The sequence below is a fragment of the Colias eurytheme genome, chromosome 5 (genome assembly GCF_061535395.1).
Source record: "Colias eurytheme isolate Ceu_HAF_F1 chromosome 5, ilColEury1 Martin Lab GWU primary, whole genome shotgun sequence".
Taxonomy (NCBI): Eukaryota; Metazoa; Arthropoda; class Insecta; order Lepidoptera; family Pieridae; genus Colias; species Colias eurytheme.
In genome coordinates, this window is record NC_142984.1 from 11,297,293 (window position 1) to 11,430,062 (window position 132,770).

Sequence of the window (132,770 nt, forward strand, 5' to 3'; positions counted from 1 at the left end):
AGACGTTTTATTATGTGACATTCGGATTAGATAGTATTTATTCGTATAAAAAATATAAAAAGGTACGAAGTTCGACGGGTCAGCTAGTTCGCGTGTATAAATCAGGATAACGGACGCAAAGGTTCTATTTACAACCTAAATATATTTACGTGGTAATAAAATCTGCCATAAATCATAAGATTGGTTCCTCTTCTTAGTCTTAATGTTTACGGTAGTTAAGTTAAGTGATATTTTTCTTTATATTACTTATATTTTCGCCCACGGCTTTGAGAAATTAACAAGTTGGAAAGTTTCATAGCCGTCGAGTTTTTATACTTTACTATAAATGAATTTAATATGTCTTGTTTGATGTTTTAAAGCTCCTGGAAACGCTGAGATTTTTGGAAGTTTTGTAATTCTTATAAAAATTCGTTTAATAATATTGTACGTAATTTCTTAAAACAGGCTATGCTATTGTGTTTTTATAAAAGAGCGTTAGATAAATTTTTTTTGTTAATTTATTTTTGAATATTTTGTTACAACAAAATATTCAAAAATAATTTCGTCATAATTTCATTTAATTTGCCAATTCAAAATGCTGTAAACCTTCAATCATTGTCGAAAAATGCTATCGCAAAGTATTTAGCCCCGCTAAATGAAATCAAATGCAATTAAGCTAAATTTGATTAAGTGGCAATCCTATTAAAATGCATGAAATGCTAACCTTTTCCGGGATGCATACCACTCGGCCTTCCTAATTCTTGAACCATTACATTAAAGAGATTGATATACAAAAATGGATCTTATGATGTAAATAATAAAAACCGTTTTATGTGCAGAGTTAAATGTGTGTATAGGCTCCAACATGCACATGCGTCGGAAGCGCGGGCCTACACCGTAGCGTGTCTACGAGCAGACGGCGCGCGACCGCCACACAAGATACGCGCGATCTGCTACGGAACCGTAGACCACGCTACGACTTCGGAACTTTTAGTACTTTTGTAAACTCGATATCGTTTCAAATAATAATTTCAATCTTCAATTACTATGACTATAAGTTTATTTGATGTGAATTTGTACAGTTTGAACTTTGATACGTAATGATCTAGTGGTAAAAATGGCACCTTTAAGAGTACCAACGGACTTTTCGGACTTGACGGAGTTTTATAATCTATCAACGCAGCATCCGGAGCGGCATCATTTCAGGCACCGAAATCATTCGCGGGAGCATTCACGGAACCACGTCGTGGATGCGTTATCCAATTCTATAATGGAAGTGTTGAATACGAAGTTTGTGCCTGAAAATGCGATGCTGCCTGATATGGAGCCTCTGTCGACTCACATGGACGGTCCGTTGGGCCAGGATAGAATGAATATAACGATGAATAGGTCCGATTTCGGTGTGATTGACGATGAGTTCATATATAGACATAACAGTGCGATGACAGCGGTGTACTGTGTGGCGTATTTGCTGGTTTTTATCGTGGGTCTGGTGGGGAATTTCTTCGTTATCGCGGTGGTGTATCGCTCCCCCAGGATGCGAACTGTAACTAATTTCTTCATCGTGAACTTGGCTGTGGCTGACATATTGGTGATTGTTTTCTGCCTGCCTGCGACGCTCATGTCTAACATCTTTGTTCGTGAGTACTAACATTTATTTGCTTATATTTTAACGTTCATATTTATTTAATTAAATTTATGGAATATCATTTTGAGAATTATGTTTTGTAAAGCTATATTTGTAGATACATTTTTATTCATGGTTTTGGTAACTAATAATGGCTATATGATACTTGGAAAATATTTAAAAAAATTACCTACCATAGTCATTCAAAATATTTAGCGAATTGTAAAATTAAATTTCATATAATTTTTGAAATTATGTAAAAGCTGAGCGTTTTGTTCATTGAATAAATTATATTCAAAAATAGATTTCCGGTTTTGGAGATTTGGATTTGGGTTGGAAACAATATTTTCCTTATTTTCGTCATGAACTTGCTTCTCGACTTGTATTGGCCTATAACTCATTAATTTTAAATAAATAGCTAGGTATTAATATTTGAAATAGCACGATATTAAAAACAAAAAATAAGGATTTCGTACATATTAATTTCATTTAAAAATAAGCGGGTGCTAAAAATATAATGATATTTAAAGCAATGTTTAACGTTTCCATTAAGTTGTATTAAATTGTATCCCACTTTCATTCAGGTATAACGTTTGAAACTTTTGTATTTATAATTGGAGTGGATTCCCCTTGAAAGGAAAATGTTGAGTGCAAAGTTTTCAACAGAAATGAATTTATTTTAGGTATCCATTCATTGTGGTGGTTTTATTTAATTGTATTGAGTTCTGATTAAATTATTAATTCCTTAATTTATAGTAATAAAGGGAAAGATGTTATTAAATTTAAGAAGTAGTCTATAATATAATTATACAGTGCGCTTGTCTGGAATATTTTTTCCAATTTAGTTTCCTAGTAGCGAAAGTATTTTTAAAATCACTTCTGTAGTTCTAGTACTGCCTGGAACAAACTTAATAACTTTTATCATCATATTCTAATAATATCATATATGTTCCCACTGCAGGGCCACAGGGCCATGAGGGTTTTATACTTTACTCCTATATAATACCACTATAGGCTAAAACTACATTGCCTTACGTGGTTAGTTTACATAAGATATTGTATATGTGCAAATAAGTTATGCGTAACTTAACTATTCGTACTTATTGCCATCTGGTTTCCATAACACAAGCGAAAGCTTACCATGGGATCAGATCGTGCCGTGTGTGAAAATTGTCCCGACATATTTATTTATTTATTTATCTTATTGATAATCGTTTAAACATATTTACCTTTAATTTTTAAAACTAGTATACTTCAACAACTATACACTATAGAGTTGGATGCTTGTAGCTTAATTACACCGAAACGGCTCTACATGGGCTCTACGTATTTGGGTACTATTATTTACAAATAAAAATTATGCGATAAGATTTGACTAGCACTTAGGCTAGCTTCTTAACAGGTACCTACTGCGTAGAAGAATCCACGAACCAAAGCTAGTTAATAAAAAATGCAAAAAGGTTAACAAAACAATTAGTTCAACACGACCTATTTCAGCGCACATTTCATCTAATATTTATACCGTAATACGTAGGTATACAATCTAATTTGTGTAAAAGAATGACTGAAAGAAAACAACGGAAAAGACTTCGACCTCATAAACCAACACGAATATACAATGAGTTCTATCATTTTTAAGAATCTCCCGTTGCACGTATTATCATAAATTGGAAGTTTGTTTTATTTTGAAGTGAAATACAAAAGATATAATACATAAATTATCGAGATTCGGATTTAAGAAATTTATTCTTCGGTACGGGATATTTATGCGTGTATTTTGATCACAGACAATATGTATGTCTGTGATCAGTATGTATTTTGATGATGATGACGGTCGATTTTTTGGGTATTATGGTCTATCAAATGCATGCTCGTCGATATCGCGATTATAATATGAAAACCTATATTGTAGATACTATATGAATTTTTATTCTGGTTTTGGGAATATTTGAAACAAAGAAATTATTCAATTACAGGCTCGATTAAAATTAAATTCAAAACTGATATAACATAAAAATAAAATAAATTTAAAGAACGAAAAAAAAAAATTTATCTTGCTTTTCGTGATATAAAAAATTGTACATTTACAGATTTGGTAATAATATTCCGGTAATTGCCTAAAGGCAAACCATCTTAATTATAATACGAACAAAAGTAATTGATACTCGATAGAACAATGAATTAGCTTGAAAGCTTCATCTAAAATCTATTTAATTAAGTCTAAAATAACTATCAATAACCAAAAATAACCCTTTCTATCGAAACTAAAGTTATAATTGAATTTGACGTCTCGTATGTTTGCGGAGTGTTCAAATTGTTTTATCATCGATTTTCTTCAAAATGGTGATTATTTTAAAAGCAAAAGCGATATATTTTAAACTAGCTAACTACCATGATATCCAAATTATAATGCTTTCTATCAGACATGGACTCAATAAAACGGTTGGACTAAATCAATTAGTAATTTTTATTTTTTGCAGTAAAAATTCTTTTGGGCGCGTTGAGAGTAAAATTTCAAGGTCACGTCATGGCAATACCGTCCCGTCATAGAGTAAGGCGACTATTCTGGTATCTTTGATTCTTTGAATCATGCTAAAGAAGTTTCACTTCTGAAACGTGTGCTCGGCACACACGCTCTTTTTTAATAGGTGCGTATTATCTGGTAGTGATAGTCTTTTTTAAAGCAGTACAGCTGTTTTAAAGATTAGCTTAAACACAGATAGCATTTAAGTCTATAATAGCACATTATATTATTCACATACAGGCTAATAAATTATTCACAAATTCATAATCAATATTCAAAATCATTTTACGCATCAATAGTTACATTATAAGCGTGTGTTTTCCTGGTAATGCCGGGGTGAAGGTTTAAAAATAAACCCGGACAAAATCATAAATAATAGCTGGCTTAGCATCACCTTTACGACATAATCGATATAAATATCTATCTATAATAATATTTTTAATAACCTTAAAAATAAATAGTGAAATCTCTTGATCATGTATTTAAACATTGCAAAGCAAGCTCACGCATTAACCAATACCATAGAATAGGTATATAATAGTCCAATACACCAAGGAGACAGAATAACGTCCAAGTAATAACTTTAAATGTATATGTAGCTGTTAGAAATACCACGAAGTTTATCTACAAGCAGATATTATTATATGAATAGAAGAAATGTAATTTTATCTCCATTCTTGATTATGTAAAATTGAAGGACTCAAGATGATAAATATATTTTTAATGTCTACTTGTAATGTCGCAATTACAGCTTTTTTCCTAAACAATACATCTAATATTAAGTACATATAGTTTTTTATTTCTCTGTCTGTATTGCTAGTTAAAGAAGTTAAAGACGAACCGATATTGATGAAATTTGGAAAAGATTGAGGAAACAAGACATGATTATTTTTTGTATTGTACTAGCTTTCCGCCCGCGGCTTCGCCCACTTTGTGTAAATCTAATAAATTATATACTAAAACCTTCCTCGAGAACCACTCTATCTATTTAAAAAAACCGCATCTAAGTCCGTTGCGTAGTTTTAAAGATTTAAGCATAGAACAGGGAGACAGAGAGTTAGGGACAGAGAAAGCGACTTTGATTTATACTATGTAGTGATCTTTTCTGGGATGATATAAAAGAAATAATGAGATATACAAAAATATAAAGCATGTATAAGTGTATGTATTATGAGGTTATAAATCCCGTCGAAACAAATGAACTAGCATTATTCACATAAAAACAAAAAGGTGGGAGTTTAGCTCTGCGTAATAAAAACAGTTGGGAGATGACGATATATTTATATATTATAATACACATTTGCCTCAGGCTATTTTTGCCCTTTGTAATAGATTATACCTATAGATCCTTCGTAATATCGGCCGATGACTTCTATATTTTATTTTTGTTTTAGCCAAAATAAAATACATATTGTAATTAATGTTTATGTACGTACCATACTAGACGTTTAAATTGTCAATACTCAGCTCTTTAAAAAAATGTGTGCGTGTACTAGTGTACACACGTAAGAAACTTCTTTATGACCTTATTTTTTCAAAAAATAATTTACTTTGTATATGCAACTTTACAGAAATACGTGGAATCATGCGTGGTAGGGATAAGAAAAAGATGGCGCGTAACCTCGGAGCAATTATAGCGCGTAACGGAAAAATGTCACGCGTAAAGAAAAAATGTTACACTAAATTTTTTTCCAACCCCGATAAAGAAGTTTCACTTCAAAACGAAAAAAATACATACTTACACAAGTACCTTCATATTATACCTCAGAAATCAGAATATGGATAGAGTTTAAGAAAGGTCAAAGGTTTCAATATCAAGGTTATAAAATCACTTAAAATCAAATCCATCAGCATAATAAACGAGAAACCATTTCCTTAAAACATAATTTAAGTAAGCTTCTAGGAGCTTCATTTATCAGTATAATCCGCAATCAATTCGAATCAACACGCTCAATAACAAATTTTTACAAGTGTCCAAAATAAACATTAAAATTCCCTTAAAAGCCGAAGCGTCAACCTTTTAGTGGGCATTTCCTTCACAAAGAACCTCACGGCTGAAGTTGCTAACTCAATTAAGAAGAAATAACGAAATGTATCTACAAAGGAAACACCTTTCTTCAACGCTTAAGGAATAAAGCTCAATTTTCACGCATCCATTTTTAAGGTCATTGTACTCTGCAACGTAAACGTTAGGGCGCGTTATCACCGCGCGGCTGACGATAATCTTTGTCACTGTAAGTACGGGTAATTTGGTGACGTTTTAGTATATTATTCAATAGGATAAACGTAAAAAATGAGAAGAATTTTGTTAGACGATTCCTTTATTTCAGAAGCGATCTTAGCAATATTGTGGATGTGTAAATTATGAAAACGACATACTCACTAATCAATTTTTTACATAATTCAAAGGCAGTGTTGTAAAAATTCGTGTGATTATGAAATTTAAGTTTTAATTCGACATATCAATACATTTTCAACTTATTAGTATATTTAAGGTACTATTCAATAACAACTTTTTACGAGTAAAATTATTAAATCAATTGTTGTATTAATTAAAAATGAAACTTAAAATTTTGCTCTAGCCTCTACAAACGCGGCGAAACCGCGCCGTTAACGCCTCCAGTACTTCCCCCTAAATTACGCCAGCAATTAGTATTAGTAATGGTGAAATAATTTAAGGCCCGTTCTGTCAACAACACTGTGTTATTTACGTTCGTTTTATTGTAAACTTCGCCTCGGGAGTTAATAAATACAGCGAGCATTGCTCAGATAAGCCTTTTTATTGTCTGATCCACAACACATAAAACAAACATTTTAAAGTATGTAATAATGCTCGAATGTGATTTTATGGAAGTCTTCAGTAATGTATTTGATTCATGTAATTTAGGTATATCTATGGTATTAGTCGTCGCGGCTTCAGGCGTTTTCTGTGTATAAAAAGAAAAAGGAAATAATTACATAATAATTACAACGTAGTTTCGTAGGTCATTTTTATCGAAGTTTTCTATGAGTGACAATATTTTTATAAATTGTTTAGGTAGAGTTTCAGTTTATCTTGACTCGTTAAATTTGTCAAAGGAGATTATAGTCTGTATTACTATAATTTAGGATACCTACTTTTAAACTAGTACCTACCGCGCGAGGGAAGCCGTCGCGTCGTCTCAAGTAGTTGCCTATTATAATATTATGTCAAACTAAATTTAATAAGGCAACATCTAAAAGTAAATAATAAAATAAATCTATAAGTAGGTGTTGTCTTATTTTTTTAATTGTTGACCATCTATTATGTCTCATACTTCCAAACTCCTCCAATTAATTAGCGTAATGTTGTTTTTATAAGTCGGTAGTTTTCTCTGTTATCCTATTTTTTTTAATAAGACGGTAGTTTTCCTTCCAAGAATGTATATCTAACTTCCGTTTTGAAACAATTTAGTAACGAAACTGTTTGTATTATTATGTTTACTTTCCTTGTAAACGATAAATATCGTACGGTCTTATGCAAATATATTCACTAGCAGTTAAGGTTCATTGACTTTAATCAAGAACTAATATGTTTATCTAATCAATATTAATATTATTAATGCGAAGTATATTTGTTACTCTTTAATTTCCAAACGGATTTGGATAAATTAAATGTGTCTGTATGTATGTAGATCCCACATGAGCTTATGAGCAGGAAGCTTTCCTATGTCATATTATTTTTATTCGGATAAATTTGATATCTTTGTGTATGTTTTGGTTGCCTTGATAGAGGTTTATAAATGAATGAAGGAATAAACAATCTGTTAAAATGTTATTGGAAATTTACCTCTCCGATGTAATCTCAGAAATGTTTTAAATTCTGTTAATTTTGTCAATACAATTTTCTTAAATCATGGATACGCTACCAAAGTTTGGTTCTCGTTAAAACTCATTTATCCGTTTATCCAGGCGTATTTAAAGCCCCCTGTAATACAAATAGGGACCACTGGATTAGCGGGCAGTTTCTACAAAGAAAGATGAGCTCATGGCCTTTATTTAATTAATAAAGAGTTTGTAATCTGCGATTTCATATACTTTTAAGAAGTTAAAACATGAAAAATGCGATTTTTAATGTGATAGTTGAACGCGTTGTTGCGACTCACACCGCTTTAACTGCAATATTCGGGCAACACATTTGCAAAGATGTCATTTCTACAAATCAGGTGACCCATCTGAAGCAGTTCGGTTGTTTTCTCTGAGAAAAAAAATCTTTTTTTACTACTTTTCTGAGCCAGTATAAAAATGGCAGAAGACGTTCATTTCAACCAAGACATCTCACGGTAGTTCGTATTAAACACTTTGCAGGTTGATCAGTGACACAATTCCCAAGTTTAATTACCCGCTATGGATGGAAGACCGCATGCATAATCACTTTGTAAACTATCTCAGTTGTTAGACAAATTGACTCGCAACTCGCAACACTGTCGACTAAGTTCTGACTTTGACATTTCTTGTGTGCAGTTTGGTGTATTGAAAGTGCATTATAGAATAGAATAACAAGAGATATTTATTTTTTATGTTGAAATATTATAATTATACTACATAGTTAGTTTGTATACTGAGTAAAGGTAAATATGATAACAATAATATTTCTCTAACTTTTCAAGTCATTGTTATTCCCTCAACATTTTCAATATAAGACGTGTATTACAAAAGTATTCTTTGAATATAATCAATTCGATTCAAATTCATAAAGCCGAGCTTCGTTGATTGAATTAATAAAAAGAAAATAAAGTTTTATGTCAAGGGATGATCATGCGGCTGTTAGAAGCGCAATATTTACTAAAATACAAATAAAAATGGTCTTAAAAATGCTATATAAAGCGATGCACCCCGCCTCATAAATATTAAAGGGCGAGAATAAACAGACAGACTGCCGTGGCGACAAATAATGACGTTTATATTAGCTTAATCTTGTGGAATAACTGCTCCGCGTAGGGCCCCACTTTTGGGGCCCAAGATTTTTATAAAATACTTGAACGAAGTCGAAGTCGTTTCATGAATTTAACATCTGTTGTATAATTATTATCACCTCCTTAAAATAGTGTCCGATGATAATTTAGCATGTTTGCAGATACAGATTGTTTTTTTTTCTATATAGCTGTAAAAGTTGTTATTTTGTTGTTTCTTTCTTTCCGTTCTTAAACCTCGTACAATTTTTATTATAATGTAAATAATGAAACTCTACATTGTAAACATTCTTGAAGATCCATTATAAAATTAGCTTTTATTTAATTACTTGCACAGTTTTTTAAAAGTCTTTCTGCATTAATGACAAATTCCTTGCACCTTGCGATGCATTAATGACATATCCAGGGCTCCTATTTGGGGCCTCCTCTCCCACGATCCACCCCAGACATCTGGAAAAGATACACGTCTTTGAAATCCGACCACAGTAACAGAATCCTGTACAAATCCCTGCCACTATGAAATTCGAGTGTCTCTCGCAAATTGGTTTGTTTCACAAACAAGATGTATGAACGTCACGATAAAGCTGCGCGTTATAGGCTGAAGGTACTCATTGTTTTTATGAATCTTATCGTTATTCATATACATATTACTGAGACACGCACACGTGCATTTTTTCAATTAGTTCTCTTCGTTGTTTTAAATTTAGCCTTTTAGATAATCTCTTCATAACATAGAGACGATTTTAACACTATACAGTCCTAACTCAAATTAATTTTTTTTATAGGTATTCTGGTAAGTTGTAACTACGTAAATAATACAATTTTTTATGCGCTGTTATTACATATGAAAATATTGTGTAATATTATGTCTTAAGGCACAGAATAATAACGAGCTAGCTTTAGGTAAGTAAATATATCTTTTTTAAACTTCAACAGATCTGAAATGCTCCTTCGGCCAAGAAGAATCGAGATTAAACTGGATATACCCTTTAAAACTTACTGTGACTTTTAACCTTATCAAAGGCAAAAAAGATTATTTGTACATCTGTTCACGCATATTTGCGTCGTAGACACGTAACATAAGAAGGGACTTGTTTGGTAATGTATCGCTAATGGTATTTTAGCGAACCATATCAAATGTATGGCTATTTTGAAATTGTTTTGCTGATGTTAACATATCGGTACAGAGGTGTGTTCGATGGTATTTATTACCTTTTACTTAGTGGATAAATACTTTGTGAGCAGAGTTTTGTTTTTAGTCGAATGAGGGCTTTACAGGTAAAGAAAAGCATGATTCAATTAATATTCTATTTTTCGGGTATTTTTTTCTTTCACATATCTAGTTAATTAGGTAAGTACTTTATAAATGGCTATTAATTCGTATTATTTGTCATGTATTATTACATTATTATAATTTATGTCTGTTTATGCAGTTATTTAATTAACTATTTAACCCTAGTACATTAGAAGATTTACATATAATAATTATTATCATCTCATATAAATTTGGTATCAACATACGTCTCAAAAGGATTTGCAAATACAAAAGAAAATTCATAAATCACATAAATATTCGAGGTAAATGCTTTAGATGAGTAAGCAAAAAATAATAAGCACCTTTGGATGCGTAGAACATATTGTCTGCTTACATAAATTATGATATAATTAATTCAGTACCAGGGTAATATGAAGCCGGGGAGTTATCCAAAATGGCCAATATGAGCAGACATTAAGAATGCTGTCTCGTTTACATTAGTCGAATTATAAAGAGGCAGAGTACGATTTTAGTTAGCTAAGTAAACGTATTATTTTTTGGCACTTGGAGTGTTAGGTATATTGGAGTGGTAGGTAGTACCTATATCATTTATAAGATAGGTATTATATTCAAACAAAGATTGGTTGATAAATCAGACTTAATAAATAACAAATAAAATGAATACATCTAAACACAACAGTAGGTACATAAACTAATGTATACTATATTATTCGGATGATGCATTAGGGCTGCCAAATTATTGTAAATGAAAACTTTAAAGAACCATAAAAATGTTTCATTCAAATATAAAGAAATCTAATTGCTGCGTGACATAGTTTCGGATACCGGATTAAAGTTTATTCTGTTAACCTTTTCTACGTGACTACGCGTATTTTCAAGACAATGTTATTCGAAGGAAGATCCTAAAGGATCTAGGTCGAAGACGTCGCTAATTTAGATGTAGTATTATTTAAACTCCATAATACTCGGGTACCACCAGAAGGACGGTACCCGGATCTTTGGAAGGCTTACGTGGGGACACGGATCCAACACGCAGAGGCCCTTTCGAGACTTTTAATGTGTTGTGGGACACCAGCCGCAGCCTGCCCATGACTGCACTATTGAGATACAGCCCTAGGCAGTCCGCGGCCGATGTAGGACTATTGCAGGGTATGGAAATTTAATAATTGGGCTATGGATTGGGATGCTAAATGGACTGGTACTGGGGACTACGGGAAACTATGGCACCTGCCTTTGCCTGCCTGCCTACTATAAGAAAGTAAAAATATGTTGGCAGGTGGTGACTCGCCCTCTCACTGTATGGGCCCCCGAAATAAGTCGCTGCAATAGTGCGACAAGGGGGCAACATAATATTGTGAGCAGCTAAGGGTGGAGAGGCGTCCCTGGACTTTAAACTACGATCACGCGCTCCCTGAGGGTCCAGCATCACGTGCCCACTCGCCACTTACGCTTCGCATCCACCCTTCGAGCTAAAAGCTCTCGCGACTCCACTCTGGCCGGCCGGTTAAGGCAAGCCAGAGGTGGGGGTCCTGTCCTCGTCAGGCTTCACTCCGACCGGCCGGTGAAGGCGAGCCGGAGATGAAGACAGGGGCCTCCCCCGGGAGCACTCGGTTCCCGCGGGGTCGCTACTCCCCGACACCCCGCCACAAGGTGTCCTGCGGGTTGACTGATTGCACGGGTGGAATATCTATTGTCACGTAAACAATAGATATTCCAACCGTGGGCGATGGGGTCGTCACATCCCTACGCCCTTACATCCCTACGCCCTTATTTAAACTATTATTTACTTTTCAATACACCTTACCATATTTTAGATAGACAGCTTGTTCACCTATCCCTAAAATAAAATACAATCCTAATAATATCCCTAGAAAAAAACGTGACATTAAAAGACTCTATATTATAATTATAGGTGTCACAATTTCATTACCTTTTATTAACCGTCTTAACCCAAATCGCAAATCAATTTAGTTCGCGCCCCATTACGAGAGCTTGCAAAATAATTATCAATGAACTAGATCATTGATAAGGGCTCAGTTTAACTATCAATTATTTCTGATATGGATCGTCCCTGTGTCCCAAATCTCCCTATTGGGGGCCTTTACCTTAAGTGTGGTTTGAGTTTTGACGAGCACTTACGCATTATTGGGTGCCTTTTATGATTTGCGAATTATGTCAGTGTTTGTAGTTAATATTTTATTAACGGTTCCATATTATTTAATGGGTTTGTATAGCTTTTTCTTCACTAGCTGGCTTATGGCTTCACTTGGGAGACGACATTTTGTGTTTTATGCACGATCCAGGATAGGATACGGGATTCATACGATACATAGGATATGTACAGAAGAAAAAATAAAATGTAGGTATATTACTAAAATATGGCCTTTTTTGCAAGCTTTATTGTTAAAAAATACAGGCAAAGCTTTTTAGGCTCACAAACTCACAAAATCTAAATAAAATTACACACTACAATGTATACAATTTATAGCTTAAGAGCCAATATTTATGAACTTTGATTTGTTTATTCTGTGCTGAATAACAGAAGAGATATTAAAACATCGGAAAATTCGTGGAAAAAGTTTCACAAGAACATTCATAAGGCAGTTCCTAGTATAGTTTAATGTTATCTGTGGCGGTACGAAGTTTGTCGATTTAGCTAATAATAAGTAAATATCCGGGAATTTCTCAAACGTTACTCTATTAATAAATAAAACTTTGTGTGAAGAGGATAGCTTATAAATATATATATTTTTGGCAGGAATTATTATTTAACATGATATTATGAACATGCAGACATTAGAATACATTTATTCTGTAGTAGTATTTTTGTTATGAACTGACAAATCAATACAGAAGGTAATTTTTTGAATACCTCAATTATCTAGATGAAGCTTATCATAATTCGAACACTTATCTGAATTATGTTATCCATTGTAATTTTTCTGTTAATAATTAAATTATTATCACTTATAACAGAGTATAATAAGTCGGTAACTGAAAAAATGTGCACAAAAATCTATACAAACATCACGCATATAATCCCAGGCAAAAAGTATATGTTATAGTTTTTTGTCTGGGATTCAGGAAGTAGTATATAAAATGATCAACAAAAATAGTCACTGCTAAAAATAAAGATTTTTACAGATAATATTTAAAGGATATCTCTGTAATAGTTTACATCATGTATTTCTTTTAGGATAAACTATATCCGCAATAGAAATCCACTGAAGTAGAATACGCAGAGGATCTTTTTATCAATGTCCGTTTTTGGACATATGAAGGATAACCTTTTCTTATTGTTGCGAAAATAACAGTTACAATTGTAATATTCCCTTTTAAGAAACTTATAATGAATTCAAATACCTTTTTCTCTGCGTCGGTTTGTGACCACATTAAAGTTTCCGAAGCATTGTTATAAAGTTTTTAAAAAGCGTTTTAAATCGAATTTTCTCTCAATTCCTAAAAAACTCCTTGTTTTAAAGTTGCCGATTTGAATCAATATGGATTGGTTGAATAATGAACACCATTAATTTGTAACTTAAGGGTAAATATCTTAGAAGTGATTTAAGCTTATTAAACAACTTATTTTTAAACGTAAGTACAACTTTGTAACATAATGTGTCTATCTTTTTCAACGTGGCCCTTTCAAAAATTAAATTCATGTTTCATGTACAAACAGACACGTACAAATTATCACATTTATATCAAAAGAACAAATATAAAACAACACCTCTTTGACAGCGCTTTTTGAAAGCATTCACGGAAATCCGCTAACATTATTCCGTCAACAAAAACCCGGTTATTAAATACTTCCCGCGTTTTTAGCACACAATTTCACGCCGCAAAATCTAGGGAAACCTAATTTATTTTCTATGGACAGTGATTCGCGTTTTTCGCTTTTTCGGTCACCTACTTACTGACTGACTGATCGCTGCGGCTTGTGTAAGTTGAAAGGAGTTCGTAGGTACAAAGGCTTGCGTAATTTTGTTTGAACACTTTCGGTTATCCGTGATGGATGGTATCATAGAATTTGTAGGTACATATTGTGACTAGAAACTTAATTTGCTTTGATAGTGCGAAACCTATGATATTTTTTTATAAATATATTTTGTGCTATGTCAGATCAAAATCTAGCTTTCTACCTCATTGCATTCAGTTTTATTCAGCTTTTGTACGTGGGTTTACAAACATTCGTCAACCTTCTCGCTTTTGCGTTCATATAATAATAGTTGTTAGACGAATAAGAGGATAAGATATAAAAATAATAAGACGATTAATGGACTCGCATAATTTATTTGTTTATATTGGCTTTTTCATTTATTATTATAGTAGAAATGGCTGTAATATTAGTACAGAGTGATACAATTTTGAATCCTAACAACAATTAATACAGTTTTTTTCTTTATAATTAAAGATAATTCAATCAATATTATTTCCTATAATGTTTCAAGATAAAACAAAAATAACTTGTATACAGCCACACAATAGTACCTATTGTCAGCGGCCAAGATAAACTTGTACATAATTTGTCGGAGGCCAGTCACTCGGCTTATCTTTTGAGCGCCATTAATATACTTGCTCCATTGTTAATATAAGATGTTTGTATTCGATACATTTGTATAGAAAAAAAGCTGAAATTAGAAGAAGAAATTAGATTGAATTAGAAGTGAATTTGTTAAATCTTATTTTTCATCCTAGGTACCTTGTATGTTTTTTCTCTCGGTTAACAAAATTTGATTAATCATAGTAACTAGCAGGTTATTATATTTTATATAATAAACAATTAGTTGATTTTTTTACGCTTTAATAATTCCAAAAGACCATCAATTTAGTTAAAATATTGACACGATATATCACCGGCTTAAAGATTGTAATTTGCATCATTTTTCATCCATGTAACCATAATATGCCACAGTGCAGACAAAGGCTACATTTGTATAAAAATTAATGGAATTTCATTAGAGTATTAGATACCTATAGGAAAAATAAAATGCAAATTCAATCCATTCTATCCCAAGAGTTTAAACCTGTAATAGGTATATTATTATCTTCTTTATTTTAAGCAAAGAAAATAAAATATAACGTTGTCTTCTTGTTTACATCAAACTTTACTTGATTGATAACCGTCGGATTTTTACTACAATTCCTAAACTTGCACAATATCTTGATAAACAAAATCGTAAAATTTTCTCATTATTTCAGTAGATTTGATAAACTTTCGGACAGTTTAAACAAAATCAGAATAAATTGGAAACGCTGTAAACTGTAAAGATTTAGTTTTATTCAATTTAAATACATAGTAAAACGTGAATTGATTTTCTCATTAGTATAGTTGAATAACCTATCAGCTAGACTATATTAAACTAACAGACGAACAGACAAACAGACAAAAATTTCCTATAGCTTTTCCACCTATATATCTATTGTCACTTTAAATGTGACAAAATTATTGTACCTTTAGATAACAAATTACATAATTACAAATTTAATAATAATAGCGATAAGTACGAAAATATGTATGTTAAATTAATTAATTGTATAATTTTATGCACAAAGCATAGAAAAAAGCCATTGATTTCACTCCCGTAGTAGTAATTTAAGCAGCAGTAATAGAATAAATGAAAGCTCTAGCCTGCCACTTCATGACGGTTTAGCGGTAACCTTAATGGAGACCTCGATATTTCACAGTCTGTCTGTAACCACGCCCCAATAACATTAATAAATCCTATTTTCGTTAGCCTTAATGGTTTTTTATCATTTTGGAAAAAAATATCAGTAAGTATAGGTTTTCCAAGAAAAACCTATACCTAGAGGTGATTTTTATAATTAGCCACGACTCACGGTCACGGCTGAATTCGTTGTAGTCTTTTCGGAAATTAGTTATTATGTAATTAATAATAATTATTGAGCCTATAAATAATACCCATTTGAGCTAATAACTGGCTTTTATTATGATGATGTAAAAAAATTGTTTATTTGCTTAAATTAGTATTCTGAGTAAATTAAAATGAATTCTAAAAACTTGTTTCGAAATTACGACGTCATAAAATTTAAAACTTATTCCGTCCATTGTAGTAACTTATAAAATGAACATAAAATAGGTATTTAGCCACAAAATTAATCCTTAGTGTAAATTGTAAAGTGCATACTTCAGAGTACCCAGTACAAGGCTGTATCGAGCGGCGGTCATCGACCCGCCAGATGTAGGGTTGTCACCTATGTTATGGTTTGATTAGAGATTTTTTAACAGGCTTAAAAGTAAAAAAAAATAACGCATTTTTATTGTTAAATTTGTGAATGTGAATTTAAGCTTAAATAAAAATGATAAATCTTTATAAATTGTTTTACTAATTTCTGATAAGTTTTATAGAGAATTTTATATCAATCCATTTTGGACAAATTTTATGTATATTTATTAATTGTTAAAGTTAATACTCTGTGCCTTGAATCATAATTTAAATACCACGAGTAAAGCTATTTTGAAAAACTTTAACTTAAAGTCTTTTTACATAGTATACAAGTACTATAAAAGAAATAATTTTGAATAATAATTCTGAAAGCAGTTGGCAGCCCTAAATACAGCCGAGTGAAAAAGTGCAGTATTTTTTAACGGACAACCATTGGCTGAATGCAATTTTGCGGTGTGTTGTTTTTAGACAAATGCTCTCTGCAGGAAGTGACTTCCAAATATTTCATATTTGTTTACTTAACGAAGTTTTTTAGTTTGTGAAATATGTTATTTGGTATGTTAACATTGAGTAAGTGGCTTTTTATGTATCGGTATTTTCTACTTTGAAATAACTATCGCTACGAGTGAAGATTCTTGGGTTCGATGCCTCTGATGAAGGCTAACATTGATATATTAAGTATGACTAGTAGATACTTATTAGTTACTAAAACAAGGAAGTCAAAATAACACCTCAAAATCAGCAATGGAAGACTGATTAGTATTTTCTTTTTTTTTGGAGTAGGTATATACCTATAATATAATAGATATGATTGTATTTCAATACCTGCATAAGGTTGCTAATATGTAAAAATGTATTGGTTTGCAATAAATTATTTGAATTTGATCTGATCTTGTTCTCCGAGTGTCCAAGAGTTCTAGAACAAATGCTGCAGCAATTAAGTGTCGCTAGTGCTAAAGCCGGACTGTCAATGAACACACTTAAAACCAAAATTATGACAAATTCAACACAAACATATATAATAAGAATAGACAATAATGAAATAGAGTATGTAAACGAATATGTGTATCTAGGGCAACTAATATCGCCATCAAATACCATGCAAAAAGAAATAGATAGAAGAGTAGCAAATACCTGGAGAAAGTACTGGTCCCTAAGTGAAGTCATGAAAAACAATCAAATGCCTATGGAATGTAAGAGAAGAGTATACAACACATGCATTTTACCATGTTTAACATATTATGGTTGCCAAACATGGGCACTGACTGATCGACAACTAAATAAATTAAATGTATGTCAAAACAATATAGAAAGAAGCGTTATTGGTGTTCGGAGAATAGAAAGAATAAAATTGAATATAATTAAAAGTAAAACTAAATTTAAAAATGTACAAACTATATCTAAAATACTCAAATGGAGATGGACTGGACATATGCTGAGAGATAAGGAAGAAAAATGGACAAGGACTATAACGGAATGGTACCCCCGCGATGGTATACGGAAAAGGGGAAGACAGTTCAAGCGGTGGGAAGATGATATTAAAAAGATAGCTGGCCCGGAATGGATCAGAATAGCTAAAAATAGAGCAAAATGGAAATCCTTAGAGGAGGCCTTTGTCGAAAGACAAGCTGCCATAGAAGAAACAAGTTTGCCGATTATATAGATTAACAGCTAATGAAATAATATAATAGAGAAAATAGTTTTAAAAACGTCTAAAATAATATACAATATAATATAGGAATAAATATGGAATATTGTCAACGGCATTTAGTAGTATAAGATTTTTGTAGTAGTTTGTAATGTTTTTGCAGTAATAAAGGCTTATTTTATTTTATTTTATTTTTTTATTTTATTTTTTATTTTATTTTATTATAATATAAAAAATGCATACTCAGGTAAAAAGAGCCGATAAAAATTAATTTTGTTAATACTTAGCGATCAGAAAAAGGTAGGAATTATTAATGAATCTAATTATTGTTCCTGTGAAAGCTTTTTATAACGTCGTGACAAAGTTTACTACAAAACCACGATCGGAATTTTCTAGACGGTCTTACTTCAAGAGTTCATTAAAATTTGTTACAACTTGCACATTTTTTAGGATATAACATGATGAATTTTCACTATAAACATTATTTTTGTTTTCTGCTTGAGAAAATGAAATATAGTAATACGTTGTAATACCACAGATAATATAACAGATAATACCTAATGGCAATTTACCTTAATAAAGTAATAAAAGGTTAAAGCAATTGAAAAATATTACTTCTATTTTAGTTCAAAGTGGTTTTACAAGGTGCAAACAGAAAATGGCAAAAATATATCGAAACCTTTGTAATAAAGCTACATTTCTCAGATCAGTGAGTCAGAAATTGAACAAAGGTAAAAATCCAGATGCCGACTTGACGTTACTATTAAAAGTTTTGTAAGGGCACGGATTTTACACTGTCTGTCTGTTTGTTTTTGACGCATAAATCTCTGCATCGAATTGGATGAAATTGTTACAAAAATAATTTGACACCTGCGAAATGATAAAAAATAGGTTTGGTCCTTTGGTCCCATAAATAAAATTTTTTTAAAAATAAAGTTTAAAAAAATTTTTACATAATATTGTTACATATGTTGCATTGAACCCCACACTAGGATCCCCTGTGTTGTGAGGCTCAATCTCTTTCATCATATTACATAACAGAACAACAAAAAAGAAAATTACGGGTAACTATGCGGATTTGCCATTGATTACGCGGGCGAAGCGCGGGTGGATAGCTATTAAGAGATAATAATATATTTTAAAATACCACCACAATTATGAGACCCCAAAAAAGACATTTCTTTTATGAGAATGTTGAATTTGATAGTGGTTTTTGCATCGGTCTGCTGGTTGAATGTGAACCAGATGTTAGCTGCTAAATATAAAATTAAGCTTTGAAAATTAATTTCTATTCTATAGTTTTAAGCTTAATGTCTATTTTTTTGAGAAACACAAACACAAACACAATAAAATTTCAGTTAAAACGGAATTTCAAAAACATCCTTGTCCATTGTATACAATATGTTTAAAAAAATACCCTTTTATCAGGTTAAAAAGGGTATCAAAATCTGCCTTCGACTATAATAATTAATTTTGAAATCACCTTTCTTTTATTTGATATATTTTTATGTGCAAAGTTCAAATGTGAGAAATGTTAGAAGCTAAGGTTAATGTTAAGATCATTTTTTATTGGTAATAACTATTTTATTGTGCCTTTTTACATTTTTCTAATTTTATCTGAAACCATGTTAAAAGTATTGTTTAACTTTTATTATTATGAGGTATTATGACTCAGTGGATACTATTTTTTACTTCAATAATAATGTCCAATGTTCAAGACCAAAAAAAAGACCAACAGGTTTTCAACAGGTTTTTAACAAAAAATATATTGGAAGGTTTGGAAGATATCCATAATTTTGGAAACATTTCTACAAAAAACTTAAAATATAACACAAATAAAGAGTTTAAAAGTATACATTTTGTTAAACGTTATTCTATTTAAGTCATAAATCTAACGTTTAAACATCATATGGGAGCATAATTAATATTACTCGACCCAACTACCCTCACTAATAGTCTCAACGGCCACCCGTCATTTATCAACTGCTACCTCTATTTACTAATAGAAAAGAACCTTAGCCTACTATTATATAAATACGAAACAATGGTGTATGTTCGTTACTCTTTGACGTTAGAACGTTTGGACGGATTTGGGTGAAATTTCACTGTAATATAGGCAATTTTTTTTATACATAGGTAAATATTTTGCCACTGTTTCTCTGATCGAAAGTGACAATGACTCACATTTGCTTTAAAATTAACCGTATTATACCAGAGCATAACACATGAAATTTAGAAATACATACTTGATTTTGGCTACGGGGGAAACCGCGCGGCACAGCTATAGGACGAATAATTCATAGCAGTAGATTACCGTAAATTTCCAACTATTTCGTTCCAACTATTTGTACTTAGGTAGAAAATTTTTCCGAATTAGAGCCCATAGATCAATCAATTGAATTGTTGGATAATTACCATGCTATTAGTTCGCATACTTAACAATAATTACCTCTATTCGTTTAGTCGTGTAGTTAAATCTTATAGATAGTAGATAATTAAAAGTTACCTTGCAAATACCGACACCTAGTATTATAATTCAACTATATTATATACTATATTATGTTAAATGTTCATATACCACAAAAAATTGTAATGAAATGCATCCTATACAAATGCCAAAAAGCTATAGTCCACAAGAATGTAAGCCACGACCCCAGTGGAGTGGTGTCAGATCGGCGATGGAGCACGATCTCCACACACCCTTGAGGGAAGAGCCTTTGTAGCGAATGCTTCAAATGATATTGTTTGTGAACGTTTCTCAAGGAAAAAAGTGAAAAATGATATAGGACGTTAAACTCTTAATGAGATCGCGTTATTTTGTAAATGAGGACTCGTCTTGCTTTTTAATGCTTTAAAATGTTGCATATATGTTTTTTATTAGTGTAGGTATGTTATTTTTGGTTGTGGATAAAACTCTGTTTAGGTACGTGTTTATTGAATAATTTTATATGCATAGAAGGAAAGTTAAAAAAAGAGTATGTCTTTGTTATTTATATCTCCCCTTTCTGTGTGAAACTGCATCAGCATATTAGCTGGAAAGATAGTAAGTTATTTCACAGTATTTTATTTTGTTTTATAGATAGGCATTAAACAATAAGCTGCAGATATTTTTTGCATTAGGTATAGCTAGTCAATTGAATATCTCTTATTTGTGTGGGCATTGTAAAAATGCATATCATATCTGTGATGACATAGATTTTTTAATGTAAAGCATATTGCAACAATAACAATACTACTTTGTAAATAAACAAGCTAGATATTTTCCTTATCAATGCATAATAAATATATATATCAACAGACTCATGTTATTGAATGTTCCACGTCTCTGAGCTTATTTACGGCGGTCACTTTATAGCGTCCAGACCGATTCTTATAAGCGTCAATCCCTTAGGTGCATTTATGGCTTTATACGATGTTATTAAAAAAATAAACAATATTTGTACGGGGAATGCATTGGCACCACAAATAAAAAAATACATACATTTTGTCGAGTATATTGTTTTTGTACTGTTTTCCAACTAACATTCAAATGCATTTTTGAGCGAAAAACTTTTCGATCGCACTTTCAAAATATATTTTTAGTTTTTCAATAAAATATAATGAAATTGACGGCATATTAAAAGTGACAATTATTATATGTATCCATCTTTTCATATGTTTATGTACATTGTATACAAATTTAATTTGAACTCATATTCAAAAGAAATTAAATGAGCTGTTCATAGCATCAGTTCGTAGCAGCGTAGCAACGTAGCAACATTGTGTCATACGAATTCTAAACATTGAATAAATCGTTTTCCATTTATTTTATTATATCATGGAATAAACGAAAAAAAATTATCATAATATGAGTTATTCATTTTTCTAAACTAATAAAGTCTACAAGTGCACATTCGTAGTACAAATTATCGACAAATATCGATTTAAATATTTTGTGCAATTTCAATGTATATTTCTGCATCTGAAGTTAGCAAACCGCCCTTGGGCACGTAATTAAGAGAAACCTCTGGGACTCGCAATTGTACCTTTTACTCTTATTGCTATTAAAAACTGTTTTTCTTGCATAATCTGTAGCGTTTTATGAACTGCTTTTATTTTGTAAAGCCTTTTTAGATTGAATTGAAGTTAATTAAAATTAAAGATTTGATAAAAACTAAAAAGATAATATAGATTAATATTCTTACAATCTGTCTCAAAAGCAAAGATTGGGTAGCTGTATTCAATGTAGTCTTAAATAAAAGGGAGACTAAAATAATGCATTTGTTCATTTTAAAGTTTATTTCTATTATAAATGAGAACGAAATAACGTAGGACATCATAATAAACACATAAAACCTTTCTCAAATAGACATGCTTTAAATTTTATATGATATGACAGCTCTTTTCCCTTTATACTCTTTGAGTTAAGCCAGTTCATCTACAATTCATTTCATAAGCAATTCTTAATCAAAATCGGCCAAGTCGTTACAGCCTACATACACACACCGTATTTCGTAATCACAATATAAAATATATAGTAGACACAAACACAATCTCCGAAATGAAATAAAACCCACAATCAAATTAAAAGCCGAGCAAACTCGTACATTTTCAAATTAATATAAAACGCAAACGTGTCAGAATTAAAAATGTTCTCTATAAAATAGTTTCGATTCATGCGACATAATTAAATTTCACTGTATGGGATGTTACATCACGCTGGTCGGAGGATTTTGTTCACGTGGTAAATGTTTTTGATAAATAAATTGAATCTGTGTATGTGTGAGTGTGTGTATTATGTGTGTGAATCGATAGCGATGTTTTTGTGTGTTGGTAATGCGCGCAGGCTTCAATTATATAACTGATGCGTTAAGTCACACGTTAAGTAAACAGATAATTTTACAATCGGGATGCCAAGGTGTTCGTTTTCGTTCGATTAATGAAAGACAAGTCCTGAGTCAGTCCTAGATTTCAATATAGAAGGAAGGACATTTATTTAAACACGAAATTAAGTTTTTTTGTCTGTTTTAAAAAAATTAAAAAACTGCAATCACATTTGTTTATAGTAGAACAAAAACGAAAAACAATTAGCGTCCAAAATTTTAATTATACGCTACAAGTAACACATTTGTTTTTAATTCGAAATTATTAGCTCAAAACCGACAAAATGGCGCATATTATAAAAACTAAATACGTGTGCGCGTCACGCTGTTCGCTGTACTCAAGCGGCTTTGGCCAGGTATTACCTTTTGAAACACACTCTTTTGACTCCGCGAGAGGTTTTTCAAATGGTTTATGAGAAATACATTTCAAGGCCGTCGCAAGGCCGAGGTGAAGAGACGAGAGAAATGAATAAATGTTTTTAATATTTTGAACCATCGTGTCACTTTTTTGTCGCGTGGTTTTGTTTGAGCGCGCGCGGATTGTTTCATATTGTGATTCTGGAGTGAGTTGTTATTAACCTGGGTATATTTGTATGTGGATTTTTATGTGAAAACAGTTGAACAGATTTTGATGGAATTTACATAGAGTTAGATAAGACATAAGGAAAAAGTATAGGGTGCTTTTTAAGCGTGAAAAAGAGGATTTTATTGATTTGAAAAGTATCGTGATATTGTGAAATGCACCCAAATCCAATCAGACAGAAAGCTAGACATAATTCAAACTGTCATAATGTTGTTGTGTGTAGTCAATATATTGTTGTGAGTAAGCTAATATTTCAGACCTGAGAACATTAGCGGTAAGTGGAAAGTTGCTTACCGTCAATTCTGAGAAACGGATAATACACTACTTCATTGATATGAGTTATATGTAGCAAGTCTGCCCTGTATAATATTAATGTTAAATATCTATAATATATACTTGAGGAAGTACGCAAGTATATTATTTTGTTGCTTCTTGATGAAGCTACATCTCAATAAAATGTATTAATTAAAGTGACACTTTTCAAATTCCATTCTGTCGTTGACTGCCCGTGTTGAACCGGAATAAATATATTATAACCTCTTTTTTCAGAAATTGTTTTTTTTTTTCAAAATGTAAAAGAATCTTCAATAAAAAACATACAAATCAACTTTTAATATAGACTATTATTTAAAAGTTATTTGGTACAAGAGCTGAATCTTTTCTAATCTTCTTGCAGTCGACATTTTCTATAGGACTTCACAATGTGATTTGTGCATCGTTCGAAATAGTACTCTACACTTGAATATTCAGCATTAAAATTCGTTTATTTTAGGATATTTGAATTTCAATTTAAAATTATTCCGTGATGTAATAATATATTGAATTAGAGTTTTATATTAAAATTTTTTATTTAAATTTGAGTGAGTGTAATTCTCTAGGCTCTATCGATTTCTAATTAGAAATCATTTATTTACAACTTATCAAACAGCTCAACAGCAGCTGTTTTCTAGTAATGTCTTACCACAATCCTATAAGTACAAACGTCTTCAAGATCCTGGCCCACAGTTGCCCATCTTGGCCCACTGGAACTTGAAGGCGAGGCTAGGTGAACATCCCCGTAACCCGGTCAAAGCTATCGACCCGCTGCAACTTGCAGGCCATCGATTGGATCCAACGTTCCCTGATTTGTGGTGATGGTATTGCCATAGAAACACTGTTTATTGTCATGTAATATTTACTGTTCTACTGACCTACTTATAAATGACAAATTGCTGGTGAATTTTAAATGAACGAAGACCTGTAATCTAGATCACCTCGTTTAGGAATATGAAATTATTCCCTTTATAGTTAAATTGTAACTTACTTCTTTGTAACTTTGTAACTTATTCTTCCATGCCCTTAAAACGTGAGAAGTTTTGCAATGAGTTCACTTTAATTTTTAACATCCTTATAGAACTATGTTTGCTATTAGGGTTTTGTCTTGTAGCATAGCAATTCTGATGGTGTGTGAACTCAAGCTTAAACTACACTCTACTACAAGAACACAAGCTTGAACTACAACACGAAATATAAAAAATCACTCGACTTCTTATTCATCTATGTATCTAAATACCTGTCAGCTAAACAGTTGTCTATCTCAACACTCCACTAAAGAACACAAACACATAAATAACTAGTGCCCTGCTGTTTTACCCGCAGTGCTCCGGTCCTGTTGGTCTTAGCGTGATTCTATTTATATAGCCTAGCCTTCCTCGACATAGATCGAGATACAAAATGGGCTATCTAACATCGAAATAATTTTTAAAATCGGACCAGTAGTTCCTGAGATTAGCGGGTTCAAACAAACAAACAAACTCTTCAGCTTTATTATATTATAGTATATAGTATAGAAGATAGGTCTTATAAATAATTAAGAAGCAATTCCTTCTAAGCTCTTCTAATTTTTAAATTTAGTTCATTGAACGATTGCACGGACAATGTATCTTACTCCGGCTGGACATTTTTATTTATGGTCTGTTTGTCCCTCGAGTATTTTAAGCGTTTACTAATAAATATTTTATCTTTAGAAAACTCTTGTGTAAAGAACTAAGCCATTAACTAGGGAATAATGTTTTCTTGGCAGAGAAACCTTCGGAAAGTTTTCTTTACGGCAATTTTGAAGAGTTAATTGAGTGTATTATGTTTAATGTATTGTGAAATTAGATTAAATCTAGATCTAGAAAAATAAATATAATAACTTTTTCATATACTACTAGTGGTCCGCCCCGGTTTCGCCCGTGGTACATATTTAGTATCCTATGTCCTTCTCCTGGCTCTAAACTACCTCCCTGCCAATTTTCAGCTAAATCGGTTCAGCCGTGACTTTCTTTTATATAGATGTGACGCACTGCCTATTCCAATTTAATTACCCCTGTAAATAATAATACAAAACGTCTCTCATTGTAGCAAAATTTATGAAGTAATTTTGAGTCACTTCAGTATTGGTTTGTTAATTATTGGCCAGTTATTAAAACCATTTTGTCCTTTAAAATTAGGAAGTTTTCAATAGCGTTCTAATTTTGCGATGTAACTTCCGTGGTGAATAGGTAATTAATTATTATTCTTCTCACATTTCCTTTCCTATTAGGTTGCCTGGCAAAGATTGCTGTGTAGCAATAAGGCCGCCTATTGTGCAAAATTTTTGTACCTCATTAATTTATACCACATTTCCTAGATTGTTTTGTACAATGAATTGTTATAAATAAATAATTATAAGAAACGTTGAAAAATAATTTCATATTTATCTCAACTCTACTTGAATTCAAATTTCCAGTAAATTTTTACAACTGTTTATGAATTGTTGTTTTTTATGAAATTATTAGTATTGTGATTTTCCCAATATCATGTAGGGTTGCCTATATTCTATTTTATTACCAAATCCAGTATTTATCTTGGCTCGTATGTGCGATCTAGACGTTTGACCCACTTTGGTTTCGGAGGTCGTAATGTGAAGCGCTTAAGCTTTTTATGGATACTTGCTTATAGCTTTTAGGGTTCCTTTATGTCGTTACATTTGTGAAGTGAAATACTGTTTATATTGAAGTTGTGAGTAACGCTTTTATGTATAACCTTGATTTAGTATTTCTGAAACACATACATGGAACTAAAGAACTAAAGTTATATCAGTATAAACGATTAATAAGTTATCTTTGAAGGTTTAATTTCCAAGACAGCTTTTTCGAAATGTTTAATATTGTATTGTTGACATTACATTACTGATTATTTTTATCTATCTTCACTCTCATGATTACAAAGATTTAAGTATCATATAATACATGTAGGTTATTTAAAATTATTATTAAAATTAAATATTCACGAATAAGTTAACGAAGCACTCTATATAATATTATCTATCTGTTGTACCCCTAAATATGGATTGCCCAAGATACTTAAGACAATTATCTACAGGTATCTGTGGAACATAACAAACAGAACAGTTGTCTGTATAAAAATCTTTAAAACAACCAACAATTATTCGTATATAATGTTATACATTTCTACGGAACCACTAGCGATTTTCGTAAGCATACTTAGAATTTAGCGTATCCGTCCCTTTGCAGTAAACTCTAAGGTCGATTCATAAAATAAGGTAAACTCCTTCGGTTATCGTTTCCAATACAAAATTAAATTTATAAAATTTTCTTTTGCTGACATGTTTATCGGAATCAGCTGTGCGTATTTCGATTTTATTTTTTCAATTGCAAAAATATGAGGTAAAAAGCTTAACGTGCTAATTACGTCGAAACGTTTACAGTCACAAATTATATAGAGTAATATCACTACATAGAATAAAACAAAGTCGCTTTCTTTGTCCCTATGTCACTTTGTATGCTTAAATCTTTAAAACTACGCAACGAATTTTGATGCGGTTTTTTTTAATAGATAGAGTGATTCAAGAGGAAGGTTTTAGTATATAATTTATTAGTATAGGTTTTAGACAAAGCGGGCGAAACCGCGGACGGTAAAATAGTATTTAAATAAAGCAAAGCGTGTTTGATTTTAAAATATAACTTTTCGATAATTTGCAAAAAAAATTGAAAATTAATTAAATTTGCAATTAAATTTTGATTTCAGTATTTTATGCCTTTAATTAATATGAATAATTCAAAAGATACATTACAGTTTTACTCAAACGTTTATTCATTGTAACTATTATTTATCAACTCTGTATTCGCAACAACTAGCCTGGATTATGATTTTATTTCATTTGTTATTTTATAGTCGAAAACGAGAAGATATCAATTATATTTATAACTACATATATACGTCTACAATATTTATTCATGTGCAATTTATTAGCTGTGATCGTCGAATCATAAAATTTATAATTTCTCGGCTGTTTAGTATAAGTTATTTTTCATGATGTTGTCTAGACTATTGCAGAAATTAAAGTATTTTCTATTGCTCTATAATATTTTAAAAACATAACCTAGAATCAAATAAAGATAGGATATACTCAATTCCTGTATCCAACCTAATAAGACATATCACATAATCAACAGATCAATTTTATTGATTGATTTTTTAATCGCTTTATTTTAAATAAGTTAGTGTTTTATCCAATGGTCATTGAACCCATGACGTTCACGTGTTAAGTACTCTACATAGAGACAGTCAAATAAAGACATAAATTCTTTTCGGAAAAATATCAAGTGTAACAACGCAGTTCAACATTCTATCTGCAGCGCCATCAGAATTTTTAATTCAAATTTAAAACAATAAATTTTCAGTTCTTTGTTACCTCTTTGAACTGCGACTCAAATATTTGTACCGGTACCGACACCCGCATACCTTTTACCCTCTATTTTTAGAATGCGAGTCCACCACTTTTTTTAATTCGCAAATCTTGCAAAATTTCAAGATCTTAATTGTTAGTGCCAATATCATTGCAAATAATGTGACCTGTAATCCAAAACTTTCTCACTGTTACTAGTTTCCAAAAAAGTTCAAAAATCGTATTTAAAAACCTTTCCTAGGACCTTTCAATCTATTATTATCAAACGAGTTCACCTCAAAAATAAACAACGATTTACTTCATTATTGTTTCAATCAGCAATGACAAAGAATTCTTTACAACGTTCGACTCCTACAGGATTATTTTATTAATAAACATGTTATGAACGCATTGTTTTGTTTAATTAATGAAATGCCAACATCTAGAGATGACAATGGCATGTTGGAACTGCACAATGCCTTTTGTAAAATATGAAGCAACTCAAGTGTTTTTAAGTGGATGCACAAACTGAAAATTAATCTGAATTATGAAGTTTTTAGTGTTGTATAGAATTGGTGTCAACCAGACGGATGAGTATTTTTGTCTGTAATAGCCTATTAGCAGACTATCTAAGTCAGTGGTAAATTAAATTCTAAACTATTGAATTGTTCTGTAGCGATTGAGTGGCAGTCATTGATGCAAAATTTTACATTTGGAACTTAAAACGTAGAAAAAATGTGTTTGGAATTACAATTCATAATAATTCAATAATGCCGATTAAAATATCGCCTTTTCGCATTTAAATTTAAATATCAATTACTTATGATATAATACCTACATAAATGTTTGCTTCATTGAATTTCCGATATCAATGCTCACAATACGGTGCTTTATAAAGAACATCGATTGAAATTTCTTGTTTCTTTTTTGTTCGAGTATCGAGGCTCAGATTTCTCTTAATATCTTTATATTACTTTTATCTCAAGAACTGTTTCACGATTATTTGGAAATTTATTTGATTTCGACGGATTGAGTTCAAGTGCAAGTTTTTTTGAACCTGTAGTGTAGCTGTAATTAACCTATTAAAACAGTTAATAAATTAAATATTTATGATGGAATATGATCTGACTTAACTAATATTAAAATAATTATAGTAAAAACAATGTTATTTAATTATTGTTAATTCGAACAAACCATTGTCAATAAAATATTAGTTCTTCTATATCTCAATGTGGAAATTTGCAACTTTCTTGAAATCTAAGGTTTTCTTAAGTAATTTAAAAATAGGTATTGTAGAACTTGTCTTTTGATCGAATAAAATAAATCATTAGTACATACAATTGGATTGTATTTCCCGCGCATTTCTCAACAATCGGAACTCTCGACATCAAATCATATAGGGTACTCGAGTTTCAGTATTAGATTTGAAGATAGAAATAATAAATGAAAACTTAATATAATTTACTATAGTTAATTGTTTTGTACGACCATTATTTAAGAAAAGAGTTTATATTATAAGAATTCAAATATGGAAGTTAAAATGCAAGAATAAGCTTTTAGGTTAAAATCTAACGACCCTCTCAAGTAATATTATAAGTAATTATTTATTTCTTGAAATATTGTTTATATCTGTCACACTTAATTTCCCAAAAATTTTATATTATATGTACACTATATACTATGCGTAGTTCCCGTTCCTGTGTGATTTCCGGGATAAAAAGTAGCCTATGTCTTATTCTGGTTCTTCAGCTAGCTACATACCAAATTTCATTGTAATGGCTCCAGTAGTATTTGCGTAAAAGAGTAACAAACATCCATCCATACTCACAAACTTTCGCTTTATAGTATTGGTAGGATTAACACAACTGAATAAATTCAGATTCTTATTTTAGCAAGGTACCCTCTCAACTGTTTATATAAAATCAATATCACTCATTGACAAGGAAAAAGCCGTGAACGAATGACAAAGCCCGTTACACTTTATTGCTCGTAAAACCGCTGTGTACAAGTATATGTGCCTTATTATGAGTACATTCATACGAAATACTTGCTAAAAATAGTATTAAGGCTGTCGAAACAGATATCTTAACAATCGAAGGAATATAGGTACTTCTTGAATGTTATAACAATTCTTTTTAAGGGGGCGCATAAAGCAAAATAACCAATCTTCTATTAGATGATACGGGTAATATGCAAGACCAAATCTAAAAAATAAAATATATATCAAACTAGATGATATGTTCAACGATTCTGTTTAATCAAAAACATAAAATATTAAAATTTACTCGATAAAAAAAAATCACCAAGTTAGCTCTAATTTTCACACTTTTACGTTTTCTACTTGACATGGTAATACTTATTATGATTTTTTTTTCATAAACAATTATGTTAAAACATTTGCAAGATATTTGTCAGAGCATTTTGTGTAATTACTTTTAGTTTTGGTTTTATCTGCGATAAACCACTTTTATCGTGACAAAATCAAACGTTTATCTCGAGAAAAAAAGAGCGAAGAATTCAATCAAATCAAGAGCTATTAAATTTCTTAAAATTATGTTATTTTCTAACTTTTTACAATGTTTATACCTAGCAAGTTTATTTTAAAACAAATTTTTAGCTATTATACTATTAGCAAGAATATGGCTATATGAAGAAGCCAACCACTTTCTTGTCAAGTTTACCCTTTTAATTGCCCGTGACCTAATTAATAATAATTAATTACTACTTCTTTCAAAAGAAAAACCTTGACATATCTATTTAAACTCAATAAAAACATATCTACTTACTACAACTGAATCCAAATCATATAATTTTAATTACAAATAAAGTCAAGGTAAGACTGCTTTATTTGTAATAATTTTAATTTATAGATACATAGATTTAAAGGTATGTATGGGACAATTGCCTGTAAGAAATCCTTTAATTCAATCATCTATTCTCAGCACGCATAACAGTCATTCATTACTATACAAGGAATGTTCTAACTAATATCTCTATCATCCTATATCACTTAATTTTAAGCGCGAAGCATACAAGGCATTCCGAGAGGCTCTGATTGCGTTAACCCACTCCGATTTACCCGGGAACGCCGTAAGCCATCCCGGGAACGCCGTAAGCCATTCCGGGAACGGCTGGCAAGCCGTGCATATTTGCTTTCAAGGACGACCTATCTTATTAAGATGTGTGTTGGCCTTGAGCCTTATGGTTGGTTGTAGGTTGACTGAAAATTGCTTCACATTTTGGGTAGCTTTTAAGCGTATTGCTTTTAATCTGATGGTTATGGAATAGATTATCTCTTTGTGGTAGGGCTATGTGTTAATAAATTGAGGATTTGCAATGAATTATGAACGCAATGTTTTAATAACGTTTCGAATCGATTACTGCGAAAGTAGTCATCAGGGAGTAGCTCTGCGCTTTCATAGCTTTCGATGTTGTGAGTCGGATTTGTTAAAATAATCGAGTTTTAAATCAACTCTGATGATATTTTACACGCTTCTTTGTAAATATATAAACTTTTCGAGATAGATTTTCACTTAGATAAGTTCAAAAACGTTTTTGCTTTTTTCTCAGGCTTGAAAAGTCAAACAATAAAAACAAGCGTGGGCAATGAAGATAACTGGTAAAGCATCTTGGTAATTTCAAGCTCAATTGTCTGGAAAATTTAATCCATTAGTGTCTCAGTCGATTGTCCCAACGTACCCTTTATAATCTAGATAATAAGCCTAGTTCTTAAAAAAATACTTCATTTCTTATTGATGTGTCGTTCGTCTAATATTATCTCTTATTTAAAAAAAAGTTGAATGTATTTAAAAGCCAATAATATTAAGTATACAAAAATCATCTCAAACCATCAAATATCATTGTTCAAATTGAGAAATCAGTTCAATATATATTTAATAATAGGAAATATGGATACTTTTATTATGTGTTACATTATGTTCAAATTGTTGCCTAACGGATAACCTATCTATACTAATATTATAATCTATACTAATATTATAAAGAGGAAAAGTTTGCAATTATGTATGTATGTATTGTTTTCACGCATAAACCTCTTACTTAACCGATTTTGATGAAATTTGGCACAGACAATCTTTAGACCCTGAGAAAGAACATAGGCTACCTTTTATTGCGAAATATGTATCACGGGCGAAGCCGGGGCGGACCGCTAGTTTAGTATAAACTCGACGATGTCATCGTTTAGAAAAAAGTATCACCCAACCACACTCAAAATACAAAAGTGAAAACACAAGAAAACATTGTGAATCCACATCTAAACATTATCTATGTATCTATAGTCGCGGATAAAAATAAAAATCAACTGTTGTCGCATTCTGTGGCATAGACTATAACTATTCAGTGTTGCATATAAATAAATATGAAATGCTTTTCCATATCTTTCTACCTCGAGTGAACACGAAATGTTCTAGACTGCATACTATCGTGTACAAAGTTACTTCTTACTATTTGCGTTATTGAATACAATATTGGATAGGGCTGGCAATTTTACTTTAAATAATTTTTCTTATAGTAAGAATGAATTATGCCATTAAAAATATTTCTTTGCTTTATTATTATAATACGGTAAATAAAATAGAAGCAATCAAAACATCACTATCACTACATAGTATAAAACAAAGTCGCTTTCCCTGTCCCTATGTCCCTATGTCCCTTTGTACGCTTAAATCTTTGAAACTACGCAACGGATTTTGATGCGGTTTTTTTTAATAGATAGAGTGATTCAAGAGGAAGGTTTATATGTATAATTACATCCATTAAATAGTGGAGAAGTACTGTTATTTTTGGGGTTTCTAATGTGATGTCGTAAAAAATTACATTTTTTCCGCTAACATTGCAAACGCAGGCCTACGAGTTTTATCAAAATAATGTACTAAGTATTATACACATTGAAAAGATCTACAGAAAAGTCCGCGATGGTATATGTCTATCTCTTATGGATAACCCACAATAACTTTTTTTTGTCATTTACTTACGACAAATTATGGCTAATTTTCGATGCGATTTTAACAAATACAGCATTAATCCTTAACCAATTAAATACCTTGAATACATTGTTCATTTAATATAGATCTATATTATGGCCCTGTACACCGTATGATTTAAGTGAATATTTTCGAAGATATTACAGATTTCAAAATTGCGGGACGTAGCGTTTGCGGCGGTACCGGCCGGCCCCGGCCGCCCGCCTATCTATTTTATACCCGTGCAACGTTCACAGTTTTTCTGTAGTGTATTTAGTATCAGCATTGCACCCGTGCGAAGCCGGGGCGGGTCGCTAGTTGGAACTAAAGAGATTAAACTGACTTAGGTATATGCTTATGAACAAGATTGTAAACATCCGTTAAAGCATACGTATAACATGTATCAAATTTCAAATAGTAGATAATATTCGACTAATTAGTGTTGTGAATTGTATTTCATTTCATAAATTAACGTTTATAGTATGTGTGATTTATATTATTCTACAAGAAATAATTTCAAAATCTAACACGTCAATGTTTTGCAACGGCTGCCAACCCTAATTACGACCTTCAATACGCTATAAGGTTATAAAAATCTTATCTGTTATCTTTTTGGTACCTACCAAAAAGATAACAGATAAGATTAATGTGTATAATACTTATAGCGTATTGAAGGTCGTAATTAGGGTTGGCAGCCGTTGCAAAACATTGACGTGTTAGATTTTGAAATTATATATATTAATAGAAATTACAAGCGAGGCCGGTTTAAATATTAGTTTTGAATGTAATAAGAATGTACTGCGATTCTACACAGCTACCTAATTGATTAACAAATCGCAGCAAGTCAACGACTATTATCAAAGTGAAGGTAGTTGGGTCAAACGTCGTATAAACAACGTCCGAGCCCCTAGGCACGATCCGTACGATTGCGCCACGAGTCAAAGGAAAGCGGCAATTTATAGTATTCGACAGCTAAGCATGTTCCGACAGGTGACAGTGACAGCTATATTGACAACTATTCATTCACAAAAATATTAAATCAAAAGTTACGTCTAACACGGCCATACTGACAAACGTACGTCCTCGTACGCCTTTTTTCGTATTACAATACAACGGTAGTTCATCTCGGGATTTCAAAAACACACTGTCTCGGCCACACTGATCATACTTTTCTACGCACTCGTTAGTAAAACAGCGACTAGACAATACCTCAACGCTCAAATCCGACTAGGGAGTCAACTCACTACGGACATACAGACGGCGACTTGACGGTATATCTACGCTCGTACGACTAGTGAAATACATCACTACGATACGTCAGCGACTAGACAATACCTCAACGCTCAAATCCGACTAGCGAGACAACTCACTACGGACATATCATACAGACGGCGACTTGACGGTATATCTACGCTCGTACGACTAGTGAAATACATCACTACGATACGTCAGCGACTAGACAATACCTCAACATTCATCAATATTGATAGAAACAAGATCTTATGTAAAGAACAGTTTGGATTTAGGAAAAATAGTTCCACTTCATTAGCATGCTTTGATATGGTGAAAGAAATAATTCAAGCCTTCATCGAAAAAAAACCCGTAAGCGCTATATTTCTAGATATGAGCAAGGCATTTGATTTTGTAGACCATGAATTACTCTTGCTTAAGTTAGATAAATATGGTATAAGAGGAATTGCCAAAGAATGGATTGCTAGTTATTTAAAGGATAGAGATCAGTTTGTGGAAATACAAAAAATAGTAAATCAATCAAGAAACGTATATAGATCAGTAAAAAAAACTAATAGATCAGGTGTACCACAAGGAAGTGTGCTCGGCCCGTTTTTATTTCTCTTGTATATTAATGACCTACCGAAATCAGTGAAACACAAATCAGTTTTATTCGCAGACGACACTACCCTAATTGTTAAATGTACTGAAAAGGAAACGTACGAGAGAGATATAAATGAAGCAGTTAAAAATATTGTAAAATGGTTAGAAGACAACAATCTTAAAATTAACTTATTAAAAACAAAAATAATTCAATTTTATACAAAAAATTGCTCCAAAATAAACCTAAATATAAAGTGTGATAACCAAGTAATAGAACAAGTAGATCATCATAAATTCTTGGGTGTTTTGTTGGATGAAGGTCTAAAATGGAACAAACATATTGATTACGTTTGTGACAGAATTAATCGTTTCGTTTACGTATTACGGCGTTTAAGAGATACTGTTTCTATGAATGCAGCAATAAATGCTTATCATGCCTACGTTTCCTCTGTACTTTCGTATGGAATCATTCTTTGGGGACAATCTTGTGATGTGCGGAAGGTATTTGTCTCACAAAAAAAATGTATCAGAGCTCTGTGCGGTTTGAACCAAAGAGACAGTTGTAGACCTCTGTTTAGTAAATTACGGATCCTTACTTTAACTTGCATGTACATAAGAGAAGTATGTTTATTTGTAAAATATCACCCGGAATACTTTAAGAAGAAAGGAGATGTAAATTCGCATATGTTGACAAGATACCAAAACAAATTACATTTCCCAACGTGTAGAATTAACAAAGCTAAAAACAGTGTAATATTTATGGCTATTAAAATATATAATAAAATACCGGACAATTTCAAGGAACTACCAGTAAACTTTTTCAAAAATAAACTGACGAACTGGTTGATGGTGAAACAATTTTATGACATTGAAGAATTTATGACTTTTAAGTAGTGTAAACTGAATTGTGTGTGATAAGTGTGTGATATAATCGTGTTAATCGTAGTGCGTTCGCGTAATTGTGAAAATTGAATTGTGTGTACATTTAAATAATTAGACTAATCAACTTTCTTTTTCAATATTTGCACACCCAATCAATGGGTAGAATGTATTAGCCACATAATATTGTAATTAAAAACATCTATAATTTGTAACTAGTTATATCGGGGCCACCCGCAGTACATGCGAGCGATGTCATATTTGTTAACGCAGCAAACTATGGCCACCCTGCATCGCCTTAATGCATACATATTGTATTTCTTCAAACGCTGCATTTTTGTTTAGAGATAAGTTTATTAGTTTAAGTTTTAGTTTAATTCATTCTGAATGTAGAAAGCACTAATTAAAGACGTGTAAATTAAATCTTGTGTTTTTTAAAAATCGTCCTTCGGTCCGTCGAAATTTGAGTGGCGCAGCCGGTAGGATACTCGATAATATCCTGCTGCCGAGCTATCAGTAAAGCCATAATTAAGGATCTGTGATAGTACGGTGCGGACGAGTATCCTCGAACAAAAAAATAACTCCCGCGACGCGTACGCGTAAAAACTGAATCGCTGCAGTGAAACGCGTACGGAGACCTCAAGGACGAGCATTCAGGATCATAAGTGAAGGACATGGGAGCGAGCAGACTGTGAGTAGACCTCTTCACTCCTGTTTTTCATAGTCCCTGTTTTTCACGAAATCCCCGACCCAAAATAGTCGGCCTAATCATTACGTTTATTTGATTTTGTTCATTGCAATTATCGTGATAAGTCGTAATTTTTAGTGTTTAATTTTAATTGTTAGTTATTAGTTAGTGATTTTAAGTGTTAGGTACTTTCATTAATTTCGTGTTTTAATCGATAAAACTACGCAAAATGGAAGAGATTAAACTCATTCCTAGAGAAATACTATGTATCATTCCCAAATTTGATGGGGATGAAAAACTGTTAAACCTATTTATCAATAAAAGTGAATATATTATAAGGTCATTCCAAGATGCGAGTAATAACGCACAAAACTTATATGTATACCATGCCATAACGAGCAGGCTTATCGGTAAGGCAGCTTCACTGCTTAGTGATTACCAAAATATAACTTCATGGGCTGAATTGAAGGAAATACTTACCCAACATTTCGGAGACCCGCGATCGGAAGAGTGTATAGCATTAGAGTTAGAAGGGTTAAAAATAAAACAAGGTGAAAGTTACATACAGTTTTGCCACAGAATACAAAACGTAAAAAGTTCCCTATTTTCAAAGGTGAACCGCTTCACGGATGAAGGGGTCAAAGCCGCGAAAATGATCATATACAATAATACTGCGTTAAATGTTTTTCTGTACAACCTCCCGGAGGACATGATCCGGATTGTTAGATTAAGGGGTTGTAAAAACTTAGAAAATGCACTTAGCGTAGTTACGGAAGAAGTAAATTTTATACAACAATATAATGCAAAGACTAGTAAGCCAAAACCTATAACCCAAAACACTTTTCAAAATTCATTCAAACCTAATTTTATTACGATGCCTTTAAATCAAAACTTTAAATACGGCAGTCCTCAACAGCCAATTGGTTATAGACCGAATTTCGCTCAACAACCTCGACCAAATTTTATTCAACAGTTAAGGCAAACACCACAAGCCCAAGGCTATAAATTTGGCACACAATCTAATAATAACCACCAATTGCGACCTTTTCAAAATTCCGGTTATAAATTTGGAATCCCAAATCAACAAACAGCCCAACCTCGTTTTAAATTTGGAATACAACATGCCCAGGCACCGAACCCCGGCTTAAATAGCGATGTATCAATGCGTACGGCACCTATGAGGCAAAACGTAACTCATAACATATATTACTGCGATGAACCAAATTATGAAAATTACGATAACTCACCCTTAGATTATAAAGAAGACGCAGTGAACGAGTTATACGAGTATACCGATCCGGAAGTAATTGAAAGCAATTTTAATGACAATAATGAATTTCCTGTTACCGGCCTCCGACGAGACAGTGAAATAATAAATTTAAATTATTGTGACAGCTTCTTAAAATTACCACATATTATAGTTCCCGAAATAAAAGCAAAGTTTCTCATAGATACAGGAAGTAGTCGTTCCTTTATAAGTCCGGCCAAAGCAGAAGAATATTTTAGAGATCATAAACAGTATGAACAATTTACAGTTGTTAGTACCCATGCGCAAAGCACTCATGATGAGGTTATAGAAATTCCATTATTAAAAACTTTTAGAAGCTCACTTTCCCACAAATTTTATGTATACAATGTAGACAGTAAGTTTGATGGATTAATCGGATCTGATTTACTTAAGAAACTAGATGCAAATATCGATATGAAGCACCAAGTTTTAGAAACATTTAACGCCAAAATACCGATTATATATAACCCTCCGTTAAGAATCACCTTAGAGCCTCGATCAGAAACTAGAGTATCAATTCCAACTAACCTTCAGAACGGTGACGCTATATTAGATTTTCAGACTTTTCGTGAAAGCGTTCGTATGCCAGCAGCAATAATCGACGTGTCAATGAAAGTTAATGTAAATGAAAAGGAGCGAAATCTTCAAAAACACTTAACCGATGAAATAGTAAAAGTTAGTAACGATCAGGCGGGAAAATGTGACCGACCCCTGACGCCGATTACAATTTCGTCTGATTCAGACCGAACAGTGCCTATCACTAAAAATAATCGCCCAAGGTCCCCATATTCGATTCCGTCACCTGATAGTAGTACAATAACCATGGAAAGCAGCACCTTGACTGCGACTAACAATAATAGCAAAAATACAGATACGGTTCATTCAGCTCGCGATCTTGATACGGAAGGCATGCTGATTCTAGATCAAGCTGTAGATTTTAATAAACAATTAACTCAACAATTTGTAAAAGATCACCACAAACGCACAAAAATCTTATACAAATATCTTACAGACGAAATTATTCATAAGAAACAGGTTATTAAGGATAAGCATGGCGGTGAAAATGATTTTAACATAGACATAGGAGATTCAGTTTACATTAAAGGATTTAACACGAGACGTGCTAAAGATAGGCCTACATATCAGATCACGGGACCAATCCATAGAAATATTGTGCCAGTAACGACACACAATCGTGAGACTAAAGTTCCATTTAAATACATTAAGCGTCCTCCGCAGGTTACTGCTTCTGACGATCCATGTGATCCAAAACCAGGGCCTTCAACTGCACCAGATTAAACGGAATCCCGGAATACTACCCCTCCGTGAAGGCTATGCAGTCGTCAGCAATGGCACATGGAGAGTTATTAAGGTGTTAGATTTAAAGTTAATATATGACGATTTAGAATTTAATATAAACAGTTATCTATCATTTAGAAATCAGGTTCATAGTTGTATTGATGTAAAAGCGTTAGGTTCCGATTTTACTTCAACCGAATTACAAACAGATTATCATATGAATTATACTATTGATAAATTTGAACAATTAATTCCGTCTTCTAGATCTAAACGTGGTTTATTAAATCCACTTGGTTCAGTTATAAAAATTATCACCGGTAACCTCGACAACGAAGATGCTATACAATTTGAAAACACTATTGAAAAATTAAAGACTAAACAAGACTCTATAATACATAAGATGACGATCGTTACTGAGATGGTGGGTTCGTTATTAAATGTGGCTGAAATATCTAATAACAATTTCATTGCAATCCAGAATAAGCTAAATGTAATTGATTCGCTTTTAAATGACACAAATTTACATCAAAAGACTAATGAAATTATACATACATATTCTGCATTTTTACATAATTTTATGTCTATTTACGTTAGATTAAGTGAAATTGAAACTGCTGTAGCTTTTAGTAAAATTAAACTTTTACACCAATCCGTTGTAGATACGAAGGAATTATTGCTTTTATTAAAAAATATTGAAACTAGCTCTAAGTTACCATTTACAGTAAATTTAGATAATGTTCTTAAAATCGAACAATTAATAGAAGTACAAACTTATGTAAAACAAAGTCAAATAAAATTCGTAATGACTATTCCATTAATTACTGATGATATTTACTCATATTTTAAAATAATACCTTTACCTATATTTAACGAAGAAAAAGGTCAGACTTCCCTTATCCTTCCCATATACCCATATGTCCTTGTGAAGGGGTTGAAAACGATGCCACTTTCACAACCATGCAAAGAAATTGATGAAGACCGGTTCCTATGCCCGGAAATACTGACATCAACATTATATAAAGATGATTGTTTAACCGATCTTCTGCGGCTATCCACAAATGTTTCCAGTTGTCAGCAGATTCCCATTTCCATAGATGACGTGAAAATCGACAATGTTCTACCAAATAGATGGATACTTTACGTAAACGTGGAAACAGTACTTACTAAGGTCTGTGAGAATGAGGTAACCCAAGAATTTCTTCGTGGTACTTATTTATTGGCGTTAGACGAGATTGGCTGCTACGTGAAAATCGGAGATATAACACTAAATAAATATGAAGCGAATGGAAATGATATTATATACCCAAGTTTACCAAAAATTATATTACCAAATTTGATGAACTCCCAGACCGACAGGAAGCCTGTTAACCTGAAGGGTGCAAATTTAACTGACATAAATATGCTTAGGCATTTAATTGAAAATAGTGAAAATAGTGAAAACCAGTTTAATAGTACAGTGAATAGTGCCGTCGGAGTGATTAACATTATAACTTTTGTATTAATCGTAATTATAATTGTAATCGTCATAGTTATTAAGTCTAAATTAAGAAAAATATGTATTCAAGAAAACCCTTCAGATTTTCTTGAAACTGAGGATGGAGGAGTTATATCGGGGCCACCCGCAGTACATGCGAGCGATGTCATATTTGTTAACGCAGCAAACTATGGCCACCCTGCATCGCCTTAATGCATACATATTGTATTTCTTCAAACGCTGCATTTTTGTTTAGAGATAAGTTTATTAGTTTAAGTTTTAGTTTAATTCATTCTGAATGTAGAAAGCACTAATTAAAGACGTGTAAATTAAATCTTGTGTTTTTTAAAAATCGTCCTTCGGTCCGTCGAAATTTGAGTAACTACATTCTTGCAAATAAATATAATTTGAATTTGAATTTGAATTTTGAACGCCAGGGTTCGACTAGCGATTTGAATCACTACGAGCCAATAACACTCATCGTCAAAAAAATTCGGCACATGCTTCGGGACACCACTCGCCACGCCAGGGCACCATATTATGCTGTGCCGCGGCTTTAGTTTTCTTTCCGGAGTCACCACAACGAATTTCAACTCGTATCGACCACTAGGCAGGATGTTCACTACTTCGTAGGGCCCTCGCATCCCTGAATCTAATTTACCTGTGAACTCAGAGGTTTTTATTACAAACACTGGACCGCAGCCCAGATAGCACACACAATTTCTTCGATAGACTACATTCCCGTTACAATAATCCACGTAACAAAATTTTACTTTACACAACGCACGAAAAAAAAAACACAAATGCCAGTTACAAAACTACGTAAACATAAACACATTTAAAAATAGTGGGCTTGAATTCTATCCCAATTCTGATAATAGAAATTACAAGCGAGGCCGGTTTAAATATTAGTTTTGAATGTAATAAGAATGTACTGCGATTCTACACAGCTACCTAATTGATTAACAAATCGCAGCAAGTCAACGACTATTATCAAAGTGAAGGTAGTTGGGTCAAACGTCGTATAAACAACGTCCGAGCCCCTAGGCACGATCCGTACGATTGCGCCACGAGTCAAAGGAAAGCGGCAATTTATAGTATTCGACAGCTAAGCATGTTCTGACAGGTGACAGTGACAGCTATATTGACAACTATTCATTCACAAAAATATTAAATCAAAAGTTACGTCTAACAATATTTTTTCATATATTTATTCAATTAGGTAATTGAATAAATATAACTTTGTATAAAATATAGACATTTTTCTTAAAAATACGAAATATATTCCCTCATTTTCTATAACTTGTTATATGTATTTGTATAAGGTTTGACTGATAAAACAAAATAAATATTATATGAATTATTACACTCGACTTTGGTTGCTGCTGTACTGCTGCTATCCCTAGGTAAAAGTATGAAATCTTATTTAAAATTTAAAAATAATGGAATTAATTCCTACAGTAGTGGTCGATATAAAAATTCATTTGCATTAAACCCACTTTGAACAGTCTCTGAGCATTTAACAGCCACTTCAACAATCACAGTACCAGACCAACAAATCATCCAATCCACCTAAGGCTGGTTGCAGAGCTTGACCGACCGTCAGTGCGTACCGTCCGCGTCGGTCCTGACGATACGCATCAACAATTGTATGACTATGACACTAATGCGCATGACAATACGCGTGCGTATGGTCGGTCTAGCTGGTTTTATGAATTTCCATACATATGACAAGCGCGACTGACGTACGCACTGATGGTCGGTCTAGCTCTGCAACCAGCCTAACAATTGTTTAATATATAATTACAAATATCAGTACATTAGAGCCGTGTCCCGCTGGGGGTTACGTGTAAACACGAGTAATGTACACGTTTCATATCCCTTGAGGAAATTATTACAAGATGGCCAGGACCGGACTGTAAGCAAGTGTTTTAAGGCCCTAATTTAGTAAATCTTTGAAATGAATGGCTTTATTACATCTTAAAGAGTGCATAACTAGGATGTTAATGTATTTAAATCAATAACACTCTTTACTTAATAATTATATCTATAGGTAATAGATTTTCCTGTCGTCTATTTCTTATCATTACCTATATGTTATGATTGGATGTGGATCTGAAATTAGAAAATTGAAATATGTACCTATATTCAACGTGTTATTTGATATTGATCATGACAACATGTCTTAAATGTATCATGGCATTAGAAACTCGTGACATCTATGATTTTCCTTGCCCAATGCGGCCCTGGCAAGTAGCCCCTAGAGTCCAAAAGTAAGATTTCAGCATTTATAGACAGTCAGACGTTTATATGACTGGTTATCGCGTAAGTCGTCTGCAAACTTATTTATTACATACATTTAACTTTAAAATTGCATCAAAGGAAAGCATGTTATCGAGACTTGGACAAAAACTTTGACTTTGTGCTTTATGTGGGTGTGATGTGAATGAATAAGTCAAGTATAATAATTCAATTAGATAACATTTGTTCCATGTTTTTTTCTAATACTTGTTAACTTACGAAAAAATTATCACGCAGTGGGTTTTGAAGTGTAATTTATTCCTGTAATTTATACATTGATTATGAAATAATATTACCACTGAAATGAGTCGTTTTTTCAGTAGAGATGACAATTATTAACGACGTATTATTATTTTTTTAACAACTTAGTTGATAAATAGCCAATAGTTTATACGCAGATATACAGATAATCTTTTATTTCTCGTCAGGCGTTTAAATTTTCGCTTCGTCTTTCCTAATACTAGCTTTCTTAAACACGCAATAATCTTAAATACTAGAATATTCTAGTTTATCAGCCCAAAAGTCACGCTACTGCATTATTAAATTCCTGTCGCAGAGAAATTTGTGATAATTATGCCAATATGCATCCGCTGAACCCATAAAACTGTAATTAGTTTATATCTACCCACTTTCGAAGAACTTGAATATCAAGCGTTGATAAATTGACAAATTCTATTCAATGTGTCGTTAGCAACGTCAATGTTCAGTCTATTATATTTAAAGTGAATTGTTATATTCATAGAAGTTAACGATGGATAAATACGTAAAATATTATTTCCAATTTAATAAAATTGACATAAAGTTACACGTTTTGTGGTATACGATATATATATGGTTAATATTATGAAAAAAAAAAAATTGAGCGTTGGTGATGAAGAGAAGCAGTTTTATTTTACACCTTTTTGTTAAATAAGACAGGTAAGTTACTAAGTGACATTCGTTAAAAAAACAATGAGGTATCTGCTCTTTAAATAAGGTTACAGAATACAGACAATGTTATCGACAAAAGAATAATAAAGATACCTTAGAATACAATTTCAAGTAAGTTTTTTGGTCATTATTTTTTTCATATACAAAAAAGAGTAATTACTGTTAAATGTCTGCAAAATTCATCTCATAGTTGCGGTTGCTAGAAAATAAACGTTTTTACTTATTCCAATACAAGCAAGACCTATTATAAAATGTTACTATGTGAGACTTTGCAATAAAGCGTGTTAAAATCAGGAATTCAATATATCCGCGCTGTTAAAAGACAAATGCAGTCTCCAGCATCTGTCAAGCGAAAGATTAATTCTCAGCAGCCTTCGCGATTCTTGCATTGATATATTTTGGTTCAAGCTTCTTATATAAGATGAAATTTGTGTATAAAAGTGATAAAAGTTATGTTTAAGTATTCTTGGTAAAATCTTTTAGATTAATATCAACATAATTATAGGTCTCATAATAACTAGGTCGATTTGTGTAATAATGTCCTATAATATTATTTTATTTATTTATTTGTATCTTTTTCGATAATGTGCATGACATACCTAGTTTATGAGATAAATATTCAATGGAATACAATCTTCTATTATAAACGTTGGGTTCAGATAAGTTACCTATATATCTATAGGTACTATACTTAGTACCTCGGATTTAAAATAGATATTTCAAAGGGCATCTTTAATGTCATAACAATAGTTATTATTATTTCAATTAAGTTTATTCACAATGAATATACAAAAATATTTTTGTTATTCTATTCTCATTCTGTTTTGTTGTTTCTGAAGAAATATTTTAATGAATTCTTAGTATTTGAGATGTTTATAAAAAACAATAATCTTATTTTATTCATAAGCACGAGTTGTATTCTAAGTGTCTTGACAAAATTAGCTGTAGTAGGTATTGGATTATAATAAATAAATTATATAATCTATTATGGATATTTCGTGAACTTGCTTATTCTTGGCTTGTTCACTTGCATCTTGATTATGCTTATGTGTAATAAATTTAGCAGTTTATTTTACTTAAATATTGCATTGATGAAATAATTTTTTTGTAAATGAAAACTCCGTTTTTTACAGGCGGGATTCTACTTTTTTTAAATTAGTTTACTTAAGTTAATTCCTCGGATTTGCTTGCTTGTACTTCGTAATCGCATTTACAGTAATTAAACATTTTTTCATCATCCATTTTGTTTTTTATAATATTTTTTTTAAATAATAATTATCCTAGTCAAGTGGAGACAAATCCAACTAACCAAAAACATTAAAATCGGCATTTCCTGTCATTCAAGTGGTGTAACTAAATTTTCTTTTACATATATATGGAGATAAATTATAAATAGATAGGAATATATGTGTCTAACAAATGGATATATTTTGCAAATATGTGTTCCTGAAAGCTGTCGTAAATGATGTAAGGAGATGGATGATACTCTGTAATAAATATTACCTAATACACTGACCTATTTATATGAACTAGATTAATAATATTTTGGTTTTGTATTTCAGTGTACTAAAATCGTTTATAATTTAACAATTTAAAGTGCATTTATTTTATTTACCTACATATAGGCAAGTACATAATATGATTTTTAATTAAATAATTCCAGGTTAATTAAGGTATACCTACTATTTATTTGTTCTGTTTGTGAGTAAATCAAATCCCTTTTGGAGATTAGCCAGAACTAACACATAAAGAAACACGTGTTCGTTTATCTATCTCTATACTAATATTATAAAGAGGAAAGGTTTGTATGTATGTATGTATGTATGGTTTTCACGCATAAACTACTGTTCCAATTTTGATAAAATTTGGCACAGATAATCTTTAGACCCTGAGAAAGAATATAGGCTACCTTTTATTGCGAAATATGTACCACGGGCGAAGCCGGGCGGACCGCTAGTATTTTATAATGAGCTTCCAAACTACATTCTTCAGAAATTATGGAAAAGCTAGTTGCGTACAGTCGTGCTGAAATGTTGTGTGTAATTTTAATTATTTTCAACTAGCTTTCCACCCGCAGCTTCGCCCGCGCAGTCAAAGAAAAACCCGAATAGTTCCCGTTCCCGTGGGATTCCCGGGATAAAACCTATCCTATTTCCCGGGGTAAAAAGTAGCCTATGTCCTTTCTCGGGTATCAAAATATCTCCATACCAAATTTCATGCAAATTGGTTCAGTAGTTGAGGCGTGATTGAGTAACAGACAGACAGACAGACAGAGTTACTTTCGCATTTATAATATTAGTATGGATATTGACAGCTGGATACTACTAAATATAAGAAAATTTTGTTCGGAATTCCCAAATAATATATGTGAGTAGTTAAATTACTACCTACATTTTCAAGGTATCCACAATAAGCGACGTCGAAACTTGTAATAGGAGTAAGGAACACAATTTTTTAAAAACGATTATAAATACATATTATATACTTAGGTATATACAAAATTAGATTACATTTGAAATTATGTTAGTGACTGTACTTCATATGAACGTTACATTAATAACTTTGTGCACGACTGTACCCTGTAATGGAAACAGCTTACAAACGCTTCAGGGCTTTCCTCTCAGTGTTTGTGTGTTTCTCAAACTTCTACATCTCATATCGTTATGTTGTAGACTAGCTGCTCGCCCCGGTTTCACCGGGGTTTAATCAATCGGTTCAGTAGATTCGGTAGCTATTCACGCTACCTATTCACTTCAAACAATCACACAATCAAATCGTAGATACTTCTTAATAGTTACCGGTACCCTATCTGGTAGTCTACACCTATGGTGCTGTTACTGTGGAAAGCATAGGTAGCAGGCAGATTTCACGATTTCGGATGGCCAACTACGATCTTTTTTGTCTTTTAAACTTCACTAGATACTCGTATAGTCCGTAAATAGAGATCTATAATACTGCTACCTGTGATATTGTTGATATTTGATTCCAAAGATAAGCTTTGTAAAAATCATTCAACTCGCACTATTAGGTAGGTACTACATTTAAAAAAATGTCAAAAGTTTATTTATTTATTTATCCTTTATTGCTCTTAGATAACTTAAATATGAACTTAATCTAATTATAAATAATTATAACAAATGGCGGTCTTATCGCTAAATAACGATTTCTTCCAGACAACCGGAGTACGGAAGGAAATTACCTAGTTAGAGAAGAGGAATAGGGCAGAGCATAAATATAATAATATGTAAGAATATAATATTAAGATAATTAAGATAAGTATGAGAATATGATTGTATAAAGTTATATTATTATCTTCTGCATTTTTTACTGCGGTAAATAGTAGCCTATATCTATCTCTATATCCAGTTACCAAAATATATGCTAGACTAGTTACAAAATCGTTAACTATGCAGTATAAATTACCCAAAGCTAGGTCCAAATTGCCTTATAATTTCATTGTTCCCGCTGACACAACTCTTCGGGATGACCTAGATGCATATTTTAATATTCAATATACTAAGCCCTTAAGAGCTCGATAGAGGTTTCGTTGAACTTTCTTAATCCGTTTTTATACTGTGGCGCCCTGCGGATTTGTTCGGTTATTTGAGTTCTAATAGATTTATTAATTTCACCGTTCTACCAAGTCAATATAACTAAATTTAAAAAGTAGTCAAAAATTCTTTATGGGTAAAAGAGATTACATTTTAATTTTATCCCGTTTCTGGAATCTCTGAATAAATAAATTATACCGAAATATAATTCAAAACAATATTATTTAAATTTCCCGAAATTAAACAATACTTCCGTACACAATACATTTAAAATCGACTTCCTCTTAACGTAAAGATGGAAATTGTAAAAACCAATCCGAAAAATAATAAAAGACCTTAAGACGAAAGCCGGAAAATGTATATTTAATTGCACCTTGTCATTTACTTCTGTATTGTAATGTTACAAGGCCACAGAGCGGGACGGGCTTATGGGTGCAACCGTGTGCTAGAGCGAGAGGGCCAGGGGTCATAGGTACACTGTCCTGACCCAGTTATACACATATTGATTTGTTGACCTCCTTCTACCTGTTGATGCCTTGCAGCCTAACTCAAGGTTGTATGCAGGATTTCATTTGAGCCTTTCATAATTTAGAGGGTACTTGGAAATTTCGGGATGCTCAGAAATGGTTGGCGGGTCGGTTTGTTTACTTGAATATTACCTCTTATTTTAAGGGTTGACTTTAAAGCTTATTTAAAGTGTTACACAAAATTAATTATTATCATAAGCTCTTCGAATTAATCTATCTACATATATGTATTATTATGTTTTAGTCATTTAGAAAATAGTTGATACAATAGTTTCAAACGACTATTGCTGCAATGTTTTATCTAATTTTTACTATAGTGAGGTCATAGGTGGTGTAAAATGAAGCAGTTTCTTATTTTAATTTCTGTCATATAATTAACCATTTCCTTTTCTTTACAGCGTGGGTGCTCGGCTGGCTGATGTGCAAGACAGTGCCCTACGTCCAGGGTTTGTCCGTGGCGGCTTCGGTTTACAGTCTAGTTGCAGTATCACTTGACAGGTAGATATTAAACTTAATATAAGGATATAGATAATCTTTAGTCACCTTTTTTAGCCCATAAATAAGTATAAAGTATTGATACGTAAATTTTTGATTTTAAATGAATTTTAATGGATGCTGTGTTTGCCTTATAAATCTCCCGGTTATCTTGGATCAAATTCTGCAATCATGAAGTTATATTGTTTGTTAATGATATGTTGTTAATTGTATAACTACGTTTTACGTTGCAGATTCAAATATAAGTCGAGTAAAACAACTAAAAGTTCATCAATTCATCAAACTTCTTTCATAAAGAACGAAACAGATATATCGTAAATGTTATATAGTTACAAATAACGTAAGAACATTTTTTTTGTCCAACATTATTTTTCTGTCATTTTTTTTCAGTAAAAAATATTTTTTTAAAACTACCCCATAACGTTTCACACGTTTTGCCAAAGGGGGCAGTAACTCAGCAAATAATAGACGCCATACATTCGTTTTAATTTCAGCACAATGGTCCATACAGGGCAATAAATACCAGAGGCAATTGCACGGAAAGTGTAGCGACCCCTTTCAGACAACAAACATGACCCAAATACTCGTGTGTCCCGCGACTGTTCCCATGAACTTAACACTTTAATGGGGATGTTCTGGCAGCGCCCTCTGGCGCGACAAGTTAGAGCCAGCGCGCACGAGCAACTTTGTCTCCGCAACTATTTTGTCTCTCCCATCAATTTGTATGGGGAGTTGCGTCGCTACGTGCGCGCACTTTCATACTAGCCCATGGGTGGAGAGACAAAATAGTTGCGGAGACAAAATAGTTGCGGAGACAAAGTTGCTCGTGCGCGCTAGCTCTTAGCAGAAACCATGGCATTAGCATTTTTTGTAACACTTTTATAACATCGTTACAGAATTTTATACAATATGAAAGAAATAGGATACTAGAGCTATTGCAATTACTATTTTTTTTTTTTTACTTTTGGTAGCTGATCAGACAAATATTTTCCATGATTTCTTATATTTAATTTTCTTATTTTAGTGAAAAATTGAGTGAATTCTGTAAAATTCTGCCCTATCCAACAACCAAGGGAAAAAGTGAAAATTTTTAAGCAGTGTTCCTTACACATATAATTTACATTTTATCTATTGGTATTTGGTAATAATATTATGTAGTGTGTTTTGTGTATTAAGCTATAAACTAAACTAACTTGTTTATTATTATCCTGATAGTTCTTAATACACTTATATCGTATTCTGAGTCGATCAGTGCGTATAAGGTCATATGGAAAATCCAAGGAGTTTGGAAATGTGCCCAAATTGTAGCAATACTTCTTTCCCTATTATTTTGGGCAAATGTTCTCTTTCTGTATATATGATAGGAGAATATGGCCTTCTCAGCGACTAAGTGAGTATGTGAATATAGTTTTCAGTGTAAGCATAATTTAATATATTCTAGGGAACATAAGTTACCATTTACAAACTAATGAGCAAATCATGAGAGTGTTTTGACAGAACTAATGTAAAGGTATTTGCATATAGGTATATTTTCAAAACTCGCTACAGTGCTTTAACTTTAATTGTATATCATTTTAAAGCAAATTTAATCTACACCATTGTCTTTAAAAATTAAAACAAAAACAATTTACTTATCAAAGAAATCCATCTTGTATTATTAAAATGACGGCGGCTTATCTCGACTTCCAAAAACGTTCGCGTCATTACAGCGAACTTATCAAACTTTTACAAAATTTTTGAGCCCAATTTGTACCTGTCTTCAAGTTGGTCCCATACTTCGTCCCCACCTTGACCTGGCCCGTATTATAATGAGCATTATGTCCCAAATTCCATCGATGACCTTGCGTGCCGAAAATTTATCAATGCAGTGAAATTTGCGTAAGAAGGAAGATGATTGGGAGCCGCTTATTATACAAGCCCTCATTATGTATACGAACAGATACTAACAAATTGTTTTATTGTGTATATTTTGTTTGGTTTCCCTGTTTACATAGATTTCGTTACATATTGGGTTTCGTTTGATCGTTTTGTTTACCGATAAGTAATCATTTTATGGGAGATGGACGATTCAATCGTTTTTTATGGGATTCAGATATCTGTAAAAGGTTTATTGTGTTTATAAGCGATACATTATAATATGTACTTAACATAATCTATAACATCTATAAAAAATGATCAGATTTGGGAGTCTGTTTGTGTTAAAATAAAGCATTGTATCGTATGGCAATACAATAATTACTTAAATGTGTCCTTCGTAATTCGTTGATATTCGTTCGTTTAGAAAAATTGATCACTTAATGTAAGATAGCAATTAACAATGGCTAATGCATGCTTACATAAGAATTGTTTTTGTTTGACTTAAGAGTTGTTTTTAAAAGAATTGTCATAAAAATATTTGCCATCTTCATGATAGGTACTTTATTCATTATTAAGTTCTTCAATACTTTCATTTGAATCTACACTATGCCGTTTTCAGTCATTTCAGACCCATGTACGCAGAACAGCAATTTATTTCTGGAAAATTTCAACCCAACGAAATCCCGCTACCGCTCAAATATTGGACCTTAAATAAGCACCCGAGAATTCACTATTTGCCCACGTGATGTGAATTAATCTCATCGGAAATACTATTGCATTTCGGTTCAAAACACAACACGTGAGTCAATATTGTTGCAGTATCAATGTACATACAGAATCTTTCTATAGCAAGCGCTTATAACTGATTTCCATTCAAGTGTGATTTTTCATTCATTTTGAACGAGCATCGAAATAGAAGTAGTAAATGTGGAACTGATTTTATTTTTTATATTTTTATTTGTGGGGTTTGAAACAGATTTGATCACAGTTCCTTAGTTGTGTTTGTTTTTATTATTTATACCTACTAGGTACGTGATGTTTATTCTTTCATTGAAGGAGATGATACCTACAAAAATGTTGAGTTCATTCATTAAATGCTATGAATGTAGCTAGGTTCAATTTGTTCTTTAAACTCCTTGAATTTTTCAGGAAAGACAAATGTGATTTTTGCGAGTTTCATCTCGCAGTTCCACGTATAGTATTAAAAATATGACTTTTGTTTTCGATGCTGCCATTTATTCCAGTAGTACCTACAGACAAATCTAAACGAGAAATAACTTAGTTAATGAAGTTGTACTTGTGTAATCTGTCTGGATAGTTTGTTTGAGGGATTAATTTCTATAGACGTTGACCGAAAGAAGCTCTCCTTTGTGGACAAATCCGTGTATACGGAGTTGGTTCTTGTACGTATTTTCTCGGTCTAGTAATAATTATAATTATGTCTAAATCTGAATAGTTGTTTTCTTACAAAAAGGAAATTTTTCGGTATTTGTCGTGATAGTGGTACGCTAGTGAAAGTGGTTTACAGCGCGTTATTAGATTTTTTTTGTATAATTCAGGGCATTTATTTGAACTGCATTAGTTTTTTAAATGTGTTTCGTCTTTATACTTTCATTGGTTTGTTTTCACGTTTTTCACGATTTTAGAATGTTTGCGCTAAATTAGCATGCTTGGATGTAGGTATATGTACATTACGTAATTATGTAATTATATGTATACATTCGAACATGCTTTATTTCCTGAATAAGCAAATGTAACAAATAAATATTAAATGTAACATTCAGGGAATAAAGTATAGGTAGGTACTATAAAAGAGAATTTCAACAATTTATTGAAATTAAACTATAACTTATTTTCAAAATTTATTTCACAATTATATACAAAATAACTTAATCTACATAATAATATATTAACATTAATTACTACCTATTACACTAACTTTTGTTAGGAATAAGAAGCAAATGTTTCTCACGGTTGACTATTAGTAATTTTTCAATTCTCGGAGTTAATCCATCATGCTTCTCTAAATATTATGTGTGTGTCGTTTATAATACAGTATATACATTTGTATAAAAGTTTCTTTATCCGAAAATATCTTGTTCTGTCTTCAAGCGCCATTAACAGTGTTTTCGGAAGAGCATTTTGAAGAGTTCCTAGAAATGTTTTTCACGGTTGACTATTAGTAATTTTTCAATTGCTGCAATAATCTTGCCAAATATTAAGGTAAATAATTGAGGTGATTTTCGTTTGCTTTTTATGTAATAACAAGCGTGTGAATCATGGCACAGTTTGTTAAACTTCTTTTTTAACGGCAGTTGTTTCACACGATTGACTATTAGTAATTTTCCAATTACACGCCGTCAAAATAAAAATAATACTTTCAATTATTATCGTTTTCACAGATGTCACATTGTTTCTGAAGAAAGCTTTATTTCTGGAGGAAGCTTTTGACGACGACTATTGGTAATTTTTTTTCCTTTTTCTAGAAAAAGTTTATCACGGTTGACTATTAGTAATTTTTCAATTACATGTCCAACTTGATTTTATGCTTCTAAAATACTTTTAGAGACGCCACTCTTTTCCAGTTTAACCTCTGAAACTCTGTCTTGTCTTTTTCTTCTTTTATTGCCGAAATAAGACACATCCAGAAGCTATGTTTCTGAAATATGTTTTTCACGGATGACTATTAGTAATTTTTCAATTTAACTGGGGTAATTTTCGTTCGTCATCTGTTTTGGAGTATGTTTTACACGGTTGACTATTAGGAATTTTTCAATTATATTCCACTTAATCTCAAGCTTTTCAAATACTTCGTGTAACGTTTGCCACTCTTTTCTAGTTCAATTTTTATTACCTTGTTGCTTCCAGAGATATCCATAGAGGCATTTATAAAATTTGCTGTTGTTGGGAGGTGTTCTTCACAATTGACTATTAGTATTTTTTCAATCAAGTGATAATATGCTTCTTAATACTTTTAGAGACGTTTTCCTTTTTCCTCGTTTCATGTCTATAAATTCGTTTTTAACGAAACAAGAGGCGCATCGAAGACATTTTGTACTGGAAGATGTTCTTCACGGTTGACTATTAGTACTTTTTCAATTACATGCAACTCAGAGCAATACTTCTTCGAATTCAGGCTCCAGGGATCGCTGTTAACTTGTATAGATACAGCTCATCGAAGAAATTTCAAACGATTATCTGGCTATTGATTGATAAATCGTCAATCATGATGATCTTCAATAGCTTTAAAAATAATTACGTCTGATTAACTGTTTTTGGAGTATGTTTTACACGGATGACTATTAGTAATTTTGCAATTATATACCACTTGATCTCAAGCTTTTCACTTTTATGTGACGCCACTAATTTTTTTGCCACACTTTTCTAGTTCAAGTGTTTTTGGGAGTTGTTCTTCACGGTTGACTATTAGTAATTTTTCAATTATATTGATTTGATTTGAAGGTCCTTCAATACAAGTTTTGTGACGTTTGCCACTCTCTTCGTCTTATCCAGATTTACCTCTACAACCTAATTGTGTTCGAAGAAAGGCATCGAGAAGATTTGTTAATTATGGCAGGAGTTTTTCACGATTGACTATTAGTAATTATTCAATTCGTTTTAATTCAACGTCATATTCTTCTGAAATTCTCTTGAAGACGTTTTCCACTCTCTTCTTATCTAGTTTAACTTCGTTTTATCCGAAGAAAGAGGCATCGAGAAACTTCTTTGTTTTAGCAGGAGTTTTTCACGGTTGACTATTAGTAATTTTTCAATTATGTGATTTCCTTTGAATATAATCCTCCAAGGCTGCTCTTAAAACTTGTTTCTTGTTCATGAGAATAATATTCAGACTTAGTGGTTCTTATTATTTACTTCACCACACAGTTCACTTTCCGTTTTGATTCTTCTGGAACTGACCACGTTATCGAAGTTTAGTCTTAATAAATTTCACTCTTTCTTGCATGAAGGAGTCCAGTAATAATTATTAGTTAGTACTACAAAGCACTTTTATCACTTCACTGCACACGTCTGCTCCGTTCAGCGGTTACATCGATACTAACTGCTCATGGCTTTTTTGGCCACTTTTATTTGGTTTGAAATGAGTCATCATATTACCTGCACTGCAACCATTATTTTAAATTACCCACAGTATTCTTAATCCTCTTTTCTAACTAAACAATTACATAATGAGCCTATATTATAATAAATAATCTTCCTAGAACGGCTCATTAAGTCTTATTGTTTTATGATAGGATCATAAAGGGTCAAGATTAAAAATTAAAATGTCTTATTGTTTGCATTACATGGAAAAAGGGATTGTTAAACTATTGTTGTCTTTTATGGGGTATTATGGGTATTCCAAACTTTAAGATTATTGTTATTATATTTTTTCCATTTTGGACATACATATTTATATATTTCATTTTGTTATTATTGAAAGATGATTTCTTAAGTAATGTAGTTACATGTTAGTATAATTAAAAATTTAAATTCGTCTTTAGTGCTTGCGGAGACCTTTTTGAGGGACCATGTTGCTGAGTGCATTACATTATTTAAATTGTGACACATGACTGCTGATGAAATTGTTAAAACCTTAGTTATAAACATTAAAAATTAAATAAAAAAAGAACTTGTGATCTTTGGGAAATGTCCATTAATTTTGTAAATAATATTATACTTACGTAGTATTAAGGCTGCAGTCTAGCAAAATTGCGTTTTCAACAAGTTATTTGACAATTTTTTCCCGGCTAATGAAATGATAAACTGAATTTTTTTTTCTTGTTTATCAATTAGTGTTATATACGCAATGCGCGTGAATTTTTTCACATTTATAAAGTTACTTTATGTTACCTTAATCAGGCCTTCAAGATAAGTCTCTTTCCCCCAAAGACATTTCGAGCTAAGTTTGTGCACTCACTACGTTGCAACCGATTACAATTTACACAATCTGATCAGCGCATTATTATCCTTATATAGTCGTTATTAAAAACTGCTGAATACAATTGCCGAAAAACTTATGATTTTCTTAATTAGAACGTTATAAATTCATTAAATTTCCCATTTTTTTGCCTTACAAAATCTATTGATAAATACTGCTAAAAGTTATTTTTTCCATTAATTTATTCGAGTTGGTTGAAGACCAATGAGTATTAATCCTTTAAAAAATTTTTTTTTTAATTTTGATAATTCTTTAAATATTAAAAAAATATTTAAAATAATTAGGAAAAGTCCTAGCGAATTTCTTTAGTCGCGCTCCTTGGGCCGGAGCGTTCTGACGTGTGCTCTACGCTCGATTTTCCTTCATACCGAAGTGAAAGTTGCTCTACTTCATTAAATTTAATATTTTTGTTAATTGATTATTTTTATCTTAGTTTTGTGCAAATATTCGTATTTTTAAACATTTGATTTCGATATGGAAAATAAACGAAAAAAATACGCGTGTAACTACTAGACAAAAAATTATCTTCGAACATAAAGCTAATGAAACCAAATAGATTGCAAAGGTGATTGGCAACAATTTCTTTATTTTACGGGGTGTCAGTAAAGGGATGTATATTTCTTTAAAACTAAAGTAAGCTCATAAATTTTCTTATAATATAATTTTTTTGAAGTTCCAAAAATGTTTATTTTTCGTTTGAAAAATACGAAATATAATATAAACTTGTATTGAGAACTTGAACTTCCCAAGTTCATCCGGGGAAATCCCCATACGGGGAAAATGATTTGTTTACTCCAAAATTGATCCGAGGTGTTTTAATTTTTTCTTCTAGTCATTTTCAACGTAGCGGCATGTTGTTTGATTATTAATTTTGTAACTTAAATACAGGATGTTGGTTTTATATTCTGATCTTACAGACGCGCTGACAAATTTAGTCCGCCATTTCTAGTTTATTCTACCAACTCTAAGTACCAATATTAAAACGAATGGATTATCATCACATCATCAAAACTCAGATGTAATGGAAGATCACAATAACATAGAAAATTCAGTGGGTGTTGAGAACTAAACAAACAGAAGTAACAGAGACGCGAAGAATAAAAAAAGAGGACGAAAACGATAATTCGTTGATGCTTTCCCTTTTCGACGTATTGTTAGGTTATCACCAATCTGCAAAAAACAAAACTGATGATTCCCAAAAACAAATAATCGACAACAGTGGTGAAAATTTGCTGATCACAATGAAACATCCTTCAGTGGTAGCAGATTTACTCATTTCAAATGTATCGGTGAACAGCGTAAAGGAGAGGAGGACAGGAAAACATTATGAATGTGGATGGTGGATTGTATACAGGGTGTAATCGATAAGTATGTGCAGGCGATTATGACGTTATTATTGCAGGTATCAAAAAACTTAAAACTGATATCGAAATTACTTTACCTAATGAGCAAAATGACAATAATAACTTTTTAAAAGTATAACGAGAAGTATCTAAAAAATTTACTTTATACACTCCCATATCAAAAAGGGAAAATGGGACTAGTAGAAGTTAAATGTCTAATTCCGGCAAAAGACATGAATGCGGAAGATGCGGTTAAAAAAAATGTAATATTTGAAATACAATGCAAAAAATAACACTTTTGTCATAGATAAGAATCATGGCTATTTTTTCTAAATTCAGGGACAACTAAACGTTGCAGAAGCAGAAGTCTGCTTATTTGCTATTTGGACCGGAGTGAATAATTCGTTAAAAATAGAATATATAAAAAAGTATGTAACGTTTAGGCAAAATAAAATGATGGACCATTCTCAAGATTTTACATAAATTGCCTACTGTCAGAATTGATTGATTCGAGACTTCAGCATTCGATGCCCATCAAGGACCCATCCTATATCATTCAAGCGATTGAAAAAAAAGAGATAAATCCAGTGCAACCGATAAAGCATCAGAATGCTAGCAAAAGATTTATTAGGTTTATCAATATAAATCTATATATTACACATAATATAATAAATCTGTAGAAGACGCGAAGACTGACATTCGCGCGGACGGAGTCGCGGGCGGAAGCTAGTCAGAAATAATTATCTTTTGTTTTCATTTGCGTATTTTTCTATTTTATAATTTTTTAACACAAACATAACATTTTTTTTATTATATACAAAATTTGTTTATCCGTTTTATTAGTTAAACTGAACAACTTTCACTAAGAAACTTAGGTCGAAAAAAATGTATAGAGTTATGCATTTTGTATGGAAAGCTTATTTTTTTTATATTTCGTCCAAATTTCTTTGTTAAAGTTGATCAGTTATATAAACATGAAGTTGAAGATATCAATAGAAAGTATTCGCAAATTTTGTGTACTGATAAAAAAAATCACCCGGTGTAATTTTCACGAAAATTGTTTCAAATTGTCATTTTTGGTACTTATTACGAATATTAAATTATGCATACGAATGATTTAATTTTTAAAAATTAAGTGGAGCAACTTTCCCTTAGTACATTTGTATTATTTACATATAGGATGACAGGATGCATTTGTTTGCACTACTAGACCAATTAAATTTTGTTGTTTCGTTTTTAAGGTTTATTTTTATGTTAGTATAATTGTGTGGTTTTTATCTCATGTTTTTATATTTTGTGTTTGTACTGTGCGTTTTTAATTTTTTCAATAAATGTTTTTTTATTTTAAATTTATGTTTTATTTTAATTTCCGTATCAATACATATTTTATGTTTGTATCAAACTGCAACTTTTATTTCCATCTTAAATAATACAAGATCCTATTAATATAATAAATGTGAAAGTTTGTATGGATGTATGGATGTTTGTTTCTCTTTCACGTAAAAACTACTGAACCGATTACAATGAAATTTAGCACACATATAGAGGGTAACTTGGATTAACACATAGGATAAGTTTTATCCCGGAAATCCCACGGGAACGGGAACTATGCGGGTTTTCCTTTGAAAACGCGGGCGAAGCCGCGGGCGGGAATCTAGTAATATAATATGAGGATTCATTATGATCTATGAATAATCTTTACCTAAACTATATTATTATTATCAAACTTGAATTAAATTAGAGTCAATTAATTAATTTAGTACTCTTAAAAACGCAAAAGATTATGTGGGTCTTAATCTGGTAAACAACTATAAAGGTTACACGGTCCTTCACTACATAGTATAAAACAAAGTCGCTTTCTCTGTCCCTATGTCCCTTTGCATGCTTAAATCTTTAAAACTACGCAACGGATTTTGATGCGGTTTTTTTAATAGATTCAAGCGATTCAAGAGGAAGGTTTTAGTATATATTTTATTAGGTTTTAGACAAAGCGGACGAAGCCGCGGGCGGTAAGCTAAAATCTGGTAAACAACTATAAAGGTTACACGGTTTTAAGGAATATACTGTATAACTTAAACAGCAAATATTTGAGATCATTAACCCCTTAGCTTTGAAAATATATTTTGAATTTCATAAAGAATCACAACCAGTAGATGCGATGCTATAAGCGATGTTATCTATACTAAAATTGAAAAATAGAGAGTTAATTTGGTTGAACGTTTTAATCTCAGAAACTACGGGTCCGATTCAAAAATAAATTCATAAAGCTACAATATATCATCACCCTGAGACCACAAGGCACGGTCCACGGACCAATGCAGGTTAAACCCCGGGGCACAGCTAGTTAGATCTTCATGTACCTAATACGTAGACATTTATTGTATCTTCACTTATACACAAACACAATTTTGCTATTACAATATTCGTAGGAAGTGGTAATAGAATTTCTTGGAAGTCCACAGATGACAAATAACGTTTTAAATTGCATTCGTGGAAGGATCGCTTTGCAGGTTTCAGTGAATGATATTTCTATTACATTATATTGTAGACATCATAATACAATATACAACGTCAATACATGTAAAGAACGTTGTTAAAATGTACCATATTTATAATATCAATTCTTAAATAGATTTGCGATGTTTGTGATAAATAGCCTATAGCCTTCCTCGATAAATGGACTATTTAACACCGAAATAATTTTTCAAATCAGACCATCAGTTCCTGAGATTAGCGCGTTCAAACAAACATACTCTTCAACTTTATAATATTAGTATAGATTAGTATAGATATGTTTTATGAATACTATACTAGCCTTTATAATACTGGTACCTTTATATTATTAGCTACTAGCGGTCCGCCCCGGCTTCGCCCGTGGTAGATAATATTTACGTTTTCTCTACATAAGAACCATCCTCGTACTTCAAGGAGTCTATTTCAGGCACCAGTTTCTCACAACGTTATCCTCTCTTTGTGTAGTATAATTTAGTTTTGTAACCTTTTAATGTTGTGAGAACCAAATAAAGATGATTTTATTTATTTATTTATTTAATTTAATAAAAAAAGAATTATCGAAATCGGTTCAGCCGTTCTCGAGTTATGCGCTTACCAACACATTTTGCGATTCATTTTTATATTTAGCTATAGTATCGCTTTCTATATAAACGAGCAGTTTAATTATAATTCGACGGTGTCGCCGGTTGTTTGTCGAACACTATTCGCATCACGTTCGCAATTAAACTGAAGCTTTTATGAGTGCTTTACTGTGTTGTGATTTTCATTTACAAATGTGTTTTATGTTGGAATATGTTTATTCAATGCGTTGTACATGTTGTGTAAAACATGTGATGATTTGTGTGGTATGATTAATTGTAATTATAATTAAGAATAATTGGGTACCTGCAGTAGTTGTACAAGTGCGTGCATACATAATTAATATTAAATTCTGAAAAAAAATGAAATGGCAAATAATTGAAACTTATTTTTATTTATGACAAGCGGTCCGCCCCGGCTTCGCCCGTGGTACATATTTCGCAATAAAAGGTAGCCTATGTTCTTTTTCAGGGTCTAAAGATTATCTGTGCCAAATTTCATCAAAATCGGCCCAGTAGTGTATGCGTGAAAACCATACATACATACATATTTGCATACGTAGATTTTAATGTACTGTCTTAACAAAAATGTTAATGTTTGTTGTATCAGTCTTCAATGTAAAGATCACATAGCGAAGAGACTTAACTCTATCCAAAAAGCTTACCTTTAATCGCTCTTATTAGGTACCTACTATGTTTCAGGGAAACCACTTATAATAATACCAAAAAATTATGTATATTCAAAAACAAAAATATAAAACACGTTGAATAGTCAACTAACGACATCGAATCGCGAAATAGAACTCTTATTCCACATAAAACGATAATTCCGACCTTGGTTGCGAAAAATTAAATTTTCTTGTGCCGCGTTCCGACCTTTTAGGGAAATAAAGGGACCCAGCCTTGACTCAGGATCGGGACTCGAGTCTTATAAATGCTCACCTTGGGAGCTATGGTCTGTGCCGAAATGCTACCAATTTTGGTGTAAAATTCATGCATTGATTTATTTAATAAATGATTTTAGAAGTGCTTTTTAAGCTTGAGTAACTTGGTACCGGTTTCGTATCTTCATCATCTTGATATCGGACATTTACGCGGTAGTTACTAGCTAAAAGTAGTTAAGTAGTCTAAATAATGAGTACGTTATGGAAGGATTATATTTTGGAATAAATCATAACTCAATGGATGAGAATAGTCCCTAGATAAATGTCAAATGTATTAAACATTTGTTGTTATTGGCTACTTTATACAAACAAGTAAGTATAATAATAAGTAAGAATTAACCGACGTACAATGCCATATTTTTTTTTCAAACTCTACTCGAATATATTACCTCCGGTTGCTAATACCGTAAGTAGACCTACTAAACAAATGAAGCGGTATTATTTAGATTTTTACTGTGCAGTTTTTTTATCAACAGGCCAAATTGTCAATGTTATTTTAATTTTCAAGATAATCTTTATTTTTATGCACAAAAGCTTTTAAGATCTGCTCAATGCTACAATAATAATCTCCAATCTCGATTGTCTTTACAGTCTGGATTATTTCTACATTCTCCTTTTACTAGACTCTGTAGCCTTGCAATGTTTTGTTTAATTTAGTTTAATTTTGAATTCTGTTTTGTAAACTTTAATTTGCAAAAAAAAAAATATTTCTTGACTATTTAAGTTTTTAAGGTGTATTAATTACAATAAAAGTATCTACCTACCTATACCTATACATAACCACTTAACATACAGGAAGCCGCCTCCTCCTACATTACATTAAAAACAAGTTAATAAACAATCAAACATTTAATCTCAATGGTGTACAGCGACAATCGGCGCATGCTTCACGATCGGCACAATCGGTGCGGCATGTACGATCGGCGCGTGCTTCACGACCGGCACAATCGGCGCCGCGTGGACGATGGCCGCGGGCCTGTGGACCGCGTGGACCACTGGCACCACGGGATGGGCCACTGGATGGGCCACGTGGGCCACCGGGACGAGGGGCGCGATCACCCCCGCGCTGGCTACGGCCACGATGGCTAAGAAGGCTACCTGTAAATGAAAATGATGCATTTAATCTTGGGAAAAAGATGGAAAATAAAAATGATTAGTTACATAAAACATAATATAATGAAAATGATGATATTATTACTCTGTAAAAATAGCAAATTCGGAAGTGGTTACACATTAATTTTAGTATATTTTAACGAAACGAAATTTATATTTGAGATTTTCACTCTATGACAATAAAGCGGAAATCATCACATTTAATGAGGTAGGGCTAATAATTTGTACATAGGTTCTACTTACATTTTCTTAAAATATGCATTGATTTCTTTTAAGAAATTGGAAGTATAAAAGAAGCAGAATACATACTATCATGATTTACTTTAAGTAATAATTCATTTATAAACTAACTGAAACTACAACTACAAGAAAATAAGAGTAAGATACTATTGAATCGAATAAAATTTCAATTAATTATCAGAACACAGTTGAGTTTAAGGCCAATTTCAATTAATAAATTCGTTTGAATGGCGATAAAATCGACATTGTATGCAATTTATTGTCAGTTAATGACCTTAGTATAATGTTGATAGCTCGATTTATCTTCTAACAATTCTATTTATTTTATAATGTTTTACTCTAAGTTGTTTTAATGCAATTATTTATCCATATTTAGACAATCAATTTAACTATTTTATTTCACTGAAATATTCCACAATTAAATACAAATAACGTACGGTAAATACGATATTTAATATTATTCAATTTTTGTTTACAAACATCAAACCAAATAAATTAGGTCGCTCGTTTATTTGTAAACATATTTCTTAGCTAATTTTGTAAACAACGTGTCTGACCTGAATATATTTTATTACTAAACATTGCTGAAGTAGATTAAAACCAAATATTATTTTTCCTTTCTTTTGTTTATGTTTATTTTTCTTTTCTTTTAAATAGGTATCATCTGCCACTGAATAATTTATTTCGGCAGGCCGTATTCTATTACATATTATGAAATTTTTGAAACAAAAAAGGAATAAAGTAGCAAAAATTAACAATTTTTAAAACTATGGAACTTAATCGCTAGATTTAAACTAGGTTTATCTCTTTAAACGACGGCTTAAAATTAGCAATTCTCTTACCAGTTTGAACATTGTGCTAGGATAAAATCTGTGTTTGCACTGTGACTAAGGACCTGGGCTAAGACCTTATATATCGGTTGTATCCTATGTACTTGTAATAAATCCTTCCCTTCGTTAAGCAATCCGCAAGTCGAGTGTGCCTTTTATTATATAGGGTGTTCTGTTTTTAATAAAATGCAACAATAATGTTTTGAGTGATGCTAATTTATATTGAAGATGAAACTTCTTCGTGGGAATCTAATCTTCCACGAATAATAAATGTAGGAATAACATGTGTGAGGTTTCAGGGATTGGTTTCAGTTCTTAAAGTAAGATTTTTAAACAAAATCAGTGATTAATGACTATGGATGGCCTCAAATATGTTTACATGGTAATTATCAAATAGGTAGTTCATGGATTTTCATGTGCAACTCTATTCCTAAGGATGATATGAAATAATTATAGCGATGTATTTTATTCAAAATTTGAGGAACTTCATCAAAAAAGAACCATCTTTCAGTGGCAATATGGGACGTTTATTTTATCGTATCTACAAAAAAAGAACTACAATTAAACACCCTGTACACAAAACCTAGAACAAAGATCTGATCACGACACATTTAAGATAAATTAATTGTATTCGATGCCTTCACTAAGGTCAACGTTCTAATTGGATGTCATAATACAGAAGGGTATCAGGAAATCGGAAACATTGTAAATGCCTTACAACATATTGGCTAGTTTTGCATAAATACATCCTTATTTCTTTTCTTGAATGAATGATTGTTGGAAATGAATATATTAAATTACCGCAATCGATGTTTATAACGTGTATTAAAATTGTACTATCTGTCCGCCCTGGCTTTGTCCGTGGTTCATACAGAGCTTATTACACTCAGGGATAACGTATCCAGCTATATTTATTAAGTACAGATAGTAGAGATTATAAAGAGGAAAGATAAACCGATAAAAGGCAGAAAGAAAATTTGTAGTTTACACAAATACTTTTTTTAACCGACTTCAAAAAAAGGAGGAGGTTATCAATTCAGTTGGTATATTTTTTGGTAGTTTTTATCAGTGGACGAACCCAGTACTCCGTGTCGAACTCATTCTATGCTCACACACATTTTAACCACTGAACCTAGCTAATCAAAAAGTATTTATTTCAGGAAGTAGTAATAACATTTTTATACAGATAAGGCTTCACTGCAGATTTCTTTCCTTCCGATAATATAAGGACATGCAGTCGATTGACCTTTTATGAGATGCACTTATTATTATGTTAATTTAAATTCACCTTATTTGGGCATGTGAAGCGATATTTGTTTTTATTATTGTTATTTTTGGTTTTTAAATTGTCGTTTTATATTTAAAAAAATTTAATGAAAAAAATGAGATAATATTGTATCATTACTTATATGATCATATTCATATTATATAAAATCTTATAATAAGGTACAAGTTTCGAAATGTTACAAATAGAAAGATGTAGTTACTCATTTCTTATAAGAGCCTATAAGTAAATAAATACGTATACTTTTTGTCGACGAAACTAAATATTTTTAGCTAATTACAAATTAATAATTATTAGATATCAATAGCCTCTTATATGCTTTCTTTGAGATATACCACATGTCACAACTCACAAGTAGGTTTTCGTTCACAAATTTCTTCACCTTCAAAATATAATTTATTCATTAAATAAACAGGAGTTTGTTGATCCAAAGACCAAAACCGATGTTGATTAAACTGATAATGTTTCAAACATTTTGTAATTAGGGGCTCCGAGATTGGAATCTGAAGGAAGTTTTTGTCTCAACGAATTAAGACGTTTTAACAAATTTTAGTCCTTATCCGAATTTAAATTAATAAAATACAATAACATTTATGAACAATACATACTTAGTCATTACCTTTGAGTTTCTATAATTTGTAAAATATTTTTAAGACGAAAAAATTATGATTATAAAATTTAACTTAAATAAAACTTCCACTGAATGTAACTATTTACAGAATAATTATTTTTAGTTACAGTTGTGATCCTCCCCTTCGATTTCATAGTCAACATTTCTCCGAGGACCTTACAGAAATAGAAACTCTCTTGAATCACAGGAATACTTCTATTTTTAAATGGAAAAATATCGATAAATAAAACATTTAATAATAACTTTTTTATATATTTTCGATGATCCATCCAATTTTTGACTGCACAAAACGTTGCTTAACCTGCAGATCAAATAATAATATCGGTCATTAACCCGATCAATTAGAAAAGCCAATATCTCTAATGGCTGCTTTTAAATTTAATTACCAGCACTGTTCTTGAATATAAAATTAGTGGGGTGTAATATTTTGTGGATTTCCAAGCCAACTGCTGTTTTAACGTCGTTAACTTTAATAATATTATAAATCTGAATGTATGTGTGTATGTTTACATACCAAAACTGTACCATACTGCTTTCCGAATCGGTGGTAAATGTTAAAAATATGTAATGACGTTTCAAAAGTGCTTCTCGAAGAAGTCTTATTGAATAAATTTATGTTTGAGTTTGAGTTTGAAACTGACTGTGATTAGACTATGCAGACGAAGATATCGACAATATTTTAGTAGAATATCTCATATCTGCTAAACTATAAAAATATTCCCTTAAACATAAACAGTAAACACAATACATGTACCAAAATGTGATTGATTTATCTATCATCCCAATATAGCACCAGAATATCGACGAAAAAAGTTTTATCTTAGAAAAATAAGTTTGAAACTCGCTCTAATATCTGAAAATTTCAATAAATAATAATACTGCTTTTTTCTCTCTTATAACCTTTAAAAGATTTTAACGTTAATGGATTTGACGAACAGTATATGAGAAAAATGTGAAGTGTTTTTATATGGTCATAACTTTTTATCACATTGGTCTAGAAATAAGAAATTATAGCTAAGAACTATAAGCTCACAACTAGGTATTTCGTGCTAAGTGATTTTTAACTGTCCTGGATTCGATTTAGTTAAAAGAGATAAAAAGAGAAATTACAAATGTAGGTGCATTAAATAATGACGCAAAGACAAATTCCAATTAAATAATAGGAAAATAATAAAATGTAAGTAAGCTATTTCCAATTCTTCATTACATGACAAATAAAAATTTGAATCTGTCCTTTTTATATCAATCCAATTAAATATATAAAACTGAAAGGTGACTGATATAGTGATCTATCAACGCACAGCCCAAACCACTGGACGTATCGGGCTGAAATTTGGCATGCAGGTAGATGTTAGGACGTAGGCATCCGCTAAGAAAGGATTTCCCGAAATTCTTGCGGGAACGGGGAAAAACGGGGATGCACGTTCAAAGTCGTGGGTGGAAGCTAGTCACTGCTAAAAACCCATACTATAGAGACACAATAAAAAGTTAACCTGTAACTATAGATAGAACTATAATGCTAACGTCACTTGCCTTAAATAAAATCATCCCTGCATCCCTCTATCTAGCATCTACTAACCTAAACATGAAGTAATCATGTTGAAATCCAACCAGGGAAGAAACCTCTAAAATATTACTTCCAATAGCAAAATACTAATTTAAAGTAAATACTCACGAACCAATTGTAAGGCCTCGGAGTTGCGGAAAAGTTTTTAATTTAAAGTTTTCAACTGCAGCCCTCGATTACTTTCAGAAGCTCGCAAATTCGATCCCAGTTTACAGTATCGAAATACTTAGTGCTACATTAATTTGTTACTTTTTTATCTACAACATAATTTACGGTTTAGATTACTTGATTAAAATTGTATCTATTCATGTATCAGCATCGGAATATAAAGGTACCTACCCATTATAAGGAAACAAGCCTCCTGGTTTGGCTTTAAGCTTGGCTTTTAATTCCTTTTATTAGCTCCTTGGAGTTGATAGTTATGCCATCAAACTTAGTTCTAGAATGTTGGATTTTTCTCGATGTCATTCACTAATAGTAGTAAGTATGCATATGAATTAGAAGCAAATCTTAATACTATTATAAAGGCGAAAGTTTGTATGGATGTATGGATGTATGGGTGTTTGTTACTCTTTTACGTAAAAACTACTGAACCGATTACAATGAAATTTAGCACACTTATAGAGGGTAACTTGGATTAACATATAGGATAGTTTTTATCCCGGAAATCCCACGGGAACGGGAACTATGCGGGTTTTCCTTTGCAAACGCCGGCGAAGCCGCGGGCGGAAATCTAGTAAATAATCATTTTATGACAAATATCATGCTCTTAGGGTTAAAATCTTTCATTTCGATTAAAGTTAAAGTCCATAATATTTGATTCATAGTTTACTTTTTTTGACCTATAAAATTAATATGGACTAAATCGAACCCACAACCGCTTAATCAGGGTCACTAACCACTGCACTAACCGGTCTTAATATTCTTTTTATTCCTTCAAGGTACCAAACATTAAATATGTATATTATAATAGTATCACATAATTGCAAGTAATTATATTTACCTTCGCTTTCTAAAGGTTATCGATTAGTAGGTCATATGAATTGATATGTAACACCTTAGATCTTATATCGGTGTTTATTTCTCTCGAATCTCAATATCGCTATTAGGTATTTATGTTTTGTAATTCTTAGAGGTCTTATTAATTCCTGAACACATTTGTGTTATGGTAATCGTATTAATAATGTGTTGTATAAAATATAAATCGCAAAGAATGAAGCTGCGAAACATAATTGTCATCGAACTTCACTTGGTAAGTTCGTTTGATTTTCAATTATTCATGATTTGAAAATAATGATTAAATAAATATGCTGTGAATTGAGATCCTCATTTTCTTTGAAGTCGGTTAAAGATTTTTAATAGAGGATTCTCTATTAAGGCAAGACTCCAAGTGATTATGTTTTAATTGAAACTTTTTTATTAGGACCACTTCTATTAATAGATGAGTGTATACGTAAAGAAACGACTTTGTAACAGTGTTTTTTCGGAAATTAATTGCACGAATTTATTATTTTGATCATTATTCTAATTTTTTCCTATACTAAAGAACAAGTGTAGGAGGATAAAATGTGTATATGTTATAGGCAAACTCCGAAGCTCCGGCGCTCCTAGGTTGGACTGGTCAATCCTCAGGTCAGACTGAATGACTTAGTCAAAGCCCAAACAAATGTAAATTTTCGGCCTTTGACTAAACAATTTTCGTCAAACCTGGGAGAGACTAATTTGGTCAGGCAAACGTCAAAACACAATTTTATTAAATCGGGGTTTGACGAGTCAAACTCCGATATAGGTATGAAGTGTCTTATCTTCGTATATTTGGAAGCATTTTATCATTTAAGCAGCTTTCAAGTCCGCTTAACTCTGCCAGTTCTGACACCTGATTGGTCAGCTTACGTGATTTTCACTTTTATATTTGAGATGCTTTGAGAGAATGCCGTGTGGCATTAGGCCCGCCTTTTGTACGATGTGCAAAAGGCGGTAAAGTATAAAATAAATAAATAAATGCTTTGGAATATACGGAGGTTAGTTTGTATAAGATTAAGTATAAAAAAATAACATTTTTAAAATTTTGATGTTTATTGTTTTAATAATTTCTTAAGTAATTAAAATGAAAAATTAATCATTTTTCTGACATGGTGAGGCATTAACTTTAATGTTAATTGTTTTAATAATTTCTTCGGTAATTAAAGTGACAAATTAATCATTTTTCTGACATGGTGAGGCATTAATGTTAATTGTTTTAATAATTTCTTAGGTAATTAAAATGAAAAATTAATCTTTATAGAACACCTATAGAACACCGCGGTCCGCGCGAGACATTATGAACCTGTTTAAACATGTTCAGATTAACGTTTGACCGAGAATTGCAGTCGCTTCTAGGATTGACTAGGCCAAAACCGAAACAGAATAATTTACTTTCGACGTTTGACTGAAAAGTTAGGAGCTCCTGGGTTTGACTAAAAATACTTCAGGCAAAGGGCGAAATTGAAATGTATTTCGGGGATTGCCTGATGGCTTTGGCCAAACCTAGGATAAACCAGTCCTTCCGCGAAGAGACTGTGTATCGGACTTTGACTATAACATATATAAGTAATTAGTGTTCTATCAACTTCTAAAAAATAAAATAAATAGGAATATACTGTACTTTATTTATATTAATAATATTATTATATTGTCTTTCAAAATTAAACACAAGATGTTATCATGCGCATAGTGATTAGAGAAAAAAAATCAAATTATAGACTCTACCTATCTACACATGAATGAAGCTTTCCATTGGTGAAAATTCATAGTTTCTTGCCGGTTCTTCTCCATAGATACAGCTTTCTGAATCGGTAGTTAATGTTAAAAATATGTTATGACGATACAAAAGTGCTTCTCGAAGAAAACTTATTGAATAAATAAATGTTTGAGTTTGAAAGAACTTTTAAAATCGATCTATTAAATCCGGAGCTCATTCGCTACAAACAGACAAAATAATTCCTCTCTATATTAGTTCGTATTTATTAACCCTATACTTAATAAACTAATTAAACAAAGTGCAAGTCCGCAACAACTGAACTGCTTTGAAAGCCGGCACGTGCGTTCATTCACATCACCAACAAGTTTTAAACTATAACTATGTATTAACTAATAACTACAAGTTTTAAACTATAAGTTTGATTGGTTTTAGTTATTATATCTCACATTGTTGAGCTCATTCCTGGTTTCGCGAAATCCATTGAAACGTAGTTTACAAATTCATTGATGTTATATGAACTACTCTACTACGGCGATATTCATATTCACATAAAATAAAGCACTAAAATTTTTAAAGACAATAGGTACGTTATAAAGTATATACTCATAAATGATAGACTGGTAACATTTTCCAATAAGGTGAAGAAAATATTTACTGTTTTGTACACGCTTCGCAACAATTAATTTAACAATAATTAAAACATTACAATTTATGTAAATAAAGGTGAGCCTGATAAATTAATATTGTCACTTAATTATTCTATAGGTATTTAATATTCAATACTGATGCTTCTCATTACAATCACGCACAAAATAAAAACACAAAAATACCATTCTACAGTTTATTTACCAAAAAGATGATAGTGTGATTTCACTTTAACAACCGGTTGATGGTAACCGATTGGTGCGTGATGCACGATTGGAGCGTGATGCACGATTGGAGCGTGATGTATGATTGGTGCGTGGTGCAAAACCGGCGCGTGGTGGACGATTGGTGCGTGGTATAGTGGTGCTGTGTGGACCACGTGGTACCCTGGGTCTGGAAGGGCCGCTGCTACTGCAATAACTGCCACAATCTGGAAGGATTTAAAGACGTTAATTTTGATAATTGTATAACATTTGTATGTTTAACACGAATAATGATTTTCAAAAAATTTAATAAATTATACACTACTTATTATCTAATAATCTGATTCAAGACTTATATATATAGGCATTTTACAAAAAATAAATAAAATAAAAACAAATGATAAAAATTTGCGAAGATAAAATGAAGTGATGTATTTATATCTAGAATTATTTGTTTATATCTAAATAGGCAAAATTTTAATAAATGTTTTAATGTTTTAAAGAGAAACTACGGAAAAAACTGTTTAGTACTTCAGATACGAATTCAACACTCAGCACGCAAGCATAATTATTAATAACTGGCGGCAAACATAAAGAATTTTTCGGTACAACTTAATTTCTTTCAAGAATTCAAGTTATTGAGCGAACTTGTGGTGACAAAACGAAAAGATTAATTAAATACATATAATCAAAGATACTTACGATTAACAAGTGTCGTGCCATCTTGGGATATACGTCTTGTATGTTTCTCACAGCTTACGGCTACTTTATATATATATAAAAGTATATACGCCATAGACTTAAAAAACAATAGACGCGTCACAATCAAACTTCCTTCATTTTGCAATATTATCTTTGTTATTATGGGTAAAATAGATATTAGCAATGTATCGGATGAATAGTTAATGTTCTTATTGTTTAATTAAATTTTCCATTAGCATTATATCATAGTTTATTGTCTGTAATCACAAGTAAGGTTGATTTGATTTCAATATAGTCTTCTACATTGTAAGTAAACTATGTGAAGTTGTGACGTGATACAGCAACATGAAAAGAAGGAAATCGTTGTATGCTTTCTTAATTTTTGAGTTTATCAAAAAACACAGATACCTAAACTTTTTCTAGGCAGGTGCCCAGGTAATGGGAATGAGGAAATACTTCATACATGTGTAAATATCCCTGTGGATTACAGTCACCTGTAAACTATGTAACTATCTTATTACATTAAATACTGACTATATAAGCCATCTGTTTTACAAGGAAGAGAAAATTACGTTCTTTTTATTGTACTTTCATACATTTTGAACATAAATTGTAGCAAAAATAGATAACTAAGTAAATTATGTTCGATGGCATCAAGGAATTCCTTCTTCTTGTATTAGTTTAGTTTTATTTGAATTAATTTAAAATAAATAAAAATATATATTTTTAGCCGTATTAAAACTATTCTATAGAACACATGTACCCTTATGACATTCTACATATAGACATCCAAAGGTCGACTATAGCTACAATGCGGTCAGGAGCAAATGTTTTTTCTCTTATCTGCCTTCTTATATAATAGTGGAGTAAAAACAACATACCTTGTTAGTTTTAAAATCTTTATTGATAGCATAGGTTCAACTGGGTATTAAAAGCAAATAGATTTAAGCTGTTTTCCTAAGTTAATAACTTTATATCGGTTATCACGTCATGTTTTTTTTAGCAATTGTTTGTTTGTTTAGATGTTTATTACTCAATCAGGCACACAGTGGTGCACAGATTTCGTATAAATTAGTCACGTCATATTATAATACTTCAAATTCTGGAAAATAGAGAGTTATCATTTCGAAAAACTAGGTCATTACGTTTAACGTGTATTCCTTAAAATGCGTAGTAAAATAAATATTAATTTGAAAAGTATGATGTTATGTTACGTAAGTACGTTTAGATTGAAGATAATTTTTACAATTCTTCACATTATTTTCATAAAAAATGCGTTTAGGAAAAACAGTATAAGAAAGAAAATTTGCATATGTGACAATAGTTGTTCAATAACGTATTTGTGAATTGTAAGAGATCCTATAAATTAAGTATGGGCATTTTCTTAAGAATATAATATATGATTTTCTCCTGAATATATTTTGGATTTTTAAAACAATATAATACATATTATTGATTTCACTTTTTCTTTTGAATAAAATTGTGCTTTCTTGCAATGTATAGAATATGTGATTTCCATTGAGATATTACATAATGCTGAGTTATATTATGTATGGATTATCTATTTAAATAATACTGAACATATTCTTCTTTATGGGCTATTAGTCAGAGCTAAGGCTGTATGTTATAATTTATTACCTAAGGGTCTGACCGAGTATCGGCCTAGATCTTATAGTTAATTAAATTCTAAGGCCAAAGGGTCGTTGTCTATTAGTATTATGTTATGTGTATTAGGGATACAAGTTTAAAGATAAAGTATATAGGGTTTCTATAGACTATAAATAGCAGGGTAGGTATATTCTTTCATTTCATTCAGGATTTATCAATCATGGAGTAGGATATAACAATAGTTTTCAGGTATACAGTTTCCTTAGTATTCTAGGATTTCGATCTACTCTATGGACTAAGTTTTAATGTTAAAGAATCAATCAATTTGTTTTTGCTATGCAGTTATTGAATATTTTACATGAGATTAACTTAATCAGCTTTTAAACACGTTCTTAGACATACCTAGCAAATTAGTTTTATTAGTTAGATTTATATTACTCATTATCCTATAGTATAAGGCTAGATCGTAATTTTCAATAATGATACCCTAGTTAGGTTCATTTTAGGAAAAAAAATAGCTTTTGAAGTCAATAGATCTAATGCAAATCCATACTTTATTAATATTATAAATGCGAAAGTAACTCTGTCTGTCTGTCTGTTACTCAATCACGCCTAAACTACTGAACCAATTTTCATGAAATTTGGTATGGAGATATTTTGATACCCGAGAAAGGACATAGGCTACTTTTTATCCCGGGATAATGACGCAATCCCGGAAATCCCACGGGAACGGGAACTATGCGGGTTTTTCTATATTGTGTTATTTGTGCGGGCGAAGCAGCGGGCGGAAACCTAGTATCCTATATACCTAAAACATGGATAAAATGAAAACATTATTACTATGTGGCTACCAGTTACACTTTTATTATTTACAGTTAACTAAGATTGTATAAACGAAATCACAGAAATGTAAACAAAAAGTTAATTTAATTAATCAACAGAATAAACAAAGCAAGTAATCATACAATTTTCCAATAATTTAAATAAGCAACACAAATGGATTTATAAGCCTTTCCAAAATTTGTAATAATATAGAGGAAAACAAACCATCTAAGAGACACGACCTCGATCGCCTATAAGTATGTTTAAGCCCTTTGGTTTTAGGTGTTTTAGTCGCGAGCGTGTTAACCGCTAGAACTTTTTATTTGTCAATTTTCTCACTGTTTTAAAGTATTCAAACAATTTTTGGATTAGACGAATAAAATTATTCTGCTCTTCCTGTTTTTAATACTTAATTTAATTTACAACAGGGTCTTAATATGGATGTATGTTTATAACCGTATCAAAAAATGTATTTTTTAACTAGGTACATGTTTCGAATTAGTATTTATTTTGTAATATCTAACTAATATGAGAGCAAACGAAGCTATTAAAATGCTTGCTTGTTAATTACAATAAAATGGTCTTATTTTTACTTGTCAAGATTTAATACTCCTTATACGCGACATTCAAATAGCAAAACGATAGTTCAAATAGTGAATCCTTGTTCTATCAGTCTCGTGTACAATCAGCCTATTTCATATAGTTATTACCTAAATAGGACAAGAATTTGATTCCTCCAGAGAATGGTTCTAATAAGTCGCTATAGTTTGTACCGATAACCTACATGTCTATCTAGGTCAACTTCCCTTGAAGGTAATGATAAAAATATAATGGTTATTGATATTTCAAAATAACAATGTGATTTTGAAACACTATCAACCAAAATAACACTGAAAATAGAACTAACGTGGTGGGTAACTAATAACTATTATGTAATGGTAAGTAAAGGTTATTCTTATATGTATTTTTTTAATAGAGAATACTTTTATGATAATATAAAATAAATGAATATTATAATTGTAAGACCCATATATATTTTCTTATCAGCAAAAGTAATTAACTGGTAACTTTCATAATACGGAGACTTGTTACTATTTATACGGTAACTCGTTGCAGCAGTTTTTATTTGTATTGATCATGACGGATCGAAAAGTTAAAGGATCTTTTAATCCGGGAACGTTGAATCTTTACGCTATTCAATAAAACAATCGCATGTTATTGCTGAAAATCATGTTGAATCTATAAAAGTATCTAGTGTTTAATTATTTTACACACTTACATTCCTGATCTTGCCCTAATGAAAGTTTTTACGTATCTAGTTATAATTAGAAGATACTTAAAAAAAAGTTGTGTGGTTTTATGAAACCACGTAAAAGTGACTTAGGCACAAAATTATCGTATTTGTACGATAATTATCGTACGGCCGCTGCGCTACACAGACCAAAAAGTTTGAGACGATGTGACAAAAGTTTCACTTTAATATGAAACGGAAAGGCAATATTTCGGTTAAAATAATCATCATAATTATAATGGGAAGTTAAAGTAGGAAGCTAGCTAACAATAAGGAATTCATAGCGATAATTAATATTTACTCCGTATAATATATTGTACATTATATACAAATTTATAGACATATTAACATACTTTACATAATATGGAAATACTGGCCGTGCTATTATACAATAATATCGATATTGTACCTACGTAATACAATAGACAATAGACAATAGACAAAATATATTTACATACTATAAGTTGGTTATAGAAGACAACGTATTGTGTGCTTTTTTTTTGCTCAATGTGCGTTTTCGGTCTTTGAGGGAAACCTATACATTACTTAGACATCTACAATTATTTACACTCTTATGTAGATACCAAATAAAGTGCATTTACCCATAATTACAGTTAAGGCTTTTACATGCGCTAATAACCTTGAGGATACTAGACGGATCTCAAACCTCTCCCGCTGCACCTTCTTTTTTCCTCGCATTTTGTATTTAAAAAGATACTAATCAGTGAAACAAAAAATCCTCGTCAGGGACTGTTGTGTAACTGATAATTTATTAAACACTAGCGGTCCGCCCCGGCTTCGCCCGTGGTACATAATATTTACGTTTTCTCTACATAAGAACCATCCTCGTACTTCAAGGAATATAATAAAAAAAGAATTATCGAAATCGGTTCAGCCGTTCTCGAGTTATGCGCTTACCAACACATTTTGCGATTCATTTTTATATATAAGATAAAATTTTCAGAGCTCTAAGTCAGCAGGTTACGAAGTTTATAGAGTATTTGCGGAAAAATCGATGACCACGGCACATTTTTTTTCTAGAAATCTACTTTGGAAACTTTGGAAAAAAGTCCTCGCGAGCAATTAAAGATCAAAGACCATCCTATTTTATATATTTTTTTCGGTATTGTGCTTTATGTTGTACTAGACTTTATAGAGGTTGAACATAGTCGAAATTGCCGGGTAACGCCTTGCAATATCCCTTAAAATACATCTAAATAGTTTTTCTACTTGAAAAGCAACGGCGAAGAAAAGAAATGTGTATGAAGTGGATGAAACAGCGTACTTAGAGAAGACACATCAAGCGGAGCATGTATGATTGGCGCATGGTAAATGATTGGAGAATGATGTATGATTGGTGCATGATGTATGATTGGCACGTGATTTATGATTGGTGCGTGCAATCGTAGAATCGGTGGATGCGATACCGATACCGTCACTGGTTTTGCATTAACCGCCAAAAGAGATAGGAAGATCTGCAAAAAATAAAAATAAATGCAATGAGGTTTCGATGTAGATGCAGATTAAAGTTTTTATATGAAAATTTAGTAAAAGATTTTCATAGCACCATGGAATTAAAATTAACTTATTAAATTAATAAATAGAATCAGTCTTTTTAATTACAAATCTTATCATAATAAAAAGCCATATGAACATTTCATCATTCGAATCTACTTGTATTCTATTGGAATGGGATATGGTAAAAAATAAATAAAGAAAAGAATCTATTAAGTATACAAATAATAATGTATACAAATAGTATACAAATAATAATCTTGATACTCATGAATCACAATTCATTCTATGTTTTAAATGTATGAGATAGAGCTATGTTAAGCTTTTATTTTGCGAATAAATTGTTTAAAATATACAAAACTCACCAAGAATATAGTTTTCGAAGCCATTTCTCACCGAGATTCAACTTTGACTAACCAATTGGTTACTTGACAATTTATATATACGACGAAAATGTTGGATTTCCCTGCGCCTCTCAAATCCGCTTTAGGAAAGATATTTCTCGCCCATCGGCACGAATTTCTAACGTTACGGAGAAGAATTCTTTGTATGTATGTTATATTATACTTGTGCAATCGTTCCTGGGAATATTATGTGTTAAATTATGTGTGATGTAAGTTATATTATCAGTTATGGTCCTAATAATGAAACACTGGTTATAAATGTGAAAGTTAAGATTACTGTGTATGCGTTTCTAAAGATGTATGAAAATTATTAACTTAAAACTGTGTGATTTAGATGCGACAGCATTTGTTTATCCGTCTATTACACCGCAAAAAATAAGCTGATATCAAACAAAGAATAAAATAAAAATAATTAAAAAAATATGCTTTAATCCCGATTCGTAAATTTTGTGAAGATATAAATACGAGAACTTAAAAAGACAGTTTAAGTTAATAAGAAAGTTATTAACTAAGTGAGGGACGATCGGGCAATTTTTTGAATAAATTGATTTAGATATTACACTAAATTGAACGATAGGTCCTAGAAACGGATTTAAAATTTATACCACGGAAATTATATTGTAAAAGTATGAAAATAGCAACTCTATCAAAATAGTCGTATTGTGAGAGATGCAAAAACACAATTAAGAAATTCATAGACTCTTAAAAAAGCTTTTCCAGCTTGTGATGTTTTTCTCTTTAAATAATGTTTTAAAAGCTATTGCATAGCTTCTATCGCGGGCCCTGAGCGCGGGGACCGAATCCAGAAATTTAGTAACGAAAAACCTCACGCTCTCCACTCCGACGGGCACGGAGGTGTGGCTTGAAGGCATAGCATGCAATAGCTTTACCGCGGCAGTCCCCGCCACACGTCTTTTTTTTTCATCATTTACATATTAATTGTAAATAAAACAACAAAATGAAAAATAAAATATTTATTAAACGCTACAAAATAAATTAGTGGATAGCAACAACTGGCAGAGCTTTAAGCGGGGCGTGGTGGACCAACGAGCTGCTGTGAGACACAGCAACTGGGGCGGTCTTAACGACCACTGGGGTAACTACTGGAGCGTGAACTACTGGAGCGTGAACTACTGGCGCGTGAACTACTGGAACAACTGGCACGGACTTGACGATAGGTACGGAAGCGACCACGGGTGTGTGGACAGCGTGGACCACTGGAGAGCCGTGGTTAACCAGCTGGCTGCTCTTGGTGATGGTGGTCTTGGAGGCCAGGGGCACGGTGTGGACCACAGGCGCGTGGACAGCCACCACGGGGGTTTGGTGCAGGAGCACGCCAGGGGCGGCGGCGGCGCAGGCCAGGAAAGCGGCGAAAACCAACTGCAATGATGTATATTGTGTTATTTAAAAGGAAGAATTCACATGAACAACTTAAATCTACAGTTTTATAGCAGGAAATATTTTGTTTTTCGATATCTTTTGAAACTATGTAACCATTGTTCAACCTCTGAAGTTTGATAAGTTCATAGATTAAAGCCAGTATTATATCATATACCAATTGAAAAATTCTTTCGGTGTTAGATAACCCATTTATCGAGGAAGGCTATAGGCACGCTAAGAACAACAATAGCGGAGCAATGCGGGTAAAACCGCAGGGTACAGCTAGTAAATAATAAAAGGCGACAGAATAAACATAATAAAATATAAGTAACTAAAGTTTTAGCTAAATTAGTGCCATTTTCACGTCAGTTAACGAATCCCTCATAAAACCAAAGCACAGTATAAGACAATTTAATATTATATCCAACAGAACATTTATTTAAAATTCAAATTCAACCCCTAACGATCACTTAAAACTTAGTTGACACTTAATTATGTTGGAGCCTTAAGACAATCGTTTATTTCATTTACATTTTTAATCAAGCCAAATAAAATTAACGCGAGCTTTAACAAATAAGAAAATATTTAGATTTAAACTGCAGTTTTTATGATTTGAACCCGATGACTATTTAATGTTTTTTCTTATTATATAGTTTTTATTATATTTATATTCATAAAAGGTACAACATGAATGATACACGGGCAATGCACTAAATGCTTTTTTTAATTTATAATTTTTTCAGTCCCATGAACTATCGTAACAATAGTATAAAGAAGCACTTATATTCGCGAAATTTTAACACTATCTCCTCCTCTGTAGGATAGTCTCAATCAAGACTGGTCTACCAAAAGTCCACTATTTGAATTCACACAATACTTTACACCAAAAGCAATGCAAAACAAAACACGCCACATCTTTTGTTTGAGCTTTCTTAAAATTTAAATCTCGATTAAAATAAAAAAGGCACTCACAAGTTTCTGCATGATTAGTTTTTTGGTACACAGATAATAGTGTTACTGTGAGGAGCTTGCCGAAATATCTAACTATGCAGTCTCAGAAGCTCGCTTATATACCAACTGCCGAAAGTTGTACATTGCGTATGTACTTGATCATATCTCACGGTCATGAGCTTACCTTTATTTTGGGCTTATGATTGTATCGAAAATGGTAACGTTTTGCAAGTTTAAAATTAAAAATTATATGCGGTTGGTATAGTGATCTAATTGGATTATTGTTATAATCTTTGTGATCTTCAGACATATTGGATAGAAACAATTAGTTATTTGAATACGAATATTGCTCTACGTCCAATTTCTTCATTACATTATTTATTCTAGTATTAAACACTTTGAAAAATACATATCAAACACGCTTGACGATCATAGTCAATACCTAGATAACAAATATAGCTCAGAGTTACATCGAGAAGGAGACAAACAGATGAATCTACAGCTACACTAATATAATATTTTCAAATGATACAGGCTAAATTTTAAATATTTTTTTCCAGTTCAATCTCATTAGTGAAAAAGAAAGTGAAAATAAAGCGGTCCGTATGGACCACTCCATTGAGATTTTCACAATGGTTAGGCACCCTTCATAACCAGTATGATTTATGGAAACCAACATTATCATCCATCTGGAATAATATTACTTTAATTCATTGTATATTTCTAGTTTTATTGTACCTACACAAAAAACTACAAAAGCAAATATGCACAAAGTTAATCTAGTTTCACAAATTGAAACTTAACATCAATAATGTAAAAGCTTCCTATTGCATCTACAACAATCTATCAAATTCTACAAAATATCGGAAAGCTCATTGTTACAAACCAACATACATTGTTAGACTTTTTTAATAAGTTATTAAGATTTTTAGATTTTATCTTATATTCTTAACATACTATCTAGTTCTCTCTCACCGAGGCTTCAGGGAATACCCATGATAACGCAGGTAGGCAGGCATAGATAACGCAGGCTATCTACTTTTTGGCTTAAGTATTTTAACGGATTTTAAACGCAAGTTGATTACAAGAAAGCTTTGAGATAATCCTTATTTAGCAGACAATAAACAAGACATTTTATTACAAAACAACACAATCGTAATTTTACGCTCATAAAAGCCGAATTAAACACAAATAAGGCTAGTGAATAATCTTAACGGCTTAAGAAATGTTTTTTATGTAATTTTCTTAATTAAAATGGTATTTATGATACCAATATGTAGTAGTAATAAATTTAGTTTGATAATTCAATTAATTTTCAATATAACAAGGATATTATCGTAATTTTAAATTGTACTATTTGCAGAACATTGTGGTTTGATTATTATGTCACGTCCAAATATAACATAGTAATAAAGTTTAAGTACATAGTTAATATTTAAATTATGTTTTACTATCTACCCGCCTCGGCTTTTAATATTATTTAATAATTTAAATAGTTATGTTAAAAAGTAAGCTCCATTCTGCTTATTAATTTATGTCAAAATAAATCATTTTGCGCATTTTAGCCGTTGCGTATTCAAAATGAGATAAAAATCTTGAAACTTTTGCAACTACTACTAGTTCTACCCGACTACGCTCGGCTCTAAATATAAGGCCAATAGCACACAGGGAACGCGGACATATCCAAATGGTGAAATATTTTTTTGAAATCGTGTTACGACTTTCTGATAATAGCGCGTTGAAACAAAAAAAACGGTTTTATATTTTTAAAACGTTTATATTACGGCAGGTTCCTACTAATAAAAACAAAATGTACTAATATTTTGTCTCTTTGATATTAAAATTATATTCTACAAGGAACAAAGAAAGTCCTCCTTATCATAGAATCATAAATAAAGGCTTTATAAGTACTATTAATATAAAAAACATACGTAACTTTCTACAGAGTACTGGTCCAAAACAAGTTATAACTTACGTAACTTAACTTGACTGATTGAACTTGGCATCAACCTACTTACATGTATTTATTCTATATTCACAATAAATCGCAAACTTGTCTTAATTGACAGCGATTTAAGAAACACGTTTTTGGATGTGGTATAAAAAAATTATAACGAGGAAAGGTCTCCCTAATAAAAAATTGCTGAAACTAACAAAAACTCGAAGGCAAAATCATTCCATGTAGAATTTTGTCGAGAGAGTAATTCTACTGTGCTTTACACTACAAGCTCTAACTTAACTAACTCTTCACCTACACAAAGCATTTTAATGCCATGAAACCAAAAATATCAAATTCAACAAATTAACTTAACACCTTTTACCCAAGTATTATTTAAAACTAGATGCGCTACGCGGTTTCACCCGCATGGCTTCACTCCTGTTGATCTTAGTGTGATGATATATAGACAGCCTTCCTCGATGAATGGGCTATCTAACACCTAAATAATTTTTCAAAACGGACCAGTAGTTCCTGAGATAAGCGCGTTCAAAGTAGCAAGCAAACAAACAAACTCTTCAGCTTAATAATATTAATATAGATAATATGAAGCTTCACGATTCCGCAAGCTTTCACATGAAAATTTTATTTATTTATAACAATACCTAAATATATTATAATTTGCTTAATAATAATATTTTGAGGATCAGGAAATCTATGACATGATTCTATGTGATATCTAATCTATGACACCTACTGGTGTTTACTTTGCTCCAGATATCATAATATCCAAATGATAATTTAATTATTCAGTAACACGCCCTTCCCGATAAATCAAAGCTAAAAAGCCTAATTTCCATAATTGTAGGGTCGTTCATAATTTATCTGAAGTCATCGACCCGCTGCCGTAAATCATGTACCTATTATTGTCTTTTTGTGCAAAACGTCCCCGATGGGCCATGGGGCACTTTACAGCTGTTACCCTGATTATTTTATTTGGGGACCATTTAACATAGGCGCATGTCCCGTAAGGGTTAATTTGTCGGGCTCTAAACATAAAATCCCGCCTCGTAGTAGGCGCGTTTAGAGTAAAATTTAAAGGTCAATGCCGTCACGTCATGGAGTAAGGCGATGATTTTGGTATCTTTGAATCTTGCCAATTTCTTATTATAAAGCATTTTTTTTTCAAATAGATGAATTTTTAAAACACTATGTGTACTACACCCAAAACAAGCAACCCGCCCAACTTTGCCACCAGCACGTGCTATCGATGAAGATTATGTTTTCATAGACAAAATGCTCACATTAGCGAAGCGGTATATGCCGGCTGCGCGAAGCTAGAGAAGAAAACATGGGTTTTCAGAAAAATTTAGCAAAAATTTTTGGACGTAATTTTTTTGTTTGAGTACTTTTACGTGATCAGGGTATGCAAAACTACAAGTCCCTTCGCGGTGGGACACCCTGTATATGACATTTCCTTTTCGCAATTATTTTAAACTCTTCCACTGAACCAAGGCTCTTACATCTAAAGCTAGGAAGCCGCCAGACCAACTCTTACCTTGTTACTATAATTATGTATTGCATAACCCATGCTTATTCAAGGCCTAAAATAATGATTTTATTGATAGCCAGGCGCTTAAAATTTGACAAGACTGATTTTATTAATGACTGTATAAAAAATAAACACACTCGATGACCGCGACCTTTTTTTGCATCTAGTGATAATTCTTGGTTTAATAGCATCAATTTCTGCCTTTGTTAAATTGTGTTTATGAAACGAATAATTAAATTGTTATTTTCATTTTAATTTTTCTTGGCTTAATCTATATGCACATCTGGAGTCTGTGGATTCACTTCCAAATTGTGTGGCACTCTTTATCAAGTATTTGTGATATACTATAATCGAGATTAGATAGTTAAATACACTGTTTTGCTTGGAAGAGTAATTAATTCTTACAAACTTTCAATTTTATAAGTAGGCCAGGATAGGTTAGGAAGTATGATAGGATACGATGAAGTGAAAATATTTGAAAGGTAACTACAGGACAAGGACAGTAGCTAATTCTATTCATGATAATCAAATTCAATAAAACACATACATAAGCTAAATTAACTTTAATGATACGCATAATAAGGTACAGTTTCGTGTGTCTCCGAAGAGTGGTGGGTGATAGCAGAGTCAGGAGTTCTGTATGAATATATGGACGTTGCTGGAAAAACGACGGGGTGGTGTTCCACCTCATGGATTAGGGGGTGTACAGAATGGTACACACCATGGTTGATCACTTGGTTGCTATGTGTGGACGTGGTTTTAGTTAACGGAATATGTAAAGGTGCGTGCACAATATGGCTGCTGCCATGGTCGACGTAATGGGAGCTTTGAGTCAGGGTTGTTTTGGCCAATGGGATAGCCGGAATGATGTGGCTGCTGCCGTGGTCGACGTATTGGGAGCTTTGAGTCAGGGTTGTTTTGGCCAATGGGATTGCAGGGATGACGTGTGTGCTGCCGTGGTCCACTGCATGACTGCTGGTGGTGAGAGTCGTCTTGGCGAGCGGTACGTAGGCGTCGTAGGGCGCGGATAGCGCGCAGCCAATGAACGAGAGGATTACCTGGAAATAAATGTTTCAGTATAGTAATATAGTATATGAAAATCGTTCTTTAATAAGAACATTTGTAACAACAATTTTTACTAGGTATAACACAGTCAGGTCAGATTTAATCAAATTATTCGTATATTTTTAATACCTAGATATAGAGTCAATTAATTACACAACTTACAGAATATTAACTTTCAAAACTACAAAGAGAAAAGCAAAATAATACATAAAATAAATATATGAAAAATTTCATAAGATGCACAAAGGGTATAATGAATTTTTCTATGAATGACCAACCTATTCAGATCTTCACTTCAATCACGCTTTAATAAAGAGCAGCAACCTACTTCTTATTCGATAAGTGCATTGTGCATTATGAATCAAATATGGTTTTTGTATAGAAAAAAGTAATTGTCGACTTAAAAATTATTAAAATATAATACAAATATTTGTTTAAAATGTATAAATTATTCAACAATATGAAGAAAATAAATATTAATATGTAAATATATTATTGTAATATCTTATATTAAATCGATTTTACTTAATACCACAACGGTACTTAATTTTAATAACTTGAGGCTTAACAATATTGGTTGGCTTATAAGTTCGATTAAGTCGAGGTAAGTAAGGTTAAAGTTAACATTATATGTAAATTTCAAGGTGGGAGTTAAGTGTTTTTTGGCAACTGTAACTAATCCAGAGATATGCTATTTTTGGCAACAATATATTTAAAGTAATTATTGTAATATAATAAATATATTTGTAAGGGTAGCCGCATTTATTTATTTTAAGTTAGTTTTTGTACAAAATGTTATTTTAGTATTGATTTCGATTAACTTTTCAATAAACATTTGTTTTGGCTAATGAAATATATCTTGCAGATCAAATATGAAACTAATTTACACAAAAAAAAAATAAAATTAGTCTATATGAGGAATATATAATTTTTTATAACTTTCTATTTGAAGTATGATCATAAACGTCTCGAATATTATTTATGACTAAAGTTAAAATCTTAAAGTGCAAATTACTTACAATTTTCAACATTTTTCTTCACTTACAGTGTTCAACTGATTTCCGAAGAGTCATGTAAGCTTTTATATGTTGAAAATTAATCGCGAAATTTCGAAACAGGGGCGGTTTTTACGCAACACAGCAAAACAGTTATGATTTTTTGCGATCGGTTCATGTCAAAATAATAGACATGTTTGATTTACATAAGTTTATTGATTGATAGATGTAACCGTTTATCGATTTAATAGAGCGGCAAGATCAAAGATAATGTTATAATGATGTTAATCCTATTTAATCTCTTGTTGTACAAATTTTCAAACGATTTGATTGTGCAAACATAATTTCTTTCGAGTAAGGTCCAGGTAAATACCTTTTTGATTTGACATTTATAGAACTTAGGCGTTAGGAAGCTACACAATAAAAATGTATTGTTTAATCTAAATTACTTTAAAAGAATACGTAATTTTATTAAATGTATCGATGTTTAATGATAAACCAAATCAATGTCGATTATTGAACTATTGTAAAAGATGAATGAATCCATTTTACAATAAATGCAATATGAAGCAACCTATTGAAAAGCTTGTGCAATAGCTTAGGTAAACCTTAACTAAAACTACAATAGAACAGCAAGTCATGAGGTACAGACACACAGATGGCCATACATTGCTTAAGATAACAATAGGCTTATTGAATTTATAATTTGTACGATAAAATATTTTATTTTGCGATAGAGAACTTTAATTATGTTGAGGACTAGTATATTATTATATGAAAAAATATTGTACACTAGCTTCCCATGCATGAAATTCAACTGAATATTTTCAAATTCAACAATTTTTGTATGAGCATTTTTAGCATTTTTCTATAGGAATGTTCATCTTATTTCAGAAATAATAAGATTTATTTCGCCAATCATAGACCACATATTATATGTGTTTATGTTGTGTATAAAAGTTAAAAATCAAAAAAAATATGTTTATTTCCCGTACACTAAAGTACAGGGCATATTGCAAAGAAGAATAATATAACAAATATGTTGGATGCAATAAAGCTCTCAACCTTGCTCATTAAGCTTCAAGCGTGATGTAACTGCATCGTTGATAAAGTAATTATACATATATTTGGTGATTTTTATCGGCCATTGTGTTGCTATAAATGCGGGTTTAATAGGCCTGTTTGAATATTGTGCGAGTATTTCGTTTTTAGAGGATTTTATGTTCAATTTAAGGTACAAAACGGTTATCGATTCGATAATTTTTTTTGAATAGTTAAAGTGATTATACCGAATATTTATTTTTTGGTTAAATACTGCAGTTTTGTACTGTAGTTGTGTTGTTTTCTCATAACAATATGGTCATTTACTTTATTACTAGCTTTCCGCCCGCGGCTTCGCCCGCGCAGTCAAAGAAAAAAAAAATATTTTCGGGATTGCGTCATTTTACCGGGATAAAAAGTAGCCTATGTCCTTTCTCGGGTATCAAAATATCTCCATACCAAATTTCATGAAAATTGGTTCAGTAGTTTGGGCGTGATTGAGTAACAGACAGACAGACAGAGTTACTTTCGCATTTATAATATTAGTATGGATTCGTTTTTCAGTATCTTATGTATCTTTTTCGGAGTCGGTCTATACAATATATTATGTATAGGTAATGTTACACAGAATTACCACGTCAAGTCAAAGTTTACAAAAAAATAAAGTGATAAGTATAACATTTTAGTTTCGTCTTATTAACTGAACAGCAATTGAAAATTATTGTGTGGAAGAAAATGAATTAAAAAAATAGTTTCTGAAAGCATGTTTAAAACATGAATATTCCAAAGCAGTGTTTTCCATCTCTATTTACAATGACCAACACAAACATCAGACTTTAGTTACGAATAACAATGGGACCTACTTTTGTATATGCATTTTAAAGATATTTTCTTTAATATCAGGTGGCATCTACTTAATTCTTGCACAAATAAATAATTTATTTTTTATTGCGTGTCACGTAAACTTAATTTAATTTTGTGCAATTTCACCAGATGCTTATCAGCTTTGACAAGGCTGTCAACAAATTATTCATCCTTATTATATTGTAGGTTACATTATTTATCTTGATTTATATTAAACACTTGACCGTAATTTGAAGCTTACTTCATTGAGAAGGTACCTAGCTTTTTCCGCCTATTTTGCCCTCTCTTTCCGTTGTATATATGCTATCTCTCTCGCACACCTCTCCACCAGGTGGCGGGGCGCACGATAATGTGCGGGCGCTGGATGTTTTTTCATTGGCGTCTAGCTTCCGCCGCGAGAAGGTTGTCTACAAGACTACAACCTTGGTGCTATTAAGTATTGCTTAAAGCAAGTGCTAAAAGTGTTAAAAAGTGTATCCCGTCGGATCGGTACAGTGAGTTATTTTTACATCTATTCAAATAATATTTTACTTAAAAATGAGTAAAAATCTTTAAAGTCAACGGTATAATCGTTGGACTTTATTTAAAATGCTGAGGTTTTTAATGAATCCTTCAGCAATAGTTTATTTTTCAATATGCTTAAATACTTAATAGCATGAATAAAGATATTTAAAATTAACGATACAACCGTTACATTTTACTTGAAATAGTAACTTTTCTTTTGAAATATTTCATTATGCAATATGTACTAATTAATATTTGAATTTTTAATACTGTGAGTAAAGCTATTTTAACGGTGTTACCGTTCGGCTTTACTCGAATCGTTAATATTACTTTTGTGATTATTTGATATTACTAGATATATCAAATACCCTCTCTTGTATATAGATATTTTTAATTATTTATGTCATTTTTAATAATGTGTTTTTATTACAAGGTTACAAGTGAATTTTTCTTGGAAAAATTACAATTAATACCTACTTAGTATGGATATGAGCCAACTCAAAGCTTTACAGGCATACAATCCATTGCTACGACTTTATTACATTGTCGTTATCGCTAGGAACGGTTCGGAATTCCTATAATAGTTTATTACTAAAAATTATCGAACGAGATGAGTCAGCTCCAAGAAGTCACGAGTCACGACATGTCAGAACATGTTGTGATATTATTTTATAAATCGTACGGGAGTTACCGCTCAACTGAATAATGATGGATTCGCTCATGTATAGTAGATACGTACCATGAATGTACCACACATTCAAAACTATCCGTAGTCTATACGTGTCCTTTTATGAGTATTATTCTGATCCGTTTTTATGTGAAAATAGACATATTACACACGGCTAATTTGATTGAAAATTACGTTTCCTATGTTTCAAATGATGCAACTTTTTTGTTTAAACGAGTAAGTACCAAAATTTTACAATTAAATTCTTTGGTTTACTGAACTTGTGCTGAAAGGGTTATCGTATAATAATTATCGAGATACCTTAATATAAATTAGATTTAGATACATTTATTTCAAAGGATTTACAATTCACTTCTAACGCTTTAGAATAATATTATAAACTTGTACACCTTGACAAAAAGTAAAAAATTGCGGGTGAGTGGAGAATATTTTGTTCAATTAAATATAACGTCCTACGACGGTATGGTTGCGTTCGTAAGGAATGTTAACGGATATAAAGCAACTAAATGTTACATCGATTGCATGAACAAAAATAAATATGAATCGAAGTTCATTTTAAAATTTAGTGAATTGATTTGAATTATGAATTTATTAAATAGTTAGTTCTTTTTTATATAAACATAATAATTAATTACCATTGTCAAATCAATTCTTATTAATTCATCCTGGACAGTTGTCGCTAACATTGGAAAATAAGTTAAAGGACCTTGTTAATTGCTATATTATTTAAATGATTATTTACTGCTAATTTTATATTAGCACTAAGGTGTATTCTTGCTCGAAGCAGAATACATAAATGTGGCCACTACTCCTCGCAGGGGTTAGCCAGGTCAAATCCACCCTCGCAGGGTGTCTCTTAAGCATTTTTTGGCAGGCCGTACTTATTTCTAGTTACAAACATCCCTCGCGCAGCTGTCGCTCGCAGGGAAATGGTGCAAATATATATCGGCCCTCGCGGGGCTTTGATTACAACCGTCCTTCACGGAAAAGATGGTGCATTTGCACCATCTTTTATATATATCAGCCCTCGCGGGGCTTTGATTACAACCGTCCCTCACGGAGAAATGGTGCAAATATATATCAGCCCTCGCGGGGCTTTGACTACAACAGTACCTCACGGAGACATGGTGCAAATATATATCAGCCCTCGCGGGGCTTTGATGGCGATTGGTGCAAATATACAAAGGATTGATCATTAAAATGATCATAGATATTTGCTTTCGTCAACGAGGACCCACGAAAGAAGTTTTGGATATGACCGTATCGGATCTTCACTCTTCTAAGGTAGGTAGAAAAAGGTTTTGAAATCTTCTTCACAGTGGGCAGTATAGTAATATGACCTAATAAATACAATAAAGGTTAGAGACGTCAAATAATGGGCGCATGAAATTGATACTTCGTATCCTAAAAGTTTACGCTTCAGGAATCAGGAAACCACCATTGGTTTACCAATTATGGAAATTGGAATTGAACAAATCGTATTTACCAATGTAAAGCCTATTCACAACAAAGGAAGGCGAGTCGGATCAAATATCATCTCGCAGATGATTTGTGGCGGTGGTTTCGAGGATTGTCACCAAGCCTTGTGTCAACGGTATGTTTGGTATCGTCATTCAATGGCACTAGCCGACCAATTTTCATATAAAAACATCGGAACAGATTTTTTAATCGCAAAGCGATTGAATGTAACAAATGACGATTGATTCAAAATCAAATTTCAAATTTCAAACGATTGATTACGTATATTTGACCTCTCATAGGCCTATTTTAGTTGCCCGGTCTTGTAGGCAATTTATTTGACTCGTTTTTCAACCCATTTGACCTCATTATTGCACCCATGAGATTTTTCTTCAGGGCTCAAACAATAAATCGCTGAGGGATTAGGATAATCGTTTGTTAGACAAGTTTCTTGTCATCCCACCAGGATTATTTTATTGTATAATAAAGTTATATACAACTATTTACGTAAAACGTTTAAGTACTCAACGAATACTGACTGTTGAGTTACGTAGGATAGAGGATAAATAACGGAAAGTCAATCTATCTAAACAAAAGCCTCTTATTATTAGATATTACTTGGAACCCCTACCCTAACGAGAAAGCTCTGCCAAATGACTGTTCATTTCTTTGCTTTGAGGGGGGGGGGGGGCAATAAATGAAATGCAGTAGGTACAGACTATACGGCTTTTAAAATATAAGTCTGGTAAGCGAACTAAACTTTGCTAGTTTAGTTCTTGCTATATCGCTGTCCGTGGCTGCCTCGCGTGTTTACGGATGAATAAAGTAATGTCCTGTCTTCGCATCCACAGCTAACTGTCCTATACTGTCATAATCTTAACACAGATTCATTGGACATAGCTCCCCACGAGCTCTGTTCTTCATTTTTGCACTCGCACAACTGTGGACAACACGAGAGCAATGCCTGCATTGGTAGCAGTTACAATCAAGGGCTAGCAAGGTAGGCTAGCCATATTACGGATGTTGGAACAACCGACTATATTTAGGGCAATTTTCTTTGTCCAGTGTAACGTTTAGACTGTCGTAGCATTCCTACGGAACAAAGATGGGATCAGATCTGCATCCTTAATGAAGTTAATCGAAAGGAGATACTTTCAGACGACGATAGTATTCAAAATCCACCATATTCCCGAGCATAATAATGCATAGTTAAGCTTATAATCTCTCTTGCCATTATCCTGCAGCAGAATTCCTTGGCGATAATTTGTTCTCGTAATGCTGGGGCCACACTAACGTCTAACGTCTAATGCCCTTTATCGCGATAATTATTCCGATAATTTTTAAGGCGTTAAGTGAGTGGCTACACTTGAACGGTCAACGTGAATGCCGATTGTTGGCGATAAAAACAGCGTTAATTTTACTAAAATTCTAGCAAGATGGACGTAGTGTGACCGCTTCATTGCGTTAATTCTCGCGATAAAGCTATCGCCTCGCCAAACGGCAATGTTAATGCCGTTGTTAAATAATACTGGCTACACCTAAAGTTAACGTCCATTATCGCGTTAATTAATGGCATTTCCCGTTAGTGTGGCCCCAGCATTAGAACGAGCGAGGTTGTTACGATAATATGAGAAATCCTGTCAGTTAGAGACCTGAACGACGCGATAGAGTACCGCTATTTCAGTAGTAGTAGCACCTAGAAGGGTGAAGGTATTCTGGAAAGCGGAACTGAAGGCCCGGTCAGCAGCACCAGTCACCTAATAGACAGTGTTCAGTGCTGCACCACTATAATCTGCAAAATGACTCTGACGGTATGAAAATATGGAGTACATTTTCAAAATATCAAATGATATAGTTGGAATAAAAATCCTATTTGCCTCCGTCTACCCAAAAGACGTACGGAGTAGCTAGTAGTAGTTGGTTGAATTATAATAAGTATAGTTAAAATCCTTTATTACTGACTGGATAAATTTGGCTCTTTTTTCCTATCTGACGTTCGTATAGCTGTTGACTGCCTAGTGTTATGCACAAACACTATTATAAATAAGTCACGTTATGTAATCCCGAGACTTTCGGTATATAAGTTCTGATGTAAATCATAATTATATCTTAAAACTGAATTGATTAAAAGTAACGTACTTAGCTGTAGTAATTGCAGTTTTGGGACACAGATAACTCTTTATCATTTTAGTCTCTTGAGTTCAGTATATTTGTTTCCAGTACAGAGTTTATGACCTATCAGTTTTAAATAAATAATTCATGCATTGTACTGAAAGTACCAGCCATGTTTAGATTATGATTGCGACGTTGGCTCTAAACATTAAAAGATACCGCACGGTTTAGTTGGATGTTAAAAATCTGTATTATAATTTAAACCATTTACCTGTTTTGTTATTTTATTGCCTTATTCAAGGGGTGACCTTTTAAATTTACTTCTGACCCCAAAAGTAAGGACCAAGGTCTCTTCTTGTCCGCTTGTAGCAGGTTGGGTTAAAACTGTGTGAGTTGAGACATTTGGTAATTCTATGTTAAGATGATTCAATGATGCTTCTGCAGAGTTCTAATTGAATAAATAAAGGTTTGAGTTTGAGGTATTTTTGCCTCGTCGGGATCAGCTGTTGCTTCATTTTGTAAGTAAAATCTAAATGCGTAATTGAAAGTCGTTAGGTACTGGCGCTTTCGCAGATTTACGCTAAAGATAGTGAAAATTGTAGTAACTTTAACTTTTCAAGCCCAAAAGGTTAACTAAGGTACGCTTGAACCAATCTCATAAGTTCTAATACTTTTAATCATTATGATTAACTTTTTGGTTCTTATTTGATTAACTTTTCATCTGGGATTGTTAATATATTATATAATATAAAAATTTGTGTGATTTATTAGCTGGTATACTATCTGCACACCTTACTCTTTCAAATAAAGAAATAAGTAATTACTTATGTATTCAAATTCACATTGGCGTCACATTGTACACCAGGTGGGTAACAAACAGGTCTCAATGAAGTAAGCTTCAAATTACGGTCAAGTGTTTAATAGCTGTGTTTTACCTGAAAATAAAACACATATTAAATACTTACCTATATTTGAAGCTTACACTTAACGTCCACCTGTTGTGGATTTCGACTCAATGAAAAAACATCCAGCGCCCGCACATTATCGTGCGCCCCGCCACCTGGTGGAGAGGTGTGCGAGAGAGATAGCATATATACAACGGAAAGAGAGGGCAAAATAGGCGGAAAAAGCTAGGTACCTTCTCAATGAAGTAAGCTTCAAATATAGGTAAGTATTTAATATGTGTTTTATTTTCAGGTAAAACACAGCTATTAACAAAATTAATTACAACTGTTTTTAATTATAATAAGATAAAAGTCTATAGGCCAATTTGAGGAGAGTGATCGCCAAATCTACTTGTATAGGTTTTGATGAAAAAAGGTTATTTTTTTAGATTTAATCAACGTCGGGTTTATGGTTGCAATAATTATTATAATTTGTGTCTATTGAGAAGGTCATGGGTTAAAAATTATACCTAGTTTTTTTTAATTGGACTATACATTTTATCCTTTTTCTTATTCTTCAATGGGAATCAAACCCAGATCCTCTTAGATAAACGAATGCACACATTTAGTTAGCTTAGTTTAGTTGTATCGTTGTTTAATTGGAGTTAATATAGCAGAATACCATTTTTAAAGTTATTAAAACAGGTGTAACCTATGCATTATTGTTTATTTACATACTAGATTTCCTCCCGCGGCTTCGCCCGCGTTTTCAAAGAAAAACTCGCATAGTTCCCGTTCCCGTGGGATTTCCGGGATAAAACCTATCCTATGTGTTAATCCAAGTTACCCTCAATATGTGTGCTAAATTTAATTGTAGTCGGTTCAGTAGTATTTGCGTGAAAGAGTAACAAACACACACACATCCTCACAAACTTTCGCATTTATAATATTAGTAGGATAGGAAGTAGGATTTAACACTGGGAAAATAAGAATAACTATTAGTTTTTTCTTAAATTATTTAATAAATAAACTGTATATAAGATATAAAGCTGGCCATTCAGGCATTGCATACAAAAAGTCTAATAAAGATTCATATTCAAGTTCATTTCGTAAGATTACCATCAAAAGGTTACGCCTCGCCCATTTCAATGAATTATTATCAATTATATGCAACTGTACTCTTTATTAACTCAAATGTATTTTTGTTCATTGTTATTTATAGGACCAGTTTGTGGTATTTATGTACTATGTACTTTACTGATGTTTTGTGAAATTACTTGTATGTGTCCTGGTGAAATTTCGGCCACGGTTGTCAATTAATATGAAATAGTGAAAATTAAATGAAGACAGGATCGATATTTAATTTCTGGAAGCAAAGAGGTGATGGTTAAAATTTTGAAAAAATATTTTAGATCTGCATCAAATAATGCATTTCTCTTTTTTTAATACCAAAGCCTACACATCAAATCGCATCAGAATCTGTTCAGTAGTTTTGCGTGATGTAGTAAAAAACATCCAAAATGTCGTATTTGTGGTAGTAAGAAAAAATTATTTTCATTATTATTAATTATAAAGTTTAAGTTATAAAGTGGTTGAATTTCGATTTTATATCCACATATTCCTTCATAACATATTATCAACGTAATTTAATCGAATATCATAACATTTAACGAAAAATAATTAATATAATCGACGAGTCATTACAATATCGAATTATACATGAAATTGATATATCGATTTTTCGATAAATAAATGTCGATACGGTCCTTTTGACCCCTTTTGCATTACGCCATAAACCGACCACATTGGAAATTTTGTTAATATAAAAACAACTTTATGTTGATAGCAATACATTATATTATTTATTGGTGGATAATCTTAAGGGTTTTATAATAAGGTAAATATTTTTAACAGTAATGTCGTAATTAAACTCACACTTACTGTGTAATTGAGTATGAATAAAGAGAGCAGAATCAAGGTGTTCATTATATTTTATATTAATTACTTGCGAATTCCTTCGAGATAAAATTACTCTTAATTAAAAATATATGTCTCTGTCGTTTGGCCCTCAGATCTTAACGCAGAAACCGATTTTGAATGTATAAAAAACGTACATATAAATAAAACCAATAAGAAAATTAAGGTAAATAATCTAATCTTATATTCTCAGAAATAAAATCATAAATAATAATAATAAATGCTTAAGTATAAGTAGCTTATTTAAGCACGATTTGCGAAAATTTTGCTAAAAAATTATTGTAAACAGAAGCTTAAAAAATATGACGACAAGAATAGACCTCCAAAACTTATCTCAATAAAAGCTCAACTTAGTGTTTCCTTAGTATTCTAGAAGATTTTATGTAAATATTATACATTCTGACATTTCGACAAGCCCCATATAATTACAGTTCAAGCGTAATGAGCTTAAATTAATTTAAGTCGTATATAAACTCGATTTAAGGCCTTTCTTGCTCGGTCAAGAGCAAGTGACAAATAAATATTATAATTCATATAAAAATAACCGATTTGAACTTCTTTTTTACTACCCGATTGTAATCTATACTAATATAACGCGCTAAATCAGGAACTAATGGTCAGATTTGAGTGCTAGATAGCCCATTTATCGAGGAAGGCTATAGGCTATATATCATCACGCTAAGACCAATAAGAGTTGAGCACTGCGGGTAAAACCGCGGAGCACAGCTAGTAAATAAATAAGTCTAGTATTTCAGGAAGTTTAACTAAGCTACTATATTATGTATGCAATGAAGAAGCATAATTGATAAGGCGCTCTTATCACTATTCATTGAAAAAAGTTAAGCCGGACGCAGCGCAGCCAATATATTGATGGGCGACCACTTTTAAACCGCTCTAACCGCTTTCAGGCATGTAAACATGTTTATCCTATTCACTTATGTGTGTCAAAGGCTTTGTCAAAAACCTTCGATTTGATTGAACTTGTTTGTCATAATAGTTTGAACAAAATAGACATTTGATATAACAAAAATCGCCTGAGGGTTTTGGTTTAGACCTTAAGTTCGCTATTATTAATACAAATCAAATGTCAAATCTCCCCATCGATTCTATTTGTGCTTAAACGATTTTAGGGGTCAAGGGCATTTAAATTTTTTCATAATTATATCCATAAGTTTGTCTACCTTCTGATAGTCATAAGTAAGCTTCAAAAAATAATCTTCCTTTTTCTAATTATAAAAATTTGCTCACATTGCATTTTCGATTGACGATACAGCATTAGATAAGAATATTCACAACAACTTTTACGCATCGCTTCTCTTTGACATTTATAACATTGACATTTAAGCTCTATTTCTATGCCATTTCCCTTACTCTATGCACTTTCCACTTCTACGCTAAGGCCGCCTTTCCATCTGCAAGAAAACTTGCGCAAGAAATGTCCGACAGTCTGTTTAAGGGCTTGGTCTAGTAGTGCAAACAAATGCATCCTGTCATCCTATATGTAAATAATACAAATGTACTAAGGGAAAGTTGCTCCACTTAATTTTTAAAAATTAAATCATTCGTATAATTTAATATTCGTAATAAGTACCAAAAATGACAATTTGAAACAATTTTCGTGAAAATTACACCGGGTGATTTTTTTTTATCAGTACACAAAATTTGCGAATACTTTCTATTGATATCTTCAACTTCATGTTTATATAACTGATCAACTTTTACAAAGAAATTTCGACGAAATATAAAAAAAATAAGCTTGCCATACAAAATGCATAACTCTATACATTTTTTTCGACCTAAGTTTCTTAGTGAAAGTTGTTCAGTTTAACTAATAAAACGGATAAACAAATTTTGTATTTAATAAAAAAAATGTAATGTTTGTGTTAAAAAATTATAAAATAGAAAAATACGCAAATGAAAACAAAAGATATTTATTTCTGACTAGCTTCCGCCCGCGACTCCGTCCGCGCGGATGTCAGTCTTCGCGTCTTCTACAGATTTATTATATTATGTATGTATAATATATACATTTATATTGATAAACCTAATAAATCTTTTGCTAGCATTCTGATGCTTTATCGGTTGCACTGGATTTATCTCTTTTTTTTTTTCAATCGCTTGAATGATATAGGATGGGTCCTTGATGGGCATCGAATGCTGAAGTCTCGAATCAATCAATTCTGACAGTAGGCAATTTATGTAAAACCCAATAATGGTCCATCATTTTATTTTGCCTAAACGTTACATACTTTTTTATATATTCTATTTTATATATTCTATTTTTAACGAATGATTCACTCCAGTCCAAACAGCAAATAAGCAGACTTCTGCTTCTGCAACGTTTAGTTGTCCCTGAATTTGGAAAAAATAGTCATGATTCTTATCTATGACAAAAGTGTTATTTTTTGCATTGTATTTCAAATATTAAATTTTTTTTAACCGCATCTTCCGCATTCATGTCTTTTGCCGGAATTAGACATTTAACTTCTACTAGTCCCATTTTCCCTTTTTGATATGGGAGTGTATAAAGTAATTTTTTTAGATATTTCTCGTTATACTTTTAAAAAGTTATTATTGTCATTTTGCTCATTAGGTAAAGTAATTTCGATATCAGTTTTAAGTTTTTTGATACCTGCAATAATAACGTCATAATCGCCTGCACATACTTATCGATTACACCCTGTATACAATCCACCATCCACATTCATAATGTTTTCCTGCCCTCCTCTCCTTTACGCTGTTCACCGATACATTTTAAATGAGTAAATCTGCTACCACTGAAGGATGTTTCATTGTGATCAGCAAATTTTCACCACTGTTGTCGATTATTTGTTTTTCATTTTTAATCAGCAATTGGGAATCATCAGTTTTGTTTTTTGCAGATTGGTGATCGTTTTCGTCCTCTTTTTTTATTCTTCGCGTCTCTGTTACTTCTGTTTGTTTAGTTCTCAACCCCACTGAATTTTGATGAAGTGATGATAATCCATTCGTTTTAATATTGGTACTTAGAGTTTTTTGGTAGTTTTGTAGTTAGACTAAACTAGAAATGGTGGACTAAATTTGTCAGCGCGTCTGTAAGATCAGAATATAAAACCAACATCCTGTATTTAAGTTACAAAATTAATAATCAAACAACATGCCGCTACGTCGAAAATGACTAGAAGAAAAAATTAAAACACCTCGGATCAATTTTGGAGTAAACAAATCATTTTCCCCGTATGGGGATTTCCCCGGATGAACTTGGGAAGTTCAAGTTCTCAATACAAGTTTATATTATATTTCGTATTTCTCAAACGAAAAATAAACATTTTTGGAACTTCAAAAAAATTATATTATAAGAAAATTTATGAGCTTACTTTAATTTTAAAGAAATATACTGACTGACACCCCGTAAAATAAAGAAATTGTTGCCAATCTTTGCAATCTATTTGGTTTCATTAACTTTATGTTCGAAGATAATTTTTTTTCTAGTAGTTACACGCGTATTTTTTTCGTTTATTTTCCATATCGAAATCAAATATTTAAAATACGAATATTTGCACAAAACTAAGATAAAAATAATCAATTAACAAAAATATTAAATTTAATGAAGTAGAGCAACTTTCACTTCGGTATGAAGGAAAATCGAGCGTAGAGCACACGTCAGAACGCTCCGGCCCAAGGAGCGTGACTAAAGAAATTCGCTAGGATTTTTCCTTATTATTTTAAATATTTTTTTAATATTTAAAGAATTATCAAAATTCAAAAAAAAATTTTTTTAAAGGATTAATACTCATTGGTCTTCAACCAACTCGAATAAATTAATGGAAAAAATAACTTTTAGCAGTATTTATCAATCGATTTTGTAAGGCAAAAAATGGGAAATTTAATGAATTTATAACGCTCTAATTAAGAAAATCATAAGTTTTTCGGCAATTGTATTCAGCAGTTTTTAATAACGACTATATAAGGATAATAATGCGCTGATCAGATTATGTAAATTGTAATCGGTTGCAACGTAGTGAGTGCACAAACTTAGCTCGAAATGATTTTGGGGGAAAGAGACTTATCTTGAAGGCCTGATTAAGGTAACATAAAGTAACTTTATAAATGTGAAAAAATTCACGCGCATTGCGTATATAACACTAATTGATAAACAAGAAAAAAAAATTCAGTTTATCATTTCATTAGCCGGGAAAAAATTGTCAAATAACTTGTTGTAAACGCAATTTTGCTAGACTGCAGCCTTAACAGCAGCTTGCAAGTCTACTTGCAGGTGGAAACGCGGAATTAGACTTGCAAGATACTGTTAGCTAACGTTATGATCTTAATTTGTTATTATTATTCACCACTAGCGGTCCGCCCCGGCTTCGCCCGTGGTACATATTTACGTTTTCTCTACATAAAAACCATCCTCGTACTTCAAGGAATATAATAAAAAAAGAATTATCGAAATCGGTTCAGCCGTTCTCGAGTTATGCGATTACCAACACATTTTGCGATTCATTTTTATATATAAGATTATCAGTATTTATTTTGCCCTTTACCCCTTAATCCTTATGAAACATCAGGACAACATAACCGGACAATAATTGCTATCAGGTATGACAGATTGTGGCGTGGCGTGAAACAAATTGGCGTATTATACGATCCACGGATGGATTATTGAATTTAGAGATCCGTAAAAAAATATTTGGAAATACATCTATGTATGTTCGACTGCAGGGAAACTACTTTTTTATTGAAGTGAAACTTCTTTATCGAGGTTGGACAAAAATTTAGTGTAACATTTTTGCGTTACGCCGTACGCGTGACATTTTTGCGTTACGCCATACTCGTGACAGTTTTAAGGTCATAAAGAAGTTTCACTTCTTACGTGTGTATTCTAGTACACGCATACATTTTTTTATGCATGTTGGTTGGATCCCATTACATTATTAAGTAATTCTTCCTATAGTAACTTTAATTTGTTTTTCTAATATCTAAATTCATCCTTTATAATGGAAATATGTTTGCAATGCCGTTCTCGGGAGAAAAGTTGCAGTTGTAAGCAAGTCTGATGAAATTAGAAACAGTCAAAATATTTTAAGTTGTACTCAATCATCAAGTACGGAACCTCGAAGAGATATTTCTCCTCGTGCTTAATTAAATGAAATCTGCTCAAAATTTATTCACAAACTTGATAAATTATAACCCCTTTTAACCCAAATTTTCGGAGTTTACACTCAACTTTTAAAAGGGTCAAAATTAACTGTCAAACTTATGCGAATTGATAATTGTGCATACATAATCGTAATAAATCGCTTTTTATTACAGTGATATTACTGACGTGTTGGTTATTATAATTTTTTGACAAGCACTCGTAATATAAAAGGAACGAGAATAATATGACTCATATTTAATTGAAACTTATTTTTTTTAATAATTTTATACCACTTTATTTACTATTGGTTTTGCAAATTTCAACCAAAATATAAATTTAAATATCCTGCCAATATAAAAGAGTACCTACCTGAATAATAAACGAATTTTAAAAAGTATTGCAATTTCTATCTCTAACGCTCTTGTGACTAGTGCATCTATCGATAGCGCACTTCGACACAACTTTCGAAGCTTTTAGAGATATTTTATTTCTAATCAAACTCAGTTTGAACTATTTGTTCGTGGACACATATTGACATTGTTTCTGCAATCATTTATGATGGATAAATTAAGGAATTAAAATAGAATGCAAGTCAGGAATTTTATGGCTGACAACTCATAAAGTAATTCAGGTGTTTTGTTTTTATTTTATGCGTGATAAACTTAATTAGGACAACATGAATCTTTCCAGACAAAATCACCGCACCGATAAGAGGTCACTGACCCCGAATGTGCCAAAAATTGCAATGGGTCAACAACCGGGCCGATACAATCGTTTGTCTCTGTCACTTTTCTATTTATAGTCGAGCCCGAAATTTAATACATTTAAGGCATTTATATGCTATGGTAACGCGAACCCTTATCAAAGAATATTCGCTAAAGGAACAGACAGGGATTGTATGGAAATGTGAGATTTAACGGCAAAATGAAGAGCTAATTAAGTAAAGACCAAACTTTATTTTGCACTAAGTCTTCCTTCTCCATAATACAAAGATGCGTCCCATTATAAGATATTTTTAAAACTGCGTAAAAACTTTAACTATTCCATAAAACGCCTTGTTATTTTCTAAGCTTCAATGTAAGCAATGTATTTAATATCAGCTGTGCTATTGACCACGCTTTATTTCCGAAATTTAATGGCCTATGCCCCTGTTCATGGAGCCTATACCTATATTTTCGAACTGATTAATACTTATTTACTGAATGCAAGGCAAGTCTTCACTTGTCCTTGTCTGTATTTATAACTGTTATTAAAACGCGTATCATAATTTCTCAATAATCTTTAAAAATTAAAATGATATTATCTGCCCCCAAATTATAGCTTTCAGTACGATAACTTATATTTAATTTGTTTTCATAAACAGCAATTTAAGTATGAAATAAATTAAAAATAAAGACAGTATCTCAACAGCTGGATAAATGAATAATGGCCGGGTGTAGCGCGCGTGTGTGACATTTCAAGGTGATCGGCTTATAAGGTCGGTGTTGCACTGAGATATTTTAAGAGTCTTTAAATACAAAATGTGATTCAAAATAACAAATACCTCTACATTATCTAAAGACAATAGAGGTAAAACCGGAAATCCCACGGGAACGGGAACTATGCGAGTTTTTCTTTGAAAACGCGGGCGAAGCCGCGGGCGGAAATCTAGTTATGAGATATTTTTTCTTATGAAAACTTCTAAACTACATAATGCATGTTAAATACAGGGAGATTACATTTTACATTGTAGGTTAAAAGTTTTGCCGTATATTTTATTTATCACACACTCACGAATAAGAAGTATCTCTTCACATAATCTATAAATTAAGTGGTACAAAAAATAATTAATGCTAATAATTGCAATACCCTAATTGTTAAAGTAAACACCAAAAGTAACACGTAGCTGTCAAATTTAATTTAATTCAATTATTATCTGAGGTAAATCTTATTGCAAATATGCTGACATTTGAGTTAAAGATTAAATTAAAATATGTTTTTGATCTGTGACAGAATTACTTAATTTATTAATTAGTTGTTTTCACACCATGCGTATTTTACCTTTCTTTCCTTATTCCATATAATGCAACCTATTACCAATCATCGCTTTAACCTTCCTTCCGTATTATAAATTACTATTAAAATTATTACATCTTATATATAAAATTCTCGTGTCATAATGTTAGTCTGCATACTCCTCCGAAACGGGTGGACCGATTCTCATGAAATTTTCTGTGCATATCGGGTAAGTCTGAGAATCGGCCAACATCTATTTTTCATATGTACCACGGGCGAAGCCGGGGCGGACCGCTAGTATGCATTATATAAATTAATGAAACATAATATAACTTTTCCAAACATCGTGTTTAATTTACAATTTATCTCTTTTTTTTAACAAATAATAAACTTGACTAGATACCATTACCATTTCGTCATGAAGGATGTATAAGAATCTCTCTCTTTATTATTATCACCTCTTTATTAAAGTGAAACTTTTATTACATCGTCTCAAACTTTTTGGTCTGTGTAGCGCATGTCGCGTGTATCGCGGCAGCCGAGTAGGTATACATACTCGGCAGCCGACCGTCACACGACATGCGCTACACAAAGCAGTGTTCGGAACCGTTCGAAACTTCGAACAGTTTCACTTTTACCGTGGTTTCATAAAACCACACAAAATTTTTTTATTTGTATGAGATTGATATAATTATTTTAGAATGAATATCTATTTCTATAAGTAGAATCTCATTGCACCAATATCTTTATAATCAGGAAAATTAAATAGGTCAATATATCGGATATCTGAATATGATTAGTTATTTCGGAAGTAGACTGATCACTGAGCCAATGTATTCTATTATGCACCGAATCTACTATATTTATGGATTCATGTTAATAGGAACTTGATTTATATTATGAAAATTGACACGTGGATAAATATGAATTTTATAATAATAGTAAGGAGAAATCAAAGTGTGTATTTCTTGTTAGTTATTTACTAGACCGTTTGCCACGTAGTATCCAGGTAATAAGGCCAAAAATTGTACTTCTAGCCCTTCAGCCCTTGTAGAGCGATTTCCAAATAAATCTGAATATTATAAATTTATAAAGAATAAGTATAAAAAATTCGTTCACGAGGCGGGACTCAATCGATGATCGAAGTTTTTCTATTCTTTATAAATTTATATTTATAAAGCATTTGAATGCCATAAAACCAAAAATAGCAACTTAACATTTATAAAATTGCCACATTTCAATAAGAAAACTTTACTCTTCATAGTATACACAAGTTGAACGTTTCAGTTACAGATAGTAATTGGAAGTTAGTGTGACTGCTAATTGGTTTTGTGTAGGAATTACTGCCAGATTAATAGACTATTATATTTTAAAATATAGTAAAAAAAACACACTTAATCTCATGAAATTATTGTATTGTCGCCGATCCTTGATAAGTTAACAAAGATTGAATTAAATCGGTCCGTTTAAAGATACAGTGATATTAAAGCTTTGCCCCATGATAATAAAATTATCTACAAACTAAAAGGTAATCCTGCTCTATCACTAAAACATTTAACAAATAATAAATACATTTCTCTCTACACGAAGCTTTTATTTACGTCTCACAATTTGCAACGTAGCTTCCAAACCAATTATGCCAGCCTCTAATCGCTTCCAGGCGGCTGGCTTCACGAGCTGAAACTTTCAGACGATTTCAGCAGAATGCCCGCGATCTTACGATGCCAATTATTACGGTATAAAATTTTAGTGGCTTTCGCTGATGAATTTACGGGGTTCTATGTTCTTGTTAACGATGAATAGTTTTCGTTATTTACTTACCACAAGTTCACCTGCTCCAAAAGGGAATATTTTTTTTTTCAATAGATATTCGATTCAGTAGTTTCTGAGACTAAATAGATTAGAGATATCGTATTCAACGGTATTAACATATTCTTATCTTTATATTACATAGGAGCTATAGATTCTCAAAATAAATTTTCCCTTTGATGATTATAAATACCTGTTTTCCTGCTTATATCTGCAATAAAAGCCTCTATTGTCTATTTTCCCATAACCTTTGGCCAAGCAATGGTTGGGAAATATTATCAAATAAAAAGGTCGATTCCCTTTGGAAATGGAATGATTGCAAGATAATAAAATACCTTCTTATAAAGATAAATCAATCGTTGACATATATCTTGTGGCTATACCTGATTCGATATAACCCCTGGGATTAGGATTACGAAAATTATTCGTTTTGTAAAATATATTTCTACAGACATAAAGATCCAATTCGATGATTCAGCCATTTTCTAATCGTTGTTTCTTTTACTGATAAGAGATTATACAAATTAACAAAACAAAAAGATAATTATGTAAGAATTTAATTAATTTATGATTAGAAATGGTTTCATATTATTGTTTTCGCATTTTAGGTACTACACCTACTACTAATTTATTAATTCTATAGATTCAAATAAGCAACATTATGTCCCAATTAGATGCCAAAGTTATTTTACATCTCATTTCCCTTAATCGTGATTAAGGGCTTCACAAAGTCATAAACCGTTACAAGAGCACAAAATATTAAATTGCACAATGTCACATTGTTATTGTCCACGGGCGTTAAGCAAGTTGTGGCCTTAATTCAATTGACAATCAGAATCGAGATCGAGATACTGTAATATTTGTTTATTAAAAGCTACATTTATTAGTATACAATTTACTGATACTTTTAATATTCATTTTCAAGCATTATTAAATTTAATTGTATCCTTCAATGTCTGTTTAAATAGTTTATTAACCACAATTCTCTTTGTTACAGATTCCTCGCTATCTGGTGGCCACTAAAATGTCAGATCACCAAGCGACGAGCACGCATGATGATAGTCTTCATCTGGATCTTCGCCATCCTCGTCACCATACCTTGGGTGTTTTTCTTCGACCTCGTGGTCGTGTTCGATGAGACCCCACACGTCCATCTCTGCTTGGACATCTGGCCGAACCCCATCAGCGAGGTCCTCTACTTCGTGATCGGCAACCTCATCTTCTGCTATATCCTACCCATGGTCCTTATTACCATGTGCTACATCTTAATTTGGATCAAAGTCTGGCGCCGTGCTATCCCCACTGACACACAAGATGCACAAATGGAGCGAATGCAGCAGAAATCTAAAGTCAAAGTTGTCAAAATGCTGGTCGCTGTGGTCATTCTATTCGTCCTGTCCTGGTTCCCACTATACCTCATCTTCGCAAGGATAAAGTTGGGAGGCCCGATACAAAAGTGGGAGGAAGAAATGCTACCGATAGTGACACCGTTAGCGCAGTGGCTCGGTTCTTCTAACTCTTGCATCAACCCAATACTGTACGCGTTTTTCAACAAGAAGTACAGGAAGGGTTTCGTCGCGATTGTCAAGAGCAGGAAATGCTGCGGCAGACTGCGTTACTACGAGACAATTGCCCTACAATCGTCCAGCACCTCCACCAGGAAGTCTTGGCATTACAACAACAACCACGCTTCTATCACCCGTCGATCTCCGCCCGTTGACAAGAATGCTGTATCCTTCATCTTCAACCACACTGGAGTTTAAACGAATTTTCAATACTTCTTGGAAATCAATCAGGCTCAGAGCCGACCCCTGACGCTGTCAGTACCCTGACCATATCGTAAATGAATATACTGTTATATTAACTGGCATTGTTGATTGAAAGGTTTTCGGTTATGACTATACAGAAAATAATATATTCTAGTTGTAATATTAAATGATCTAATAAACTTATCTAACTTTTATACGTAATGACATCTTTCCAATAATTGTACGATGCGGATTCACGCACATCAGAGTAATTTTATAATATATTATGTATTGAATTGTATGTTACTACCTTATTTTAATATCATCTCTCGCAACATATTTATCTTCTCTAGCAGTATTATATTAATATTTTGAAGTAATCCGAATAGTACCCATATTATTAGCCCATATTACAGGCACACGTCTTTTATATTATAGAGATTAATCGTAATATATTATTTTATTAAAGCGGTACAAAATAGAATTATTTGCTTGGTATTTTTATACCCCATATAGAATGTAAAAGTTAACATTTTATGATGACAGAAAAATAATAATATTCATTAAATAACAAAGTTAGTAAATAAAATAATATAATAAGCAATATTTAATCTATGGACGGAGTCCTTTCTTTTTTTATCTAGACAATGACATTTTATATAAAACAAAAACGAGCAAAGCTTCAAAAAGTTATAATATAATTTAATAAAAATTGCACAATATTTTTATAATAATAACTCTGTAGGTTTGTTGTTGGATTTAATACAAATTTACTATGCTAAAATATATTTTCTCGTAAATAATGTATTGAATAAAAGTAATATATTATGTATAAACATTTATATAACCTATTAGTATCTATATGATTGAGATAGATTATGATTATAAATAAGTAAATGCTGTAAGCACAAACATTTTATTAACATTTAATTTTCTTATCGACGCAAAGTGAATTAACAATAATTTAATTAACAAAAAAAAATCAGTAAAATTATCATAGGACCAATTTATTTAATTTTCGTCATAGTTAAATGATTTTTTGTTATCATCATATAGCTATGTAATCTAGATTTATAAGAAAAAAACTAGATTTAAGAGCTGAAATCGTATTTGAGGCAATTGTTACAATTGTATTGAATAATATTTCAACATGGAGTCGCCTGTTCTCAGGTTAATGCCGCTTCTAATGCACAAATGTTATAGTTTAGATAAAGAAATACTCATAAGATATTTATATGAAATATTTTCATACTATTACAATCTAATACGGATGAAAAACTATTTTATAACCTTCAAATGATATATTTGTACACAATAATAGCACTAGGTGTAAATTTTTTATGAAACATGAAAAAAAATGAAAAATAAAAATGTATTTTTCTACGGAACGGAATGCAGATAGGATACGGAACGCTTTTTGCTTGTTTGTGTTATTTTGTATGAAATAAACAATTTGTATTGAAAACAGATTTTCATAATAGACCCTTTATAATTTTGCTGTTAATAGTATAATGGGCCCTTTCTGCTTCGTACATTGACTATTATATTAAAGTAAAAATACGTGTTTTATCTGGATTTATTTTAATTGGATTCATAAGCGTCTCTAGTGACATCTGGTAGTAGAATTATTATACACTGGCTGTATTTTTTGCGTAACAAATTGAAGCTTGCAAGACTGAGAGCAAAGCACATAATACTCCTTAAAAAGGACGCATTAAATGTTTTGTGATATTCCTGGTTCTTTTGTGTATAATTGCTAAAATAATGTAGTTTTATGTTTGACATTGGCAATATTAATTACGAATAATTTGTATAGTATGTATTTATTAAGTACTTATAATATTTAAATTAATTTCTCTCGAGAATGTTTGAGGAAGGTATCTTTGGAACCTTCAATAATTAAACATTTGTACTTTTAATAAAGTGGTCATTTCATAAAACTATAGCGTATAAGATAAAAATGTTTTAAAGAGCATTAATAAAATACGAATTGATAAGTTAAAATTGATGATTTTTAAAAACGTACAAAATAAAAATACTACGCAAATATCTTTATGAAATTATGTAATCATTAGATAAGGGTTTGTAAATAATAGGTATAATTATTTTGGTACCTACTACTGAATGACGTTTTACGTATGTTTGTTTTTATTTTTTTTATTCTAGTAATTTCCTCAAAGTTTTATTCGATTTTTTTCACACCTTTCATGTTACATTACATTTTAATGTTATTTATAGTTAAATTCATTGTTGTGTCTAAAGGATATTTTAACTCGACAAAATATGTTTGATTTTATATTATGGATAAATCTTACTTTTTCTCTTATTAAAAAAAAAATAAATTAATCTAATTGCTATTAGATATCTATTACTAAAGACGTAATAATAAAACTGGAAGTGAAAATGGTAATATTATTTGCGTGAAAATATTTTTAGACACAAATCTCAATATTTATACAATGCTGTAGTATTTTAATAAAAATTTGTATACTCATGCAATAGAAAAAACAAAACGTTTTATATTAAGGTGATGAATTAATTTTTCTAACATTTACGGCCCTTTTTAAACCTTCGTAATTTTTATATTATTAAAGTTGTCGTGATGAAAATTCTTGACAAGAAAGTTCAATAGTAACACAATACGTCTACCGTTTTAGAAACATGATTCCATGATATTTTCTCGATAGAAAAAAAATACAAAGTTCTCATTGTTATTTTTTTTTAATCTCTGGCATCTTCAAAATAACAAACGTAAAGTTACGACTTTTTGGATATTAACTATAAAATATACAACCTATACGTCTACCGTGTTAGAATTTTGAAATATGCGATGGTTTTGAAATAAACAAGAAATACTTGAAATTAGCGCCTGACCAGCCAATATAGCGAGAGCCGCCCTGTACCTTCCTACCCCGATCGCTGCACGAGTCATTCCCGCTACGGCCGTCACACGGGGAACTTGTGTCGCTTGCGCAATCGTAAAAAAGGGTGACAACACGATAAGACAAAATGAGACAAATGGGGACAATAAAGAAAATAAGAAGAAGAAACATAAAGGTTGGAGGAAAAAGAATGCTTACAATTGGAACAAATTAATGAAGTAAGTTGGTTTTATTTTAAATTTGATGATAATTGTATTATAGACAATGTTTGATATGTACCCCTGTTTTAAGTACATAACGAATGTGTAAGATTTTTTCATTTATAGCATAAATAATCTTTTCAGAAATCCGGAATCCAGAAGGAAAATAAACCCACTGATTGTTCACAATGTGAACCCACTCCTTCGTAAGTACCTTTATTCAGTCAAAAATGTATGTTATCAACGCTCTACTGGTTTTATCGCATGATTCCATTTTTAGCAAAAAGCAACAAAGTGCAAAGAAATAAAAAATCATGGTGAACTTAGTGGAAGTATGGTGGACGTAATATGGAATTATGGAACAGGAGCTCGTTGGAGTAGTATTATATTTAAAAAAAATACGAAAAAATTTCAAGAATTTCTTAGTAGGTGGTAGATAAGTATGTTGTATAAAGAATTTGATGTTGATATTTATTTCATTTATACTTACTACACCTGTGCGGGAAATTGCTTAGTACGAAAACCGGTTTATATTCATATTTACATAGTAATGTGAGTTTTCATTTCGAAAAATTTTGTGTAAGTATATTAAATTGAGTTCCTGGGTGATCTGGAAACACAATTGGGCCCGGAGGATGGCGCTGCAGTCACTCCTCCTAATCACATGAACCGATTTGGATGAATATTTGTGTGCACATTTCATTGTTGTGGGATGATTGGTTGATTCGTTTTCACATTAGCTAATATTATGTATTTTTGTTGTTAGAAAGTAAACTTAATTTAATGTTTATAATACATTATTATTGGTATAAATAAGCCAGTGTTCGTCTCACATTGCTGTACCTGCCTACCTATCCTACCAGGGCCTAACTTTGTTCTGGCTATTTTATTTTGATTATTTGTAATGAATAATTACAATTATAATAGAGTGCAAAATATAAATACATGCGTCAATATATTTTGTGTTTTTTTTAAACAATTTTTTTATTTAAAAAAATATCATTCCGACCGCGGCTTTGCCCGCGTGGAATTAGGTTATATCGTGAATCCTGATTCCTGTTTTATCCCACAGAAGTGTTCAGTTCGGATAAAAAGTATCCTATGTGTAAATCCAGGCAATTAGCTATATTTTATCAAAATTGGTAATGTAGTCTTGACGTGATTAAGTAACAACTAACAAAAAAATATACAAATTAACATCCAAAGTTTCGCATCAGTTTTACTGTATTAGCGATATCTTCCACTCTTGACTTTGACTGAGAAGAATTAGGGTTTATAACTTCTTTCAGAAATAGTACCTTTCATTTCTGGGCATGATGTAATATCTACGTCAGCATCAAATTCTATCTAAATCAATTCAGTAGTCCGCGTAAGTAGGTACCATTTCATTTTTTCAGAGTAACAATATTTTTTGTTATTTTAAAGATTATTTATAACCTGTATTATTTTGTAATAAAGTAAACATTACGAAATAATAATAATTAATAATTATTAATAATGTCTAAGTAGTTGTTCAAAAGAAGATAATTTTGTGTTTATAAGCAAGAAAATAAAACCAATAAATCAACAATTAAATATATGTATAACAATATTATAACTGTATGACGACTCCATACATGTTTGTCCCGAGTCGGCCAGCGGCAGCGCGGCGAGTATGCAAGAATGACTTCGCGCACACTCGCGTTCGCGATAGCGAGCTATTAGACTCCGCCCGCCAAGCAGTGGATTTTTTTTTGTGTATCGTCTTAAAAATGATCCATCATGTCCTTTTATAAAATCTTGCACATAAGTTATAGTTTACGGATTACTTTCAGAAACTAAGGGTGTTTTTATTTCTAAAAGAAACAATATTTAAGAGAAATTTATTTGAAGAAAGTATGTTTCTCACTTTTCTCTCTCACACATAATATTAACATGAAGAAATTTATAGAAAAAGTATAACTTATGTGCAAACGGAACTTTTATATAACAAAACTGAAAATATCTTCAAAAATGTTACAATTCATTGAATTTGATACTCAACAAATAACAAAATAATCTCTTAGCAATCGTTATAATATTATGAAAAACGTAATTTTGTAAAAATAGGCTTGTAGTGAATAGGATTTACTTAGAAAATGTGTAAAATAGTGTATATTCATGTATAGACATAGTTTGATGTTCGAATTTAGAATTTAGACAAATTAGAGAATTTAATTCGTAACTGATTTGATTTATGAAGTTTATTTAGTTTACATATTCTAACATTACATCTGTATACGAAACACTTATTCAATAAAATTTCATCAATTTTAGTCTAATTGGTTAGTTGCCATTGCCATTAAATTTTTAATACTGGTAAAAATGAAAAATTACTGAAGAAATATTAATCAATTCTACCTATTAACAATCTGGATTGCATATTCACTCTGATATTTTGTCTTTTTATAAGAAAATAAAACCATCGTAACTGCTGTGACAACAGAAATGAGCCTCCACCCAAGAAAAATAATAAAAAAAACAAAGTAAAAATCGTAATCAAATCAGTTACGACATTGTTTATTCACAAAATATTGTAACAGAAGCAATCTTAACATATTCATTTAACTTATATACATATCAATGCCTGAATTACTCGCAAATAGTTTGGGATTATTTTTTAAACAAACAGATTTTTAAAAACCATTTGGAAGTTAAAAAAAGGACATTTTAAAGTTATTAAAAAGGATATAATGCCTTAATTTATAATGTATATAGTTATAATGCAATATAGAAAACATAGATTTTCAATATTAGGACGCTGACTATAGTGACACTTTTCCTACTTTCGTGAATCTAAGGGTGCATTTACATCAAATCAACATAGAGCCGAGCTAGAGCAAGATCATTCTTTCGTTATCTTTTAGTGTAAAGATAAACTTGTATTCAGTGTTGTACAGTATAAGAACATTGCATAAAATCTTTTAGACCTATGAACAACGAAAGAATGCTCTGCGCCTGTACTGCACCAAAACAATTTGACTATAATGAATATTCGCTCGTTTGATGAAAGTGCACCGTAATAAAAACTGCATGATTTTGGAAAGTTCAAATAATATACACACATTTGCAGTGTTATTGTATATGTTTTTCTTCTTTATGATTAAATGAGGTATTTGTTCATAAAAAATGACTTCAATGGACTCTGGGATATTTTAAATATTAATTATCATTGGCTGTTAAGGCTGTTAGAGATATTAACTGTCGGTGTCTTAGGTATGTAATATAATATTAGGTAATGCAAAATTTAGGAAAACCAATACATTACCCATTAAATAATCTCATGAAGATTTTCTTTAAAATATGTTTTTGCTGTAGTTTGCACAATAATATGTTTTTGCGTGCGATGCGTTTTAATGCGTTTATAAAGTGTAACTTTTTATAGCCGAATTTTCTTTTATTACATTGTTTTTATATATTATGGTAAAACAATATCTATTTTTATTAGCCTGTGTAAATCTATAAAAAAGGAATAAAAATCATTTCTCTATACGAACAGATATTGATAATATAGTGACAATAAAATCACATAATATAATATTGACAACAAACTCTTAAGACATACAATTTTGTTAAACGCAATAAAACTATCAATACTTATTATTACAACATAAAAAAAATAATTAATAATTATTAAAAGTAGACAATGTTAACATAAAGAAATGTACTAAGTTTATGCACAATAACAACATTGAATTTGTAAACTTGTCACACTATTGCATGCGCTGTTCAATTTTATAATATTTTCTACGTTTCCCTATATACGGCGTTATGCAATAGTGTGACAACTGACAGTCACTGTGTGGTTCATAGCCCGATGTAGCTTTACTAACCGCTTTCACTTATTGCAGAACACTATGGATTGTATTTGGATAAATTAATAAACATTATTAAAAAATATCATTGTATTTTTATTTCTTTCCACCTGTACGAGAGATGAGATGAGAATGTAGAACCGAGGGGTACTGGGTTCGATTCCCGGTGGAGACTAACAAAAAAGTCTCGGTCTGGCAGGACTACTTGTCTGTAAAGAAAAATCGATTCATAATTGCATCTGCCCGAAACATGGATGATTTTATAGATTGTAATGTTACCATTGCATAAGAGGTAATTTACATTCGTGCTTTGTGAATTAAGATCGTTTAAATGAGGAAATTGGTGCAAGAAAATGTATGGACTGAAAACATTACGCGTGCGCATCATGCGATATAGATATAGGTGACACAGAAGGTATTTATAATGAAGTAAAATATATGAAAGAAGTATAAATATGCTACTTAGAGGTGCTAGGAAGCACGATAGTTTTCCGTTGGTTTGTTTGGTTATTTTGAAAACTTTATTGATTGATAGATGATTTTCATGTTTGTTTCCTAGAAATTGCCAAAATACTAGAACAACAAAACAAACAAAGTGAACGAGAATAATTATGTTGATGACAAAGCCAAATTCTCTCTACGCGGTCATTTATTTAGCTTTATGAAATAACAAAGTTTATCAAACAACTCGTTTTAAACTCTCTTTATTTTAAGACACCTTTTCAATCATCAGGATGATAGCCGAGACCAATATTCCCTTACACACTCTTTTCAAAATTTATTTTATATTCAAAATACAATATAATCAGTATAGTATAAATCAATCTATGAGTACAAAATCAATTAAACTGCACATGTTTTAGTTAATGAAATGCTTTGATAGGTTCGCTGCCACCTTCCTTTCAAATATTAATTAAATTCTCACGCTCTCTATTGATAAATACTGATAGGCATCTTTTGCATTTACATTTTAGAATAGGTACTAATCCAAAGGTCTGATAGTCATACTAAAACTATGAGGCCAAAAATGTCGTTCGTTTTGTGGTCGTCTTCAAATTTTATTTGCTGTCTTATTGCATCCGCTCTTGCTTCATCCATTCATCTAATAATACTATTAGTAGAAAGAGGAGAGCTTTGTCTTCCTATCTGATGTTGATTACAGTTAAAATTCTATAATATACTAGTGGTCCGCCCCGGCTTCGCCCGTGGTACCTACATGTTTAAACTATCCTATCTCTCAAGTTGGATCGAACTGCACATGGTGTGCGAATTTTATTATAATCGGTTAAGTGGTTTAGGAGTCCATTGAGGACAAACATTGTGACACGAGATTTATATTATATATTAAGATTTAACAAGCTGTTGTAATCGTAACATGTACTAATTTAAATTGTATTTTAAACCATTGCAAAATAATTGAATATAATTTAGAAATAATTTGGAAAATCCAAAAGTGCACGCCTCATAATTTTTTTTTAATAAATATTTATTAATTATTATTTTTGTTTATTTAATAACAATTAAACCACATCGAATCAGACCCTGAAAAATGAAAGGGTTCTATTCCTGAGCATACTCAAGCGTAAGAGAAAAAAAAAGACTCGATTAGTAAAGTATTTCGGTCGCTATCGTGTTAACAAGAAAAAGGATCCGCACATACAGACACACGGACGTCCAAGACAGAACTTTTTTAAACTGTTTTTTAACTAGTTTAAATAACAAAAATGACATCAAAAATATCATGAACGTTAAAAATAGTGTTTTTTCTTAATATGTGTGTGTATGTATTATCTTACAAGTGCAATGTATGATACGTAAAGACATTTTAAGTTTGAAAAATCAGATGTTTTGCGCGAAGTGACAGTAGTACCCACCTCAACGCTTCGCTTATGAGGCGTGCAATAAGTTCTATATGATACTTTATTAAGCTATTGCATAGCTTCTATCCCGGGCCTTGAGCGCTTGGACCGAATCGAGAAATTCCGTAACGAAAAAAACTTCACGCTCCCCACTCCGACGGGCACGGAGGTGTGGCTTGAAGGCATAGCGTGTAATAGCTTTACCGCGGCAGTCCCCGAGTGCCACACGTCTTTTTACACACTCATCAAGATTGTTGTATTCAAAGTGAATCGTTCCCAGTGTTCGCGTCCACTTGGCAGAGTTAACATCCAGCAATTTAGCTTATAGACAATCCAGAATTCTAAGCAAACTTTTAATGGTACATCTCAGATAATAGGGGTGAACGACTCTCAAGCCATTCCCACCTAATTAAGAAGGTCATTAATGATAAGCCATGTTCCAATGCCGTCAAAAGTATAATCAATCTTATGAAAAATATCGCCTATTACAGAGGCTGAATCGCAAATCTGCACAATGGATGAACAATGAGCCAGGAATCGTTCCAATCACTCCGGCAGTGGATCAAACTCCTGAAATAACTTCCACTTTCTAATATTGTTCCTTGATTAATGTGCACTTATGCTTCGAAACAATAGCTTCGGACTTACTCGCGTTATGCCAGAAACGTTTTCATGCTCGAAATTAGTTATAATATATTATCTTTTCGTTTTCGTATCAGCTCCTCCAATTTTAGCCAAGGACAATTAATACAGAAACTATGTCTAAGGCTTTCCTACTTTTAGGCGCTAGTTTAGATAACCTATAAAGACTAGGATTCCAGATCGACGATTGGTTCATTAGTTATTTGCTGTGTTGTTTTAGACAACCTGTTCAATCTAGGAATCCAGTTCTTAGGTAATTTCAATAATTATTTGCCGTTGTCAGAATGAATTATATGTTCTTTCAGGTCAACGTTCTTCATCTTAAGATACAGAACATCCGACGAAATTAATCCAATACTTTGTTACAGATAACAGAGGTTGAATGGTGGAAATGTGAGCATGAATCACCTTCGTCAATTGTGATATCAACTACACTGGTTCTCTCCAAGAACGTATTTTGCCCCCAACACTTGTAATTGTGTTGTTGTGTGTCTTAACAAATTGGACGATGGTTTACTACATTTTATTTTATTAAGGAAACACCATCAGTTCAAACAATCTATGAAATTGTATTCCCAACTATGCAGTTGACAGAATACAGTGACCTAAATTTAAATGCTACTTTTAATATCAACTATTTTAATTCCATCATTCAACACAATAATTGAAAAACTACAAAACTTACTTTACCGATAATTGAATAAAAAATCGTTCAACGCAGCCTCGACTGAAAATCCATACCCGTTGTCCCTGGATAGACCGTGAACTCCAGATTTGGGTCACCAGTGCAAGGCTGTAGGCCCAGGATTGCAGGGCCAGCGTCGTTAGTGCATTCAGCTATTCATTTTTATGTTAAATTTAGAGGCTTTGTACAAATGATGTATTTGGCTGGGGAATAAATACGGAATATTTTATCTGAATGTACTGGAAATAATAAGACGTGCGATTGTAGAGACTAGGCTTTTTAGTGCAATTTTATTGTTTGAAAATACATATTGTTTCGTAAAGCTGGATTACAATAGAAATAAAAGCAGTTGATCTTTCTCTTAACAAAGTGGTTAGCTAACTTTATTGTTACTTATTACTACAAGAGTGCGCGAACAAACTATGGCTGACGTTACCTGCAGGTGGCTGTTAAATAATTAAATCATTATTAAATCATTGATTTTTATTTTCAAAAGAAGGAACCTACCTAAGAAACTTTCATGGACATATTATGTATTTTGTCTTCATTATTATATTTGACTTACATAACACATATTATATAAAAGGGTATACATTACATAGGGTGTATTACATAGATAAACCAAAATATTATTTTATCATAGTGTTTACTTACAAAATTGGGTCTACTTGTATTTGTTAAATAAATACATATATATTGGGTAGTATTGTTTGTAGAGGAGCTAATGTAATACGTTACCTAAATAAACAATTTTGAATATAGCTTCAGTTTGAGATTATAATTTTACTCTACATATGTTTTAATTCTAAAAAAATGCGTTTGAATTCATCATGTTCCACTAAAAAGTTTACTACTCCAAAATTTAAATAAAATCCTATTTTTCAGAATGTCGACTCAAATTTAACTTTTTCCATTCTAAATATTAAATTTCAATATTAATTTAATTCAACAATATTCTTTGAGAAAAAAAATAAGACTTCCTAAAATTCCTCTTCTAAAACATCAATGAAATATAAACCAATAAAACGCAGTTCTCAAATCTCATAAGGCGGGACAATCGGACAATGCAGATGTCCAGATGTTTTGAGCTGTGCCACGGCCTTGTCCCCTACCTGACCTAAAACATTAGTTCACGGACGCACGACCCTTGCATTCCAGTGCACACCTTCCAGTGCTATGTGAATTCCGGTTTTCTTCGCTGTTGTTAACCGCTTTTAATATTCCTTGGGATCTTGGTAAGTTGGTGGGTCGGGAACCTGTATCTAATAATTACCTGAGAGTCAACTAAAACATGTTTTTGTATTTATAGTGCTCTGGAAAATTGTAAGAATGGCCTTGTTGCCAAAGTTTAATTTAAATTTTCTTCCATAATTTAATTCATGTTTACTTAAATAACCATTTCTAAATAAACACCCTTTAATTTGTTAATTAATATAAGATCTCTTTAACGAGATAAATAGCTTAATTACATTATAATAATTGTTTATATTTTATGATAACAGGTAACCCTACCGTGAAACAAGATGGCCGCCCTAATTTAACCCAGTTCCGGCGCGAACCGGTTCAAGGTCGCTGCACCGCGCCAATCAATACGCGATTTCAATTTCACATTCCCGCGCTGTCAAATTTGACAATACAGATGTCAGAATAAAATGATTATTTTTTGACGTGACAACGTCTTACAATTCGATTGAGCCGGCTACACGCACGAAAAAACATGACTCATGCGGCGTTACCTCGCTCTGAGGCGTTCCATGTAAGGCTTGAAGTGCAAGCGAGAGCGCGGAACTAGCGACAAAAGAAGCACAATCGGACGTTGTCAAGTTCAACTATCGCGATCGTCAGTAAACCGACTTTACAGACAACCAATTTTTTTATATTTTGTCAAGAGCTTTTTTTTCTTTAAAGCATGTGTTACACTGTTACCTTAAAAAGTATCGATAGATGGCAGTTTAGAAAATGTTTTATTTCATTCATACTTTTATTGACATATTTATTTACAGCAAAACTCAGTATAATTACACCTAATTACACTGTACACGCTATACTAAATCAATAATTATAATAATATAATTTAATATTATAATCAAATTAAGTATATACTTAATTATGTAAAATGTATATAAAATTCCTATGCCATATTATAGTAAGTATAGGCCCTGCGCAGACGACAGACTATCCGTGACGCACTTTTTAGTCTGTGAAAATAGAACCTATGAAATTATATGCAGTAACGCACACGACGCGCAAAAAGTCCGGCGCACAAAAAATCCGTGTAATTCGGGCAGACCGCACCGCGCCGCTCCGCACAAAAGTGTGTGAAAAGAATTGAACGTTTGCTTCAACGCGCGCTAACGCAGACGGCGCACACTTTACACGATTTCCATAGCGTCTACGTCCCTACAGCTCTGCCGACAAAATGATCGAAGATGTGCGTCGTGTGCGTTGAGTCTGTGAAAAATCCGCGACCGACTTTTTGCGCGCCATGCAGACTTTTTGTGCGCCGCAGACTCGATCGCACAAAAAGTGTGCCGTCTGCGCAGGGCCTAAAAAGACGTGTGGCACTCGAGGCCTGCCGCGGTAATGCTATTGCATAATGCATAGCATGCTTTCAAGCCACACCTCCGTGCCCGTCGGAGTGGGGAGCGTGAGGTTTTTTCGTTACGGAATTTCTCGATACTTTCCCCGCGCTCAAGGCCCGCGATAGAAGCTATGCAATAGCTTAAAATTATTAAAATATCCTCGTAATAATCACTAAATCTGAAAATCACAATCTATAATTAAACACAATTATTAACATGTAATATTTCATCAATAAAGTCAATAATTTTACGCAAACACCCAAAACGAACAAGTCAAGACCAACACATAATTAGTGACCATTTATAGACAAGGAAAGCTCAAATAAGTGACGAATTTTACGCAATAAATAGGCAGTTAATGTCGCAAAAATTAGCCTCGATACACTTTCGTTGTGACCAATTTGCTGTTAAATCACACTATACAAAATTGTGGAAATAATTAAAAGTTTTCCTTATCAATGTTAATCTATATGACAAGTGATAACCGCGTCTTAGTTAGCACAGAACATTTTTTTAAACTAAGTTCTTATGTATAATTTTAATTTAGTTTCTCACATAATATGGACACACGCATTCCAACACGCACTTCTATGAAATAATAATTGTTTACCTGTACAATTTTCACGACCATAATATTAGATTGATGCTGTAATAAACGACAAAAGCAAAAGATAGAGCTTTGAGGTAGAGTCCGTTTTAATTCCTCATATAACGCAGAAGATGCGACAACTTTAAACTAGTATCTACCTATCTAAATATCAAAATACTTATACATAATATTATGATTATTTTACCAAAATTTTACAATCTGCTTGCTTAAAGTGATATTCTCAAATCATTACAACCATAACCCAACACGTACCATATTTGTTCAGGCATTTAGCCTATAATCCAATACCTAGATCCTAAGCTAGATGCAATAGGAAGCGGCATACCGGTACACTATTCGTGTCAGGACGTCCAAGGTCCCAGAATGTAGGTATCTAGGTCATAACCAGGTTACTGTATTTTGTTTACGTTCAATTCTGTACAAATATTGTTTTGATGGCTGTTACGTAGTTTTGATTACATTTTAATCCATGCAGAATATAGTGTTTAAAAATTACAATACTACATAATATTTAATTTATATTGTTTACTTCCTGAATTATTTATACCATTGCTGGATAAAGTCGCTTTAAAACTATTAGTTATAGACTTTCGTACGAAAATTTATCAGTGAAGCCTCTTTCCGAATCGGTTGTTCCTACTTTAATAAAATAAAAAATAAAAATACTTTTCTTGAACTTGGCCGAAGCTTATAAAACGTAGCGACTTTGAGTTCATATTTTTTAGTAAGTATTTAAGCTAAGAATGTTGTTCTTTCTAATAGAATATTAAACACGATTCATTTATTTCTATTATTGCAAACAAATGTAAATGGATGAAGCACTGTAACTGACAGTTCAAGTTTATCAAATGCATACATTGCATATGTCATCCTCATGCTTTTTGTTTCCACTGATGATACTTTTTTATTTAAAATGTACCTATATTAATTATAAATTGTATAACTTATTTTTTATTTTAATTTATTTGTTATTGGTAAGAACGTCTTATAAAAGTACCTAATCGTAAAAAATGTTCTCTTCGATTTAATTTTTCAGAAGTGTTAAGTTATTAGAATATTAAACCTAATAAAAAAGTACAAATTACTTAACGGTATTCAGTAGGCATTCATTATAACTTTTAATACTTTATCCATATTACCACGTCACAGACTCATGTTATGAAATATTATTTTTTTTTTAATTTTCAGCATAACGTTTTTATATATTATTTGTAATATTATAAATTTTATACCATTACCAGATAATCCTCTTTTTCCATTATAGCGCTATCAAATCTTTTTATCAAAGCTTTTTTAACATAAATTCACTGTCATTTTTCAATGATAAATAATACCAGCCTCACCTTGACCCATTAAAACCGAACAATATGAAATATATTGAATATAATATTGTTACAAAACGATCATTAATTAGAGATCCCTAAGTTGGATAAAGAAGCGAAAACTTTCAAGGACAAACGACTTGTTGAAACATTGGAAACAACTTTGTTTACCCTTACCATGGGTTTCAATTAAAAAGCTAATAGATATTACAAATAAATATTATTACAATATTGAGGCTAAAATGCTATAAATTTTAATATATGACATGTTTATCCTGTCACCATTTACGACGTGTAAATTAATTTAATTTATTTACTGAATGAAAATAATAAACAGACAAAGTATAATATTCCAGCGTGTATTTGCTTTAAGCAAACAGTTTAGAATTTTGAATTAACAAAATCAAATGTTTATTTTCCTCTATATAAGACCAAATGAATATCTGGCACCAGCACGAATGAAGTATGTATGTACATATTTACTAAACTCGAACGAGCTTTCTCACGCAAAACTCGACCGCGTCCATAGTAAGGCCGCATCTAAGAGTTCATCCAATTAATCTCTGCCGATAACTGTTCGAGTTCAACCTTCACACAGTTTCAACTGTTTTGGATACTTTACGAACGCCTTCACGGTCGTGGGTTCGATTCCCGGCTCCCGAGGGAAACATTAGTACAGTTTGGAACTATTATTGCGGTAAAATAACGTTAATACTGTTTTATGACCTGGAAACCTACTTTTATCCTAAATTATTACACCGAATACAGGGTCTATATGGCGGTTATCTCATCACCAAGGTATTTATAAGTCCTATATATCAGTTTTTTTATTAATGAAACTTTACGACAATACAAAAGCTTCAGTCGGTACAATATAAAAATTCGGTCAACATTAATTATTAATTAAAATCTTCAAACTATATTTAATAATCAGCATTCACAAGTGCAATTGAGTTATAAGGCTATAAATATTGAATTATTATGATAATATTGAATAAATAAATGTTTATTGCAAAGCTCGCGAGATTTTTTAGCATTAAAGTTGGTCTACTTAGGTATTTTCCAATATTCAAAATATATTCATCTTTGTATTCAAACCCGATATTGTGTTTGTCCCATTTACATTTCCTACATCGAAGACCGGAAGTGGATAGATTGCGGGGACATCCCGGTAACATCCGGTGAGATTGCGCCTATATACATTCACATGAAAATGTATCATTGTGAAAATGCATGAAAAATTATATTTTTTAGCTTTTCTTTAACTTTAGCTTTTCTTTCTTTCTACTACTCATTCAAAAACTGAAATGGGTATTGAAATTTACAATTGTTAATGAATTATAATTTATTTACAACCACTGATCTATAATAATCTACCAAATATCTAAAAAAAAAGTTCATCCAAATCCATTTACCGCATTAGATAGGGAATCATACCATATCTATACTAATATTATAAAGTTGAAGAGTTTGTTTGTTTGTTTGAACGCGCTAATCTCGGGAACTACTGGTCCGATTTGAAAAATTCTTTCGGTGTTAGATAGCTCATTTATCGAAGAAGGCTATACGCTATATATCATCACGCTAAGACCAACAGGAGCGGAGCAATGCGGGTGAAACCGCAGGGAACAGCTAGTTAATTCCTCCATATCCAAATTGTGAAAAAATAACTATAAAATCACCAATTAAAGTAAGTATTGAAATTCGGCGTTAAAAGCACGCTAAAAGCTAACAAAAAGCACAAAAATTAGTACTGACAATAACAGTTTGTATAGTTCTGAGTTTACCGTTCGCCGAACTTGTAAATCTATGAATGCTCACAACTTCAGTTTGAGTAACGCAATAATAGTGCTACCTATAGCTGGAAACTTGACCGCCTCTTCCGTGCAATGGTTAAAATTAAACTTAGAACCGAGGAGAAGGAAGTCCTGAGTTCGAACTCAGGACTTCCTGAACTGACTCAGAAGTCCTGAGTTCGTCTTGTAGAGACAAAAAGTCTTGCTCTTGCTCTCCTTTTGCAAAAAAAAACAGGACTTTGAATGGAGAGCTTAAAAAGTCGTTTTGTATGTTGATTATGATCATTTCTTTCATCCATTTGTAATTTCATTTGTAGATTCAATTTTATAAGTTTCTGGGCAATCAAAATATAATATGTACAGATTTTAAAGAATAGAAAAAATTCGACCACGAGGCGGAAATTTATATTTATAAAGCATTTGAATGCCATAAAACAAAAAATATCAATTTTAATATGTACAGGATTCTCCAAAGTTTAAATTAAGCCTAATACTCTTACACCTCATCAATTAAAGCTATTTTACAAACAAACACGCGATTCCTTATTCATAATACCTATTTATAGCATGGAAAGGATAACGACCTCTAAAATAACAGACATCGTTAGTTGTACTAACTTTCATCTAATTGTTTACCAATTACAAGTTTTGCTGTCGACCATTTGCGATTTCCTAATTTGTTAATTGCTTCACAATAGTGTTTGTGTCTTTGTTTTTAAGTGTAATTTAGTAAAAACAACCCAGTTGACATAGTGGTAAGAACATTAAATCCTGATATGATCGGAGATGATTATTACTGGTTTCTTTAACCCGGCGTCATTGTGGTAGAAAACAGATACGCGAACGTTGAGGTGGGTCAATATTACCCATATATTTTATAGTTGTTATTTTTAAACTTTTTAAGAAAATTAGTTTTCTGTGTTATTATTATAGGTTATAGGTATTCTGGTTTTGATAATATAAAATAAAAATAATAATTAACCAACGTTTTATTCACTTTAATCAACTTTGACATAAACTCATAAAAATAGGAACAAAATATAGACCTCTTACGTTTTCATGTCATTACTACGCTAATAACCAGTAATTTTGGTTACAAATAGCATTTTTATAAACTTAAGTCTAAATATATTAGAAAAAAACTTTAACAAAGCTAATTAGAATCTTTGTTGTAAATGAAATCAATACAGAAAGCCATGATGCGTTCAGGACAAATTAATTTAGGGCAAGCATGACAAAAATGTTTTGTTTTACTATTTTTATTTCCGGACACACTTAACATCTTTTGCGGGAACTGCAGGTGGCTCCTCTGATGATCCACCAATAAATTATCTGATTATTTTGCCCATTTGTCATTGCTATCGATCAATTCCTGGCGAATTTTCAAATGTTCTAAGACCAGAGCAAGACCTAAGTTTTTCAAAAAATTACGTCGCTTATCGTTTGGTTTGTTTTTATTTATGTGACGTATTATAAGCGCATTAATTCCTGTGTGTCCAACATGGCATAAAAATTGTCAGGGGCCAACTTTTGGAGTTACGACTCACATCATAGGAGGCGCAAAGATCATCAGCGACGTCAACCCCATATTTAGTTTTATTGTAAAAGGTATTGAATTCGGGTTTTCGCTTTTCTCCGCTTGAAACACACTCCGCACTCTTACATGATCCTCTTCTTCTACTTCATCATCATAATAAGGTAAGTCTGAGACAGACAAGAGTCTAAACCCGCCATCATACGTGATATTTTCTATTCTATCCGTTTATAGTACCTATTTTATAATAAGTACCTGTCGGACAAACAAAAACATTAAATTCACTGAAACAAGCAAAAAAAATGTTTGCAGACACCAAGAAATCATACACAACAGTAAAAATCGATAACTTAGCCATGGCGCGAAATTGTTACATCAATTGTGAGGATGGGTCATATTTACCTTTTTCGGAAATACACGCGTGTAGCTCCCAGTACACTCGACGTCGAAAGAATTTCACTTCCAAAACGTTTAATGTACATTATTAGCTCCAGCTACTACAAAGAACAGCACAATCGTGCACGTAATTACAAAGATATTGTAAATTATAAACAAGCCGGGTCATTTTGACCCAACCTCAATGACGCCGGGTTAAAGGGATTATTAACAGTATATATTTTTTTCGTTTAGAAATTAAAGATTTTAATGGATTTTAACGCGATTTGTTAAATATATTAGTCTCCCGACGTTTCTCACACTTTGCAGCTAGCGTAAAAATCTTCAATTTCTAAATGTATATATACTCGCGTAAAATCAAACGCAAGAAAATACAGTTTTTATCCTGATAAAATAATATAACATGATGATGATGAGATTTTTTTAATTATATGCAATAGTTTAGATTTTGCATTGCTTAGTTTTAGAACATGACATTAGAAACATCCAGAATAATTTATTTTATTTACATCTCTTATCCATTTATCGTAAACAAACTTAAATCACGAAACTTCTGGCTGTTTCAATTTATCATCACGGAGTAAAACTCGCGAAGAAATCTCAACGAATTAATTGAGTTAGAACTTAGAGGAAATTGAGTTTCCAATTATGTGTGGGCATCGCACCCAAGTATCTCCGTCATAATCGTTTAATGATATGCGACCCTTATGTCGCTTTGTTTATGGTCTGTTCATATGAGAGGGAAATATGAATCTCAGCATAATTTTTACTACAATTAGAAGCTCAAGCGTTTAGTACTAGGAACAACATCAACAATATAAATAATTTATAACATCTATTTTATTATTCATTGTGGTCAAGAAATAAAAGTCGTGATCAATGAGGTGTCTGTGTTTTGGAATACAACTTTCCGTCGCCGTTTTCCTTCGATCGTGATTCCCAAATTCCAGGAAATCTCTCGACGTTTACTGTAATATTTCAAATTACAATAGACACATTTTATATTAATGTGAAATTTCAACTGGTGTCCCCATCGAAATTTTACTTTTTACTTTAGGTAGGGACTTTATTTTGTATTTTTCAAGCGCCTTAAAAAGTCTACAACACCGTCTATGTACACCAACCTAATCAAGTACAATGACTTTTAAACCAGTAAGTCAATATTTGTGGTTAGTGACACCGATTCTCGATACATCTGGAACCGATTGATTGAATTTGAAACAAATAAAGAAGTAATTTCATTTGTTTGAGCGATGCTTTTCCGTTCAATTAATGCTTATTGTGTTTTCGAGTTTATTTGATTGAAATTTTGTGGTTTGAATTGAGGTTTGAATCGTAGTGTGGTTTGTTAGATGGTAAAGTGGTTATTGCGTGATTATCGTACACATCTGGATTCCAGTGGCGGAAAATAAATAATAAATGGGTCTACGAGTTCGTGAAAACCTTATCTTTTTTTAGCCCATTTATAAGAAAACTCAAATAACCTCAAGCAGAGAAAAGGATATGAAGTCCTTTCCACTATAATGGGGAACGACTGGAAATCCGTCAAGAGGCTCCACCTTAAACTTTTAACGATTACTATAAATACGGTTCATACATGATACAAGAATAAAATCAAAAAACTTTGCGCCTTACAAACTTACAAGCAAACACACCTAGCAGATATTTTTACGTATTTTTTCATGATTACCAAGTCAAGATACAATCATAACGTTTCATATAATTCTGAGCGGCCATTAAAACTGTTTCTAACAACTTGAAGATTTTCTCGGAAGTGTACCTACTTCGCTACGTGTATTTACGCGGTTCAAAACGACATTTTGTATTTACTTGGGATTCAAATAATAAGGTTGTTGAACGAGACACACTCTTTTTTCCTTTTTCTAAAATAAAATAATGCCACTTTTGCACTTTACCTAGATAGTTCAAATTTCAATAATATAAATTTAAGGACATGGGTATAAAAAATAATTATTATATTACATTAAAATATATATGAGTTATGATTAAACTTCCAACACACAGCTTTCATATTTAAGATATTAATTAAGTGATAAAAATAATATAAGTTAAAGTACGTTCAATATTCAGGTCTTTACAAAAACTAGTTGTGGCACGCGATTAAGTACTAAATAAAATATATCTTCGAAAATCGGAGCAACAACCGATATTTTGTAGACCAAATACTAATGGATGTTAACTATCTATACTAGATTGAGATCAGAGCGTATTTCGAATGCTTATGTGAACTGATTTATCACTTTTCTCAGGATTATAATAATTTTAATTTTAATAATATATTTAAAGGGACACCAACAAGAAAATTAAGCTAAATACAAATTTGAAGCAATACTTTCTTACTGGCCTCAGACTGTGAAAAAATAACAATTTTCTTTCTTTAATCCATCGAACCAGTACTTCCTGAGATAACAATACTCAGAAACAGTTATTAATGTTCAGAAATCCATATTTTTCTAAAAATAGTTATTATAGTTAGTTACATTATGGATTCCAGGTTAATTTACGGACTTGACCGCGTTTAACATAAAATGACTGAGGTAATAATAACTTTGCTCTGATTCCAAAGCGTCACCTCCACCAAGCTAGAATTGGATTTATTTCCAGATTCCCGCCAATTATCGGTATATTGGTTTATTCCATTTACTAGAAATCACGCGGCCGCGTCCGCGTCGGTCGGTTGGTTGGGAATTCCTTATCGTTAATTGGGTTTAATTTTAAATAATGTTTATCAGTGCTGTTACTTAGGAACCTATACTTACATGTTGAAAATATTTTTTTGTTTGTTTGTATTCAATAGGCTCGAAAAGTACTGGACCTTTTTTTTCGACATTTTTTTTGTTCTATCAGTAGATATTCTAATCATAGTAGAGACGAATCTAACTAACCAAAAAATGTTCAATTAAGTTCAGTCGATCTAATGGTGTATCTACCAGAACTTTCTTATAATATCTGTATATACCTACGTATTATGTATGTAATAAGATAAAAAATAATTATTTCTATGACAGGAAATAGGTGCTCCAATAAAATGCAACGCTAAAAAATACGCAGATGCAATCAGTACAAATAATGAATATTGTGATAATAAAAATGATTTCATATTAATAATATTATTTGCAAAATCTCAGGTTCAAGTAACGGGTTTTTACCCAGTTGATATAATATGTAATACTTGATACTGATAAATTGTAGGTCAATAATATTATGTACTTATGTCTTTGGTATTCCTAAATAGTGCAGAGATTCTCAAACTTTTTTTAATTATTTAAAGTTTAAACGATTAAAAAGAATTTAATTAGGTATATTGCTGATTGTCTACCATATTCGCAAAAATATTTTTATTTTCTAATCTATACTATAACTAGTGGTCCGCCCCGGCTTCGGCCGTGGTACCTACATGTTTAAACTATCCTATCTCTCAAGTTGGATCGAACTGCACAAGCACATGGTGTGCGAATTTTATTATAATCGGTATTCGGTTAAGGGCCGATTTTTCAATGCTTGGATAAAACTTATCCGACCAATAAAGTATTACCCGATAATATTAAAATGTCACGTAAACTGTCAAATACGGGCAATTACAATACGTTTTTCAAATGGTAGTTTTATACATTATTCGACGAATAAGTTTTATCCAAGGATTGAAAAATCGGCCCTAAGTGGTTTAGGAGTCCATTGAGGACAAACATTGTGACACGAGATTTATATACATATTATATTCTAAGAGCTAGTACATAAATAATTACTAATATCACTACTTTTACTCTCTTCCGGGTTTCCCATTTTAAAGTCTAATGGTTTGTCATAGCCCATTATCTTAGCATAGTGGAGAATCATTAATATAAAGCTGAAGAGTTTGTTTGTTTGTTTGAACGGGCTAATCTCAGGAACTAGGTACTGGTCCGATTTGAAAAATTCTTTCGGTGATAGATAGCCCATTTATCGAGGAAGGCTATAAGCTATAATATATCATCACACTAAGACCAACAGGAGCGAAGCAATGCGGGTGAAACCGCGGAGCACAGCTAGTAAGTAAGATATAAGACGGGGATTCGAGACCTGCAGCCGCGCGTGCAGGATCATAGCCTGAACCGTCACAGGAGTAAAACATATTATAATATAGGCTGACGATCTTGATGATGACGACGATGACCAACAGTTATTATTTTTATAATTCTCTGTTATCTTAAATACAATATTATGTATAATTATTAGGTATCTATTTTATGTAAGCAAATTTGGAAAATTAAAGCTGTCGTGTAGTCTGTTCATATTATACGTCTTTTATACCAAATCTCCGGATTTTTTTTTATAAAATATAAAGAAAACAGAAATGTTAAAAATAAAAAATGTTTAATATTCCTAGAATGATTTATATACTGTGCTTTATAAATTGCATTATACATATGATGATAGGAAGTCGAAACTTATCAACTACCTATAAATAATTTACTTACAATTGGCATTTATCATTAATTATTTTGCGTCGTTCTTGTCAAGATGTATCGTGTAATCATTTTACTGAGTGCGGTTTTATTGTACGTCGATGTTGCAAATTGTTTGCATTTTTGTGCTCAATATGAGAATCAAGTGTCCGAAAAACAAACACTCATCGATAACTTACGAGTCTCTTTAAATAATTGTTTGAATAAAAACGAGCAATTAAATGAGCAAAATAATATTGTGCAGTCACGACAAAATGAGGGCGAAAAAAGGGTTCAGGACTTATTGCTCAGGATTAAAAGACACCAAATACAAGATGCACAATGTCGAAAGCAAGCAGAGCAAGCCAATAATAAACTCCTTGCACAGGAACAGATTACACAAACACGAGTAGCTCAGTACCAAAAACAATTAAATCATCAAGCAGCTTTGATGAAGCAGCAAGAGATGAAAATCAAGGAGAAAGAACAACAAATATCGGATTTACAAGCGAAGTTGTTTGCTCAAGAAAACACCGCTCAAACACAACAAGCTTCGTGTCAGCAACAAAAAGAACAACACCTTCACTTCCAACAACAACAAGAAAAGACGATAAAAGAGCAAGGACAACAGATAACGAATTTACAAGCACAATTGATTGATCAAGAAAAAACCGCACAAACACAATTAACTTTATGTCATCAACAAAAAGAACAACACCTTCACTTCCAACAACAACAAGAAAAGACGATAAAAGAGCAAGGACAACAGATAGCGAATTTACAAGCACAATTGATTGATCAAGAAAAAACCGCACAAACACAATTAACTTTGTGTCAGCAACAAAAAGAACAACACCTTAATTTGCAACAACAACAAGAAAAGACAATAAACGAGCAAGGGCAAAAGATAGCTAATTTACAAGCACAATTGATTTCTCAAGAAAAAACCGCACAAACACAATTAACTTTGTGTCAGCAACAAAAAGAACAACAACAAGAAAAGATAAATAAAGAGCAAGGCCAAAAGATAGCTAATTTACAAGCACAATTGATTGCTCAAGAAAAAACCGCACAAACACAATTAACTTTATGTCAGCAACAAAAAGAACAACACCTTAATTTGCAACAACAACAAGAAAAGATAAATAAAGAGCAAGGCCAACAGATAGCTAATTTACAAGCAAAGTTGCTTGCTCAAGAAAAGACCGAACAAACACAACAAACTTTGTGTCAGCAACACATTCTAATCCAACAACATCAAGAAAAGACAATAAAAGAACAAGGACAACAGATAGTGCAGCTGCAACAGAAATTACTCACACAAGAACAGAGTGCTCTCTCGCAACTATCTTTGTGTCAACAACAACTAAAACAACAAATAGCAATTCACGAAAAAACAACCCAAGAGCAAGAACTTAAGATACAACAGCAACAGATTCGGCTGCTTGAATTAGAAAAAAGTTCAGTGATATTTTCACCTTCTAACATATCACGAAGCCAAACATTTGACCAGGTCAGCTCGTTCTTGAATGAACTGTCCATAATACAGTGTCATTACGCCGCGAAAGAAATTATTGATTCCAGTAAATATAAACTTATATACGATCTACCAAAAAATCTTACAAATGGTAATATAGAAGTTACAATGAATAGAAAAGTTATTTATGTCAAAGTGAGTGAAGGACAAACAGTTTTGTTTGAAAGCGTTGAATTATTACCAGTTACTGTGGACTTTGAAGAGGCTGACTGGCAAATATTGGGAGATACTTTGGAGATATTAATTCCATTTAACAGGGATAAAACCGACGCTGAAAGAAAATCATGTAATGAGAACGTTTCAATGGTCAGAATAATACAGTCAGATGTAAAAATCGATAAATTAAATAGAAAACAGTAGTGGCTTCTAATTATTTTTTGCTAAAAATGCTTGAAATTGTACCATAATAACTAATAATTATGTAATATAAAATAATATTATAAAATTAGAGCTTTCGTCGCAGTGTTAGCGACTAAAGCTGCGGGCTGTGTGTAGTCTCTATTATTGTATTCTAAATAGTAAACCGCAAAAACCATATCATTTTCTTCTTTCATAAGAAACTACGAACAAAGAGAGAAATAATCATTGTTTGCGAAACGCGATATCAAACAAAGGCCTAAAAGTTTTTATGCAGCGAGATAAAACTGGTTTTAATTTAAAATGATATAACAACAGTATAAACCCTTAGACGATACCATTTGTTTAAGTTATGGACTTACTTTTTCAATCAGGAAACCTGTATGTCTTAAAAAGTTCGAAAGTGCAAAGCTTTGGTGTTTTTTAATGGGGTACGATTTTTTGTTACTATTTTTCATTATTTATAGTGAACGTTTATGTACACTTGCATAAAAATAAGTAGTTAGTTAATATATTATAATAAAAATTATTTTTATTAAAAAGCATTTTAATTCCACACATTAGATGTATAATTTTATAGGAACAACTACGTATATTTTTGAAGACCATTGAAATAGCAAACTTGTGATTGCGAGTATGCACTTTTGTTCAGTTCTGTAACTTTGAAGTTTTATAGCGTATTCAATGTTATCGGATACAAATTGGTCATTGAAAATTCAATTGAAATCGTGGATAACTGAAAAAGTCAATTCTATATATACGCCATGTATTATAAACAACGTAAGTAAATATTTTAGCTCAAACGTCTCAAGATTGGGTATTTTGAAATCAACATCAACTTGGATTAGTAATTAGAAAAATCAAAATATTACTTAATTAAGTACTTACATAACTAATTTAATTAAATATTTAAATTGACGTGAGAAATATAATAAATAATGAATAAATGATTATGATAATGCAAATGCTGTAGCCAAAGTAAATTTAAATATGATTTTATGAAAGAAGCAGGTGGCTGGTCAGCCTCGCATCATTAAAAAAAAATGACTGGACAAAATATCTTAAATATTAACACCATATCGAGTAAAGTGCTATTGTCATTAAGTAGCCATAAACAGACGGTAAAAATTAATGGACGGTAATGCCCGCCTAGCCGTTAATTTATGTGAGCTTTTTTAGGTTTACGGCTATTTTATGTCCCTTAGAAAAAACACTTTTTGCGGCTTTGATTCGTGAAGTCTAGGCTTGATAACTTCGTTTACAAGAAGATATTAAGATATTTATGATATTTATTTATTATTCGATGTTTCTCGAAAAATAAATAAATATTATGTGGGTCAGTAATTTTTGTTAAAATATTACCTAATTTAAAGTCAAATACAAAATTTAATTAATAAGTATAAATACCTAATCAATCAAAAGTATATTACATATTAGTATTGACTATAATTCAACATACAAATACAAAATCACGTAACTAAGTGATGATGCGAAGGAATTAATTATAAATTAATGAAATAGATAAACTTCGATAGCATAAAAAAACAGTACCTACCTAACAATAATATCGGAGAGTTGCCTGAAAACTCAATTCTACACAACTCAAAAAAATGTTCATTTTACTAGAAGGAACGGGCATCAGCTAGTTTCTTACAAGTCATATTATTAACAGAAACAAATAACCAATTCAATGAAGTGTACAGAATGGGGATTTATCCGCCGTTTCCTCTTCAATAACACATGAATACGTGACTAAAAACAACCTTAGCTTTCTTAGCGATAAACTTATGCGAATGAACATATTTTGTTCAATAAAATATTCAACGAATTCAATGAATGTACCTACCTATGTAATGTAATATGTAACATGTAAACGCAGATATGTTTACGTATTCAGTTGATATGCCATAATAGATAAACCGATTTTGATAAAATTCAGCGAGCTTTTGATTTTTGTTGAAATACTAACACTACACCAAAGATGCATGATGATAGAGGACAATATAATAGTACTTAACTTATTGCTTACTAGCTTTCCGCTTGCGGCTTCGCCTACTTAGTACTAGTACTTAGTACTTAGTACTGTTTCTATCTAATAAAAAAACCGCATCAAATTCCATTGCGCAGTTTTAAAGTAGTCATTCATTTATTTTGTGTACTTGTCATAGTTTAAAAATTACTATAAAATTAAATTTCAGTTATTATTATTATCCAATATAGAAAAATTCACCGAATGAAAAATTGTTAAAATCCATTCAGCCGATCTTGAATTATAAACTACTAGTGGTCCGCCCCGGCTTCGCCCGTGGTACCTACATGTTTAAACTATCCTATCTCTCAAGTTGGATCGAACTGCACATGGTGTGCGAATTTTATTATAATTGGTTAAGTGGTTTAGGAGTCCATTGAGGGCAAACATTGTGACACGAGATTTATTTATATTACTAGCTTTCCAGCCGCGGCATCGCCCGCGCTGTCAAAGAAAAACCCGCATAGTTCCCGTTCCCGTGGGATTTCCGGGATAAAACCTATCCTATGTCCTTTCTCGGGTATCAAAATATCTCCATACCAAATTTCATGCAAATTGGTTCTGTAGTTTAGGCGTGATTGAGTAACAGACAGACAGACAGAGTTACTTTCGCATTTATAATATTAGTATGGATTAAGATAAGATTTGAGTTTTACTATAGTTAACTTACTAACGCAACTTTTGCACGCCTCATAAGCGAAGCGTTGAGGTGGGTACTACTGTCACTTCGCGCAAAACATCAGATTTTTCAAACTTAAAATGTCTTTATGTATCATACATTGCACTTGTAAGATAATACATACACACACATATTAAGAAAAAACACTATTTTTAACGTTCATGACATTTTTGATGACATTTTTGTTATTTAAACTAGTTAAAAAACAGTTTAAAAAAGTTCTGTCTTGGACGTCCGTGTGTCTGTATGTGCGGATCCTTTTTCTTGTTAACACGATAGCGACCGAAATACTTTACTAATCGAGTCTTTTTTTTTCTCTTACGCTTGAGTATGCTCAGGAATAGAACCCTTTCATTTTTCAGGGTCTGATTCGATGTGGTTTAATTGTTATTAAATAAACAAAAATAATAATTAATAAATATTTATTAAAAAAAAATTATGAGGCGTGCACTTTTGGATTTTCCAATATTTTTATACTTACAGCTACTACAGAATGTATTATATACCTACTATAGTACGAATGTAACAGAATAATGTACTGAAAAATAGACCGTAAACAAAACGGATCCAATATTGTGGAGTCAATGAACCGACCAACTTATAATTTGTTTGTCAAATTCCTTGTTTTTAATGGATTTGTTATTTCAATTCTGTTTGCACATTCGGGACTTCACTTGATTTGATTTTCTGTTTGTACAATCGATGTTACAATCAAATATTTCGCAGTATTAATAGTATGAACTTTTCAAGGAAATTTTTGAGAGAAGAGTGTTGTGTTGTGTGTTCAAGAGTTATCAATAAACTAGCTGTACCCTGCGGTTTTACCTAGCCTTCCTCTATAAATGGGCTATCTAGCACCCAAAGAATTTTTCAAATCGGACCAGTAGTTCCTGAAATTATCGTGTTTAAACAAACAAACTCTTCAGCTTTATAATATTAGTTTAGATTGCTAATGTGAAATAAAACAAAACT

At 31.9% G+C, this 132,770-nt stretch overlaps 5 protein-coding genes and 1 long non-coding RNA gene across 6 annotated transcripts; 2 read left to right on the forward strand and 4 right to left on the reverse strand.

The window, feature by feature from the left end:
- The first annotated feature begins 1,096 nt into the window (after nucleotides 1-1,096).
- On the forward strand, nucleotides 1,097-104,425 carry LOC149908683 (neuropeptide SIFamide receptor-like). Its single transcript, XM_090102347.1, has 3 exons — nucleotides 1,097-1,619; nucleotides 48,462-48,561; nucleotides 103,660-104,425. The coding sequence occupies exons 1-3, from the start codon at nucleotides 1,097-1,099 to the stop codon at nucleotides 104,423-104,425; spliced, it is 1,389 nt and encodes a 462-aa protein (XP_089958473.1).
- Nucleotides 61,564-62,984, reverse strand: LOC149908684 (uncharacterized). Its single transcript, XM_090101631.1, has 2 exons — nucleotides 62,929-62,984; nucleotides 61,564-61,831 (listed from the first exon to the last, which is right to left on the reverse strand). The coding sequence occupies exons 1-2, from the start codon at nucleotides 62,938-62,940 to the stop codon at nucleotides 61,589-61,591; spliced, it is 255 nt and encodes an 84-aa protein (XP_089957757.1). The 5' UTR covers nucleotides 62,941-62,984; the 3' UTR covers nucleotides 61,564-61,588.
- On the reverse strand, nucleotides 69,967-70,804 carry LOC149908685 (uncharacterized). Its single transcript, XR_016456767.1, has 2 exons — nucleotides 70,690-70,804; nucleotides 69,967-70,214 (listed from the first exon to the last, which is right to left on the reverse strand). It is a non-coding gene; the product is annotated as an uncharacterized LOC149908685 (long non-coding RNA).
- On the reverse strand, nucleotides 77,289-78,755 carry LOC149908686 (uncharacterized). The gene is made up of 2 exons (XM_090102341.1): nucleotides 78,682-78,755; nucleotides 77,289-77,709 (listed from the first exon to the last, which is right to left on the reverse strand). Exons 1-2 carry the CDS (start codon nucleotides 78,691-78,693, stop codon nucleotides 77,326-77,328), a joined length of 396 nt encoding a protein of 131 aa, XP_089958467.1. The 5' UTR covers nucleotides 78,694-78,755; the 3' UTR covers nucleotides 77,289-77,325.
- LOC149908687 (uncharacterized) lies at nucleotides 82,712-84,270 on the reverse strand. The gene is made up of 2 exons (XM_090101639.1): nucleotides 84,233-84,270; nucleotides 82,712-83,206 (listed from the first exon to the last, which is right to left on the reverse strand). The coding sequence occupies exons 1-2, from the start codon at nucleotides 84,242-84,244 to the stop codon at nucleotides 82,712-82,714; spliced, it is 507 nt and encodes a 168-aa protein (XP_089957765.1). The 5' UTR covers nucleotides 84,245-84,270.
- A 1,849-nt stretch (nucleotides 104,426-106,274) lies between the features above and the next one.
- On the forward strand, nucleotides 106,275-108,447 carry LOC149908688 (uncharacterized). Its single transcript, XM_090102230.1, has 4 exons — nucleotides 106,275-106,287; nucleotides 107,288-107,510; nucleotides 107,637-107,698; nucleotides 107,773-108,447. The coding sequence occupies exons 1-4, from the start codon at nucleotides 106,275-106,277 to the stop codon at nucleotides 107,811-107,813; spliced, it is 339 nt and encodes a 112-aa protein (XP_089958356.1). The 3' UTR covers nucleotides 107,814-108,447.
- The last annotated feature ends 24,323 nt before the right edge of the window (nucleotides 108,448-132,770 follow it).

Bases quoted from the DNA above. Each gene is read 5' to 3' on its own strand.
- LOC149908688 (XM_090102230.1), top strand. The intron at 107,511-107,636 runs GTAAGTTGGTTT...TAATCTTTTCAG, and splicing joins AATTGGAACAAATTAATGAA to AAATCCGGAATCCAGAAGGA. The intron at 107,699-107,772 runs GTAAGTACCTTT...TTCCATTTTTAG, and splicing joins CAATGTGAACCCACTCCTTC to CAAAAAGCAACAAAGTGCAA.
- LOC149908683 (XM_090102347.1), top strand. From the start codon at position 1,097: ATGGCACCTTTAAGAGTACCAACGGACTTTTCGGACTTGACGGAGTTT. The intron at 1,620-48,461 runs GTGAGTACTAAC...TTTTCTTTACAG, and splicing joins CATGTCTAACATCTTTGTTC to CGTGGGTGCTCGGCTGGCTG. The intron at 48,562-103,659 runs GTAGATATTAAA...TCTTTGTTACAG, and splicing joins GTTGCAGTATCACTTGACAG to ATTCCTCGCTATCTGGTGGC.